The sequence below is a fragment of the Coregonus lavaretus genome (assembly GCF_964263955.1).
Source record: "Coregonus lavaretus genome assembly, contig: HAP1_SCAFFOLD_575, whole genome shotgun sequence".
NCBI classification, from domain to species: domain Eukaryota; kingdom Metazoa; phylum Chordata; class Actinopteri; order Salmoniformes; family Salmonidae; genus Coregonus; species Coregonus lavaretus.
Genome location: NW_028156223.1, coordinates 1 through 144179, shown reverse-complemented (window position 1 = coordinate 144179; position 144179 = coordinate 1). Strand labels below are relative to the sequence as shown.

The 144179-nt window shown below is 44.5% G+C and overlaps 5 protein-coding genes across 10 annotated transcripts in view; 2 read left to right on the top strand and 3 right to left on the bottom strand.

Annotated features, from left to right (window-relative positions):
- The window catches only part of LOC311126604 (inositol-3-phosphate synthase 1-A-like), an 8311-nt gene extending 206 nt beyond the window's left edge, over positions 1–8105 (bottom strand). Inside the window, exons 1-11 of one of the 3 annotated variants that reach the window (XM_084200602.1) lie at positions 7824–8105; positions 4558–4680; positions 4303–4464; positions 3375–3507; positions 2812–3005; positions 2541–2690; positions 2220–2435; positions 1782–1946; positions 1461–1574; positions 1166–1383; positions 1–995 (exon numbers count right to left, since the gene is read on the bottom strand). The exon at positions 1–995 is cut by the window's left edge and continues 206 nt beyond it. In XM_084200602.1, the coding sequence (XP_084056728.1) occupies positions 800–995; positions 1166–1383; positions 1461–1574; positions 1782–1946; positions 2220–2435; positions 2541–2690; positions 2812–3005; positions 3375–3507; positions 4303–4464; positions 4558–4671 (1662 nt within the window). In that variant the 5' untranslated portion in view covers positions 4672–4680; positions 7824–8105 and the 3' untranslated portion in view covers positions 1–799. Of the gene's footprint in view, positions 996–1165; positions 1384–1460; positions 1575–1781; positions 1947–2219; positions 2436–2540; positions 2691–2811; positions 3006–3374; positions 3508–4302; positions 4465–4557; positions 4681–6290; positions 6319–7617; positions 7699–7823 lie in introns of those variants that run through there. The other 2 variants (XM_084200603.1, XM_084200604.1) reach the window with 2 other exon arrangements.
- Positions 8106–29354: 21249 nt separating this feature from the next.
- LOC311126590 (programmed cell death protein 10-B) lies at positions 29355–41878 on the top strand. 2 transcript variants are annotated; one of them, XM_084200580.1, is made up of 9 exons: positions 29355–29441; positions 30358–30545; positions 33355–33408; positions 33568–33685; positions 33840–33966; positions 34066–34144; positions 34788–34870; positions 39049–39130; positions 39693–41878. In XM_084200580.1, the coding sequence occupies exons 2-8, from the start codon at positions 30456–30458 to the stop codon at positions 39128–39130; spliced, it is 633 nt and encodes a 210-aa protein (XP_084056706.1). In that variant the 5' UTR covers positions 29355–29441; positions 30358–30455; the 3' UTR covers positions 39693–41878. The 2 variants fall into 2 exon arrangements, 1 of the variants encoding a protein (XP_084056706.1); XR_014613014.1 differs by lacking the exon at positions 34788–34870 and having other exon boundaries at positions 29357–29441; positions 39693–40386; positions 41321–41878.
- Positions 41879–51232: 9354 nt separating this feature from the next.
- Positions 51233–72808, bottom strand: LOC311126601 (uncharacterized protein). 2 transcript variants are annotated; one of them, XM_084200596.1, is made up of 8 exons: positions 72677–72808; positions 56879–57009; positions 56516–56763; positions 56115–56355; positions 55925–56021; positions 55616–55849; positions 54703–54878; positions 51233–51455 (listed from the first exon to the last, which is right to left on the bottom strand). In XM_084200596.1, exons 1-8 carry the CDS (start codon positions 72680–72682, stop codon positions 51323–51325), a joined length of 1266 nt encoding a protein of 421 aa, XP_084056722.1. In that variant the 5' UTR covers positions 72683–72808; the 3' UTR covers positions 51233–51322. The 2 variants fall into 2 exon arrangements, with proteins under 2 accessions (XP_084056722.1, XP_084056723.1); XM_084200597.1 differs by lacking the exon at positions 72677–72808 and adding an exon at positions 72226–72576.
- An 8673-nt stretch (positions 72809–81481) lies between these two features.
- On the bottom strand, positions 81482–97839 carry LOC311126588 (SLIT and NTRK-like protein 3; the record flags this gene model as incomplete). The annotated part of the gene is made up of 9 exons (XM_084200577.1): positions 81482–82563; positions 93810–93936; positions 94176–94395; positions 94486–94589; positions 95400–95590; positions 95958–96601; positions 96872–96987; positions 97234–97485; positions 97621–97839. The coding sequence occupies 9 exons, from the start codon at positions 97837–97839 to the stop codon at positions 81482–81484; spliced, it is 2955 nt and encodes a 984-aa protein (XP_084056703.1).
- Positions 97840–111759: 13920 nt separating this feature from the next.
- Positions 111760–130008, top strand: LOC311126587 (nardilysin-like). 2 transcript variants are annotated; one of them, XM_084200575.1, is made up of 32 exons: positions 111760–111888; positions 112926–113150; positions 113470–113713; positions 113875–113956; positions 114096–114249; positions 114377–114450; positions 114551–114646; positions 116056–116178; positions 116373–116430; positions 116524–116597; positions 116711–116780; positions 119632–119709; positions 119827–119947; positions 120325–120383; positions 120674–120728; positions 120836–120940; positions 121167–121290; positions 124788–124874; positions 124957–125076; positions 126610–126661; positions 126937–127087; positions 127192–127319; positions 127600–127765; positions 127857–127888; positions 128031–128169; positions 128263–128310; positions 128405–128457; positions 128702–128785; positions 129037–129127; positions 129211–129327; positions 129485–129574; positions 129686–130008. In XM_084200575.1, exons 2-32 carry the CDS (start codon positions 112951–112953, stop codon positions 129911–129913), a joined length of 3303 nt encoding a protein of 1100 aa, XP_084056701.1. In that variant the 5' UTR covers positions 111760–111888; positions 112926–112950; the 3' UTR covers positions 129914–130008. The 2 variants fall into 2 exon arrangements, with proteins under 2 accessions (XP_084056701.1, XP_084056702.1); XM_084200576.1 differs by lacking the exon at positions 111760–111888 and adding an exon at positions 112610–112767.
- Positions 130009–144179: the final 14171 nt, after the last annotated feature.

The following is a 144179-nucleotide window of genomic DNA, read 5'->3' as shown; positions in this document are numbered from 1 at the left end:
CGGATTGGCCACTGTGGGTGAAAATCCAGCACTTACAGAAAGAGGAAATTAGGAATATATGTATAATTGTTTAAATACAGGTACCGTAGATGTGAGCGAAAATAGCTGTAAGTAGCAGTATAAGTAGTGTTGTCCGTTAGTTTACTCCAATCAGGGTAGGGTATGGTAGGGTAACATTGCATGTTACATGTCATTGGAACAAATACAAGAACAGAGTTTGGTTCAGTTTGTATGTATATGAGCAATAAGAGTCTAAAACCACAGAATATTAAACTGGTCATCCAAAAGTTACAATGGTTAGAGCCAACTATAGTTTTTTTTCTCTTCCCTACTGTATGTATCTTACACAAATAGGCTAAATAAAACATGATCATCATACAGTATGCTGTATAAAGAGTTTGGTTAACTTTCTATGGATCTAATTTAACTGCACTGTATATAAGTATCTGAATATGTATATATGAATAGTATGGAAATAGTAAAACATTGTTATCTCTTGGTGCCTCTACAATATGTTACTTTACATTTTAATGTAATAATATCTTAGGTTGTTCTTGTCCATAACTGTTCTGTGCTCTATCATGTATTTTATGATTTATGTGGACCCCAGGAAGAGTAGCTGCTGCATGTGCAACAGCTAATGGGGATCCTAATACATTTACATTTTAGTCATTTAGCAGATGCTCTTATCCAGAGCGACTTACAGTTAGTAAACTAAACTATGGATGTAATTGTTTCTCTATGGCTGTGGACACTTCTAGAATCTTCCCCATGATGACAGAGACCTAATCTGCAGCCATTATCCAATCGTTGCCTCTTTCACCACGTGTGTGCAGACACCATTCTGTTGGGAGGCGTGGTAACCGTTGCTTAGGACCATCTTGGTCTTGGTAGCCACATCTTCGTAAATACGGTTGTCGTGGCGAGGCAGGAAGCCCCTCTGCAGCTTGTGCTCCAGGTGCATGTGGTTCTGAGGGGGGAGACCAAGGCACGCTCTGAAAGGGAAAAGGGATACCTAGTCAGTTGCAAAACTGAATGCATATCACCACAGAGACAGGCACAACGTTATTATTGGACAAGAGAGACAGGAAGCTCAGTAACAACCATTATGATAGGTGACCACTAAGACAAATCCCTAACAAGACAGGGTGGTATGTGTTCTGACCTCATGATGTTCTCGATGCAGGCTCTCTGTCTGAAGAAGGCGTTGACCAGCGGGGCCCCAGGGGGGACGAGGGGAGCTTTACACAGGAAGGAGAGGATAGCCAGGACACTGTGGAAGGACTGGAAGGTCTCTGATCCCTGGGGCCGGACACACACACGCTGACACAACTCTGTGAGGAGGACCAGGTCCAGGATGATAGGGCTGGCTAGCAGAGAGTCCTGGAGAGAGACACCTCTGTTAGAAAAAGCAGGTTGAGGTGTAAGTGTGCGTGTGTGTGTGTGTGTGTGTGACTCACCTCACAGGTGTTGTGCATTGCGATAGTGTTGGTTCCTCCCATCATGATCTCAGAGGTGTATTCATCCATCGCCCTCTTACTGTCCCCCACATACGGCACATACTTAATCACCACCTACACACACACAGCAAGAGAACTGAGTCAAGTATTTCTCAAGAAAAACTATGGATACTTTCTGCCACTTAGTAAAATAAATGCAATGCAATTGATAGCTACCAGGTATGAAAAAACACACATACACATTTTCAACTCTTAACCCAGATCAGGTTTCTCTGTGTTACCACACACACACACACACGCGGAACCCACGCACATACTTACACAGTGGTCAGGTTTCTCCCCTTTGCGGTACAGTATAGGGTTGGAGTTGACCATGTCATCAACCACATTGCTCTTGGAGATCTCCTTGGAGCGGAACTGCTGTGGTGCTGAGAGGTTAATACCATCATTGTTGCCAAGGTGATTGTAGCTGACAATGGAGGTGGGCTGTCATGGCAACAGACAGCAACACGTTATTGTACAGTCTTGTATTAACCTAGTATTTACACACGAAATTGCCCTTATACCTGGGTAGTAACGTTGTAATTACTCTAGTAATAACAGTGTTTTAACATGTTGTATAGTAATTTCATAATAACTTAGTAATTGTATAATTATGTACATTGACATTATACAAGTGGAGCTGGGACTGTTCATATAACAGAAGTCCTATTAAAGTGAATGAAACATCAAATGGACTGGACTGGGTCGACCTCTCACCTTGATCCCAGCACTGATCAGGAAGTCGACCAGGACTGACTTGATCTTTGTCTGACCAGACTTGAAGTCGTCTCCTGCTATGAACACGTTTCTCTCCACAGCCAGCTCTATGGCCCCAGGGACAAACGTGTTCTGGGGAGAACCGTTGATGTAGGCACAGCCCTCCAGGATACTGGCTACGGCAAACAAAGTAGAGGGAGACACCTCCCCACCTGACTGAGAGAGAGAGAGAGTGTAAGAGAGAGAAGCCGAGTTAGAGAAAAAGAGAGAGACAGAATAGTATAGATGTATATAGATATAATAGATCTGTCAGATCTCTACCTGTATGGCAGCCAGGAGATTCTTGGCCGTGTCGTTGACCCCGGCTGTGAGGTCACAGAAACGTTCGGTGTTGGCCGTCCACAAAACGATGACCTTGTCCACGCCACTTGAATGCTTGAAGTCCTGAATGTCTGCTCTGATCTGCTCCACCTGGAGGGAGATAGAAGAATCACTACTCAGACACATAGGGTCTAGGGTGTATGGGGTAAGAGATAGGGGGTTAGGGGGACAAGGAGCATGGGGCACACACACTACTTTGGATTGGGCGTACCTGTTCGGCCATGGTCCCTGTCAGAACGTTGTCCGCTCGGCCCGCCTGGTTGGCAGCTATGAATTCCGGGAAATAGATGGAGGCCCGGGGTCGGAGGTGGCTCATGTGTGGGCGGAGCTTCTCCTGGAGGGACCAATCAAGGACCTCGGCTCTCTCCATCGCACTGCCCAGATCCATGGACGAGATGTCCCAGCCTGACACACACACACACACACACACTCTCTGTTTGAATTTGTTAGCTAAAGTTTACACACCTAATGTCTCTTAAAACAAAACCCTCCAGACAAGCCCAAGTGCACACAGAGGACCAGTTAGACTAGAGGACCAGAGGTGTGTACTGCACCTCTGTCTCCAGGGCAGTGCTGAGTAATGGTGCTAGATAGACTGACAGAGTTAAACAGGAGGTTAAATACCCAGCCTGGCAGACAAGACATTCCACATGGAGCCTTTTATCTTTTCCTTTTCCACAGAGTGGCCCCTGAAGAACTGACCTAGGGTCAGCATTCCCTCTCTGATTACACACAGACACACACAAACCCACAGACACACATACACTCCTTTACCATCAAAGACGATATCATCAGGGTGCACCATGGGTAGGAGGTCACGGAACGGAACGTTAACTTCCTTTCCATCTGGCCCCGCCCCCAAACACACCGTTGAGGACTGGAAGAGGGAACCGTAGTAGTTGGCTTTCTGGGAGGGGGGAGAGGGGTTTGAAAAAGGGGAGAGGGTAAAAAAACAGAGACAGAACAAAAATAAATAACAAGTCTTGAAAAATAACAACACATTAAATCAGTGGTATTCAAACGTTTTCAGCGGGGACCCCTTTTTCCCACCAGATTTTCTGCCAACCCCACCCCATCCAAAATGTAACGACAACCTTAAAATCGGTACATTTAGATTTTTTACATCAACAAATAACCTTCAATTCACTACATTTTCATCTCTCTTATCAAAATTAAGAGAACCAATAAATACATTTACTCAATAAAATGTTATTTTTCAAATGATCTTTCTCAAAAACGTTTGTATATTATCCTATACAATAATCTGTACTATTAAATGTTTTGTTTTGGCGAGCCCACTGCAATTCCCCCGGGACCCCACTCGGGTCATGGCTCCAACTTTGAATATCACTGCATTAAATGGAGAATGATTTGAGGGATTTTTTTTTTACTTATAAAAAGTGATACACTCGGGGAAGTAATGATGCACATATAAGGTAAAGGACTGCCTTTACCTCAGTCAATGTTAAGCCCTTAACACTCCACTAAACCCATCATATCAGTGTGTGTGTGTGTGTGTGTGTGTGTGTGTGTGTGTGTGTGTGTGTGTGTGTGTGTGTGTGAACCCATCACTGTATCAGGGGTATAATGAGGCTCTGCTAGCTAGCTCTGTATCAGGGGAGAGACATATCTTTGGAAAATAGGCCATAAAACTGTCACAAAGCAGGATCAATGAGACACACACACACACACATCACATTACCTGTTCTCCAGTTTTGGTTCTCCAGGTGAGTCCCAGTCTGTTGGCCAGGACAGCAGCGGTGACGGTGGTCCCATTGTTTCCTCCCCAGCCAACTAGCATCACCCCCAGCCTGGGGACACGTCGCTCAGTACGGAACGCCAGCTCACTAACGGACGGGGTCACCTGGAAGGGTGGAGTGGAGAGATTTACACAGTTAGAAAAGAGATATGTGATGTTGGTGGAGTGTGTGTTTGTGTAAGTGTGTGTGAGACTTACTATGAGTGTGTCTTCATCCCTGCGTACAGCTGTAGTGTGGTAACTGTACTGAGCCTCGATGTGTGTGTCTGTGTACTTCACATTGGGATTGTTGATACGAATGTTCTCAGTCATGACTGCAGTCTAGAGAGAGAGAGAGTGACAGAGAGAGAGAAAAATATAGAGACAGAGAGAGAGAGTGTGCAACAGCACAGTTAGGGGAGAAATGAACACTAGGGTTAGCCTAGGGGTTCTTTGGCTTCATTGATTTATTTGAATAATGTAATTTCCCTAAATATAACAAATATATTAAAATATGAAAAATAACTATAGACTGAATTGATTATAGGTCTATCGGAAAAGCAACACATTTTAGGGAATTTTCCTTCACCCATGAAATTGTATTGGTCATTCATGTGCTCCTGGGATGTGGGAAACTGGGAATTTGTAAATCCAACAGGACTGTTTTGAAGTGCTTTAGGATTCAGACCAATTCTTCAACCAACAAGATTTTAGCTAGCTTGATAAGCGAGCCAATGTTGCAAATAAAAAAGTTAGCTAGCTTGCTTAACATTGACAATATGGTCAAACTATCTACATTATCCACATTGATACGTTTAGAGGCTAATTGTCAAAAGCGGATTTGTTGTCTTCTTTTGGTTGAAAATATGAAAGGTCAGTGGTGAAACGTCACAACTTGAATAACAACATTTTCTCAGAGTTTCCCACTTATAATTACGACTTGGAGGGTCGTGCAAGTGAAACATCTGTCGGAACTCTGCACTTCCCATAACTCCGACAGGATATGAACGCACCATTTATCATGGCGGACTAGAGATAAAGTGACGCGTCACAAGCCACCACCGTAAAGTGAGCAACAGTAGCGTTTAGCAACAATTGTGGAATTAGCGGTTCGCCTTCAAAATAAAAGTCCTGCATTGAAACTGATGCAAACTGATATAAATAGTGGAATCATGCCACAATTGGACTGGATAATGGTGAACATGGTTGGAATGTCAATAATTAATTAATTTTTAGAATAAACAGCAAAATCTGTTGAAATCGCACTGTGGATGTAGGCCTAATAGTCTTCCGAATTGAATTGGGTCTTATGGCCCTACTTACTGTATATTAGCAACCGCTGTCTAAATTGTTGAAAGGTTAAAAATACAATTCTGACATATGTAACAGTTAAGACAATGGAGTAAGATATCATAAAACATTGTAGCCTACTGGCACGAACAAATAATGAGTGGAGATCAGACATTTTGGTTGGAATTCAGATATTCAAGTTATTTTCGGAACACTGTCAAAATTGTCAAATTAACTTTTTTTCTCTTTATAATCCCTTTTTCCCCCCTGGCTCTAGATTACACCTATCTAGAGCATACATAGGCATACTTTACATACGCCTATTGTTTGCCAGATCAGATCATCACTAAATTCCGAGTGTTCCTTCTCGGAAGGTGCTTTCATTTCAGCGCATGTAGCCTAATTTGTAAACATTTTAAATGTATTAAAGTATTACTTTTTTCAATTGCACAAAAAAATCGATACACAGCAATACAAAATAAAGTTATAATTCTTCTGTTTTTTGTGTGTGTGATTTAGCCTAAGTGTCGAGATGGCGCGTTAAATCCCCGACCAAGAGCTGGTTGAATAGATGTGTAATGACCTTAACCCAACACGACCTCATCAATAGGTTCAGATCTCTTATCCTAACGGTTAAAGCGTTTGTTAGACAGTCACTGTACCCGGGGTAAAGTTGGTGTCAGATGTGGGATGGCGCCCTCGCAGAGGCATGTACACGTGACCCACTGGGCACATACAGCAGTTCAATGTCTATTTTTGATTAACATCTAGTTGAGTTGTCAACTAACGTGAAATCAACAAAACATTTCACCATGACTTTGGATTTAGGTGAAAAAGTACGTGAAAAAATATGAAATTCCCTTACATTGATGACTTTTTACAAATGCAATCCAATCCGTTTTCCACCTTGATTCAACTTTTACATTTACATTTATTTATTTTTGTTGAAATGACGTGGAAACAATGTTGATTCAACCAGTTTTTGCCCAATGGGGAGGGACTTGGTATAGAGGTGTTGTTCCCAACGAGGGGTACTAGTGTAACCGGTGTGAAATGGCTAGCTAGTTAGCGGTGCGCACTAGTAGTGTTTCAATCGGTGACGTCACTCGCTCTGAGACCTTGAAGTAGTTGTTTCCCTTGCTCTGCAAGAGCCGCGGCTTTTGTGGAGCGACGGGTAACGGTGCTTCGAGGGTGACTGTTGTCGATGTGTGCAGAGGGTCCCTGGTTCAAGACCAGGTAGGGGCGAGGAGAGGGACGGAAACAAAACTGTTACACTAGGACCCCTGGGGGTACTTGGCCTTTCTAGAGGGGGTACTTGAGAAGACTCATGAGACCATAGGCCTACTGGTAAAATGCACGAGGGGGTACTTCAGGGGTACTCCGGGCGGAGCAAAATTAAATTGGTGGTACGGTAACCGAAAAAGGTTGGGTACCACTGGTATGGAGACAGCTCTCCAGAAAAAAAGTAATGTAGCGACCTTAACCAATGCCTAGCCACCTTGTCAAGAGGTTCGAATCTTTTGGCGCAGCGGTTTACAGGTGTTGGCTTCACAGTCGCTGGGCCCGCGTTCGAATGCCGGTATGGACTACCCCCAAAATCGTCTGAGATGCAAAACAAACATTGTATTCCATTGAGCCTATGTCAGCCATTACTGGAGTGTTTGACGGGTCATTACTAAACTTTAACGGGGAAAAACTAATGGCACAAGCAAGACTGGGATAAAGTCGCCCGCGTAAAATAATAATATGCCATTTAGCAGACGCTTTTATCCAAAGCGACTTACAGTCATGCGTGCATACATTTTTGTGTATGGGTGGTCCCGGGGATCGAACCCACTACCTTGGCGTTACAAGCGCCGTGCTCTACCAGCTGAGCTACAGAGGACCACGAAAGCAATCGATCCAGTGACAAGTAGGCAAAAGGAAACAAACAGAAAATTGATGGCTGAAAATGAGAAATCCTCAGCTGGGCAGACTAGACAGCATTACCTTTAGATTGTGAATTCATGACATGGAGTTTCAGCCTAATCGGTGACATCTATACCTACAAAACACAATTCTGGAGAGTAGCCTATGTATGCACAGATATTAGCATCGTAGATCCTATTGCGGAACTTTGACCGTGCGAATTCACTTCAGTAGTACAAAAAATAGCATAGTACGCACTTAAAGCCTACGCACTTTAGTCTACCTACCGTGGAATGCGTTAGTCTGGAGATGAAGATGGAACTTTCCCTTCCTAAACAACTAACGGGTTACGGACGGTTCTTCGTTGATTTGATGGCTTGCTTGTTTCGATTTTTGGTTATATTTAATCTAATAGCCTAGTAAATCGCTTGTTCTCATGCGCAGCCCGACCTCTTCAATTCGTCAAGTAAGCCGAAGTGAAATAAAGATGTGACGTTCCAGTAGTGCCGTTGCGAGTGCAGGAGGATCTCATGTAGAGCCCCGTTCATATATAGATAGCTTAGTTGTAGAACCGGACTGGCTACTTGTAGGCAGAGGAGTGTCTATGCAAAATAACCTTTGGGAGGCGAATATTTTCTATACCCACATTTACATATCTGTACACCCAGTACACGCCAGTAAAATTTGACTAGTCTTGCATTATTATGTCATATAATTCAAGTAGTCCTAACGTGTTTCAGCAGTTGACTTGTGCTTTATGGAAAATAATACTTGATAAAGGATATCTTATTATTATCTAATATCTATTACTGCTAATACACTCTCGGACATTGTTATTCAGAAGAACAATTACTAGGCTTTATTGATCAGTGTATCTGACAATGTTGTGCTTTTTTGTATTTCACAATCAGATCATGGTGTCGTAATAATGTTAAACTGATGTGAATCAAAAAGTGTGTTACCATCACTCTTGAAGCAGGTGATAATCGCGACTGGTGACTTGCAGGTGCCGGAGGCGCCGGAGGCCCAGCCTGATGACTAAATTACGATTTATGACATTGTTTGGATGGCTGACCTTTTGTGCAGTGTCACAGTGGTCAAACACACCTTATCTGTGTCTTTCTCCGGGGAGGGACGTTCTCACAGAACCCTGGGAGGCTTAAAGACAGATGTTTGGATTGTTTTAAAAGTTAATAAAGAGCTACGAATTTGTATATGTTTTATTGTACTGTAGGTGCTATGGATATATTGTTACAGAGAAACTGTGTTATTTTCTTCATTGGATGGCAGATAGTCCAGAGGGAGCGACACAGCGGTGCGCTCCTATCATTTAAATTGAGTTGATCAGATTAGAATCTGGGCGTGTTTTCCTGTCTTTTGTTTTTACTAGCAAAGTGCAAAGAAATGTTAATTCAGGTTGGGGGTGAGATTCTGCTTGAATTTAAAGGGCAGTGAATTTGTTAATACTTTGAGAACTTGATACCATGCTCCTGTGTGTATCAGAAGCAAGATTTGATTTGATGCACATAGTTTTTTCTCTAAGAGATTATTCTGAATTGAAGACACGTGTAACCATGTTAAATCAGCCTATTGGTGATAGTCATTTACTCTGAGTAGTCTGTAATATATCATGTATTTCATGTACACTGTAATTGTTTGAGTGTTAATTCTTTCGTGACTAAAAATGCTATTAGTTGAGTTGAGTAAATGCATTCCTCGTTTTACGTAGTAATTATTTGATTGACTATAGCTTATAATTGAGTAGGTCTATTGGTAATTGCTATATACACTATACACATAGCACATGACTGGGTAACACCTTGACATCGCTGATCTGCTTGCCTCAATAAATTAATGCTAGAACTTCGGTCGCCAGGGTTAGCTATTTGTATCTAGTCTCGTGCCCACCACAGCACAGAGACAGCCTTAGCTAAAGTGGTAAATTATCTTAGAGCCAACACAGATGCCAAACAGCTCGCTGTCCTTGTACTCTTAGATTTAAGTGCTGCATTCAATACTGTTGACCATGATGTCCTTCTGGACAGATTGGAGAGGTGGGTTGGCCTCTCCGGTCCAGTTCCAAATTGGTTTAGGACCTATTTAACCGGTCGAGAGTTTTTTGTCACCCTTGGTGAACGTAACTCAGAGAAAATACCTATTACATGTGGCATTCCATGAGGTTCGATTTTGGGTCCGGTAAAGTTCAGTTTATATATGTCACCTCTTGGCAGCTTTATCAGAAAGCACAGCATTGCTTTTCACTGCTACGCAGACGATACACAACTTTACATTTCTGTGTCACCAGAGGATTTCAGCTTCACAGATAAATTATGAGACTGTATTAGTGATTTAAATACTTGGATGGCTCACAACTTCCTCCAGCTGTGATACGCGCGACTGGTGGCTTGCAGGCGCCGGAGGCCCAGCCTGATGACTAAATCACGGTTTATGACATTGTTTGGATGGCTGACCATTTGTGGGGTATCACAGGGGGTCAAACACAGCTTATCTGTGTCTTTCTCCGGGGAAGGACGTTCTCACAGAACCCTGCGAGGCGTGAAGACAGATGAAATTAATGTTACTGTGTGAATTAAATTGTCATTTTTGGATTGTTTCAAAAGTTCATAAAGAGCTAGTAATTTGTATATGTTTTATTGTACTGTAGGTGCTCTGGATATATTGTTACAGAGAAACTATGTTATTTTGTTAATTGGATGGCAGATAGTCCAGACGGAGCGACACAGCGGTGCCCTCCTATCATTTAAATTGAGTATATTAGAATCTGGGCGTGTTTTCCTGTCTTTTGTTTTTACTAGCAAAGTGCAAAGAAATGTTAATTCAGGTTGGGGGTGAGTTTCTGCTTGAATTTAAAGGGCAGTGCATTTGTTAATACTTTGAGAACTTGATACCATGCTCCTGTGTGTATTACATTTTACATTTTCACACTTTAGTAATTTAGCAGACGCTCTTATCCAGAGCGACCTACAGTTAGTGAGTCGCAAGATATGATTTGATTTGATGCACATTGTTTTTTATTTTAAGAGATTATTCTGAATTGAAGACATGTGCAACCATGTTAAATCAGCCTATTGGTGATAGTAATTTACTCTTGAGTAGTCTGTAATGTAGAATGTATTTCATGTACACTGTAATTGTTTGAGTGTTAATTCTTTCATGACTAAAAATGCTATTTGTTGAGTTGAGTAATTGCATTCCTCGTTTTACTGAGTAATTATTTGAATGACTATAGCTTATAATTTAGGAGGTCTATTGGTAATTGCTATATACACTATACAGTCGTGGTCAAAAGTTTTGAGAATGACACAAGTATTGGTCTTCACAAAGTTTGCTGCTTCAGTGTTTTTAGATATTTTTGTAAGATGTTACTATTGTATACTAAAGTATAATTACAAGCATTCCATAAGTGTCAAAGGCTTTTATTGACAATTACATTAAGTTTATGCAAAAAGTCAATATTTGCAGTGTTGACCCTTCTTTTTCAAGACCTCTGCAATCCGCCCTGGCATGCTGTCAATTAACTTCAGGGCCACATCCTGACTGATGGCAGCCCATTCTTGCATAATCAATGCTTGGAGTTTGTCAAAATTTGTGGGTTTTTGTTTGTTCACCCGCCTCTTGAGGATCGATCACAAGTTCTCAATGGGATTAAGGTCTGGGGAGTTTCCTGGCCATGGACCCAAAATGTTGATGTTTTGTTCCCCGAGCCACTTAGTTATCACTTTTGCCTTATGGCAAGGTGCTCCATCATGCTGGAAAAGACATTATTCGTCACCAAACTGTTCTTGGATGGTTGGGAGAAGTTGCTCTTGGAGGATGTGTTGGTACCATTCTTTATTCATTGCTGTGTTCTTAGGCAAAAGTGTGAGTGAGCCCACTCCCTTGGCTGAGAAGCAACCCCACACATGAATGGTCTCAGGATGCTTTACTGTTGGCATGACACAGGACTGATGGTAGCGCTCACCTTGTCTTCTCCGGACAAGCTTTTTTTCCGGATGCCCCAAACAATCGGAAAGGGGATTCATCAGAGAAAATGACTTTACCCCAGTCCTCAGCAGTCCAATCCCTGTACCTTTCGCAGAATATTAGTCTGTCCCTGATGTTTTTCCTGGAGAGAAGTGGCTTCCTCGCTGCCCTTCTTGACACCAGGCCATCCTCCAAAAGTCTTCACCACGCTGTGCATGCAGATGCACTCACACCTGCCTGCTGCCATTCCTGAGCAAGCTCTGCACTGGTGGTGCCCCGATCCCGCAGCTGAATCAACTTTAGGAGACGGTCCTGGCGCTTGCTGGACTTTCTTGGGCGCCCTGAAGCCTTCTTCACAACAATTGAACCTCTCTCCTTGAAATTCTTGATGATCTGATCAATTGGTGATTTAGGTGCAATCTTACTAGCAGCAATATCCTTGCCTGTGACACCCTTTTTGTGCAAAGCAATAATGACGGCACGTGTTTCCTTGCAGGTAACCATGGTTAACAGAGGAAGAACATTGATTTCAAGCACCACCCTCCTTTTAAAGCTTCCAGTCTGTTATTCTAACTCAATCAGCATGACAGAGTGATCTACAGCCTTGTCCTCGTCAACACTCTCACCTGTGTTAACAAGAGAATCACTGACATGATGGCAGCTGGTCCTTTTGTGGCAGGGCTGAAATGCAGTGGAAATGTTTTTTTGGGATTAAGTTCATTTTCATGGCAAAGAGGGACTTTGCAATTAATTGCAATTCATCTGATCACTCTTCATAACATTCTGGAGTATATGCAAATTGCCATCATAAAAACTGAGGCAGCAGACTTTGTGAAAATTAATATTTGTGTCATTCTCAAAACTTTTGACCACGACTGTACACATAGCACATGCTTGGGTAACACCTTGACATCGCTGATCTGCTTGCCTCAATAAATGAATGCTAGAACTTTGGTGGCCAGGGTTAGCTATTTGTATCTAGTCTAGTGCCCACCACAGCACAGAGACAGCCTTAGCTAAAGTGGTAAATTATCTTAGAGCCAACACAGATGCCAAACAGCTCTCTGTCCTTGTAGTCTTAGATTTAAGTGCTGCATTCAATATTGTTGACAATGTTGTCCTTCTGGACAGATTGGAGAGGTGGGTTGGCCTCTTGATGATCTTCCAGGTGCTTTTTGGCAAACATGAATCAACTCTTGGGACGACATGGGTCCCATTATGCCTGGCGAAAACCAAACACTGCATCCACAGTAAGAACCTCACGCCAACGGTCAACACAGATGTCAAACAGCTCTCTGTCCTTGTAGTCTTAGATTTAAGTGCTGCATTCAATATTGTTGACAATGATGTCTTTCTGGACAGATTTGAGAGGTGGTTTGGCCTCCCCAGTTCAGTTCTAAATTGGTTTAGGACCTATTTAACCGGTCAAGAGTTTTTTGTCACCCTTGGTGAACGTAACTCAGAGAAAATACATATCACAAGGTTCGATTTTGGGTCCGGTACTGTTCAGTTTATATATGTTAGCCCTTGGCAGCATTATCAGAAAGCACAGCGTTTTCACTGCTACGCAGACGATACACAACTTTACATTTCTCTATCACCAGAGGATTTCAGCTTCACAGATACATTATTAGACTGTATTAGTGATTTAAATACTTGGATGGCTCACAACTTCCTCCAGCTAAATCAAGACAAGACTGAGGTAATTATTGTTGGAGCCAAAGCACAGAGAGAATCTAGCTGCACATTTTAATTCACAGACAATAAAGATAAAACACCAGGTAAAAAACCTAGGTGTTATTTTAGATTCTGAACTAAATTTCGAATCACACATTAGGAATGTGACCAAACTAACTTTCTACCACCTGAGGAACATTGCCAAGGTGGGGCCATTTCTCTCTCAGGCTGATACAGAGAGACTCATCCATGCTTTTAATACAAGCAGGTTTGACTACGGTAATGCTCTCCTGTCTGGTCTACCCAAGAAAACCATTGGTGAACCGCAAAACATACAGAATGCTGCAGCATGGGTGCTTCCCAAGACCAGACGGAGAGCACACATTACACCTGTTTTAAGGTATCTGCACTGGCTGCCTGTGAGTGTTAGAATTAATTTTAAGATTAATTCTTCTTCTATTGGTTTTTAAATCCACGATTGTGCACCCCAATACATGTCAGACATGCTTTTAAGTTATGTGCCCATAGGTCCCTCAGGTCCTCTGGCACTGGCCTTTTAACTATCCCAAAGCCAAGGACGAAGAGGCGTGGAGAGGCAGTCTTTAGTTATTATACCCCCAGATTCTGGAATAGCCTGCCAGAGAACCTGAGGGGGGACGAAACTGTCGACATATTTAAAAGACATCTTAAAAGACATCTTTGTAGCTTTGCTTTTCCTTAGGTCATTTTTAGTTGTTCAGTTTGTGTCATTCTTTTGTTTTTTTAACTTATGTTTGTTGTGTAGTAAATATTTCAGCTTTTATTTTCATTGTTTTTTCATTGTTTGTTTTTCCTGTAAAGCACATTGCATTGCATTCTATGTCTGAAATGTGCTGTATAAATAAAGCTTGATTTGATTATCTTAATAATTGCATTGTCACGGTTTCGGCCGAGGCTGCCTCTCTTCCTTGTTCGGGCAGGCTTCGGCGTTCGTTGTCTCCGGAATACTAGCTGCCACCGTTGTATGTTTCATGTTCGTTTGCTTTTGTCTGTTTGTTGTGACACCTGTTTCTCGTTTAGCGTAATTAGTGTCCTATAAGTTTCTCGTTGTGTTTGTCTAGTGTTGTGTGTTATTGTTTTTGGTCTGTCGTGTGTTGGGCTTATTTAGCTATTTCGCTCGGTTGAGCTTCCCTCCACTGCGTTGGAGTGTTTACGCACCTGTTTAGTGCGCTTTTGTTTGTTCGCCTTCGTGCGTAATTTCGCCTTCGGGCAAGTCGTGTCGTATTTTCCTTGTTGGAGATTGACTAAAGTCTGTTGGACTATACTTCGGTGTCCTGCGTTTGATTCCACCACTACACCCACCTACAGCACTCGTGACAGAATAACACACCTTAAAGAATGGAATCAGCAGGAGCCGCAGCAGCCCAGGCGACGCTGGAGGACAAGGTCCGGGAACAAAGGGACCAGATCCTGCAGATGGGGACCGCACTGCAGGAGGTGATCACCACCATCCGAGGCTGGGGGACGCCTCCACTGCCACCCTCCCTGCCAGCACCATCGGCCAGTCAGCCCATTCCCGCACCGGAACCCCGAGGAGTCCGACTCTCGCTCCCGAGGGCCTACGATGGGACCGCGGCCGGGTGTCAGGGATTCCTTCTCCAGGTGGAGCTGTACCTGGCCACCGTGCACCCGGCGCCCTCGGGACATGAGAGCGTGTCCGCCCTGATCTCCTGCCTTTCCGGGAAGGCGTTGGAATGGGCCAACGCGGAGTGGAGGAGGATCGACGCGGACACCATCACATACGACGAGTTCTCCCGCCGCTTCAGGGCGGTGTTTGACCATCCCCCGGAGGGGAAAGCGGCGGGGGAGCGTCTGGTCTTCCTCCGGCAGGGGAGGAGGAGTGGCCAGGAGTTCGCCCTCGAATTCCGTACTCTAGCGGCAGATGCAGGGTGGAATGATCGGGCTCTCGTCGATCACTACAGATGTAGTCTACGAGAGGACGTCCGTCGGGAGCTGGCCTGTAGGGACACCAGCCTCTCGTTCGACCAGTTGGTCGACATGTCCATCAGGCTGGATAACCTGCTAGCTACCCGCGGACGTCCCGAGGGGGGTCCGTCCATTTCACCCTCCAGCGCCTCCGAGCCGTGCCCCATGGAGCTCGGGGGCGCTGGCGCTAGAGAGAGGAGGGGTCGGCTTACTAGGGGGTCCATCTCCTGCACCAACTGTGGTCGGGGAGGACACACCGCGGCTAGGTGCTGGGGATGGCCTCCTAGGGGAGAGGACGACAGGTCCCGCACTGGGGATTCCTTCCAGGTGAGTAGGCGCCCCACTCACCCAGAGCTCTCTGTTGCACATTTCTGTATACCTGTGAGTTTTCCACAGGTAGCACCTCATTCCCAGCATAAGGCGCTGGTAGATTCAGGCGCGGCTGGGAATTTTGTTGATAAGAAGTTTTGTTTAGCCTTAGGGATTCCCTTTCTTCCTGTTGATGTCCCTTTCCCCGTTCATGCCCTAGATAGCCGTCCGTTGGGTGCGGGCTTGATCAGGGAAGTCACTGCGCCACTTAGGATGTGTGCGCAGGGGGGTCATCAGGAGATGATTCAGCTATTTCTGATTGACTCGCCTGCGTATCCGGTGGTGCTGGGCATGCCCTGGTTGAGTACCCATAACCCATCTATTTCGTGGCAGGAGAGGGCTCTGATGGAGTGGTCTGCCCAGTGTGTGGGTCGATGTTTGGGCGTTTCCGTAGGGGCTACCTCGGTGGAGAGTCCAAACCAGGTGCCCGCATTGCACGTTCCCCGAGGGCGACGCGGTTGCCACCCCATAGGCAGGGAGATTGTGCGATAGACCTCCAGGCAGGAGCTGCGCTCCCACGGAGCCATGTGTATCCTCTGTCTCAGGAGGAGAAGAAAGCTATGGAGACTTACATAGACGAATCTCTGAGACAAGGATACATACGGCCTTCCACTTCCCCTGCGTCCTCGAGTTTCTTTTTTGTGAAGAAGAAGGATGGTGGTTTACGCCCGTGCATCGATTACCGTGGTCTCAATCAGATCACGGTGAAGTACAGTTATCCACTCCCGCTGATTGCGACCATGACTGAGTCCTTGCATGGGGCGCGTTTCTTCACTAAATTAGATCTCAGGAGCGCGTACAACTTGGTGCGCATCAGGGAGGGCGATGAATGGAAGACAGCCTTTAGTACCACCTCGGGCCATTACGAGTATCTTGTCATGCCATACGGGTTGATGAACGCTCCGTCAGTTTTCCAATCATTCGTGGATGAGATCTTCAGGGACATGCAGGGGCAGGGGGTCGTTGTGTACATAGATGACATTCTCGTGTACTCGCCTACCCGTGTCGAGCATGTGGCCCTGGTGCGCAGAGTGTTGCGGAGGCTGGTGGAGCACGACCTGTATGTTAAGGCAGAGAAGTGTCTGTTTTTCCAGGAGTCTGTCTCCTTTTTGGGGTATCAGTTGTCTGCGTCAGGGGTGAAGATGGAGGTAGACCGGGTGTCAGCCGTGCGTAATTGGCAAACACCAACCACTGTGAAGGAGGTGCAGCAGTTTTTGGGGTTTGCGAATTACTACCGGAGGTTTATCCGGGGTTTTGGACAGGTGGCAGCTCCCATCACGTCTCTTTTGAAGGGGGGTCCGGTGCGTCTGCAGTGGTCTGCCGAGGCGGACAGGGCGTTTGGGAGGCTGAAGGACCTGTTTACCTCGGCTCCAGTGCTGGCGCATCCGGATCCCTCTTTACCATTTCAGGTAGAGGTGGACGCGTCTGAGGCCGGTATAGGAGCCGTGCTTTCACAACGGTCAGGCGCGCCACCTAAACTCCGCCCCTGTGCCTTTTATTCCAAGAAGCTCAGTCCGGCGGAGCGAAACTATGACGTAGGGGACAGGGAGCTGTTAGCCGTGGTACAGGCCCTAAAGGTGTGGAGGCACTGGCTCGAGGGGGCTCAACACCCTTTCCTCATTTTGACGGACCACCGTAACCTGGAGTACATCCGGGCAGCGAGGAGGCTAAACCCTCGGCAGGCAAGATGGAATATGTTTTTGACCCGGTTTACATTTAAGATCACGTACATCCCTGGGTCACAGAACGGTAAGGCAGATGCGCTGTCTCGGCGGTATGACACGGAGGAGAGGTCCGTGGAGCCCACTCCCATACTGCCGGAGTCGTGTCTGGTGGCACCGGTAGTGTGGGAGGTCGATGCTGAGCTCGAGCGGGCGTTACGCACCGACCCTAGTCCACCGCAATGCCCGGAGGGTCGGAAGTACGTTCCGCTCGAGGTTCGGGATCGATTGATCTATTGGGCTCACACGTCACCCTCCTCTGGACACCCGGGTATCGGCCGGACAGTGCACTGTCTTAGTGCCAAGTACTGGTGGCCCACGTTGGCAAGGGATGTGAGGGTTTATGTTTCCTCCTGCTCGGTGTGCGCCCAGTGTAAGGCGCCTAGACATCTGCCTAGGGGTAAGTTACTACCCCTGCCCGTTCCACAACGACCATGGTCCCACCTCTCGGTGGATTTCCTTACTGACCTTCCTCCTTCACAGGGGAATACCACTATACTGGTCGTTGTGGACCGGTTTTCTAAGGCCTGTCGTTTGCTCCCCATGCCGGGCCTTCCTACCGCCCTGCAAACTGCCGAAGCCCTATTCACCCATGTGTTCCGGCACTACGGGGTACCCGAGGATATTGTGTCTGATCGAGGTCCCCAATTTACCTCCAGAGTCTGGAGAGCTTTTATGGAGCGGTTGGGGGTCTCGGTGAGCCTCACCTCGGGTTACCACCCGGAGAGTAATGGGCAGGTGAACGTGTGAACCAGGATGTGGGTAGGTTTCTTAGAACATACTGCCAGGACCGGCCGGAGGAGTGGGCAAGGTACGTTCCCTGGGCCGAAATGGCCCAGAATTCCCTACGCCATTCCTCCACTAACCTAACCCCTTTCCAATGTGTGTTAGGTTACCAGCCGGTTCTGGCACCTTGGCAGCAGAGCCAGATCGAGGCTCCTGCGGTGGATGAGTGGGCACGGCGCTCAGAGGAGACATGGAACGCTGCACACGCGCTCAGAGGAGACATGGAACGCTGCAGCGGGCCCTCCGACGTCATAAGGCGAGCGCCGATCTCCACCGCAGTGAGGGACCGGTGTACGCACCTGGTGATCGAGTCTGGCTCTCTACCAGAAACCTGCCCCTCCGCCTGCCCTGTCGGAAACTGGGTCGGCGGTTTGTAGGGCCATTTAAAGTCCTGAGAAGGTTGAACGAGGTGTGTTACAAATTACAACTACCTGTTGAATATAAAAGTATTAACCCCTCGTTCCATGTGTCTCTTCTCAGGCCGGTGGTAGCTGGCTTACTCCAAGAAAGTGAGATCAGGGAGACTCCTCCGCCCCCATTGGACATCGAGGGGGCACCGGCGTACTCCGTGAAGTCCATCTTGGATTCGAGACGTCGGATGGGGGGTCTCCAATATCTAGTGGAGTGGGAGGGGTACGGTCCGGAGGAACGGTGCTGGGTGCCGAGGAGAGACATTTTGGACCCGTCTCTCCTGACGGAATTCCACCGTGGGCACCCGACGCACCCTGCTCCGCGTCCTCCTGGTCGTCCCCGAGGCCGGAGTCGGCGCACGTCTGGAGCCGCGCGTCAAGGGGGGGGTACTGTCACGGTTTCGGCTGAGGCTGCCTCTCTTCCTTGTTCGGGCAGGCTTCGGCGTTCGCTGTCTCCGGAATACTAGCTGCCACCGTTGTATGTTTCATGTTCGTTTGCTTTTGTCTGTTTGTTGTGACACCTGTTTCTCGTTTAGCGTAATTAGTGTCCTATAAGTTTCTCGTTGTGTTTGTCTAGTGTTGTGTGTTATTGTTTTTGGTCTGTCGTGTGTTGGGCTTATTTAGCTATTTCGCTCGGTTGAGCTTCCCTCCACTGCGTTGGAGTGTTTACGCACCTGTTTAGTGCGCTTTTGTTTGTTCGCCTTCGTGCGTAATTTCGCCTTCGGGCAAGTCGTGTCGTATTTTCCTTGTTGGAGATTGACTAAAGTCTGTTGGACTATACTTCGGTGTCCTGCGTTTGATTCCACCACTACACCCACCTACAGCACTCGTGACATGCATAACGGTGCAAGTTAGACACGTTCATTATAGTCATGCTGAGAGGTGATGTAAGGCTAGCTACCATGACTAGATGTACAGGGCCTGTTGCATTTATTCACATAATATTGGAGTCAGATTGATGAATGTAGTTTATTACTATATATTCAACATACATTTTACATAATGGTTGGATAATTTCCATCCCCTACAATGGGCTGAAGGATATTACCCTTTTAAAGTGTGAACAACTTTAGAGATTGACATCTCACCTGTTCTAGTTTATTCCACTGAGGTCCACCACAATACACACGTAGTGAAAAATGAGAGAAGGTGATACTCGCGACTAGCGACTTGCAAGCGCTGAGGCCTAGAGTTAAGACTCAATCATGATTTATGACATTGTTTGGATGGCTGACCATCTGTGGGCTATCACAGGGGTATAACACACCTTATCTGTGGTAATCTCTAGGAAGGGACGTTCCCACAGAACCCTGGGAGCACAGACACTGTTGGAGGTGTGAAGACAGATGAAAACGTGAAATCAACGAAATGAATGTTACTGTGTGAATTAAATTGTCATGTTTGAATTGTTTCAAAAGTTCATAAAGAGCTACGCAGTGTTAGATTTTCGGTAGGCATAATGGGACCCTTGTCATCCAAAAGTTATACTTTTGAATTATCTGTCCATAGAACATTCTTCCAAGAGTCTTGAGGATCATCCAGGTGCTTCCAGGTGCTTTTTGGCAAACTTGAGTCAACTTTTTGGACGACATGGGTCCCATTATGAATGGTGAAAACCAAACACTGCATCCACAGTAAGAACCTCACACCAACGGTCAAGCATGGTGGTGGTAGTGGGATGGTTTGGGGATGCTTTGCTGCCTCAGGACCTGGACGACTTGCCTTAATAGAAGGAACCGAACCATGAATTCTGCTCTGTATCAGAAAATTATACAGGATAATGTTAGGCCATCCATCTGTGAGCGGAAGCTGAAGCGCAGCTGGGTCATGCAGCAAGGCAATTATCCAAAACACACAATCAAGTCTACATAAAAATGGCTAAAAAGCAACACATTTGAAGTTTTGGAATGGCCTAATCAAAGTTCAGACCTAATCCCAATTGAGATGTTGCGGCAGGACTTGAAATGAGCAGTTCATGCTTGAAAATCCACAAATGTCGCTGAGTTAAAGCAGTTCTGCATGCAAGAGTGGGCCAAAATTCCTCCACAGCGATGTCAGAGACTGATCAACAACTACAGGAAGCATTTGGTTGCGGTCATTGCAGCTAAAGGTGGCACAACCAGTTATTGTGTGTATGGGTCATTGGGTGTCACATAACTTTGTTAATTAAATAAATAAAATAAGTATACCTTTTTTTTTTTTTTGTAAACTCAGGTTCCCTTTATCTAATATTAGGTTTTGGTTGAAGATCTGATAACATTCAGTATCAAAAATATGCAAGAACAGAGAAAATCAGAAAGGGGGCAAATACCTTTTCACAGCACTGTATGTCCTGATGCCTAGTCACCTTACCCCTATACATATCAATCAAATTCAATCAATCACATTTATTTATAAAGCCCTTTTTACATCAGCAGATGTCACAAAGTGCTATACAGAAACCCAGCCTAAAACCCCAAACAGCAAGCAATGAAGATGTAGAAGCACAGTGGCTAGGAAAAACTCCCTAGAAAGGCAGAAACCTAGGAAGAAACCTAGAGACGAATCAGGCTCTGAGGGGTGGCCAGTCCCCTTCTGGCTGTGCCGGGTGGAGATTATAACAGTACATGGCCATTAAGGCAATCTTTTTCTCCAAGATGTTCAAACGTTCATAGATGACCAGCAGGGTCAAATAATAATCACAGTGGTTGTAGAGGTTGCAACAGGTCAGTACATCAGGAGTAAATTACACTTGGCTTTTCATAGCTGGGCATTTAGAGGTTGAAATAGCAGGTGCGGTAAAGAGAGAGAGTTGAAAACAGAAGGTCTGGGACAAGGTAGCACGTCCGGTGAACCGGTCAGGGTTCCATAGCTGCAGGCAGAAGAGTGGAAACTGGAGCAGCCCATATCTACCCATTTCACTCCAGTATCCCTGCACATTGTAAATATGGTACTGGAACTGACTGACCCTGTATATAGTATGCTGACTTACTTTCTCCTGTTCTTCTTATTTCTATTTCTCGTGTGTTTTTGTACTACCTTATGTTATTTTTAGTATTACTTTGATATTGATTACTGCATTGTTGGGTTTAGAGCTTGCAAGAAAGGCATTTTACTGTATTGGTGCATGTGACATTAAAACTTGAAACTGAAACATTGTAAACCAACTCCTGGTGTAGCATTCTGTTACACTATAGTCTGTTTTTTAAACTTAGCCTATAGACTTTTAGATATTTTTGTATATTTTAAAGACATTAAAGACTTTTGGTATGGTATGTACCATTTAATAATTGTATTCTTATTGCATAACTGTAATAAATCTGATTACTTTTAAATGAATATGAACCGTAGTCCTCGTATTTCGGAGAAGCTAATATTCTTTGTATTATTATTTGGTGAATGGTCTAATGGTAAATGTTATTCACACAACACATCTCCTGAGTGGGCTCCCGAGTGGTGCAGCGGTCTAAGGCACTGCATTTCAGTGCTTGAGGCGTCACTACAGACCCCCTGGTTAGATTCCAGGCTGTATCACAACCGGCCGTGATTGGGAGTCCAATAGGGCGGTGCACAATTGGCCCAGCGTCGTCCGGGTTTGGCTGGTGTAGGCCGTCATTGTAAATAAGAATTTGTTCTTAACTGACTTGCCTAGTTAAATAAAGGTAAATTAAAACATCCAAAATGATTGGCCTCTAACTGTGCAGCTAAGGTTAACTCATTTAATGCTAGGACATTGACTGCAAGATATTAGCTCTTTTGTCTCTTAGCCTCTTAGTAGCATTCAGTGGTGACGCAAGGCTCGCTACCTTGACTAGATAGCATTCACATAATAATTAAGTCAGATTAATGAATGTACTCTGAAACAAAAATATAAACACAACATGTAAAGTGTTGGTCCCATGTTTCATGAGCTGAAATAAAAGATCCCAGAAATTTGCCACACACACAAAAAGCTTATTTCTCTCGAATTTTGTGCACAAATTTGTTTACGTCACTGTTAGTGAGCATTTCTCCTTTGCCAAGATAATCCATCCACCTGACAGGTGTGGCATATCAAGAAGCTGGTTAAACAGCATGATCATTACACAGGTGCACCTTGTGCTGGGGACAATAAAAAGCCACTCTAAAATGTGCAGTTTTGTCACACAACACAATGCCACAGATGTCTCAAGTTTTGAGGGAGCGTGCAATTGGCATGCTGACTGCAGGAATGTCCACCAGATAATTAAATGTTCATTTCTCTACCATAAACCGCCCCCAATGCCGTTTTAGAGAATTTGGCAGTACGTCAGCCCAGTACTGCCACAGGACTGCCACACCTGCAGGATCGTCTGAGACCAGCCACCCGGACAGCTGATGAAACTGTGGGTTTGCACAACCGAAGAATTTCTACACAAACTGCCAGAAACCATCTCAGGGAAGTTCAACTGCGTGCTCGTCGTCCTCACCAGGGTCTTGACCTGACTGCAGTTCGATGTTGTAACTGACTTCAGTGGGAAAATGCTCACCTTCAAAGGCTACTGGCATGCTGGAGAACTCTTCACAAATGAATCACGGTTTTAACTGTACCGGGCAGATTCACATCGTCGTGTGAGCGAGCGGTTTACTGATGTCAAAGTTTTGAACAGAGTGCTCCATGGTGGGGGTGGGCTTATGGTATGGCAAAGCATAAGTTATGGACAATGAACACGATTGCATTTTATCGATGGCAATTTGTATGCACAGAGATACCGTGACGAGATCCTGAGGCCATTGTTGTGCCATTCATCCGCCGTGATCACCTCATGTTTCAGCATGATAATGCACAGCAAGGATCTGTACACAATTTCTGGAAGCTGAAAATGTCCCAGTCCTTCCATGGCCTGCATACTCACCAGACATGTCACCCATTGAGCTTTTTTGGGATTCTCTGGATCTATGTCTACGACAGCGTGTGTCACGTCTACTCCCGCTCTCCCTCTCCGGTGCTCGAGGTCGCCAGTTGACTGTTCATTACGCACACCTGCCAGCATCGTTACACGCACCTGCGCAGTATTATGAGACTCACCTGGACTCCATCACCTTCCTGATTACCTCCCCTATATATGTCACTCCCTTTGGTTTCTTCCCCAGGCGTTATTGATTCTGTTCCTTTGTTTCATGTCTGTACGCTACTCGTATTTCTTGTTTTGTTCCATGTTTCATTTATTATTAAATTCACTCCCTGTACTTGCATCCCGACTCCGAGTGTACATGTTACAGAATAACGCCTCACTAATGGGAAGCATCAGGGAGTTTTGTTTTTTGTTGGTGACATCGGGTCCGAAGGCCACAGCCGAACAAACCTCCCATGCCTTAGCCGGCTCGTCAGGCTCCCGTGCCTCAGCCGGTTCGTCAGGCTCCCATGCCTCAGCCGGCACGTCAGGCTCCCTTGCCACAGTCGGCTCGTCAGGCTCCCATGCCTTAGCCGGCTCGTCAGGCTCCCGTGCCTCAGCCGGTTCGTCAGGCTCCCATGCCTCAGCTGGCTCTACAGGTTCCCGGTTCTAAGCAGAGGCGACCGGCCCCCAGGTCTCAGGAGAAGCGACTTATCCTCCCCTGGCCCTCGGGACCATCCCTTTGGTCGGCGTCATCCTGCGGCTCCTCAGCTGGCTCGACAGGCTTCCGCGCCTCAGCTGGCTCGACAGGTTCCCTCGCCTCGGCTGGCTTGACCGGTTCCCACGCCTCAGCATAAGCGACTGGCTCCCGGGTCTCAGGAGAAGCGACTTATCCAACCCTGGTCCTCGAGACCGTCCCTCTGGTCGGCGTTGGATTGAGCCGCGCGTCGGGGGGGGGGGGGTACTGTCATGGCTACTCCCGCTCCCCCTCTCCGGCGCTCAAGGTCGCCAGTTGACTGTTCATTACGCACACCTGCCACCATCGTTACGAGCACCTGCGCGGTATTATGAGACTCACCTGGACTCCATCACCTTCCTGATTACCTCCTCTATATCTGTCACTCCCTTTGGTTCCTTCCCCAGGCGTTATTGACTCTGTTCCTGTGTGTCATGTCTGTACGCTACTCGTGTTTCTTGTTTTGTTCCATGTTTTATTTATTATTAAATTCACTCCCTGTACTTGCTTCCCGACTCCCAGCGTACATGTTACAGCGTGTTCCAGTTCCTGCCAATATTCAGCAACTAGTTCCTGCCAATATTCATCAACTTGCACAGCCATTGAAGAGGAGCGGGACAACAATCAACAGCCTGATCAACTCTATGCAAAGGAGATGTCGCGCTGCATGAGGCAAATGGTGGTCACACCAGATACTGACTAGTTTTCTGATCCATGCCCCTACCTTTTTTCTTAAGGTATCTGTGACCAACATCCTGTGAAATCCATAGATTAGGGCCTAATGAATTAATTTCAATTGACTGATTTCCTTTTTTGAACTGTAACTCAGTAAAATCTTTTAAATTGTTGCATGTTGCATTTATATTTTTGTTCACTGTAGTTTCTTATTATATTAAACATAATTTCCACCAACCTCCACACACACACACACACACACAACTGAGGTCCACGTCCACCACAGCCCATCCTGTGTGCAAACTAGACAAACCAGTCACCTCCCTACTGCCTCTCAACCACACCCTGACAACATGTGGTCTGACCACACACGCTGTCCTTCACTCACCTTCGCTAACCATGCTCATATGATAATGAGTAACCTCCCTAAAAATGTCTAGGCTGTAGCTCAGTGGGCTAACATAGAGCTTCTTCACACTTACTGCAATTGTCATAAAAATACAGTCGGCTACACATATTACTAAAATGTAAATGTGCGTACTTGCTACATCTCGACCACTACCTCCGGAAGTAGCGCAGGACATTCAACAGTTGCCCCACTTGAAGCAGGGCAGTGTGAACAGAATTGCCTCATTGAGCCAACACTCCTACAGTATAAATTGTAATCTTTTTTGAAACAGCTGAAATGCATAGACATTTTCCTAATATTTGAGACTTGTTTTATTGAACTTTTACCTGAAAAAGCTGTATAAATTGTCGCAGTAGACTAGCTTCCGGTGTGGCTACCCAATGAGCACCGGCTACCCTATTATGCACAGGATCCATAGTGACGAATGAAGTTGTTTTGATAGCTACATTGCTCTACGTGGCTACGGTAGCAGTAACTATGGGTAGCTACCGCAAGAGTTTGGACTTCTGTTAATGTTATGACGAGGGAAGTAGCTAGCTAGCTAGGACACTGGTACAGTGTCCTTTGCCCTGCCCCAGAAGCAGCTAGTTATTTTCCGGTTGTTGACAAACAGTTTTCCATAACAGCTAGCTTCCTTAGCCTTAAGGAAGTCATTCATCACTATTGACCCTGTGCGAATTGGGTAGCATGATAACGGGCTACCCAATTTGCATGTGGTCCATTGTTAGCAAGGATGTAACGTTAACAGAAGTCCAAACTCTTGCGGTAGCTACCCATAGTTGAAGCTAATATAGCCACGTAGAGCAACGTAGCTATCAAAACAACGTCATTCGTCACTACAGGGTTGACGGAACCTTGCTAACAATGGACCCCGTGCATCAGTGGAGGCTGCTGAGGGGAGGACGGCTCATAATAATGGCTGAAACAGAGAGAATGGAATGGCATCAAACCATGTGTTTGATGTATTTGATACCATTCCACCTATTCTGTTCCAGCCATTACCACGAGCCCGTCCTCCCCAATTAAGGTTCCACCAACCTCCTGTGTTGTGTATATTGGGGAGCCTGTGCCAGATAGGAAGTGGAAAATCTGTCTCCCTCCAGCAGGTGGCATTTTTTTGTTGTTTCGCCCACCAAGCAAAGAGGTTTATTTGATCTAATAAAAGTTTCGTAATGCTTAAATTGTTACAAGTGTACTGATATAAGTAGGACACGTGACAACCCGGCAACTTTGAGAAAAAACACTTTATATCGGAGTTGTCTCGAGATGGCTATGCATATCCATGACATGAGGCTAGCAGCATAGCATCTCTCTCCATTGAATACAGGCGGTTGACGTCAACAAGCCTCATTTAAAAATGGATTACAATAATGAGATGTATCCACCAATCCAAAGAAGGTATAGGCGGGAGCCAGACAGCCCCCCATGCCGCTTTGTGGACAACGACTCACATTGTTAGGGCAGAGAGACATGTATCTTGTCAGTATATCCATAATCTTTACCCATGCTCATTGGGTAGCTACACCGGCTGCACTGAATCACTTAAAACTATTCAAGCCCATCCCAACCACCCAAAACATGTAAAATGTAAATCATACAAGTAGTATATGTTTTCTCATTTGTAAGATTGTGTGGTGATTTCACTACCACACAGGTCCTAGAGTGGTGGTGGGGGGGAATTGTTTTCCAGAGTTTTTCCTGATCTGGTAGTAGGCTAACCTAATCAACTCCGGACTAGTTGACCAACTCTGGCGGCAGGTAGAGTAGCGGTTAGAGCGTTGGGACAGTAACCGAAAGGTTGCTTGTTTGAATCCCCGAGCTGGCAAGGTGGAAAAACCTGCTGTTCTGCCCTGGAGCAAGGCAGTTAACCCCCACAACTGTGCTGTGGATGTTGATGAAGGCAGCCCCCTGCACCAGAGGGGTTGGGTTAAATGTGGAAGACACATTTGGGTTGAATGCATTCAGTTGTACAACTGACTAGTTATCTCCCTTCCCTAGTTGTAGTGTATGACATAGTAATAAATCAGCTGCAAAAAAAACGGTTTTATATGGGCTAAAATGGAACCAGATGATTTTTCTAATCAGGTCATATGGTTTAATGGTCTCGCAGTTCTTGTCCTGACAACAACTGTGATTGGACAAAAATGAACAGGGCTGATCTAGCTGTATGCAGGGTTGCATGGTGTAGGCCAGGGATCATCAACTAGATTCAGCTGTGGGACGATTTTTTCTTGAGGGATGGTCAGGGGGCCGGAACGTAATTACAAATAATTTGTAGACTGCAAATTAACCGCAAGAAGCCCAAACAGATATAATATTGGAATAAAACATAACAATTTCAAACCTTGCTTACATTTGTTTATGATCACGTGTCTCTCTATTATTCTTGGAAATACTTGGGAACAGATTTCCCAAATTAAAATCTGATCCAAAAGCTGATTTCCTGGTGTTTTTACAGTTTTTTATATCCAACAATGAAAATATAACCCCAAATAAATATATATATTTTTTTGTTCAGAAAACATGGGGGGCCAAATAAAACCACCCGCCGGGCACCTTCGGCCCACGGGCCGCCAGTTGGGGAATGCTGGTGTAGACCTTTGCATCTGTAATTAAAAAGATACTCATACAGCATGTCATCTCCATTGTGTTGATTGATTAATTCCAGTCAATCATTTTTGGATTAAAAAGGCCTAGGTAGCCTAGCCACTGAAGTGTGAATATACACCAAATCTGATCACATTCACATTGGCTTGAGATAACACAATAATAATATGCCATTTAGCAGACGCTTTTATCCAAAGCGACTTACAGTCATGCGTGCATACATTTTTGTGTATGGGTGGTCCCGGGGATCGAACCCACTACCTTGGCGTTACAAGCGCCGTGCTCTACCAGCTGAGCTACAGAGGACCACGAATCTAGTTAAGTTAGGACATGGGTAGACCTAGTGCATGTGAGTCTCAGATCCATAGATTGCTATGGTATTTCAAGTGGCCTACTTGTGTGACCTGATAGGGCAGTAAACTGGAATGCTGACATGCTGACTGATGTTGTGAAGGGTTAATAGGTTGTATGGAGACTAACCAGGTACCTTCTAGAGACACTGAGACATGTTCAGTCATGTTAAGCCATTCCTTTCCTTTAGTCTAAGGTCAGTTTAGCGCTTTTTCACAGTATGGCTAGATTTGAGTTCAGGACTTGGGAAAGGTTATCTGATCCTAGATCTGTGCTGGAGGGCAGACTGGAAATATAGCACAGTGTAGTCAAAGTCGACCTATGACCGTTGGTAATTAGTTGAAGGGCAGAAGTTGGGAGAAAATACAAAAATAGCCAAACATTTTTGAGTAGGCTAGCAGAGTATGCTATTGAAACCACTGACCAATGGTCTTTTTCAAGTGGCTCAGCAGAGGGAGCAGTGGGGATAGTATCTTCTGTCCAGGACAAAGAGGACTGGATGAGAGAGAAAAGGGAAAGTAAATCAGCAGAAACAGACTGGCTTCCAGAACAGTTCCATTAATCATTTAAAACACATACCCATGTAACACCAGAGGAGCAACCAAGCAACAGACAAACACAAACACACACACACACTCACACACACACACACACACACACACACACACACACACACACACACACACACACACACACACACACAGTAACACAGTGACACACACACATACACACACACACACACACACACACACTGAACAGCCTCTCTATAGCCTCTCATTGGACACAAGTCTTTATGTCGTGCGATCTGATTGGTTTGTTGATCGCTTTGCCTGCCCATTGCTATATTTCTACTGGATAGTGTCCAGTGGCTCCATTTTTAAGCTATTTGACCACATTAAAAGTCCAGCAACACTTGCTATGACTTTGTTTTTGTTCATACTCACTCTAGTGAGTAGATTGGACCATGGTTTTATGGACACACAGTCGATTGTTTTGCCTGTACAGTGCAATATTTGTACCATATAGTGTCCAGTGTTTCCATTTTAAGCAGTTTGACCACAGTAAATGGCCAGCAATGCTCCATATTATTCAGATCCTCATGAAATTACCAAAATTAATTGGACACCTGCTCGTCGAACATCTCATTCCAAAATCATGGGCATAAATATGAACAAATATGAATCATTGTTAATGTTTAGACGATTATTTTTAATATATCATGAATAAATACAGGTTATTGACACTTTTCTACTATTACGTGGGGGACTTTTATTTAGAACGTTTCCAAAATTCCGTGACCCGGAAGTACTTTTTTAGTGTCGCTGACAAGACGCTAATGAAAACAGCGCAGCTAACCAGACAGTTATAAAGGTGAAAAGAAAGGTAACTAGCTGTGGTTAGTTAAGATAACCACAATTTAACCGTTAGACACATCTCTACTGAATGACACAGTGCATTAGCCACATATTTGCGAGTTTCTCAAGCCTCACTAACATGTTAGCTACAGTAGCCTGATACTGATAGGTAATGTAAGTTAGCCATATGCCTAGGTGATTTTCACAGTTAAAGATCCGGCTAAATTCACATATAATCGGCAAACTAGCTAGCTAGTTAGCTACCAAACGTTGGTAACCAAAGTTAGCAAGCATGTATGACAGCTAAGCTAGCTAGCTTGTTAGGAACCGAAAATGTTTACATGGTAACGTTCTTGTGTACAGTAGCTAATCATGTCATAGTAGAAGAGGAAGTTAATAACGCCTTAGGTCTGTCTACGTGACAACATAGACAAAGCGCTCTCAATTCAAAGGGCTTTATTGGCATGGGAAACATATGTTTACATTGCCAAAGCAAGTGAAATGGATAAGAAACAAACGTGAAATAAACAATCAAATGAACAGTAAACATTACTCACAAAAGTTTAAAAGCAATAGAGACATTTCAAATGTCATATTATGGCTATGTACAGTGTTATAACGATGTGCAAATAGTTAAAGTACAAAAGGGAAAATAAATAAACATAAATATGGGTTGTATTTACAATGGTGTTTGTTCTTCACTGGTTGCCCTTGTGGCAACAGGTCACAAATCTCTCTCTCTCTCTCTCTCAATTCAATTTCAATTTCAATTTAAGGGCTTTATTGGCATGGGAAATGTGTGTTAACATTGCCAAAGCAAGTGAAGTAGATAGTAAACAAAAGTGAAATAAACAATAAATATTAACAGTAAACATTACACTCAGAAGTTTCAAAAGAATAAAGACATTTCAAATCTCTCTCTCTCTCTCTCTCTCTCTCTCTAGGCTCTTGTCACTCTGGGAGCTTCTCTGTGTGTGTGAGTGCGTGAAAGAGAGGAAAAAGTGAGTGTGTGTTGCTGCCTATCTCTGCTCCTCCTTGGAGGATGACCATGGAAGAGATGAGGATTGAAACCGAGACAAACTCCATGGTCTCCATGACGCTATACGCTGTCATGTACCCAGTTTTTAACGAGGTAATGTGTGTGAGTGTATTTGTCTAATAGATTCAGGTAAATTTGCCAGTGGCACACCGGGCCAGTGCGACCTGTAAGCTACTAGCCCAAATGAAAAACATATTGATCTCAAAGAATAGTGGATAATGCGTGCATAATTTAAGTATCAGGTGATTTTATCTTTAATTTGCGGGCTGAGCAAGCTAGCCTATAACCTATAATAACCTACCCTCCATACACAAATCATGGGCGGCAGGTAGCTTAGTGGTTAAGAGCGTTGTGCCAGTAACCGAAAGGTCGCTGGTTCTAATCCCCGAGCCGACTAGGTGAAAAATCTGTCGATGTGCCCTTGAGCAAGGCACTTAACCCTAATTGCTCCTGTAAGTCGCTCTGGATAAGAGCGTCTGCTAAATGACTAATTATAATTATATAATTATAATTATAATTATTTATAATTTATAGATGTGCAGCTTGTGCTTAACTTAACGTAGCAGGCTTGGACCAAACACTTCGCAAACTATTCAGATTGGAATGGCAACGCGTGGAAACCATACAATAAAAATAAACTACAAATCAAATGTTATTTGTCAGATGCTTCGTAAACAACAGGTGTAGACTAAAAGTGAAATGCTTACTTACGGGTCCTTTTCCAACAACGCAGAGTTAAAGATGCACTATGCAGAAATCGCATTTCCTGATTGCAAAAATTCTAATAGTTTGCCTAATTTCAGTTTGTGACAAAACAAGCAAGTATAGTGTAGAGAATCATTTTACCATCTAAACCGCTGTGAAATATATTTTCCATAACCAAAAATATTGTCTTTTCAGCTGTTCAAATCAAATTTTATTTGCCACATGCGCCGAATACAACAGGTGTAGACATTACCGTGAAATGCTTACTTACAGCCCTTAACCAACAATGCATTTATCTTTTAATAAAAAAGTAAAATAAAACAACAACAACAACAAAAAAGTGTGGAGAAAAAAAGAGCAGAAGTAAAATAAAATAACAGTAGGGAGGCTATATACAAGGGGGGTACCGGTGCAGTGTTTGAAGGTGGTGTACAAAACCGAAAGTAAGAAGAAGCAAAAACGAAACTTAAGAACGGGAAGCATAGAAATAGCGCCTATAGAATCGATCTACCGCTTCTTAGACTTGCTTTCATGAGAATGACAGATCTATAACACACATTTCTATGTGAATTTGGTCAGGTCACCCAAAAAGTTACATATTGCAGCTTTAAAGATAAAAAAAATATATAGAAATAGTGACACAAGGAATAAATACACTGTGAATAACTAATAACAAAAACGAGTAGAATTACACTAGATGACCAAAAGTATGTGGACACCTGCTCGTCAAACATCTCATTCCAAAATCATGGGTATTAATATGGCATTTAGCAGACGCTTTTATCCAAAGCGACTTACAGTCATGTGCGCATACATTTTTACATATGGGTGGTCCTGGGGATCGAACCCACTACCCTGGCGTTACAAGCACCGTGCTCTACCAATTGAGCTACAGAGGACCACATTAATATGGAGTTGGTCCCCCCTTTGCTGCTATAACATCCTCCACTCTTCTGGAAAGGCTTTCCACTAGATGTTGGAATATTGCTGTGGGGACTTGCTTCCATTCAGCCACAAGAGCATTAGTGAGGTCGGGCACTGATGTTGGGACATTAGGCCTGGCTCGCAGTCGGAGTTCCAATTCATCCCAAAGGTGTTTGATGGGGTTGAGGTCAGGGCTCTGGGCAGCCCAGTCAAGTTCTTCCACACTGATCTCGACAAACCATTTCTGTATGGACCTCGCTTTGTGCACGGAAAGGGCCTTCCCCAAACTGTTGCCACAAAGTTGGAAGTACAGAATCGTCTAGAATGTCATTGTATTCTGTAGCGTTAAGATTTCTCTTCACTGGAACTAAGGGGCCTAGCCCGAACCACGAAAAACAGCCCCAGACCATTATTCCTCCTCCACTAAACTTTAAAGTTGGCACTATGCATTGGGGGAGGTAGTGTTCTCCTTGCATCCGCCAAACCCAGATTTGTCCGTCGGACTGCCAGATGGTGAAGCGTGATTCATCACTCCAGAGAACGCGTTTCCACTGCTACAGAGTCCAATGGCGGCGAGCTTTACACCACTCCAGCCGACACTTGGCATTGCGAATGGTGATCTTAGGCATGTGTGTGGCTGCTCGGCCATGGAAACCCATTTCATGAAGCTCCCGACGAACAGTTATTGTGCTGAAGTTGCTTCCAGAGGCAGTTTGGAACTCGGTAGTGAGTGTTGCAGGCGAGGACAGACAATTTTTCCGCGCTACGTGCTTCAGCACTCGGTGGTCCTGTTCTGTGAGCTTGTGGGGTCTACCACTTCGCGGCTGAGCCGTTGTTGCTCCTAGAGGTTTCCACTTCACAATAACAGCACTTACAGTTGACTGGGGAAGCTCTAGCAGGGCAGAAATTTGACAAACTGACTTGTTGGAAAGGTGGCATCCTATGACGGTGCCACGTTGAAAGTCACTGAGCTCTTCAGTAAGGCCATTCTACTGCCAATGTTTGTCTATGGAGATTTCATGGCGGTGTGCTCAATTTTATACACCTGTCAGCAACGGGTGTGGCTGAAATAGCGGAATCCACTAATTTGAAGGGGTGTCCACATACTTCTGTACATATAGTGTATATAGCCACTGACGTGGATGATTGACTGGCCCGGAGGGTTTCCAAAACCTCCTCGGACCAGCGGGCATTCCTGTAAGTTGACCCCTCGACGAGTGTGTTTGTTCTTGTCAGCAGCCAATAACAATGTGTGTGTGTGTTGGTTTGGCAGCTGGAGAGGATCAACTTGTCAGCTGCCCAGACTCTGAGAGCAGCCTTCATCAAGGTAAGACACACAGGACCCATGACCTCTAACCCCTTACCTCATGAATATATGACCTTTGCTCTTACGTAACCCCTGGGCTCTTTTTGCATCTCAGTAGTCTAAATCAAGGATGGACAGCTTGAATAATCAGCAGATCTAATTGTGTGTTTGTGTTGCTAGGCGGAGAGGGAGAACCCAGGCCTAACTCAGGACATCATAATGAAAATTCTGGAGAAGAAAAACGTTCAGATAAACTACACAGAGTCTCTGCTGCGCATGGCTGCAGATGAGGTGGAAGGTGTGTGTGTATAAAAGTACCAGCACTAAGCATCTGCTTACAAGGGCTTCAGCATGTTTGTAGTTGTTTATTAAATGTACTCCTATGTCCTATCCCCTGTGTGTGTGTGTGTGTGTGTGTGTGTGTGTGTGTGTGTGTTTATTTGTGTGTGTAGAGTTCTTAGTGGACAGGCCAGAGCAGGAGTTTCAGGACCTAAATGAGAAAGCCAGAGCTCTGAAACACATCCTCAGTAAGATACCTGACGAGATCAACGACAGGGTACGCTTCCTACAGACAATTAAGTGAGTACACGCACACAGTATACACTAACACACACACACCTTCATTAGCATTTCCTTGAAATCCTGCTTTTGATTGGTGTTGGTTGTTGGTTTCCATAGAGACATCGCCAGCGCTATAAAGGAGCTCCTGGATACAGTCAATAACGTCTTTAAGAAATACCAATACCAGAACCGTAGGGTAAGACACACACAGGGACGTGCAAGTGGAATATACACTGAGTGGACAAAACATTAGGAACCCCTGCTCTTTCCGTGACATAAACTGACCAGGTGAAAAGCAATGATCCCTTATTGATGTCACTTGTTAAATCCACTTCAATCAGTGTAGATGAATGGGAGGAGACAGGTTAAAGAAGGACATGGATTGTGAATGTGTGCCATTCAGAGGGTGAATTGGCAAGACAAAATATTTACGTGCCTTTAACCTGGGTATGGTAGTAGGTGCCAGGCGCACCGGTTTGAGTGTGTCAAGAACTGCAACGCTGCTGGGTTTTTCACGCTCAACAGTTTTTGTATCAAGAATGGTCCAGCACCCGAAGGACATCCAGTCAACTTGACACAACTGTGGGAAGCATTGGAGTCAACATGGGCCAGCATCCCTGTGGAACACTTTCGACACCTTGTAGAGTCCATGCCCTGACGTATTGAGGCTGTTCTGAGGGCAAAAGGGGTTGCAACTCAATATTAGGAAGGTGTTCCTAATGTTTTATACACTCAGAGTATTTCTTCCTTATCTGTAATGTGATCAATGGCTGCAAGGAGAGCTGATATCATTGTGAAGGCTATGTTCACATCTGTCTGTCTCTTTTCTGTGTGTTCAGGCTCTTGAGCACCAGAAGAAGGAGTTTGTCAAATACTCCAAAAGCTTCAGCGACACCCTCAAAACATACTTCAAAGATGGAAAGTGAGTCGTGTAGAGTAGATTCATAAGGACGCTGAATATATAGATGCAAATCGAAAGCAGTGAATTGTGATTGGGGGATTTTTTCCTTCTTCACAAAACAGAAGTTACTCATCCCATTGCAAAAATACACTGAACAAAAATATAAACGCAACATAAAGTGTTGGTCCCATGTTTCATGAGCTAAAGTAAAAGATCCCAGAAATGTTCCATACGCACAAAAAGCTTATTTCTCTCAAATTTGTTTACATCCCTGTTAGTGAGCATTTCTCCTTTGCCAAGATAATCCATCCATCTGACAGGTGTGGCATATTAATAACCTGATTAAATAGCATGATCATTACACAGGTGCACCTTGTGCTGGGACAAAAAAGGCCACTCTAAAATGTGCAGTTTTGTCACACAACACAATGCCACAGATGTCATGTTTTGAGGGAGCGTGCAATTGGCATGCTGACTGCAGGAATTTCCACCAGAGCTGTTGCCAGAGAATTTAATGATAATTTCTCTACCATAAGCCGCCTCCAATGTCGTTTTAAAGAATTTGGCAGTACGTCCAACCGCAGACCATGTGTAACCACGCCAGCCCATGACCTCCACATCCGGCTTCTTCACCTGCGGGATCGTCTGAGACCAGCCACCCGGACAACTGATGAAACGGTGGGCTTGCACAACCGAATAATTTCTGCACAAACAGAAACTGTCTCAGGGAAGCTCATCTGCGTGCTCGTTGTCCTCCATCAGGGCCTTGATCTGACTGCAGTTTGGCGTCGTAATCGACTTCAGTGGGCAAATGCTTAACTTCGATGGCCACTGGCACGCTGGAGAAGTGTGCTCTTCACGGATGAATCCCAGGTTTCAACTGTACCGGGCAGATGGCAGATGTTGTGTGGGCGAGCGGTTTGCTGATGTCAACGTTGTGAACAGAGTGCCCCATGGTGGCGGTTGGGTTATGGTATGGGCAGGCATAAGCTACGGACAACGAACACAATTGCATTTTATCGATGGCAATTTGAATGCACAGACATACGGTGGCAAGACCTTGGCCCATTGTCATGCCATTCATCTGCCGCTATCACCTCATGTTTCGGCATGATAATGCACGGACCGATGTCACAAGGATCTGTACACAATTCCTGGAAATTGAAAATGGCCTGCATACTCACGAGACATGTCACCCATTGAGCCTGTTTGGGATGCTCAGGAACAACTTGTATGACAGCATGTTCCAGTTCTCGCCAATATCCAGCAACTTTCCACACCCATTGAAGAGGAGTCGGACAACATTCCACAGGCCACAATCAACAGCCTGATCAACTCTATTCGAAGGAGATGTGTTGCGCTGCATGAGGCAAATGGTGGTCACACAGGATACTGACTGGTTTTCTGATCCACACCCCTACCTGTTTTTTTAAGGTATCTGTGACCAACAGATGCATATATCTATTCCCAGTCATGTGAAATCCATAGATTAGGGCCTAATGAATTTATTTCAATTGACTGATTTCCTTATATCAGTGGTCACCAACCTTTTCTGAGTCAAGATCATTTTTGCAGTCAAAAGCAAGCTCAGATTTGTTTTAAACATTACTTAAAATGTAACAACCTAATAAAAACAGTTCTGTAGGAATGAGGTTTGTGCAGTAGGCCTAATACATTATCACAGCATATTGGCGATATGCTTGGCCTGACAATATTGTTCTTCTCAGACCATATTATATTTCAAAACTCAAACTTTGATAACAGAATGGATCAGTTGGTGTAGCACTTGCGAGGCACAGCTGAGCATAAATTGAAATAATTAGCGTTTTTATTTTACTGGACTGATGGTACCTGCGTCTGATGGTCAATGGCGCTTTCAAGACAACTGGGAACTCTGAAAAAAACGAGGTACAATTATGACGTCCATGATATTCAGGTCGGAAATTCTGAGCTCTAGAAAGATACCCGAGTTTCCGATTTGTAATTCCCAGTTCAAAACGATTCTTCCCAGTCGGATCTAGTTTTTTTCAGAGTTCCCTGTTGTTTTGAACACAGCATTAGTCTCAGCGGAGGGAGGGAGAGAGCAGCAGCGGGTCCGCCTCTCACGGTCCATGCTCTCTCCTTCCTTGCCTCAGGTGAGACTGACCAGAGAGAGGGAACACCGTCTTCCACCTGATGGCAAAACCAGTCGCAGCTCATCTGCCTCATGCACAAATTCATGTTGTTCCTATGACCAGAGAAAGTGAAATATTCCTCTATATTAAAATAGACATGACGAGCTGCTAATAACAATAAAAACGCAGGGCTATCGATACACTTGGCTACTAATTCATTGCAGCTGCAGCGCGAGTGGTAGTACAGAGTACGTTTTATGTTTTGTAATAGTGCTGAATAAAAACTTTAACATGAATTCACTCATAAAAACAGCAGCTCTTTGCTGTATTCTTTGACAGTCGCTCTCTGATCATGGTTTTTAAAAGTTATGAAATCTCATGTAGGCTAGTATCAAACTTTGCTGGAAGCTGTAAAGTCCTAACCGACTTGCCAAAACTATAGTTTGTTAACAAGAAATGTGTGGAGTGGTTGAAAAACGAGTTTTAATGACTCCAACCTAAGTGTATGTAAACTTCCGACTTCAACTGTATGTGAGAAAGCTGTTCATTGACTACAACTCAGCGTCCAACACTATAGTGCCCACAAAGCCCATCACTAAGCTAATGATCCTGGGACTAAAAACCTCCCTCTGCAACTGGATCCTGGACTTCCTGACGTGCCACCCCCAGGTGGTAAGGGTAGGCAACAACACATCTGCAACACTGATCCTCAACACTGGGCCCCCTCAGGGGTGCGTGCTTAGTCCCCTCCTGTACTCCCTGTTCACCCACGACTGCGCGGCCAAGCACAACTCCAACACCATCATTAAGTTTGCTGGCGACACAACAGTAGTAGGTCTGATCACCGACAACGATGAGACAGCCTATAGGGAGGAGGTCAGAGACCTGGCAGTGTGGTGCCAGGACAACAACCTCTCCCTCAATGTGAGCAAGACAAAGGAGCTGATCGTGGACTACAGGAAAAGGAGGGCCGAACAGGCCCCCATTAAAATCGACGGGGCTGTAGTGGAGCGGGTCGAGAGTTTCAAGTTCCTTGGTGTCCACATCACCAACAATCTATCATGGTCCAAACATACCAAGACAGTCGTGAAGAGGACACGACAACACCTTTTCCCCCTCAGGAGACTGAAAAGATTTGGCATGTGTCCCCAGATCCTCAAAAAGTTATACAGCTGCACCATCGAGAGCATCCTGACCGGTTGCATCACCACCTGGTATGGCAACTGCTCGGCATCTGACCGTAAGGTGCTACAGAGGGTAGTGCGTACGGCCCAGTACATCACAGGGGCCAAGCTTCCTACCGTCCAGGACCTATATACTAGGCATGTCAGTAGAAGGCCCAAAAAATTGTCAAAGACTCCAGTCACCCAAGTCATAGACTGTTCTCTCTGCTACCGCACAGCAAGTGGTACCGGAGCGCCAAGTCTAGGTCCAAAAGTCTCCTTAACAGCTTCTACCCCCAAGCCATAAGACTGCTGAACAATTAATCAAATGGCCACAAGGACTATTTACATTGACACCTCCCCCCTTTGTTTTTACACTGCTGCTACTCGCTGTTTATTATCTATGCATGGTCACTTTACCCCTACCTACATGTAAAAATTACCTCGACTAACCTGTACCCCTGCACATTGACTCGGTACCGGTACGCCCTGTATATAGCCTCGTTATTATTTTATTGTGTTACTTTTTATTTTATTTTATTTTTTACTTTAGTTTATTTAGTAAATATTTTCTTAACTCTATTTTTTGAACTGCATTGTTGGTTAAGGGTTTGTAAGTAAGCATTTCACCGTAAGGTCTACACCTGTTGTATTCGGCGCATGTGAGAAATAACATTTGATTTGATTTGATTTCTGATTCGATGTTGAGTTTATATTTTGTTCAGTGTGCATTAAATCTATGAATATTAGTAGTGGGAATGTTCTTACTAACTGTTTATTTTACTATGTCCACGAGAAACCAATTATTTAAGCAGGTTTAAAATATCAGGGCTATTTTGAAAAAACTTTTTTGCTGACAGTGTATTTTTGTTTTATTTGCAGTTGTTAAATAATAATATAAATGAACCATCCTTGTTTCCAGGGCGATCAACGTGTTCATCAGTGCGAACAGACTGATCCACCAAACCAACCTCATTCTGCAGACCTTCAAGACCGTCATATAGGTACACTAGTGGTGTGTGTGTGTGTGTGTCAGTGTGAGACATAGAGATAGTTAGAGAGTTGTAGTTGGATATAACCTGTTTTTGCATGGACATTGCCATTGAGAGCTTCCACCATTTTCAAGTCGACAACAGGGTGGCGATCCCTATGGGTTTGGAGGGATCAGCCAATGATCAGAGCAATGACTTCTTCATCAAATTGGGTCACCTGGTTTGTAAATGGCTTTAAACTGTATCACTGCCATCTAGTGTCCACAATAAATGAATGACACACAAGATTTGGTTCAAGACTCCAGCACTGCAGGTGGCGGTAAATCACCATTATAAGGTTTATGCTTTTTTTTAACACAAAATAAGAAGAAGAAAATTGACTACTTCAAAATGTAGATAGCCTCAATGGCACTGCCCGTGCTGTCACAGAAGCCAAAATGGGACAGATACAAAGATTAGATCTCTAACTAACCCTATGGTGTGAGATTGTTTATGATGCTGGTGCTGGTGTCTATGTCCACTGACAGCCTCCTCTCTCCTGTGTTTGTGTCTTTGTCTGCACGTGTGTGTGTAGGGATGCCTTGGAGAGGCCATCCGATCTTCCAACGAAGCAACATTCAAAAAGGCATATGATCGTAGAGCACCTTTTACCAGATTGAAATGTAAAATATAGGCTTGATTTTATCGGACAGTTTTAATTTATACGCCTGAGGTGCGTTCAACAAGGCTGATGTTAGCAGTGAAATACGTAAGCTTTTAAAATGTTAGCTAACGTTAGTGAATGTTTAATGGCGAAAAGCTGAAAAACATTTGAATATGTGATAGCTTTTTTAGTTATCCCTATGTACTGTTTAATTGTTTGAATCAACATTTAACGTTTTGGGACCATCTTGTTGATCGGGCTGTGACAATACCAGTATGACAATATATTTTCCATGGCAAAAATGAAAACATGAAGCAGACAGAACTCTTTGGTCCTTAAAAACCTGCTGTATGTAAAATATTCTGTGCAATATCTTGGAAAATAAATAAAGGTGACAACATAATGATATTTGTTTCCAACATTAGGGCTGTTTTCCTAAAGAGGTTAAATCCGCTTCGTGTTTTGTTTCCTTACCACGATACTAACGAGTATCGTGATACTGGTATCTTCCCGGCCCTACTTGTTGAACGCACACCTGGTCTTGTTAGAAGTAGAGGAGACGAGGTGTTTATCAGACTAATTGCCATTTTTGATAATATATATTAATGTGATTACTTTACATTAGGCTCAAGGTAGAAGTTGCCCCTAACCACATATCTAGGATCAGATTACCTTTCCCCAATATTAATGTTAACTATTACTGGGATGAAGAATATAGTTAGCTCCAAAAGTATTGCATTTTTGTTGTTGTTTTGGCTCTCTACTCCAGCACTTTGGATTTGAAATGATACAATTACTATGAGGTTGAAGTGCAGACTGTCAGCTTTAGTTTGAGGGTATTTTCATCCATACCGGGTGAACCGTTTAGAAATTACAGCACTTTTTGTACATAGTCCCCCCCCATTTTAGGGGACCAAAAGTATTTGATACAAATTCACGTATGTGTAGTAAAAAGTTAAGTATTTGGTCCCATATTCATAGCACACAATGACTACATCAAGCTTGTGACTACATATTTGTTGGATGCATTTGCTGTTTGTTTTGGTTGTGTTTCAGATTATTTTGTGCCCAATAGAAATGAATGGTAAATAATGTATTTTCATTTTGGAGTGACTTCTATTGTAAATAAGAATAGAATGTTTTAATGTACATTAATGTGGATGCTACCATGATTATGGATAATCCTGAATAAATTGTGAATAATGATGTGAGAAAGTTAGACGCACAAATATTATACCCCCCAAATGCTAACCTCCCCTGTTATTGTAATGGTGAGAGGTTAGCATGTTTTAGGGGTTTGATATTTGTGCATTGTAACTTTCTCACTCATCCTTATTCACAATGCATTCAGGATTATCCGTAATCATGGTAGCATCCACATTTATGTAGAAGTGTTTAGAACCATATTCTATTATATGACAGTCTGCACTTTAACCTCATAGTCATTGTATAATTTCAAATCCAAAGTGCTGGAGTACAGAGCCAAAACAAACAACACACAAATTCACTGTCCCAATACTTTTGGAGCTCACTGTATCTGACCCTGTGCCAGTGCTTAGGGGCAACTTCCTCCTACATCTACTATAGCTTCTTAATCATGCTTTCAAAACGGAGACTGCTTTCACTACCTACTGTGTATCTCAAATGTCTCCCTCTCTTAAGAGAAAGCAATATGATGTTCTAACCCTACTGGGTATGTCCTTTCACCTGTCCAATTCTTTACAGATGAGTGCAGAGGGAGGGAAGGGAGCTGTGCGAGGAGAGGAAACCTTGTTAGATTATTGAGATGCACCCCTATTCTACTCTCTATTAGAAGACAGGAAACAACAAAAAACTTCAAGCACAGAGTTGCTGAATCCCAAATAGACTCCTGGACGTGGGGGTAGGAACGGATGGACTAGGGAGGGATCGGTTTGGGATTCAAAAAGTAACATTCCCACACTGTGTGTGTGTAGCTACAGAGAGCATGACTGAGGAGAGAGGAGGGTTTGTAAAAGGAGTCTGTCCCTGATGTTTAAAGATGAAGGGATAGAAACAGCTCCAGGTTGAAGCTGTCTCTGTGTTTAACTGATACTGTTTGTCTGGTGGCAAATGTTCAATAAATCGTTTCCTAATGATGCAGTTTGTTTTTGAAATTGAGTAGTTTTTAGGGAAGATGGGAGAGTGTGGGTGAGTGGAGATGAATTGGTGAGGGTTGGATAGAATGCATAAAAAGGAGTACTTGAGGAAGAGTGGTGAGATGGGTGATTTGGGCAAACGATGACGGGAAGACACACACAGGCTTTAGCCACTTGATGGCAGTGTGGTGCAGCCCTTCCACTGTTTACTCTAAAAACCTCTCATCTCTGATTGAACGCAGACAAGTAGAGATTTCTTTTAAGACTACTGGGATTTACCCCAATGGGATTTTCCATGAATGGAGTACTTAAGATAATATAGTGTTTTATTGTCTGTTTACACAGACATTTGCCTCAGCATAAAAACTAAACTTGTTATGTTTTATGTTCCAGAGGTCTAGTGCTTAGCCCCTAGGCCCTAGCCCCTAACCCCTAGCCCCTAAGCACTTTTGTATATCTGAAAGCATTGTATAGGTGGAACCAGACCTGGGATCAAATACTATTTAAAATATCTCAATTACTTTCACATACATTTCGAAGTAAGTATTCAGATATATTTTTTTTATTTGAAAAGACAAGTAGTTGAATATTGGAAAGCATTTCCTCATTGAAGAACCAACAAATGCCATTCTTCTCCAGATTTCTAGGGTGGTCTTGCTTTTAGTAAACACACTCATTACATGAAAATCTAGTACACTGAAGTACAATTTGAAGTACATGATATTCTAGTATATTTATTGTAAGTATACTAAATAAAAGTTTTGAAGACATGAAAAGAAAGTATACTTTTTGTATGTATACTGAAGTACACTTATTGAGATATGAAAATCAAGTATATGCTCATGAAGTATATTGCAGTACACTTTTCACAACATGAAAATAGAGGATATACTGTATATACTGTAATTTAATGAAAATGATGATGAATATAATAAACTGCATTCATCAATCTGACTTCATTATTATGTGAATAAATGCAACAGGCCCTGTACTTCTCTGGAGGATCTTAGTCAAGGCAGCGACCCTTGCATCACAACTCAGTATGACTATAATGAACGTGTCTATCCTGCACCTTTATGCAATTATTAAGAGGCTTGTTACAAATAGCTAATCCTGGCGACCAATGTTCTAGCATTCATTTATTGAGGCAAGTAGACCAGGGATGTCAAGGTGGAACCGAAGCATAAGCTATGTGTATAGTGTAAATGGGTCTGCCGCTGAAAAACATCCCCACAGCATGATGCTGCCACCACCATGCTTCAACGTAGGGATGGTGTCAGGTTTCATCCAGACGTGACACTTGGCATTCAGGCCAAAGAGTTCAATCTTGTTTCTCATGGTCTGAGAGTCTTTAGGTGCCTTTTGGCAAACTCCAAGCGGTCTGTCATGTGCCTTTTACTGAGGAGTGGTTTTTGCTCTGACATGCACTTTCAACTGCGGGACCTTATATAGACAGGTGTGTGCCTTTCCAAATCATGTCCAACCAATTGAATTTACCACAGGTGGACTCCAATGAAGTTGTAGAAACATCTCAAGGATAATTAATGGAAACAGGATGCACCTGAGCTCACTTTCAAGTCTCATAGCAAAGGGTCTGAATACTTATGTAAATATGGTATTTCTGTTTTGGATTTAGAATACATTTGCAAAAATGTCTAAAAACCTGTTTTCGCTTTGTCATTATGGGATATTGTGTGTAGATTGCTGAGGATTTTTATTTATTTAATCAATTTTAGAATAAGACTGTAACGTAACAAAATGTGGAAAAAGTCAAGGGGTCTGAATACTTTCCGAAGGCACTGTAGGTGGAGTTATGGGCCAATTTGCATGTATTCCCTTTTATTTCTCTAAGTACACATCTGGATCTGCATGAAAATCATTTTTATTTTTGTTTCAACCCATTTTGAAGTGTTGATCCCAAAGTCACACATTGGCCCCATTATTTATAGAAAGACCCTAATAACTACCAATAGACCTACTAAATAGTCAATCAAATAATGACTGTAAAACGTGGAATGCATTTACTCAATTCAACTAATAAGATTTATTAGTGACTAAAGGATTAACACTCAATTACAGTGTACATGAAATACATGTGACATTACAGAATTACACAGAGTAAATGACTATCACCTAAATACAAAATGGCAGTCAAATTCTATGTGACCATTTAGTCACGGTAATTAGGCTTCTCCAAACTCTGATGCTGCTGATGGTCATTAGAAGCCTACCAAACTTGCTAATTGCCTGGTACTCAGAATTCTATTGTCCCTTGTGACGACCCTCCCACTCTGTCTGCCGTATTCTCTCTTTGCTCTTGTTTCCTTATTAGGATGCCGGTGGGCGGAGTTGGGAGGGTCGTCAGCTACATGGGAAACACCTGGGCCGGGTGTGTCCCAGGATAAATGGACCTCTTCCACATTCATTGGGGAGACTCTCTCCAGGCAGATACTTTGATCTTGGTTGTGATATTTTTGAGGCTTTTTTGGGTTGTTTGCTTTGGCACTTTTCAACACTTTTCCATATTACATTTATGCATGCAAACACTCACGTACACTACTGATTACTGATTACACACACCATTGTTATTAGATTTAGTTTACTTTAATTAATAAATATATACTTTGAGTACTCCTTGTCTCCACGTGTCTCCCTTTTGTTACGAACTTGAGCCGGTTCGTGACAAGTGGGGGCTCGTCTGGGATTTTGAACTGGTTGTGTTTGGGAGAACGTGGAGTTAATGTCCAATTCTGTAGGGTTTTTCTTTGTAAATTTTGTTAGTTTGTTTGAGTTTGATAGGCCAGTATTGGTTGCCTTTGGGTTTTGTACTGCGTTGGAGAGAGTACATTGGTTAGTTTCCAGTCCCTGCCCAGCCTGGAAACTCTTGCTCTACTCGCTGTTGGGACATCGGTCTGAGGTGAGTACAATCGGCTGTGTACCTCAGTGGGAGATTGGGTAGGGTAGTGACATTTGCTACCCGGAGCTATAGCTTTTTCCCCTGATAGGCTTAGTGACGTGTTTTGTTTTGGGATACGTTGGGCATGGTTAAATGTTTGTTATTTTTGTGTGGTGTCAGTGGCCTGAGCAGTTGTCTCGGGGGCACATCCGTGGCTTGGGGAAATCTACCAGCGTGCTGGGGGGTTTAATTCCTTGCCAGCGGGCTACAGTGCGTAATTACCCACCGCAAATCTGCACGAAGACTAGGGTTGAGTTATTGTAGGTTTTGGGGAAGCTCCATATCCCAGCTCTTTTCTGTGGTGCTCGGTGTGATTGTCATTTCTCTTGTGTCTGGTGTGCTCAGCAGAGGGGTTGAGCAAGATTATTATGATCTATATATATTTAAAAAAATTTTCCCTGATTATGGCGTCTAATGTAGACGAGTTCATTCGCTTTCCATCAGAAGAACTGTTAGAATTATGTACTAAAGAACAGCTGTTGAAGGTTGCTGAACACTACAAGGTTGAAATTAGTGATAAACGTCTAAAAAATTCTATTAGGTTAATATTGAAGGCCAATTTGATGGAGAGTGGTATTCTGGATGTTACCACTGGGGCAGCCTCTGCTGAGGACACGTTGTCTCCCCGATATGTTACAATGACCGTTCCATCGGTTAGTCATAGTAGTCTTCTTTTTGAACAGCAGAAAGAACTGCTTCTGTTACAGCTAGGGCATGATCGTGTAAAATATGAAAGGGAATTGGAATTTAAACAGGATATGGAGCGTGCTAAAATCAAGCTGCAACAAGAGCGACTAGAGTTGGTTAGGGAAGGAAAGCTCTCAGGGGAGAGTTTGCTCTGGGAAGGTGACCCAGAGTTACCTAGGGGTCGTTCCTCTTTTGGTCGTAATCCAGAGACATTTGATGTTGTAGGGAATTTACGGTTGTTGCCCCAGTTTAATGAAAAGGACCCGGAGACATTCTTTTCGTTGTTTGAGCGTGTTGCTGACGCTAGGAGTTGGCCTGATTCTGATCGCACTTTGATGTTGCAGTGTGTGCTGACTGGTAAAGCGCAAGAAGCATATTCAGCTCTTAGCGTAGCAGACAGTGTTAGTTATGAGAAGGTTAAAACGGCTGTGTTACAGAGTTACGAATTGGTCCCTGAGGCTTACCGCCAACGATTTAGAACTTTAAAAAGGGATGATCAGCAGACTCATGTTGAGTTTGCGCGAATATTATCTTCACAGTTCAATCGCTGGTGTTCTGCCTCTGCAGTTATGACTTTCCAAGGGCTGTGTGATCTGATTATGTTAGAACAATTTAAGGACACAATCCCTGATCGTATAGCGACGTACATTAACGAACGAAAAATAAAGACTGTTGCTGAAGCTGCGGTTTTGGCAGATGAATATGTGTTGACTCACAAAAATGTTTTTGCAGAACCCCGTATTCGGAGTGAGTGGGGGCGTTCGCAGAGATTTGGGCCTCGCTCACCGAGATACTTCGGTTCCCGGGCAGAGTTTCATTCAAATAGGGTTGAGCCTGATACCCGTGGTAAAACTGACGTTGGTCAAGAGTGTCACTACTGTCAAGAATTAGGTCATTGGAAAAATGAATGTCCGATTCTTAGATCTAGGGGTAAATTCAGTACAGGTGCTTATGGTAAATCGAGGCCTGCAGCGTTAGCCGCGCCTGTTCCACATCAGTTCACTCATGACGCATTGTCTCCTGCCCGGAGCCAGGTGAAGGGTTATATTGATCCCGACTATTTACCTTTCGTTACGGAGGGTTTTGTGTCTATGGTAGGAAGTAAGAACCTAGTGCCAGTAAAGATCCTAAGAGACACAGGTGCCTCTGAATCATTTGTGTTGGAGTCTGTGTTACCCTTCTCTGCGGAGACTGATTCGGGGAATAGTGTTCTAATCAGGGGAATAGGTTTGAACACTCTGTCAGTTCCATTGCATAAACTGATGTTGGATTGTGGACTGGTGAAAGGTGAGGTTGTTGTGGGGGTGCGTCCTTCATTGCCTATTGAGGGTATTGACGTGATCCTTGGAAATAACTTGGCTGGGGAGCGTGTGTGGCCTATCGTGTCTCCATCTTTAGTGGTTTCCACTAAGCCGTCAATTGTAGGGATTCCTGATGAGAGTGCGCAGAATTTCCCAGAGGTGTTTTCTGCGTGTGCAGTGACGCGTTCTATGATCCATGACGACCTGGTCACGGAGCTGGCTAACGAGAATACCATAAAGAAGTCTGTTACTGTTTTCCCTGTTATCCCGTTATCTGTATCCCGCTCCGATTTAATCGAGGCGCAACGGACTGACCCTACATTAGAAGAGTTGCGGGACCAAATTGTGTCTGTGGAACAGTTGGGAGATGTCGCACAGGGCTATTTTCTCCAAGAGGAGGTCCTGATGAGAAAGTGGATGTCTCATGGTAGTTGTTTTCTGGGGGAGGCGATTAGTCAGGTTGTGGTACCAGTTAAGCTTCGTGAGTTGGTGCTGACAACTTCTCACAACGACGTTGCTGGGCATATGGGTGTGAGAAAAACCTACAATCGCATATTACGACATTTTTTTTTGGCCAAGATTAAAGAGGGATGTTTCTGATTTCATCAAAACTTGTCACACCTGTCAATTAACTGGTAAACCTAATCAAGCTATTAAGCCGGTACCACTGTTCCCTATTCCTGTACTCAGTAAACCTTTTGAGTATCTGATTATTGACTGTGTTGGTCCTCTGCCTCGTTCCAGAAAGGGTAGTAATTATTTGTTGACTGTGATGTGTCAGACCACTAGGTTTCCTGCTGCCTATCCTCGCAGGTCTATCACGACTAAGTCTGTGTTAAAAGCTTTGACTCAGTTTTTCTCACTGTTTGGAATCCCTAAGGTCATTCAAAGTGATCAAGGATCTAATTTCACCTCTAATCTCTTTGGACAGGTTCTCCAACAACTCCATATTAAACACAACTTGGCTAGCGCTTATCATGCCCAAAGTCAAGGAGCACTGGAACGTTTCCATCAAACGCTTAAGTCTTTGTTGAGATCTTATTGTACTGAGATGGATAAGGATTGGGAGGAGGGGTTGCCTTGGTTACTGTTAGCTGCTAGGGAGGTTTCACAGGAGAGCACAGGTTTTAGCCCAAATGACCTAGTGTTTGGACATAAGGTGCGTGGGCTTTTATCTGTTCTCCAGGATGACTGGAAGTCTCCCGAGCCTCCTCAGTCCCTGTTATCATATATGTGTGTGATTTTCGGCGACGCTTGTATGCCGCTGGTGAAATGGCTAAAGAGAAGCTATCATCTTCACAGGACAGGATGAAGAGCATATATGATCGGCGAGCTGAGCCTCGTCACGTTAGTCCAGGTGATCAGGTTCTGGCTCTGCTGCCAATTGTTGGTTCTCCTTTTCAAGCCAAGTTTCAAGGTCCATATACAGTGGTGCGCCAGGACACTGAGCAAAATTATCTAGTTGCCACTCCAGAACGGAGGAAAGCACACCAACTGTGCCATATAAATTTGTTAAAACCCTATTATGCACGTTCCTCTGAGACTGAACAGGGGGAGTCTACAGAGGACGGTAAGGCTGTTCTTTTGGCTGATACTGTTTATTCCCTGGATTCTGGTCATGCTAGGTCTGTGCAGGAGCAGGAAGATGTTTCTGGTCCCGACGATTGCATACTGCAGGGTAGATTGAAGAATTCAGAGACACTGGAGATTTTAGTCTTCTTACTCATCTACCTGTTGATGGGCGGAAAGAGATGGTGGGTCTGATTCGGAGATTTCCAGGGTTGTTTTCTGATACACCAACACGTACAAACTTAATAGAACATGATATTGACATTGGAGATGCTGACCCCATTCGTCAACGGTTCTATAGAGTTTCTTCAGAGAAACTGCGTTGTCTGGATGCTGAGGTCAGGTACATGCTGGAGAGTAAAATAGCAGAGCCTTCTTTCTCCAGTTGGGCTTCTCCCTGTATCTTGGTCAGTAAATCGGATGGAACAAACAGATTTTGTACGGACTACCGTAAGGTAAACGATGTCACTAAGCCGGATTCATTTCCTCTTCCTCGGATGGAGGACTGCGTTGATCAAGTCGGCGCAGCTAAGTTTGTGAGCAAATTTGACCTGTTAAAGGGCTATTGGCAGGTGCCACTGACGAGTAGGGCACGTGAAATCTCTGCCTTTATTACACCTTTTGGTCTGTACTCGTATTCGGTTATGAGTTTCGGGCTGCGTAATGCGCCTGCAACTTTTCAGCGACTTATGAACAGGGTTGTCTCTGGTCTGGCCGGGTGCGCTGTTTATCTGGACGATGTAGTGATATATGCAGATACTTGGGAGGAACATCTGTCCCGTATTCAAGCCTTGTTCGAACGTCTGGCTGCGGGTCGTCTCACGATAAATTTGGCTAAATGTGAGTTTGCTCAGGCGACTGTGACATACCTTGGAAAGGTGGTTGGGCAGGGTGAAGTGCGTCCTGTTTGGGCTAAAGTGGTAGCTATTGATGCTTTTCCACTACCAACTACTAAAAAGGAACTGATGCGTTTCTTGGGAATGATTGGGTATTATCGTGGTTTTTGTAGGAACTTCTCTACTGTGGTCGCTCCCTTGACAGATTTGCTGAAAGCTAAGGCTGTGTACGTATGGTCTTCTCATTGTCAACAGGCTTTCGAAGATGCAAAGAGGTTGCTTACTTCAACTCCGGTACTGGCTGCTCCTCGTGTGGATTTGTCATTTACCTTGCAGGTGGATGCTAGTCATGTGGGGGCGGGTGCAGTGTTGCTGCAAGCAGATGTGGCTGGGGTTGAGAGGCCTGTTAGTTTCTTTTCCAAAAAGTTTAACCATTATCAGTTGAACTATTCTGTCATTGAAAAAGAAGCATTAGCACTTATATGGGCGCTACAACACTTTGAAGGTATGTTGGGTCGGGTGTAGTACCTATTGTGGTCTACACCGACCATAACCCTCTCACATTTTTGAGGTCCATGAGGTGTCCTAATCAGAGGATAATGAGATGGTGTTTATTTTTACAATCTTTCCATCTAGATGTGCGGCACATCCGGGGGACTGATAACGTGATTGCTGATGCGCTCTCTCGTGCGCCCTGTTCATGAATATTGATGTGACCGACCAGTGTTTGATTTTGTCATGTTCTATCTTTCCTGTTTGTCCCCTCCTAGTCTTGTGTTTTTCTTTCCTCTTAAAGGTTGCTTCCTGGGTAAAGGTTGCTGAGGTCTGGAGAGGAGGATGATGGGTGGGGCAAGTGGAGGGGTGAACATGTACAACTTGTCGGTTTGGGACGCAGGGGCTGGTACGTTGGTCCGGGGTCCTTGTTGGTCCCCGGTCTTATGGGGGGGGGTGTGACGACCCTCCCACTCTGTCTGCCGTATTCTCTCTTTGCTCTTGTTTCCTTATTAGGATGCCGGTGGGCGGAGTTGGGAGGGTCGTCAGCTACATGGGAAACACCTGGGCCGGGTGTGTCCCAGGATAAATGGACCTCTTCCACATTCATTGGGGAGACTCTCTCCAGGCAGATACTTTGATCTTGGTTGTGATATTTTTGAGGCTTTTTTGGGTTGTTTGCTTTGGCACTTTTCAACACTTTTCCATATTACATTTATGCATGCAAACACTCACGTACACTACTGATTACTGATTACACACACCATTGTTATTTGATTTAGTTTACTTTAATTAATAAATATATACTCTGAGTACTCCTTGTCTCCACGTGTCTCCCTTTTGTTACGAACTTGAGCCGGTTCGTGACACCCTCTAATCACTCTGACATCAATGCAAATGTGATCGCAAATCTAATCAAACACTTAATGAGAGCCCATGATCTCATGTTGCGCAACATTTCTTTAGGCTATGCGATTGCGTGAGAAAACAGAGTGATGGCCTCTATTAAAAAGAGGAGGATCCCATCAGCATTCTATAGGCTAGGCCTACTATATCTATTTCTCAACCTTCCTTATATTAAGCACATTGCTTCTCTTTAAAACAGGAGTATAGCCTACCTGGCTGGCACAAAAATGAACCACGGGAAAAGCGTCCTCCATTCGCTATTTAAGTGCATAGATGACATGTATTTTTAAACTTCAGAGTTGATTTTTTTATTTCTAAGGGCTAATCGGGGACATTTTCAGGACAGCTCAAGCCCAGGACACCAGACTCTGGTACTGTCCCCAGAAATCGGGGACATCTGGTCACCCTATCCGGCTGTTTACCATTGAAAAATAATGTCACAGTTCTGGTCTACTCAAGAATAGGCACCAATAGGCACCAATGTGATAGCAGCTGGGTCTTGTCTGATTAGTTCATTGAATGTATATGAACCAGAAAAAATTACTGAGTGGGATGTATCACTTTGTCTTCCATTTCTGACTACTCCTTCCTTCCTTCCTTCCTTCCTTCCTACCCTCAGATTAGTAGTCCTGCTTGATCTAGTGCTTTATCAACATTAGGCACCAGTTGTCTCTCATAGTCCCAGACCCTCTTGTCTTCATGCAGCTCTTTCTTGGTCAGTCGTCCTCGTAGGGGAACTCTGACATGGATGATATGACACATCAGGAGGAACCTTCACTGTCTGCCCGAAGTTACGCAGCACAGAGTGGACCGACGTCTGCTCCACTGCCCTGAGGTCAAAGACACAGAAGGGTTGTTAGACAGAGTGGACCGACGTCTGCTCCACTGCCCTGAGGTCAGAGACACAAAGGGGTTGTTAGACAGAGTGGACTGACGTCTGCTCCACTGCCCTGGGGTCAGAGACACAGAAGGGTTGTTAGACAGAGTGGAACGACGTCTGCTCCACTGCCCTGGGGTCAGAGACACAAAGGGGTTGTTAGACAGAGTGGACTGACGTCTGCTCCACTGCCCTGGGGTCAGAGACACAGAAGGGTTGTTAGACAGAGTGGAACGACGTCTGCTCCACTGCCCTGGGGTCAGACACAGAAGGGTTGTTAGACAGAGTGGACCGACGTCTGCTCCACTGCCCTGGGGTCAGAGACACAAAGGGGTTGTTAGACAGAGTGGACTGACGTCTGCTCCACTGCCCTGGGATCAGAGACACAGAAGGGTTGTTAGACAGAGTGGACCGACGTCTGCTCCACTGCCCTGGGGTCAGAGACACAGAAGGGTTGTTAGACAGAGGGGACCGACGTCTGCTCCACTGCCCTGGGATCAGAGACACAGAAGGGTTGTTAGACAGAGTGGACCGACGTCTGCTCCACTGCCCTGGGGTCAGAGACACAGAAGGGTTGTTAGACAGAGTGGACTGACGTCTGCTCCACTGCCCTGGGGTCAGAGACACAGAAGGGTTGTTAGACAGAGTGGAACGACGTCTGCTCCACTGCCCTGGGGTCAGAGACACAGAAGGGTTGTTAGACAAAGTGGACCGACGTCTGCTCCACTGCCCTGGGGTCAGAGACACAGAAGGGTTGTTAGACAGAGTGGACCGATGTCTGCTCCACTGCCCTGAGGTCAGAGACACAAAGGGGTTGTTAGACAGAGTGGACTGACGTCTGCTCCACTGCCCTGGGGTCAGAGACACAGAAGGGTTGTTAGACAGAGTGGAACGACGTCTGCTCCACTGCCCTGGGGTCAGAGACACAGAAGGGTTGTTAGACAAAGTGGACCGACGTCTGCTCCACTGCCCTGGGGTCAGAGACACAGAAGGGTTGTTAGACAGAGTGGACCGATGTCTGCTCCACTGCCCTGAGGTCAGAGACACAAAGGGGTTGTTAGACAGAGTGGACTGACGTCTGCTCCACTGCCCTGGGGTCAGAGACACAGAAGGGTTGTTAGACAGAGTGGACTGACGTCTGCTCCACTGCCCTGGGGTCAGAGACACAGAAGGGTTGTTAGACAGAGTGGAACGACGTCTGCTCCACTGCCCTGGGGTCAGAGACACAGAAGGGTTGTTAGACAGAGTGGACCGACGTCTGCTCCACTGCCCTGGGGTCAGAGACACAAAGGGGTTGTTAGACAGAGTGGACTGACGTCTGCTCCACTGCCCTGGGATCAGAGACACAGAAGGGTTGTTAGACAGAGTGGACCGACGTCTGCTCCACTGCCCTGGGGTCAGAGACACAGAAGGGTTGTTAGACAGAGTGGACTGACGTCTGCTCCACTGCCCTGGGATCAGAGACACAGAAGGGTTGTTAGACAGAGTGGACCGACGTCTGCTCCACTGCCCTGGGGTCAGAGACACAGAAGGGTTGTTAGACAGAGTGGACTGACGTCTGCTCCACTGCCCTGGGGTCAGAGACACAGAAGGGTTGTTAGACAGAGTGGAACGACGTCTGCTCCACTGCCCTGGGGTCAGAGACACAGAAGGGTTGTTAGACAAAGTGGACCGACGTCTGCTCCACTGCCCTGGGGTCAGAGACACAGAAGGGTTGTTAGACAGAGTGGACCGATGTCTGCTCCACTGCCCTGGGGTCAGAGACACAACGGGGTTGTTAGACAGAGGTTCTATTCTATTCTAACCTGGGTCGTACTTTCATCTTGTAGGGGTGGTAGATTCTAACCAGAGCCCTATACTACGAACTCTGAGTTCAACTTGAGATAACCACTAACACAAATGTGGCTCACCTTTTAGCCAGGTACATTTCTATGGCAACGAATCCTTCAGAACTAACCTGCTCTGGGGCAGGCAAACTCAGGGCTAACTCTACTTATCCTGAATGAAATGTCTGAGTCGTGAGTTGAGGACCAATGAAATCAGGTTCCCATCATCCCTTTCATTTGAAGAAGACCACTGATTAAATATTGTATTAATCAAATGTATTTTTTGTGTGTAAAATAATCGTAATATTAAATACTTATCACATTACACATTAAGTAATGACTGGCTGCATTTGAAACTTCACACACAGTATAACTTTTGTATGACTTTATACAATTATTTTATCGATAAGAGTGAGAAAAAAGGTGCGTGTGCATTGATAAGCACACCAAAGACGGCATTAACGATACGTAATAAAACAAAGAGAGAACTTCTAATGACCTTTTTCACAACATCACCTGCTGAATTTGCAAGATAGCTTTTCTTTCATGTTGATTTAGGAAATAATGAAAATGTGACACTGACTCGCCCATGGATTTATGTTTCAGCATTGTCTTAATATACACCTTTATACGACACACTGACGTCACGCACAGATGCGCACGACTTTTGGCTGCAGTAAGAAAGCCATCGCCATCTGCGCCCATTCATCATAGTACGTTTTTATTACTTCTAAACAAAATAACTTTTTGGGGTTACAATGATGTTTGATTATTGCTTGAACAGCCGCTAAGATTATATTTGGTTGTGATCTTTGCAAAATAACTATTTTGGATGCAGCAGTTGTTAGCTAGAATGCTAACGCTCATTTACATAGGCTGTAGCAAAAGCTAGAAAAATAGCCATTTAACTGGTTGAAGTTGAAGTGTTTTTTAAGTGTAATGCAGTTGATTTGCGATGATGACACAAACATTATGTTAAGCAGGACATTGCTTGCAAACACAGAAAGGGGTTTATGAAGAGTTTGGCGTTCGACTAGCCACGTGTGACATGCATGCGCAGTTACAAGTCTGTAATACTGATGAAGCCTGAGCTGGAAGGTGAAGCTAACTGAAGCTGGCTAGCTTTAGAAAACCCTGAGTATATCTAGCTAGCTTCTTAGTATACTACTCTGGGCCATACTATCATCTTGGAGGGGTGGTAGATTCTAACCTGGGCCGTACTATCATCTTGGAGGAGTGGTAGATTCTAACCTGGGCCGTACTATCATCTTGGAGGGGTGGTAGATTCTAACCTGGGCCGTACTATCATCTTGGAGGAGTGGTAGATTCTAACCTGGGCCGTACTATCATCTTGGAGGAGTGGTAGATTCTAACCTGGGCCGTACTATCATCTTGGAAGGGTGGTAGATGCGATAGTCTGGCTCCTCTCTGTAGATGTGCTCCATGATGTTGATCCCTGGAACATCCCTCCAGCGGGGCCGTTCAAACTTTCCACTGGGCTCAAACTGGGACTTAGGGAAGATGTGGTTCTCTATGAGGAACACTTCGGCCTGGGGAGATGCGGGTGGAGTGAGAGAAGGCGAAAGAGAGAGAATGAATTCAGATTTTTTTCCTTCATATCCAATCTATTTTTCTCACTGTCCACACTTTTATTGTGTTTTGACCCATATCAGATTTGCACATTCACACTGATGTAGCATACGAAATAGCACGCAAACACAATCCTCATTCAATGTATGAAAAATGTATGCACTCACTAATTGTATGTCGCTCTGGATAACAGCGTATGCTAAATGACTAAAATGTCAAATTTCTTGTCACTGTTTCTTTAAATGTTGGGGTGGTTATCTTGGTAACGGCAGGTCATGTGCAAAAACAAACACTTCAGAGCACAACAATTCTGATCTGAACATCCAGACTGAGGATGAGAACCACAGACGAATGTGGTATCAGAACTCAAAAGATAAGATTCCATGGCTGCGTTTACAGTCAGCCCAATTCGGATCTTTTTTCACTAATTGGTCTTTTGACCAATCAGTTCAGTGCAAAAAAATATCTGCTGTGAGAAGATCTGATGTGATTGGCCCAAAAAACTATTAAAAACCAAAAACACCAAAGATCAGAAATTCCTGTTTACACATTATCGGATTTGTATCAGATATGCCAAATAATTGGCAAAAAATTCTGAATTGGGATGCCTGTGTAAACACAGCCTAACATGCACACTACACACATAATGATCTTCCTTAACACACATACACACTACTTCCCTGAGTCCTCCCCCTACCTTTGGGTGTTGCCTCTGAAGTACATCCATCATCTGGGGCAGGGTTTGATGCTGGTATGGAGTTATAATCTCATCTATGTCGTTCAGCAGTACATAGCGTGACTGATACATATGTCTGTAGACACAGTCATTCAGAGTGGTCAACTGGCCGTAGTAGTGGATGTCCCCTCCATGTTCAATGGGTTGCCACCCACGGGACGGGCTCATGTGTTGGTCGATAGGCCAGGGCACCACCTGCAGTCAATCAATTAGTCAATTAATTAATCCTATCTATCTATCAATCCATCCATCAAATCAATCAATTCCTACCTCCACAAAGCCCTCCTGTGTATAACTCTGTAGCAGTCTCTCCAGGTCTGGTCCACAGCTGGTGTTATACACCACAACATGCTGCACTCCCAACAACCTGCAATATAGCAATTAATTAATCAATCAATCAACCAGTTGATTAATCGATCAATCAATCAACCAACCAAACAATCACTCAATCAATACCCACTTGTACATCTCCAGAGTCTGGGTGACCTGAAGCACGTTGTTATAATCACCAAATAAATTGGACCAACAGACAGTGAAGTTGAATTGAAACTCCTCTTCCTCCATTTTCACAAGGTTCTGGATGCGGAGAAAGGATTGGTTCTGAGCGAGCTTGGCGTCAGCTTGTGTGGCGAGGGTCACGTGTGACGGGTTGCAGTCGGGAAGATTCGGACAAAGGACGTCGGTCGTCACGAAGGGGAAACCTTTATCCCAATACAGAACAGGGACACATATATTTACAGTATAGGGAAAACTAAATCAACAAACTAATCAGCGAATCACCAAGCCCCTTATTTCATTAATTCAGGTGTTGATTCAGGTGTGTCAGTGCAGGGCTAAAACCAAATAGCAAATTGCAGGTACCAAAGTGGTCAGAGTGCATCTGGACTTCAGCCTTCGTTCCATTAGCCCAGTGAGTCCCACAGTAGAACACACAGTACAGAGGCTGGACAGAGTCTCGTCTGAAGATACTGATGATGCGTGTGGAGCATCCCGTCACACGATGTTCCTTGTAGGCCCCCACCATGAAGTGTTTGGTGTCGTTGACAGGCGTGATGGACTGGTCAGAGATGTGGCGCGGATAGAGGTGCTGGTGGTTGCCTGGCTGTGACCTGAGGAATCATGGACAGATGTTGTATTTCTACAGCAGAAATGTGTGTCCAAGACAATTTTTTCCTTTTACCACTTTTATTTAGTTTCTTGATCGTACGGCAGTCTTCACGGTACCTGGACAATGTGAAGATGATGTAGACCATGACTGCCAGAGCAGAAGCTATCAGTAGAGGAAACATACGCCTCTTCACCATCATGAGCCAGACCTGGTACGGTAGTTTATGGAAGGTGAAGAGTGAGGTGACCTTTGAAGAGAAGGGAAAGTTAATAATGTAGTCGCACTTGCTCTCTGGCTGCGTTTACACAGGCAGCCCAATTCTGATCCTTTTTTCCCACAAATTGGTCTTTTGACCAATCAGGTCAGCTCTGTTGCCCATAATTGGGCAAAAATTCAGAATTGGGCTGCCTGTTTAACCTCTTAAGGATCGGACCCTTTTTTTCCATTTTCGCCTAAAATGACATACCAAAATCTAACTGCCTGTAGCTCAGGACCTGAAGGAAGGATATGCATATTCTTGATACCATTTGAAAGGAAACACTTTGAAGTAAATTAATGTACATTTACATTTAAGTCATTTAGCAGACGCTCTTATCCAGAGTGACTTACAAATTGGTGCATTCAACTTAGGATAGCCAGTGGGACAACCACCACTGGGGGAGGGGTGGTGGCACAGGAATCATCATCTCTCCCAAGTGGACATTCTCAATTTTTCCCCTGACCCATCTGTCTATTTCCTCATTTGAATTCCATGCTGTCACAGTCACTAGCCCATTTAAGCTTAATATCCTTGTCATCTATCGCCCTCCAGGTTCCCTTGGAGAGTGCATCAATGAGCTTGACGCCTTGATAAGTTCCTTTCCTGAGGATGGCTCACCCCTCACAGTTCTGGGGGATTTCAACCTCCCTACGTCTACATTTGACTCATTTCTCTCTGCCTCCTTCTTTCCACTCCTCTCCTCTTTTGACCTCACCCTCTCACCGTCCCCCCCTACTCACAAGGCAGGCAATACGCTTGACCTCATCTTTACTAGATGCTGTTCTTCTACTAATCTCACTGCAACTCCCCTCCAAGTCTCCGACCACTACTTTGTATCCTTTTCTCTCTCCCTCTCCTCCAACACTACACACTCTGCCCCTACACAGATGGTAATGCGCCGTCGCAACCTTCGCTCTCTCTCTCCCGCTATTCTCTCCTCTTCCATCCTATCATCTCTTCCCTCTGCTCAATCCTTCTCCCTCCAATCTCCTGATTCTGCCTCCTCAACCCTCCTCTCCTCCCTTTCTGCATCCTTTGACTCTCTATGTCCCCTATCCTCCCGGCCGGCTCGGTCCTCCCCTCCAGCTCCGTGGCTTGATGACTCATTGCGAGCTCACAGAACAGAGCTCCGGGCAGCTGAGCGGAAATGGAAGAAAACTAGACTCCCTGCGGACCTGGCATCTTTTCACTCCCTCCTCTCTACATTTTCTTCATCTGTTTCTGCTGCTAAGGCCACTTTCTACCACTCTAAATTCCAAGCATCTGCCTCTAACCCTAGGAAGCTCTTTGCCACATTCTCCTACCTGCTGAATCCTCCCCCCCCCCCCTCCCTCCCTCCCCTCTGTGGATGACTTCGTCAACCATTTTGAAAAGAAGGTTGACGACATCCGATCCTCGTTTGTTAAGTCAAATGACACTGCTGGTCCTGCTCACACTGCCCTACCCTATAGTTTGACTTCTTTCTCCCCTCTCTCTCCAGATAAAATCTTGCGACTTGTGACGACAGGCCGCCCAACAACCTGCCCGCTTGACCCTATCCCCTCCCCTCCTCTCTTCTCCAGACCATCTCCGGTGACCTTCTCCCTTACCTCACCTCGCTGATCAACTCATCCTTGACCGCTGGCTATGTCCCTTCCGTCTTCAAGAGAGCGAGAGTTGCACCCCTTCTCAAAAAACCAACACTCGATCCCTCTGATGTCAACAACTACAGACCAGTATCCCTTCTTTCTTTTCTCTCCAAAACTATTGCGCGTACCGTCTTTAGCCAACTCTCTTGCTATCTCTCTCAGAATGACCTTCTTGATCCAAACCAGTCAGGTTTCAAGACTGGTCATTCAACTGAGACTGCTCTTCTCTGTGTCACGGAGGATCTCCGCACTGCTAAAGCTAACTCTCTCTCCTCTGCTCTTGTCCTTCTAGACCTGTCTGCTGCCTTTGATACTGTGAACCATCAGATCCTTCTCTCCACCCTCTCAGAGCTGGGCATCTCCGGCACGGCTCACTCTTGGATTGCGTCCTACCTGACCGGTCGCTCCTACCAAGTGGCGTGGCGAGAAGCTGTCTCCGCACCACGTGCTCTCACCACTGGTGTCCCCCAGGGCTCAGTTCTAGGCCCTCTCCTATTCTCGCTATACACCAAGTCACTTGGCTCTGTCATATCCTCACATGGCCTCTCCTATCATTGCTACGCTGACGACACACAACTAATCTTCTCCTTTTCCCCTTCTGATAGCCAGGTGGCGAATCGCATCTCTGCATGTCTGGCAGACATATCAGTATGGATGACGGATCACCACCTCAAGCTGAACCTTGGCAAGACGGAGCTGCTCTTCCTCCCGGGGAAGGACTGCCTGTTCCATGATCTCGCCATCACGGTTGACAACTCCGTTGTGTCCTCCTCCCAGAGTGCGAAGAGCCTTGGCGTGACCCTGGACAACACCCTGTCGTTCTCCGCTAACATCAAGGCGGTGACCCGATCCTGTAGGTTCATGCTCTACAACATTCGGAGAGTACGACCCTGCCTTACACAGGAAGTGGCACAGGTCCTAATCCAGGCACTTGTCATCTCCCGTCTCGATTACTGCAACTCGCTGTTGGCTGGGCTCCCTGCCTGTGCCATTAAACCCCTACAACTCATCCAGAATGCCGCAGCCCGTCTGGTATTCAACCTTCCCAAGTTCTCTCACGTCACCCCGCTCCTCCGCACACTCCACTGGCTTCCAGTTGAAGCTCGCATCTGCTACAAGACCATGGTGTTTGCCTACGGAACTGTGAGGGGAACGGCACCTCCGTACCTTCAGGCTCTGATCAGTCCCTACACCCAAACGAGGGCACTGCGTTCATCCACCTCTGGCCTGCTGGCTCCCCTACCTCTGCGGAAGCATAGTTCCCGCTCAGCCCAGTCAAAACTGTTCGCTGCTCTGGCACCCCAATGGTGGAACAAGCTCCCTCACGACGCCAGGACAGCGGAGTCACTCACCACCTTCCGGAGACATTTGAAACCCCACCTCTTTAAGGAATACCTGGGATAGGATAAAGTAATCCTTCTACCCCAACCCCCCCCCCCCCCCCCCCCCCCAAAAAAAAATTTATAATAATAATAATAATAATTGTAAAGTGGTTATCCCACTGGCTATAAGGTGAATGCACCTATTTGTAAGTCGTTCTGGATAAGAGCGTCTGCTAAATGACGTAAATGTAAAATGTAAATGTGTAGAAGGATTACTGTTAGACTATTCCAGGTATTCCTTAAAGAGGTAGGGTTTCAAGTGTCTCCGGAAGGTGGTCAGTGACTCCGCTGTCCTGGCGTCGTGGAGGAGCTTGTTCCACCATTGGGGTGCCAGAGGAGCGAATAGCTTTGTAGGAGGTATAACACATTAGATCTGGTAAAAGATCATACAAACAAAAAAAACGTTTTCTTTTCTTTTTTTTGTTCCATCATCTTTGAAATGCAATAGAAAGGCCACAATATAATACAGTGATCCCTCGCCACTTCGCGGTTCACTTATCGCGGATTCGCTATTTCGCGGATTTTCATAATGCATTTTTTTTTTTTTGGTACATTGTGCTCTGCATTCTGATTCGCTAAAAACTCACTCCCGCTTCTTGTATCAAAACATGCTACGAATTGTGCTATCATTTTGTCGTCTCGTGCAGTTATGTGTACGTACATAAAACAGCTTGGCAAATTTACATTAAGTTGGCCAAATTATCTTGTAATTTCGAACATCTCCTAAACCCATAATGTCGACGAAACGGCCTGGACCGACAAAAGCACCTGCGGATGGGCCCAAACGGCGGAAGATGCTACCTATCTCAGATAAAGTTAAACTTCTGGACATGCTAAGGGAAGGTAAAAGCTATGCAGCCGTTGCTCGCCATTACGGAATCAATGAATCTTCCGTTCGTTACATAAAGAAGGAGGAAAAAAACATAAGGACGACAGCAGCAGTCAATGAGGAGGAAGGACTAACGCTTGGTCGCTTAGCAACCATGGTGCGAATGGCCACTGAACTTAAGCGAGTAGCTGAGGAATGGGACCCTTTGATGAGCCGTTCATTACAGTTCTCCAACGTAATCGATGGTGGCATGTCGGTGTACAAGGATCTTTTTGCAAAGAAGAAAAAAGAGCGACAACAGCTGCCTATCACTATGTTCTTCTCCCGAACAAACACACCTGCACCGCGGGCTTCAGAAGAAGAGAACACTGCAGAGCGCAGTCAGGATGCAGCGGCCCAGTCTGAAGAGCAGTGAAACGGCCTACACGTGAGTCACTGTATTTGTATACATGTAATAGTTGCTAATTGTAAAAAAAAAAAGTTTTCTATTTCGCGGATTTCACTTATCGCGGGTCATTTTCGGAACGTAACCCCCGCGATAAACGAGGGATTACTGTATTGCAGTTTAGGCACAATATAGATGTTGGCCAGTAGATGGCAACAGTGTGTGTGCAAAGTTTCAGACTGATTTTACATTTCAGTCATTTAGCAGACACTCTTATCCAGAGCGACTTACAGTTAGTGAGTGCATACATTTTCATACTGGCCCCCCGTGGGAAACGAACCTACAACCCTGGTGTTGCAAACGCCATGCTCTACCAACTGAGCTACACGGGACTGATCCAGTGAGACATTGCAATACTGGACTATTTTGTATCAAGTCTGCCCAAATGTGCTGAATTGGTCAATTGATACATTTTCAAGTACATAACTATAGAGAACATACAAAAATGATACGGTAATGCAAAATGTAAGTTTACACACTCCCAGGAATGTCATACATGATGGATCATTAGCTTATACACTAACTTTCACACATCTAGATGGCCGGGTGGGGTGGGTGTGGAGCCAGAGACAGCAAGGGTTCTAACTGTAGAACCCAGTTCCTACATTTGAATATAACAATGGATTTTATCAAACAAAACTAGCTGACATGTATAGTGTTGAGTCATCCGCATACATAGACACACTGGCTTTACTCAAAGCCAGTGGCATGTCATTAGTAAAGATTGAAAAAGTAAGGGGCCTAGACAGCTGCCCTGGGGAATTCCTGATTCTACCTGTATTTTGTTGGAGAGGCTTACATTAAAGAACACCCTCTGTGTTCTGTTAGACAGGTAACTCTTCATCCACAATATAGCAGGGGTGTGAAGCCATAACACATATGTTTTCCAGCAACAGACTATGATCGATAATGTCAAAAGCCGCACTGAAGTCTCACAAAACAGCCCCCACAATCTTTTTATCATCAATTTCTCTCAGCCAATCATCAGTCATTTGTGTCAGTGCAGTGCTTGTTGAATGTCCTTCCCTATAAGCGTGCTGAAAGTCTGTTGTCAATTTGTTTACTGTAAAATAGCATTTTATCTGGTCAAACACACTTTTTTCCAAAAGTTTACTAAGGGTTGGTAACAGGCTGATTGGTCGGCTATTTGAGCCACTTAAGGGGGCTTTACTATTCTTAGGTAGGGGAATAACTTTTGCTTCCCTCCAGGCCCGAGGGCACACACATTCTAGTAGGCTTAAATCGAAGATATGGCAAATAGGAGTGCCAATATCGTCCGCTATTATCCTCAGTCAGACCCCGGTGGCTTGTCATTGTTGATCGACAATAATTATTTTTTCACCTCTTCCACACTTACTTTACGGAATCCAAATTACAATGTTTGTCTTTCATAATTTGGTCAGATATACATGGATGTGTAGTGTCAGCATTTGTTGCTGGCATGTCATGCCTAAGTTTGCTAATCTTGCCAATGACAAAACAAATACTCAAGTAGTTCGCAATATCTGTGGGTTTTGTGCTGAATGACCCATCTGATTCAATGAATGATGGAGCGGAGTTTGCCTTTCTGCCCAAAATTTCATTTAAGGTGCTCCAAAGCTTTTTTCTATAATTCTATATGTCATTTATCTTTGTTTCATAGTGTCATTTCTTCTTATTTTTATTCAGTTTAGTCACATGATTTCTCCATTTGCATTACGTTTGCTAATCGGTTGTACAGTCAGACCTATTTGCCATCTCTTTTGCCTCATCCCTCTCAACCATAAACATTTTCAATTCCTCATCAATCCACAGGGATTTAACAGTTTTTACAGTTATTTTCTTAATGGGTGCATGCTTATTAGTAACTGGGATAAGCAATTGCATAAATGTGTCAAGTGCAGCGTCTGGTTGCACGTCATTACACACCACAGACCAACAAATATTCTTTACATCAACAACATAGGAATCCCTACAAAACGTATTGTATGACCTCTTATACACAATATTAGGCCCAGCCTTTGGAACTTTGGTTTTCGTAGATATGGCTACTATATTGTGATCAATACATCCGATGGATTTGGATACTGCTTTCAAACAAATTTCTGCAGCATTAGTAAAGATATGATCAATACATGTTGATGATTTCATTCCTGTACTGTTTGTAACTACCCTGGTAGGTTGATTGATAACCTGAACCAGGTTGCATGCACTAGTTACAGTTTGAAGCTTTCTTTTGAGTGGGCAGCCTGATGAAAGCCAGTCAATATTTAAATCACCCAGAAAGTATACCTCTCTATTGATATCACATATATTATCAAGCATTTCACACATGTTATCCAGACTCTGACTGTTAGTACTTGGTTGTCTATAGCAGCTTCCCACCAGAATGGGCTTTAGGTGAGGCAAGTGAACCTGTAGCCATATTACTTCGACAGTATTTAACATGAGATCCTCTCTAAGCTTTACAGGAATGTGGTTCTGAATATAGACCGCAACACCGCCCCCGTTGGCATTTCTGTCTTTTCTGTAAATGTTATAACCTTGTATTGCTACCACTGTATCATCAAAGGTATTATCTAAGTGAGTTTCAGAGATTGTCAGAATATGAATGTAATCTGTTACTAGCAAATTATTGATTTCATGAACCTTGTTTCTTAAGCTTCATATGTTATCGTGGGCTATTTTTAACACTTTTCTGGGATGCTTGATTATTTTTCTTGCTTTACTGGGAAGCTTAGCAGACGTAGACATACTTGGGTTATTTTTATTAGTGCAGGGTGAGCTGCACACAGTGGACTTCCTACAAGGGCACACCACCTCAGTGCTAACAGTATTACTCTTGTTCATGGCATATGAGTACTGCATACAATAGCTGTAGGATCAGCAGAGGCATTCCGAGCAGTAAGAGGGACATAAATTAGGTTATTTACATTGTGTCTTTCAACGCCCCTAGGATAGTGTACATTTGCTGAATCATTATGACAACTCAGCGACACAATGGTAGGGATTAAATGAGCTAGACTTGGACATTGGTAAGTCATTGTCTCAACGCAGCCTTATCATGCTGTGAAAGGATCCAGGAACCCAAATAATTTGTGTGGATCCCATCCTCCTTATTATACAAGCTTTGTTTCCAGAAGGTGTCAAAATGGTCAATAAATGTTACACCCACAGAGCTGCAATAGTCTTGTAGCCAGTTATGGAGGGCTAAAAGTCTGCTGAACCGTTCAATGCCATGATTTAGGGAGGGCAGAGGGCTAAAAGTCTGCTGAACCGTTCAATGCCATGATTTAGGGAGGGCAGAGGTCTAAAAGTCTGCTGAACCGTTCAATGCCATGATTTAGGGAGGGCAGAGGGCTAAAAGTCTGCTGAACCGTTCAATGCCATGATTTAGGGAGGGCAGAGGGCCAGATATTATGGGGTGTTTGTTGGTGTCAGGTGGATACATGCATGACATGCAAAATACTGTATCTAATGACACTCAATGGGCCTCAAGTTCAAGTTTAAACTTTCTGCATTGTTTGTCCCAGAGAGGGCAATAGTTGCTTTGCAGCAGGGGAGCACCTATGTCATAAAAAACATATCAAATCCACATGGACCAGAATGGAAATGACAGCAAGGGACCACAAGGGAAATAAGTAATTGACTTTATTGTATTATCTCTGTCTAGTTTTGTGCTGTGTGTATGTATTTCTTAAACTTTTTGCCCTCCTATGAAAAAAGTGCCCTTTTGATTGGTAGTGGGGTTTTTTAACAAAGTATTTTGTATATAATTAATTGTTGGTCTCGTTTCTCTCTTGTACATTTAAATGCAACGAATTGTCCTTCAAACTACATAATCTCTCAGAATGAAGGAATATTTTTAAAAAGTCCCCTCCCCCGCCCTTCTGCCACCGCCAGCACTAGTGCACTGCTCCACTCATCCTGCATGGTTACTTCATCCAATTCCTATGCTGTTATACGACCGGGTAAAATGTATGATACTATACACCCTCTAATTAATATGACATTGTATGACTGCTATTCCATTCATAATATAACCTAACGTAACATAATATATCATACTAATAGAATGGAACAGGTTTATGGACCAAATCCTACGAATTGCCCTGAGACCAGGTTGCAACAGTGATAGCAAAGAAGAAAATATACTTTTAATTGACTCCCTTTCATCTGTGGTTCTAGCTTGCTTAGCCTACAATCCCACTGGACAAAAACTGGTTCAATCAATGTTGTTTCCAATTCATTTCAACCCCCCCAAAATCTAAAAGTCAATAACGTAAAGGCATTTGATATTACTTTCATCCAACTTTTAAACTAAATCCTATGACATTGTGACAAGTGTTGTTGATTTCACGTTGAATTCACGATAGTTGTCAACTCAACCAAATGTCAATCAAAACTAGACGTTGAACTGACGTCTGTGCCCAGTGGGATGTGTGATGAGTGAGTGTGTTGATGGAAACTTTGGCTACAAGACAAACCAGCCTACAAATAAACACCTTGGTTGAACAGAAACAACGGCAAAAATGATTAATGCACAGATTATGGATGTGCTCACGTCAAGCAGACCTACGACAAAAATACATAGTAAAACGTTAGCCTAAAATCCAGAGCCTGTTATGCTAACATGCAACGTGTTTGCTGACATCCTACTCACTGTACTCTGTGTCATGCTAACCATGATAAGGAGTGGCAACACAGAGTGTCAAGGAGTGGAAAGATAACTCAAAGAGACTGGTAGGCTGCCTCCACCACCATGCTTCACTGTGGGGATGGTGTTCTCGGAGTGATGAGAGGTGTTGGGTTTGTGCCAGACATAGCGTTTTCCTTGATGGCCAAAAACCTCAATTTTAGTCTCATCTGACCAGAGTACCTTCTTCCATATGTTTGGGGAGTCTCCCACATGCCTTTTAGCGAACACCAAACGTGTTTGCTTATTTTTTTCTTTAAGCAATGGCTTTTTTCTGGCCACTCTTCTTTAAAGCCCAGCTCTGTGGAGTGTATGGCTTAAAGTGGTCCTATGGACAGATACTCCAATCTCCACTGTGGAGCTTTGCAGCTCCTTCAGGGTTATCTTTGGTCTCTTTGTTGCCTCTCTGATTAATGCCCTCGTTGCCTGGTCCGTGAGTTTTGGTGGGCGGCCCTCTCTTGGCAGGTTTGTTGTGATGCCATATTCTTTCCATTTTTTTTATAATGGATTTAATGGTGCTCCGTGGGATGTACAAAGTTTCTGATATTTTTTTTATAACCCAACCCTGATCTGTACTTCTCCACAACTTTGTCCCTGACCTGTTTGGAGAGCTCCTTGGTCTTCATGGTGCCACTTGCTTGGTGGTGCCCCTTGCTTAGTGGTGTTGCAGACCAGTAGCGGCTCCTGAAAAAATTCTCAGGGGGGGCAATTTTTCTGATGATTTAGGTGACCTACACACATTTTAAAAAAGATATGTCCAGCAACAACATGAAGACAGGGGCAGCATATAAGTCAATACTGATATACACATTACTTGCTTCAAAAAGGCCTCATGGTTGAATTGGAAATATGTGCACCTGAGCATAATTCACAACAAGCAAGCAGGAGCTTTTGATAGAGGCTACTGAAAACATTGATGCAAGTTATTGGTAATAAGACATTTTTATAGACTTCCATATTCTGCCCTCTTGTATAGATTTGTGAAAATGAACAGTGATAGACATTTTGCCTGAAAACAGAATTTGAAAATAATTTCTAGAAAAGGTAAACACAGCTATCTGTATGGCTTTGTAAAAATGAACAACCATATTCTGGCCAATTGTATAGATTTGTAAATATGAACAACCATATTCTGGCCAATTGTATAGATTTGTAAAAATGAACATGAACAGATTTTTTATTTATTTTTTTACTTTAAAAAAAATGAAAAATAACTATTTTAAACAACATCAACTGTGAACTGATTTGGGCGTGTGTGTGTTAAAGAGACAGACAGGGAGGGACAAAGAGAGAGAGAGGCTACATTACTTGTACTGAAACTGTTCTCTTCTCTCTTTCAATGCAGCAAAGCGGTCAATGGCTTTCTCATTGAAATCAGGCATGCTGAGGACTAGTTCCCTCTCCATGGAAAGCATGGCCAGTGCATTCAGACGTTCCTGGCCCATTGAATTTCGCAGGAATGTCTTAACTCGTATCAAAGTTGAGAAACATCTCTCAGCTTCAGCTGTTGTCATGGGAGTAGTTATGAGGATGTTCAACAGAGTCACAGTCTCAGAGAACGTCTCCTGGAGGTTGTAGCTCATGAGAACCTGGTACAGTGCCAGTGCACCACAGCAGCCCTTGAATTCAGGATTCTCATAGATCAGAGATAGTTCTGTCTTGAGCTTTGCCTTGCTCAGCATGGGGTATGCATTCACAGTGGCATTCAGAGCCTCATCAGGAAATGAATGGCAGTACCTTTCAAACATGTCTGCTTGCAGTAAGGTAGCACTCACAAGGTGGCCAGAGAAAGATAACCTTTCTTTGGTGTGATCCAGGATGGTGTTGCAGACCTCTTCAGACAGCCTCTGCTTCTCCTCTTCTCTCAAAGCTGTTCTGGGTCTTTTGGCTCCTGTTGCTTCTTGCAGCTGCTGTTGAGAGGAGTCCCTGAAGGCAATCAGACCAATGTGTTTGTTGGCTTTGTACAGTATTGTTGTCTATGTGATGCACAGGTATATGCAATGTATCCATGTATAGTACAAATACTTCAGTTCCACTTAAAATGGGCAGGGATGCATAAAGTCTTTAGTGTTTAAGTTAGCCTTTGTGTCTCACATAGCCTGGATGTTCAGCACAGTATACAGTGGTGCTCATAAGCTTATGAGCCCATGCTAAAGTTGACTAAAAAGAGGAATAAAAAAGAAAAGAAAATTGGTGTCCTTAAAGGTTGGATTTTCCAACTTTTTTAATTAAGTCATTAAGATCAATTTCCAAAAGATGATTTTTTTTATTTTTTTATTCCTCTTTTTAGTCAACTTTAGAATGTGTTCATACACTTATGAGCACCACTGTACAGTACACATAGTATATAAAATAAGCTAGATTACACCACTGGCCATATATAATGATAATAATGTAATTTCAAACACAAATGCAGTCTCCTTTCATGCATACATTTTCAAATAAAGCTCTGCTTTGAGAAAGATCGAATGATATTGTTTAATCTTACCTTATGGCCTGCACACTGCTTGTGAAGCTGTCGAGGGCACGTTTGATGAAGACAGCATCGATGTCCTTCTTCTGTAGCTTCTGGTACAGAATGTCGACGTGGGGCATGATTTTGTGAAAAAGCCCCAGGAAAAAAATAAAATCTTCATCATGTAGCATCCTCACGTAGCCAGATGCCTCTCTCACGGTGGGCTGGTCAAAATAATCCAATGAACCCGTCCGGATGGCTTCAAAACATTCTATGAGGTCGTCTCGATTCTCGTAGACAGTGTTCACGACTCTGCTGTTGAAGTTCCACCGTGTGGATGAAGGTCTGGGCAGTCTTCGTGCAACAGTCTGGTCAAGAATGCTGGTGCGTTTGGGTGACCGGGAAAAAAAAGTTCACTTTTTTGATGCGAGAAGTAGCTTGCTGCATGATCAAATTCAGCTGATGCGCATAGCAATGCACGTAATGGGCATTCTTGAAATGCTCACGCACCTTTTTCTGCACACCAGCCTTCTCTCCCCTCATCACACTGGCTCCATCGTAATCTTTCGCAATGAGTTTGACTTTCTCGTCGTCGGCAAAAAGACCGTTCAGTCTCTCCAAAAGCACACTGGCGATTGAGACTGAGGTTGATTCCGAGATGGGAAGGAACTCAAAAAAGCGCTCCTGCACTTTGTGGTTGCTATCTATGTACCTCAGCACAAGCACCAGCTGTGTCTGTGTAGAAACGTCCGTGGTCTCGTCAGCTTGGATAGCTACGAAGTTCGCCGACTTCACCTCCTCCACAATATGTTCCCTCATGACCGCTAGCATACACTCCAGTAGCTCGTTTTGAATGGTCTTTGATGTGCCCTTGAAAACTTTAGCATTTTTAAGATGGTCATCAAACACCTCATCTAATTGTGCCACAAAGTTGACAAGTCCAAGAAAAATACCAGGGTTGGTGGAGCCCTCAGTTTCATCTTTGCCTCGCAAAGCTAACTCAAACACTCCGCAAAACTTCACACACTGGATTAGCCGGCAGAGGATGTGGCGGTTCTTGCTAACCTCATCGTTGTGGCGGCGGACAGCTAGCCTGTATCCCTCATCCAGTTGAGTGGCAATGTTCACTCTCCCCAAAGCAGACAATCTCAAACATCTATCCATGTGGGTCTTTGACAGCTCATGTTTCTTAATCTTTTCTGAAAGATGGTGCATGTCCGTTACACCAGTCGCTGTCCAAGCGGTGCTGTCTGCCGTGCCGCCTTCAGGGTGAAAGAGTAAGCAGGGGTAGCAGAAGACTGCATTAGCTACATCGCAGCCTGCTAGCCAGGTTTTTCGTTCGTACCAATTTTTGGAAAATCCTCGGGTGTAGGACTTTCCCCCTTTAGTAGAAACCTGTTGAATTATTAAATTTGGTCTGGGAGGTCCTAATTGTTTCGTTGCCAATTTATCTTGATTTGTTCGCCGACAAAAAGGAACTTCTTTCAAAGAGACAATCGAGTTGCACTGAACGCTAGCCATCTTGACAGTAGTACGTGAATTGATTGACGCTGCTACCCGCTCTTTTCTTAGTTATGTTCATGGTTATGTTACGTATGACGAAAGCGCGTAAGTGCAAGCCCTCCCGGAACCCATAGAGATTGTATTGAAAGCTCTGATATTTGAAAAAAAAAAGATTTTACATGAGAGTCTATGAGAGACTTCTGGGGCAATTTTCAACCTGACTGAAATCGCCCCAAAAGGTGCGGGGCCATTTGAAGCACGACTTTAGCCTGATTGGACATTTAGTGGCAGATCAGACGTCTAGATTAGAACACTGATAACTACTGTTGCCGTGATATAATTGATTAGAAAAAAAATCCCTTCCTTTTCCCGTTTGGCAGTGCGTCGCCCATATCGCCCTAATGAACACACCGCCCCTGTTGCAGACTCTGGGGCCTTTCAGAACAGGTGTACATATACTGAGAATTTTTTGAAATAAGTTATTTTTTTCATTTCACTTCACCAATTTGGACTATGTCCATTACTGAAATCCAAATAAAAATCTATTTAAATTACAGGTTGTAATGCAACAAAATAGGAAAAACGCCAAGGGGGATGAATATTTTTGCAAGGCACTGTATGTCAATCTGTGCTTGAATTAGTGTAAATTAGAGTTTGCACTTTTTTGGTAGGCCTATTCCATTCCAATCTCCCATTGAAGCAGCCTGCTAAACTACAAACAGCACAGCTCAAATAAGTATTTCACCCATGTCAACAATGTAATCGCAATAGGCTACAGACACTGACTGACACTGCAGGAGACTGGGATTTCATCTGCTGTGAAAGTTCAGCCAGCCAAGGTCAAAACCAGGACCAATCTCATCTCCAGCTGGCTGTACATGGAGCGCTGCAACCAACACCCTCTGTAACTCAGAACTAGCACTCTCGTTCTCAGCAGCAGACCCTTATAGAAAATCCATGTGAAATCATGTGAAAACCTATTTTTTGAACACTTCACGTTTTCACATGTGTAGTTTCATGTTATCACATTAACGTCACATAAGATCACATGAAAATGTGTCTTCGGAAAACTTCACGTGATCACACATGAAATTCATGTTTTTCCCGTAAAGTGAGTTAGGTGCACCCGTAAAGCCAATGTCGTCACACACACACACACACACACAGTCGACACAGCTTAACGCCATCATGCGGATCATCACTGTCACACTACGATCCACCCCCGCTTCCGTGGGTCCCTTGTCGTCGTCTCCGTCCCCTCGCAATAACCCACAAAATGATTGAAAAAGTCTCCACCGCCCCACACCTGCCACTACAGGAGGAAGTCTTCAACCCACCAAATATACGCCCCCCATCAAGAAAGCCGATTTGGAAAGACCCACCCAAAACAAACTGTAATAATATGCCATTTGGCAGACGCTTTTATCCAAAGCGACTTACAGTCATAGAACAAGCGTTAAAATGAATGCACCTAAAGGGTTTTAAGGCGCAAACGGCTATGGAGAAGAATCAGCAATCACTTACAATTTCACTAGCTAGCAGAGGGGAAGTTGAAAAAAAGGATCAGTAATATCACACCACAACAGACAAATTCAACCACAAACGGCAAGTATGACCACAAACAGTTCATTACCAGACAGTCTATTCAGTTTAAAGTGGGATTTTTATTTTTTTATTTATTTTTATTTTTGGAGAATAGCCTAAACTCATTGAACACCAAGTGACAAAATTGCCAAATCCAAGGATTTTGGCTGTGGCTGAATTGCATCATAACAAACATAACCATTGCCTTGGGACTATAGGGTGATAGTGTGGGACAGTACAATATGGGAGGCGGCTCCTATAATCATCACCACTCACGCTAAGGGATTACGGTGGTATGCTGTTATCAGTATTACACAACAGGGAACCAGTATCACGTCAGCTTGTGACGTGGTTAAACTCAATGTGTAGCCACTGATAACATTCCACTGGGAACAGATGTCAATAATAATATGCCATTTAGCAGACGCTTTTATCCAAAGCGACTTACAGTCATGCGTGCATACATTATTATTATTTTATTTTTTTTGTGTATGGGTGGTCCCGGGGATCGAACCCACTACCTTGGCGTTACAAGGGCTGTGCTCTACCAGCGGAGCTACAGAGGACCACGTACTGTAATCAGTTCTATTACAAGCAAAAATATTGTATTCAGATTACTGATACTTTTGAAAACCTAGATGATTACTTATTGGATTACTTTTAAATTCAGAAAGGATGTTTGCGAACAAATAAATTATGGCACCTTTCAGTTTCTCATCAGGATCCTGGCAGCGCAGTTCTGCGTGTAGTGTTGTTCCAACTGACAACTTTACCAGGACGAGGACTTGCGGATGTCAAGCTCTTTCCAAAAGCCTATGTTGAAGCAAGCTAAATGACACGTTGTTTACTTAGCTAGCTAGGTAGCTCATGCCAAATGAATAGGTTACTATAACGTATCTGAAAATACATGATCAATTGATGTTTACTGATCATGAAATGCATGCAGTTACTTGCTGTATAACTCTGATGATAGAGCTAAATGTGGAATAATCGGAAATGTCTGTGTAGTTCTGACTATGCTATTCAAGAGGTGATGATATTAAAAACAAATAGTTATAAAATGTATTTACCAATCTCTTGTTAATGGTTTTAGCGAAAATCGTATATATTTCTGGCACTAACATCAATCAATTTCAAGAAGGATCGGAATATACCTGCATGTAGGTCCAGGAAAAGGTGCAAATTATATCCACAAAAAACTAGTGATGTGTAGAGAGATTCACATCCAAGCACTAATATTTTTTTAAAGTTCAAATTGTTTAGTGGAATCCACCGGACGCAGCCAAACCATGGCGACAGTAGCCTTGGAAATGGTGGCGACAGTAGCCCCCCCCCCCTCTCTCTCTCTCTCTCTCTCTCTCTCTCTCTCTCTCTCTCTCTCTCTCTCAATTCAATTTCAATTTCAATTTAAGGGCTTTATTGGCATGGGAAACGTGTGTTAACATTGCCAAAGCAAGGGAAGTAGATAGTAAACAAAAGTGAAATAAACAATAAATATTAACAGTAAACATTACACTCAGAAGTTTCTCTCTCTCTCTCTCTCTCTCTGTGGGTCACACAATGCCGATGTCGGAAGCTGTACTGTAATTGGAGAGATACTTTTCATAATGGTGTGGGGAGCAGGCATGACATCTCATATGGCTGTTTCCCCTGCAACATCACCGCAAACTGGTGCATGGTGCCAAGAGGAAAAGCCTGTGTCACCGCGCATCCTTGCTGGTAGAACCGGTTTATAGAGTTTGGGACTATAAGGTTCTATCTGCATTTTGGTCAAGTTATTGACATAGCCTTGTTCTGTTCATTGTTCTCTACCTATATAGTACCCTTAATACCACAATTCATGTTAAGTTCAAAATATCAAAATTGCTGACAGCATTCAAACCAATGAGGGTTCAGAATGTTAAAGCCAATTATCTCAGAATAATATTTTTGCAGATAAAACCTTATAGTCCTAAACTCTCGTAATTGTCTGTATTGTAGTAGCATAGGCTAATGCTGTCTGTCTGCCCGTCCATTTGTCTGTCTGTCAGGTGAACTTTAGGGAGTAATGCCAGGTTCAATGCTCCCCACTGAGAATCAGCACACGCACGCGCACGCACGCACAAACAAACTGTCTTTACAGTTTGTTTTAATCGGTTTTGTATGTGGTACATTTTCACAACTCTTAGTACAAAACTCCAAACTGTTCACACTTGTAACGCTGCCAGTCGTTCATTCAAAATCTGTTAATGTGCATTCATTTGGATTGTAAACATCTCTCACCACACACCCATTGATTCAAAATCTAAGTTTATTGTGAAATGTATAGAGGACATTGGTTTAATCACCAAAACACAACATAATGATATCTTTTCAATTTAGTCGTTTTAACTACCAGTTAATCCAATAGCAAAAATGCAAGGTATGTGTTTCAAATCGCCCTTAGAAGTGATGAAAGTAATATGCTACAGTACTGTAAATTACAGTAGATTATACAGTTTTCACATTAGGCAATACACTTACTGTAGTAGACAAACCAGTTTAAAATCTATTGGTTCACCAAATGCTTAAGTGATTAACCATTAAGCGCAGTTGGATTAAGTGATGGTCAAATGTATTTAAACAAATGAGAAGAGAAGCCTATGAAAAGTATTGTGAGCATTGCATTGTGAAAGGCAATTACTTTATATGAAATGTATTTCTAGATGAAACACTGATTAGGTTTGGTGAAAAAGTTACTGTGTGATTTTGTGTATTGTACTTAGTCAATTGAAAATGTGTTAACAGTTTTAAAAAACAGCCTTTTTGATGTTCTGTTTTGGGTTTTGTACTTTACCACATACACTGCATGAACAAAAGTATGTGGACACCTGGTCGTCGAACATCTCATTCCAAAATCATGGGCATTAAAATGGAGTTGGTCTCCCCTTTGCTGCTGTAACAGCCTCCACTCTTCTGGGAAGGCTTTCCACTAGATGTTGGAACATTGCTGCAGGGACTTGCTTTCATTCAGCCACAAGAGCATTAGTGAGTTCAGGCACTGATGTTGGGTGATTAGGCCTGGCTTGCAGTCGGCATTCCGATTCATCCGAAAGGTGTTTGATGGGGTTGGGTCAGGCCTCGGTGCAGGCCAGTCAAGTTCTTCCACACCGATCTCGACAAACCATTTCTGTATGGACCTCGCTTTGTGCACAGGGGCATTGTCATGCTGAAAAAGGAAAGGGCCTTCCCAAAACTGGTGACACAAAGTTGGAAGCACAGAATCATCTAGAATGTCATTGTATGCTGTAGCGTTAAGATTTCCCTTCACTGGAACTAAGAGGCCTAGCCTGAACCATGAAAAACAGCACCAGACAATTATTCCTTCTCCACCAAACTTTACAGTTGGCATTATGCATTGGGGCAGGTAGCGTTCTCCTGGCATCCGCCAAACCTAGATTCATCCGTCGGACTGCCAGATGTTGAACGGTGATTCATCACTCCAGAGAACGCGTTTCCACTGCTCCAGAGTCCAATGGCGGCGAGCTTTACACCACTCCATCTGACGCTTGGCATTGCGCATGATGACCTTAGGCTTGTGTGCACGGTTGCTCGGCCATGGAAACCCATTTCATGAAGCTCCCGACGAACAATTATTGTGCTGACTTTGCTTCCAGAGGCAGTCTGGAACTCTGTATTGAGTGTTGCAACCTTCAGCACAAATATAAATATTTGATTATATCTTTTCATGTGACAACACTGAAGAAATTACACTTTGCTACAAGGTAAAGTAGTGAGTGTACAGCTTGTATAACAGTGTAAATTTGCTGTCCCCTCAAAATAACACAACACACAGCCATTAATGTAGCTGGCAACAAAAGTGAGTACACCCATAAGTGAAAATGTCCAAATTGGACCCAAAGTGTCAATATTTTGTGTGGCCACCATCATTTTCCAGCACTGCCTTAACCCTCTTGGGCATGGAGTTCACCAGAGCTTCACAGGTTGCCACTGGAGTCCTCTTCCACTCCTCCATGATGACATCACGGAGCTGGTGGATGTTAGAGACCTTGCACTCCTCCACCTTCCGTTTGAGGATGCCCCACAGATGCTCAATAGGGTTTAGGTCTGGATACATGCTTGGCCAGTCCATCACCTTTACCCTCAGCTTCTTTAGCAAGGCAGTGGTCGTCTTGGAGGTGTGTTTGGGGTCGTTATCATGTTGGAATACTGCCCTGCGGCTCAGTCTCCGAAGGGAGGGGATCATGCTCTGCTTCAGTATGTCACAGTACCACTCGGGAAGTCTCCCGAGTGGCGCAGTGGTCTAAGGCACTGCATCGCAGTACTAGCTGTGCCACTAGAGATCCTGGTAAAATCCAGGCTCTGTCGTAGCCGGCCGCGACCGGGAGACCCATGGGGTGGCGCACAATTGGTCCAGGGTAGGGGAGGGAATGGCCGGCAGGGATGTAGAGCATGGTGTTTGCAACGCCAGGGTTGATAGTTCGATTCCTACAGGGGCCAGTATGAAAAAATAAATAATGTATGCACTCACTAACTGTAAGTCGCTCTGGATAAGAGCGTCTGCTAAATGACTAAAACGTAAAAAATGTAATGTTGGCATTCATGGTTCCCTCAATGAACTGTAGCTCCCCAGTGCCGGCAGCACTCATGCAGCCCCAGACCATGACACTCCCACCACCATGCTTGACTGTAGGCAAGACACACTTATCTTTGTACTCCTCACCTGGTTGCCGCCACACACGCTTGACACCATCTGAACCAAATAAGTTTATCTTGGTCTCATCAGACCACAGGACATGGTTCCAGTAATCCATGTCCTTAGTCTGCTTGTCTTCAGCAAACTGTTTGCAGGCTTTCTTGTGCATCATCTTTAGAAGAGGCTTCCTTCTGGGACGACAGCCATGCAGTCCAATTTGATGCAGTGTGTGGCGTATGGTCTGAGCACTGACAGGCTGACCCCCCACCCCTTCAACCTCTGCAGAAATGCTGGCAGCACTCATACGTCTATTTCCCAAAGACAACCTCTGGATATGACACTGAGCATGTGCACTCAACTTCTTTGGTCGACCATGGCGAGGCCTGTTCTGAGTGGAACCTGTCCTGTTAAACCGCTGTATGGTATTGGCCACCGTGCAGCAGCTCAGTTTCAGGGTCTTGGTAATCTTCTTATAGCCCAGGCGATCTTTATGTAGAGCAACAATTCTTTTTTTCAGATCCTCAGAGAGTTCTTTGCCATGAGGTGCCATGTTGAACTTCCAGTGACCAGTATGAGGGAGTGTGAGAGCGATGACACCAAATGTAACACACCTGCTCCCCATTCACACCTGAGACCTTGTAACCAGGATCTTGTGGGGGATCTATTTTCTCATAATTGGATCTGTATGTGATGAATAGCTTAGAAGGAATGCATTGGTGATTAAACATAAAAGGTTTGTACTGTACTGATATAAATTGTTTCACATAACAAGCTGTGATTCATGTGAGGAACGTTAGGGGGTAGGATGAGATAAGAACTTGTGTCTCAAAATACTAGACTACACTGCCTCTTTGTGATCTGTGAACCGTCCAAGGACGTGTACTGCAAAAGTGCTGACTTTCTGGATAAGTTGCAAAACAACTAGATGCCTGGCAACAGTGTGTAACAGTGGAGCGCCAAGGGGCTGGGACCAGCCTGTGCGCCAACGGATTGGCTGAGTAAGTCTAAACCACGCTCAGTCTCTACTCTGATTGGCCAGCAGGGAGCGGGAACTATCTCTGTCAGAGTATTTTAAGAAGAACTCATAACAATGGCTTAGTTCTCTGTCTGCCCTGCGTGGTATTTCAGTGAGCCCGTATATGAACCATCATACTTATCATACATACATTTTGCATATAATAAATTTAGCTTGGATTGAATATCTCTTGATTATGTTTTCTCTTATTCCAATACCAGATTTGAATTACGCAATTTCTAACAATCTCTAGTGGCACAGCTTGCACTGTGATGCAGTGCCTTAGACCACTGCGCCACTCGGGAATCATCCTATTCAGAGAGGGGACACAATCCATCCTCTCCTTGCACACACACAAACACACACACGTTGAACGGTCTGGACGTGAACGCTGCTTCAGATAGCTCTGGTTGGGAGAGATGAGACATTTACTTTATATAACAATATATATCACTCTGTCCATCTCTCTATACCACTGTCTGTCTATCACTGTCTGTCTATATCACTCTGTCTGTCTATATCTCTGTGCATCTCTCTATATCACTCTGTCATTCTGTTTTTGTCTCAGATCATATGTTTACTCAGGACAAAGTGTCCCTAACCCAAACAAACTGCAGAAACCAGTTCGTTCTCATATTTATATCTGGCTTGATTAAATGTGTGGGGAGTGGTATTCAGTCCATGTGTGCCACCGATACACAACAAAGAGGTATTGTTAAAATGATTATTGATGCCATGTCCTTTCAGAACATTGTTTTAATGAGTCAGGTTTTATATGATATGAAGCACTGGTTTATGGTTAGTGTCCTTCTGTGCATAAGGGATTATTAAACACAAATGAGAAGTTAGGCTGGTTACAAGATTCTAGATGGCCTGGTCCCAGAGGTGCAGTGGATTGACAGCAGATCCGATAAGATCTCTAGCAGGCACAAAGAGGGATATAAATCTTGAATGTGCTGAGATGTTGAAATAGTGTAAATATGCCTGATGCTTTTGTCATGCTCTGCAATTTATTCATGGGTGTATGTCTGTTGTCTATTAGAAAAGTACATACTAAGTTGAGTCAATCTGACTTACCTTCAGTGCTTAGACCCATGAATATATTTATTTTAAATAATGACATGATGTATGGTTTCCCACTGGGAAAAAAACTGGTACAATCAACGTTGTTTTCACGTCATTTCAACGAAAACCATCTATGTGGTGACGTTGAATCAACGTGGAAAACTGATTGGATTTGCAAAAAGTCATCAACGCAAGGGCATCTTTGTTTCAACCAACTTTTCACCTAAATCCACTGACATGGTGACATTTTTTGTTGATTTCACGTTGAATTCACGTTATGTAAATCAAAAGTCGACGTTGAACTGACGTCTGTGCCCAGTGGGTTGTTTGTATGTATGTGCAGAGAGAATGAAAGCGAGGAGGACAGGTTCATAGGCTGAAATGGAATAAATGGAAAGGTATGAACCCACCCTTTGATATCTCCTCCCACCATCCACCTTAGGCGTGTGTGATTGTGCATTTGTGTTGTGATACCTCTAACTGTGCCTCTAATAGCAGATTGTCAGTCTCCCTCCTGTGGCAGTCAGAGGAACAGCAGGCGGCAGAGACCTCCGAAGACCAAATGAATTCACCACACTGCACCCCCCTACGCACACCGCCCCTAGGCTCCACAGTTTAAGATGTTCTCCTCACAAATAGATTGCATAGATTTCCTACCATTAATACAGCAGATTTCACGCTATTAGTGACTATCTATATTCTTCAATGTTTCATGTCCTAAGGCCTCTCTCTTTCTACTCTCTGTTACGCTCTTTTATTCTCTCTCTCTCTCTTTTGGTTTGTAAGTGTTTAACACTGCTTATAGACTTCATACCTCAAAATACTGCCTTCATGCATCATTAGAGGACAGCGGAGCATGTGTGTGTGACTGTGTGTATGTGTGTGTGACTGTGTGAGTGTGACTGTGACATACTACATCAAACAGCAATGAAAGAGCCTGCTCTAAATGTACTACTTGGGGCCAGTGTGTGTGTGTGTGTGTGTGTGTTTGTGTGTGTGTGTGTGTGGCACAGTGTAAGTCAAGCCATGATTTTAGAGTAGCACCCTTTATTGTATATATTATGTGGTCAGTGTAGAGAAGGCTAAACCAGATGCAGAATTGTCCTTTACACCAGGGCTGACCAACCTTCCTCCTGCAGAGATACCCTCTGAACAAGCTGCTTTTCATCGCTAAAATGAGGTGTGTTTATGTTGGGCAAAAGCCTGCACCTACAGTAGGGTCATGACTAGCTTCCACAGCCACAAAGTCATAATTATGGCTATACCCCGCCTATTTTTACAATTTCTCTTCTTAAAAATGTATTTTAAACCTAACAATAACCTTCATCCTAACATTAAGCACACTGCTAACCTTATGCCTTACCCTAACCTTAAATTAAGACCAAAAAGCACGCAAAAAAGCCCATACATTTTTTAATATGCGGCCAATCTTGACTTTGTGTTTGTGGTAACTAGTGGAAACCACCCTGTAGCTCTCCAGGAGGAGGACTGCCCATCTCTGCTATACACTGATATAATATGATCCCGTACAGTAGCAAAGCTCCAAAACACAAGAAACTAAGAATAAATATATTCACAATTTCCTCTAATATTTGTAGGAGATAAAAGCATAAAAAGGTACTTCCTTTAAAAGATAATAATCGATAGAAGTGTCTTTCCTGTGTCGAAATGCTTTGTCCTGGTTTCCTGTCCTTTATCCCACTCACAATTCCTCTGAGAAATACTTGAAATCCAATGAAGTGACTTGATTGCCGTTGTCCGATGAAAGTCAAGTCAACATCCCCTTTAGGAGTTTATAGCTGTGTCTCATGGTTCTCTCGCATCCCGAAAGTCCTTATATTCCACCTGAGAACAACCACTCCCAGAGCCCTATACAAACTTTTCCTGTACAAGACAGGAAATGCAAATATACAAACATAAATAAACTCTTACAAATGCAAATATACTCCTCTGTCTCTTCTCAGGAGGAAGGCTACTTTCGACTATAATCTGGGAAATAATAGCTTTTGATTGAATAGGGCCCTCAGTTTCTCAGAGCAGCTCTGAGTCCCAGCCGTTAGTATTCAAACCTCTGTTTAGATAAATAGATCTGTGTTCATAGAAAAATAAGCCTTGACCACTTGCTGGCTGCTTGCAGGCCCCGGTCAAATACTTTCAAATACTGTACTTGAGCTACGCTTGAGTTAGTTTGCCCAGTATAACTGTGGAACCAATGGAATAGCCCAATAAGTGTGTAAGCTAAATCCAAACTCACCTCAAGCACGTTTTTGAAAGTATCGGACATGTGTATTAGACCCAGGTCTGGCTGCTAGTTGCTAAGGCACTTGACTGTCATTTCTCTCTCTCCCTCTTTCCACACCACCAGGAGGCTGGTGAGGGGAGGACGGCTCCTAATAATGTCTGGGATGGAGGTAATGGAATGGTACCCAACACATGTTTGATACCATTCCATTTATTCTGTTCCAGCCATTACAATGAGCCCGTCCTCCTCAATGAAGGTACCACCTGCCGCCTGTGGTCCACAGTAACACTTAGACACAGTGACACTAATACCAGGGATGTAGTGTCCAGGGTAAACACACTTCAACACCTCTTCCACATTGTTTTCATATGGTGAAAAGTCTTTATGCTACATTAGATGCCCATCAGACTGGGCCTCTGTGTTTACACCCCCCTCTCTTTACCACTTAATTCCTGACTCATATCCTCCCTGTGTCTCTCTCTCTCTCTCTCTCTCTCTCTCTCTCTCTCTCTCTCTCTCTCTCTCTCTCTCTCTCTCTCTCTCTCTCTCTCTCTCTCACACCGTGTTTCATTATGTTATTGGAGTGGCAGAGCTACTGAGTGTCTCATCAGCAGGTCTTTAGAGAGCTAACATGAACACACCCCCCACCACATTGTCTAACTTGAACACACACACACCCACCCCATTGTCTAACTTGAACACACACACACCCACCACATTGTCTTGCTTTGTGATGCTGGGAATAAAAAGTCATCAATGGTACAAAAAATAATTGCTAGTCTCAGGCACTGATCTAGGATCAGCTTACCCTCTCCAAAGCCTCATCTAAGGGTCACTTCATCTTAGTCCTAACAGCTCTCCCAACACACAGGTTTACCTCTGCATATCAACATTTTCAAGACATGACATAGTACAGGAGTCATTTCTTGTCATCGCCAGCGGTTCCATAGTAACATTATATATTAGAACTGATAAGATCTGTTCAGGACCTCCATGTAATCTGGCTTGGTACTGAGTCTCGCTCTCAGCTCTCGCGGAAACTCTGAGTTCTGGCTCTGATTACTACTGCTTGGCCCCGCACACACTGTCATTGTAGTAACCACAAGGGATTGGTTGGGTTCCTCTTTGGGTTCGGGGGGCTGAGGGGTTTGAGGAGGGTGGGGATAGCGTGGTGGTGGGGGACGTGTATACCTGTCCGGCAGGTCTCGGAACTCTGGGACGGCGGCGGACATTCCAGAGATCCCAAAGAGGCAGTCAACCAATCCCACCTTGGGGGTGGGGCCCTGGCTGTCTATGACCGTTGGGCAGAGGGTCCCGTTTCCGCTGAGATCTGAAAGAGGGGGTCCCACTGCCCCGGCAACGGTACTGATGGGGGGGGAGGACACCATGTTCCACTCTCTCTCTCTCTCTGCCACCAAACAATAGTGTCCTTCGCTCTCTCTCTCCCCCGCCGAGCGGTATCTTCCCACATTCCCTTTCTCTTTAGAACCAGAGAACTGCTGCTGTTGTTGCCATTGCTGCTTCACCGCTGAATCATCCTCATCCTTATAGACTGGGTTACTGCATATGTGTGTTGAGGGACTGAGGTTAGGGTTAGGGCCAGGGTCGGCGGGGAGGATGCTATCGTAGACGTGGCTATGCTCCAAGGCAGACAGAGGAGGAGGAGGGGTCTCCGGTACCGGTAACCTGTGGTGCTGCTGCTCGGTGAATATCCCACATTCCATCTGGATCCCGGCCAGATCCACCTCTCCCTGCCGCCGGAACGGCAGCTTGTCCCGCCTCCTCAGGGCGTAGGCAATCAGCGCCGCTGCCGCAAAGAACGCCGACACGAACAGCACCAGCAGGCTGAGCACCAGAACCGACAGAGGGATGGAGGCCTTGGTGAGGGGACCCAGGGGGCCATGGCCTGGCACAGGGTAGCCCAGAGAGAAATCACCGTCTGGGGCTGTGGAGCTGTTCCACTCCCCCTGGTTCTCCTCCGTGGCCTGGTGGGTGTCCAGGTCTGGACAGAGGAGGTCCAGGGAAAGAGAGCGAAGGTCTGTACCTACAACAAAGATACACAATATAAAGAAAGGCACTTTCTTTAAGTCATTGAAGCGCAACAAACCAAACAAATATAGGAACAACAGTGGAAATGCCGCCCCATGCATTCACCTAAACTGCACACCTGTGTAGAGGAGCGTCAACTTCATACATCCATGCCAGACATCAACCACAATGAGAATACGAAAGGGCCTCCCTTCACTGGCCAGAGAACACAAGAAGAGGGGGGCCACATTCACAGCAGGAGCCCTCCCCCCTTTGGTTAATTTCACACCTCAAGCATAGGACAATGCACAGGACAATCAGCCTTCTTCCTGCAAAAGGGCGGCAGGCACCTCCAAATGGTACTCAGACGGCCTGATGAAGACTGAGGATGACTACGACTCAGCCAAACTACTTCTTCATGGAGAAAAATGGAGAGCACCCAAACTGCCTCAAAACGCTCTTATTTCATTTACATTTACATTTTAGTCATTTAGCAGACGCTCTTATCCAGAGCGACTTACAGTTAGTGAGTGCATACATTTTTCATACATTCATTCATATTTCCTCAAGCTAAAAGGTGTAATATGGTTTCAAATTCTGTCCTCTTTCATAAATGTAGCCTTTTTCCGATCCTCCCTTTCCTACACTTCACTACTTCCTGTCTTTCCTTTCCTACACTTCACTACTTCCTGTCTTTCCTTTCCTACCCTTGTTATTTTCTTCTGATTCCTTCCACCGTCATCCTATGCTGTTTATTTGCTATATAGCATCGATTCAGAGATGTTATGAACCCCGTCATTCTATGCGGTTTATTTGCTATATAGCATCGATTCAGAGATGTGATGAACAACTAAAACAACATATTTCAATGTTTTTTAGAATATCTAATGAAGGAAAATACATTTAAATGTATTAAAGGTTGATTTTGTGTATTTGTATAGCTGAAAAGTTACAGTGAGGGAAAAAAGTATTTGATCCCCTGCTGATTTTGTAAGTTTGCCCACTGACAAAGACATGATCAGTTTATAATTTTAATGGTATGTTTATTTGAACAGTGAAAGACAGAAAAACAACAACAAAATCCAGAAAAACGCATGTCAAAAATGTTATAAATTGATTTGCATTTTAATGAGGGAAATAAGTATTTGACCCCTCTGCAAAACATGACTTAGTACTTGGTGGCAAAACCCTTATTGGTAATCACAGAGGTCAGACGTTTCTTGTAGTTGGCCACCAGGTTTGCACACATCTCAGGAGAAATTTTGTTTCACTCCTCTTTGCAGATCTTCTCCAAGTCATTAAGGTTTCCAGGCTGACGTTTGGCAACTCAAACCTTCAGCTCCCTCCACAGATCTTCTATGGGATTAAGGTCTGGAGACTGGCTAGGCCACTCCAGGACCTTAATGTGCTTCTTCTTGAGCCACTCCTTTGTTGCCTTGGCCGTGTGTTTTTGGATCATTGTCATGCTGGAATACCCATCCACAACCCATTTTCAATGCCCTGGCTGAGGGAAGGAGGTTCTCACCCAAGATTTGATGGTACACGGCCCCGTCCATCGTCCCTTTGATGCAGTGAAGTTGTCCTGTCCCCTTAGCAGAAAAACACCCCCAAAGCATAATGTTTCCACCTCCATGTTTGACGGCTGGGATGGTGTTCTTGGGGTCATAGGCAGCATTCCTCCTCCTCCAAACATGGCGAGTTGAGTTGATGCCAAAGAGCTCAATTTTGGTCTCATCTGACCACAACACTTTCATCCAGTTCTCCTTTGAATCATTCAGATGTTCACTGGCAAACTTCAGACGGGCCTGTATATGTGCTTTCTTGAGCAGGGGGACCTTGGGGGCGTTGCAGGATTTCAGTCCTTCACGGCGTAGTGTGTTACCAATTGTTTTCTTGGTGACTATGGTCCCAGCTGCCTTGAGATCATTGACAAGATCCTCCCGTGTAGTTCTGGGCTGATTCCTCACCATTCTCGTGATCATTGCAACTCCACAAGGTGAGATCTTGCATGGAGCCCCAGGCCGAGGGAGATTGACAGTTCTTTGTGTTTCTTCCATTTGTGAATAATCGCACCAACTGTTGTCACCTTCTCACCAAGCTACTTGGCGATGGTCTTGTAGCCCATTCCAGCCTTGTGTAGGTCTACAATCTTGTCCCTGACATCCTTGGAGAGCTCTTTGGTCTTGGACATGGTGGAGAGTTTGGAATCTGATTGATTGATTGCTTCTGTGGACAGGTGTCTTTTATATAGGTAACAAGCTGAGATTGGGAGCACTCCATTTAAGAGTGTGCTCCTAATCTCAGCTCGTTACCTGTATAAAAGACACCTGGGAGCCAGAAATCTTTCTGATTGAGAGGGGGTCAAATACTTATTTCCCTCATTAAAATGCAAATCAATTTATAACATTTTTGACATGTGTTTTTCTGGATTTTTTTGTTGTTATTCTGTCTCTCACTGTTCAAATAAACCTACCATTAAAATTATAGACTGATCATGTCTTTGTCAGTGGGCAAACGTACAAAATCAGCAGGGGATCAAATACTTTTTTCCCTCACTGTACCTGTCCCACTATTCAAACACCATTCAAGGGAAGTGGGACAGTACTATAAATCAGATTTCATAAAATATAATAATTGTTTACATGAGTAGTTATTATATGTTATAACACTACCAATAACTATTAATTTTAACACCAATATGTTGAAATATAATTGACAGAATGGTTTCAAATGAGTTTCAACGGATCACCCCATCTAGGAAAACTGACCACACCCACTACAATATCACACTAACCAAAACCATTTTTTCATGCACAGAACACATTCAGCAACAACCCAAAAACATGAGTTATGATTGGGTTGCAAAATTACCATAGGACAGTACCCTCCAACACAAATGTACCACTCCACCTGATGTCCCACTAATGCTGACATCCTCCTAAGCCTGTCGAGAACACAGCTGTTTAAATCTTTGATATAGAGTATTAATGTTAATCTAATTGTGAATCTAACTGTCGAGAACAGGGCTAGAGAAATACAGTTGTTTGATTTGAGAAGGACGGGCAGTTAGTTGATAGACACGAGACCATAGTGGGAAGTTCGTATGATACGCACTACAGCAGTCTCATTGATTTGATATCAACTCGTTATAGGCCGTAACGAGTTGCCACGGACTGAGGAGCAACTTGTGTGAATGAAATGCGTGAATGGCCGTGTAGAAATCTCTGGGTCATAATTGCCTAATTTTGAGCTTGCCTACAGACATAGCATACTGGTTATTGTTTTGAGTCGTAATCAAATGCTAGACTACACAGTAGTTCTGGCGAGATTGTGATAACCAAGCTTTACCCTGTACAGTCGTGGTCAAAAGTTTTGAGAATGACACAAGTATTGGTCTTTACAAAGTTTGCTGCTTCAGTGTTATGAGATATTTTTGTCAGATGTTGCTATGGTATACTGAAGTATAATTACAAGTATTCCATAAGTGTCAAAGGCTTTTATTGACAATTACACTAAGTTTATGCAAAGAGTCAATATTTGCAGTGTTGACCCTTCTTTTTCAAGACCTTTGCAATCCGCCCTGGCATGCTGTCAATTAACTTCTGGGCCACATCCTGACTGATGGCAGCCCATTCTTGCATAATCAATGCTTGGAGTTTGTCAGAATTTGTGGGTTTTTGTTTGTCCACCCGCCTCTTGAGGATCGACCACAAGTTCTCAATGGGATTAAGGTCTGGGGAGTTTCCTGGGCATGGACCCAAAATGTTGATGTTTTGTTCCCCAAGCCACTTAGTTATCACATTTGACCTTATGGCAAGGTGCTCCATCATGCTGGAAAAGGCATTGGTCGTCACCAAACTGTTCTTGGATGGTTGGGAGAAGTTGCTCTCGGAGGATGTGTTGGTACCATTCTTTATTCATGGCTGTGTCCTTAGGCAAAATTGTGAGTGAGCCCACTCCCTTGGCTGAGAAGCAACCCCACACATGAATGGTCTCAGGATGCTTTACTGTTGGTATGACACAGGACTGATGGTAGCGCTCACCTTGTCTTCTCCGGACAAGGTGTTTTCCGGATGCCCCAAACAATCGGAAAGGGGATTAATCAGAGAAAATGACTTTACCCCAGTCCTCAGCAGTCCAATCCCTGTACCTTTTGCAGAATATCAGTCTGTACCTGATGTTTTTCCTGGAGAGAAGTGGCTTCTTTGCTTCCCTTCTTGACACCAGGCCATCCTCCAAAAGTATTCTTCTCTCTGTGCATGCAGATGCACTCACATCTGCCTGCTGCCATTCCTGAGCAAGCTCTGCACTGGTGGTGCCCTGATCCCGCAGCTGAATCAACTTTAGGAGATGGTCCTGGCGCTTGCTGGACTTTCTTGGGCGCCCTGATGCCTTCTTCACAACAATTGAACCTCTCTCCTTTAAGTTCTTGATGATCCGATAAATGGTTGATTTAGGTGCAATCTTACTAGCAGCAATATCCTTGCCTGTGAAGCCCTTTTTGTGCAAAGCAATGATGACGGCACGTGTTTCCTTGCAGGTAACCATGGTTAACAGAGGAAGAACAATGATTTCAAGCACCACACCCTCCTTTTAAAGCTTCCAGTCTGTTATTCTAACTTAATCAGCATGACAGAGTGATCTCCAGCCTTGTCCTCGTCAACACTCTCACCTGTTAACGAGAGAATCACTGACATGATGGCAGCTGGTCCTTTTGTGGCAGGGCTGAAATGCAGTGGAAATGTTTTTTTGGGATTAAATTCATTTTCATGGCAAAGAGGGACTTTGCAATTAATTGCAATTCATCTGATCACTCTTTATGACATTCTGTAGTATATGCAAATTGCCATCATCAAAACTGAGGCAGCAGACTTTGTGAAAATTAGTATTTGTGTCATTCTCAAAACTTTTGACCATGACTGTAGTTTGTCAGCAAATGGTACTATTGTTTGGAATAAATGCGTAAACTTGTAAAAACCTACAAGTACATTCCGCTTGGCACATTTGTTCTAACCACTATAGGCATTGGTCTGATTAAATAATATCAACTCATCCTTCTTGGTTTATGTCGCATAAAACCCTCATGGAATTGTTCACTCTCTCTCTTCCGAACCGAACAGCTGCACCAAGGTGCTAAAAGTGAGTTTGACTCGCTCAAACCGCAGAAGTTATTAAAACTGATGGTGTTCATGGCCTTAACTGACATGCTATTCCGTGCAGAATATAACACTGCTAATTAAATACAAATGTTAACTTTTTAGTTCTCTTCAGTTAGTGAAAGACAGCGAGATTGAAAGAGAAAAAGCTCCCTCTCTCCCCGTCTAAATGACTAACCGCCTACCAGAGTGTATAGGCATATTCAACTTTTCTTGTGACGTGTGGTAAGGTCGTAACCTAGACATTTGTAATCCCTACATCTTTCTAAACAATGTATGTTTTGTTGGGTTAATGTTAACATAGTAACCTGTACTGGTGTATCCCACTTGGCACACACTGGTTGAATCAACATTGTTTTCACGCCATTTCAATAACATTACATTGAACCAACATGGAATAGATGTTGAATTGACGTCTGTTCCCAGTGGAATGTTATCAGTGGCTACACATTGAGTTTAACCACGTCACAAGCTGACGTGATACTGGTTCCCTGTTGTGTAATACTGATAACAGCATACCACGTAATTCCCTTAGCGTGAGTGGTGATGATTATACGAGCCGCCTCCCATATTGTACTGTCCCACACTATCATCCTATAGTCCCAAGGCAATGGTTATGTTTGTTATAGCCTTTGTTATGATGCAATTCAGCCACAGCCAAAATCCTTGGATTTGGCAATTTTGTCACTTGGTGTTCAATGAGCTTATGCTATTCTCCAAAAAAAATAAAAAAAAATAAAAAAATATCCCACTTTAAACTGAATAGACTGTCTGGTAATGAACTGTTTGTGGTCATACTTGCCGTTTGTGGTTTAATTTGTCTGTTGTGGTGTGATATTACTGATCCTTTTATTCAACTTCCCCTCTGCTAGCGAGTGAAATTGTAAGTGATTGCTGATTCTTCTCCATAGCCGTTTGCGCCTTAAAACCCTTTAGGTGCATTCATTTTAACGCTTGTTCTAAGGTTGTACCCTAAAAGCAAGTTTGTGTTTGTACCTGTACCTCTCTATTCGGAATAGATGTACTGTTTTGCAGAAGAATAGCCTACTAGGTGTAAACTGCTGTTGGCTCCTCCTGGTGATATTTTGGACATTGCTACTAAGTTTGTAACTGGTACCTGGAGTCTCTGTATTATTGCCTCTCTCTCTGAGTCGAGGTACTGTTTTTGGTAACAAATGTAGCTAAATAGGCTGTCCAGTGTTTGACTGGTAGCCTACGGTTATTGAGCTGCTGCTAGCAATAGAGTATGGTCTGAATATCCACCCTATTGTTAAGAATGTTCTGCAAGTGAGTGTAAGGGGGGTTGCCATGCTCCCTCATCGAGACTAGATTTGACTTAGTCGTACATTTTGATTTAGACACTTATCTTAAGGTGATAATCTATAACTGTGGTGTCTCCAAGTACCCTTCTCATTGAGGTAGGTGTACACTTTTATTTTACCGAAGGAATGTTCAGTGTCAACTAATATCGCCATTGATTGTCCTGCCAGTAAGTGAAGTGAGGCTGAGCATCCCCACTTGCCTATACAACTGTGACTAAGATGTTTGTTTTGGCACTCCTGTAAAGGTGAACCTAACTATTGTGCCCACTAGTATCCATCTCTTTGTATTGGGCGTACTGTTTTTGCGTGTCCAAATTAGCATCGCTAATAGTCAAAGCCTATGCATGACAACCCCCTGGGCACACCCTGGTTGAATCAAATATGTTTCCACGTAATTTCAATGAAATTACGTTGAACCAACGTGGAATAGATGTTGAATTGACGTCTGTGCCCAGCGGGAAGGTACACAACCTTATTTATATAATAATTATAGGAGCCACATCCCATATCGTATTGTCCCACACTAACATCCTGTAGTCCCATAGTTTGGTTATGTTTGTTATAGCTAAATGACTTGTAAATACTGTAGCTATTGAAATAGCTGTTCTATGATACAGCCTACAGTAGCAGCCAATGTGTGATGTTCCATGTAGACATACATTCCATGAGCCTTTTGAAAACATTAAACTTTTTAGCCACTTGTCCTTCAGACAAGTACACTATATATACAAATGTATGTGGACACCCCTTCAAATGAGTGGATTTTGCTATTTCAGCCACACCTGTTGCTGACAGGTGTATAACATCTAGCACACAGTCATGCAATCTCCATAGACAAACATTGGCAGTAGAAAGAGCTCAGTGACTTTCAACGTGGCACAGTCATAGGATGCCACCTTTCCAACAAGTCCGTTCGTCAAATTTCTGCCCCAGTCAACTGTAAGTGCTGTTATTGTGAAGTGGAAACATCTAGGAGCAACAATGGCTCAGCCGCAAAGTGGTAGGCCACACAAGCTCACAAAACGTCACATTTCTGCCCTGCTAGAGCTGCCCCAGTCAACTGTAAGTGCTGTTATTCTGAAGTGTGTCACGTTCGTTGATGAACGGGTCAGACCAAGGCGCAGCGTGATATGTAAACATGTTTATTACACGAATAAACACACGACAAAACAATAAACACACGACACGTGACGTCCTAAGGTACACACAACAAACCTCACACGGAACAAGATCCCACAACCCACTAGTGCCAATAGGCTGCCTAAGTATGGTCCCCAATCAGAGACAACGAGCTACAGCTGCCTCTGATTGGGAACCACACCGGCCAACATAGATCTAGACATACTAGACTCATAACATAGACCTACACCACATAGAAAATACACACCCTGACTCAACAAATAAGAGTCCCCAGAGTCAGGGCGTGACAAAGTGGAAACATCTAGGAGCAACAACGGCTCAGCCGCAAAGTGGTAGGCCACACAAGCTCACAAAATGGGACCGCTGAGTGCACGTAAAATAAAAATCGTCTGTCCTCGGTTGCAACACTCACTACCGAGTTCCAAACTGCCTCTGGAAGCAACGTCAGCTTAAGAACTGTTCGTCGGGAGCTTCATGAAATGGGTTTCCATGGCCGAGCAGCCGCACACAAGCCAAAGATCACCATGCGCAATGCCAAGCGTCGGCTGGAGTGGTGTAAAACTCACCGCCATTGGACTCTGGAGCAGTGGAAATGTGTTCTCTGGAGTGATGAATCACGCTTCAATGCCCATGATTTTGGAATGAGATGTTAGACGAGCAGGTGTCCACATACTTTTGTTCTCAAAGTATGAACGAATTCACTGTCCTTTTAACCAAATTCAAGCAGAAACTCATGTCCAACTTGAAGGAAAACACACCCAGATTGTAATCTAATCAACTAAACTTTAATGATAGGATTTAAACTGTCGCTCCTTCTTTGAACTATCTGCTGTCCAATGAACTGAATAACACAGTTTTCCTGTAACACAACCTGGTCTCAGATTATTTTGTATTATTCTGTACGTAAATTCGAGAGACCCCATTTAGTATGATATGTTACGTTTCGTATGGTATGTATTAATTTGTGGATATCCATCATCCATTTTGTATGATATGTTACGAATTATAATTCGTATATGTTATGAATTGCAATTAGTACAATATGTTACGAAGTGCAATTCGTACAATATATTACGAATTTGCAAATTGTACAATATGTTACGAATTTGTAAAACGTATGATATGTTACGAATGACATTTTGTTGTTGCTAACGTTAGCTAGGTGGCTAAAGCTAATGTTGAATAGCTGGCTAACGTTAGCTAGGTTAGAGGTTAGGGTTAAGGTTAGTAGTTAGGTTAAAGAGTTAAGGTTAAGGTTAGGGTTAGGGGAAGGGTTAGCTAACATGCTAAGTAGTTGCAAAGTAGCTAAAAAGTAGTAAGTAGTTGAAAAGTTGCTAATTAGCTAAAATTCTCCATGATGAGATTCGAACACACAACCTTTGGGCTGCTAGACTTTCTCGAATATGCCTACCTATCCACTCCGACCAACCACCCTTCTTTAGTTTTTTGCCTTAAGTAATCTTCTGTTTTATGTAGGGCTGTTATGGTGAGCTTCATGAAATGGGTTTCCATGGCCGAGCAGTCGCACACAAGTCTAAGATCACCATGCGCAATGCCAAGCGTCAGCTGGAGTGGTGTATAGCTCGCCGCCATTGGACTCTGGAGCAGTGGAAATGCGTTCTCTGGAGTGATGAATCACGCTTCATCATCTGGCAGTCCGACGGACAAATCTGTGTTTGGCGGATGCCAGGAGAATGCTACCTGCCCGAATGCATAGTGCCAACTGTAGAGTTTGGTGGAGGTGGAATAATGGTCTGGGGCTGTTTTTCATTGTTCGGGCTAGGCCCCTTAGTTCCAGTGAAAGGAAATGTTAACGCTACAGCATACAATTACATTCTAGATGATTCTGTGCTTCCAACTATGTGGCAACAGTTTGGGAAGGCCCTTTCCTGTTTCAGCATGACAATGCCCCCGTGCACAAAGCGAGGTCCATACAGAACTGGTTTGTCGAGATCGGTGTGGAAGAACTTGACTGACCTGCACAGAGCCCTGACCTCAACCCAATCGAACACTTTTGGGATGAATTGGAACGCCGACTGCAAGCCAGGCCTAATCGCCCAACATCAGTGCCCGACCTTACTAATGCTCTTGTTGCTGAATGGAAGCAAGTCGCAGCAGCAATGTCCCACCATCTAGTGGAAAGCCTTTCCAGATGAGTGGAGGCAGTTATAGCAGCAAAGGGGGGACCAACTCCATATTAATGCCCATGATTTTGGAATGAAATGTTTGAAGAGCAGGTGTCCACATACTTTTGGTCATGTAGTGTATGTGACTGAAACTGTTGTTGTATTGTGTTGTATGATGCAAGAAACCACAAGACGAAATGAAATGCATTATTATTCCCATACCATTAACATTAAAGAGAGTCAGACAAAAACATATGCTAGCCTTTGCCTATTGGCTTAGCTTATTCAAGCCTGTCTCAAAATACAACACTGCCCCTTTAAGATATAAAAAAATGCTGTTTACTTTGACTTGCTTATCAATGATGCCTAGAAATGTACATGTTTTGTGCTCTTGTAGGAATTAATCACTCCCCCATTGCTGACCAGAAATAACAACTCACTAACTAGCAAAGAATATGCACAAATGTGCACACTCGGCTACATACATTGATCTCAAAACAAGCGCAATAGAATCCTCCTCCGGTCTGCTCTGCTTAAAACAAAATCACATACTAAGTCTTGTGTTTTTGGTATGTTTCATTGAAAGCGGCTAATATTATGTTGATTCGATCACAATTCCCACAGTACAGGGAAACATTGATATTATAAACCACAGGTGTCAAACTCATTCTGCCGAGTGTCTGCGGGTTTTCGCTCCTCCCTTGATTGATTAATTAAGGTCACTGATTAGTAAAGAAATATCCTGACTAGCAGACACTAGGCCCTACATGTATTGAGTTTGACACCCCTGGTGTAAACTAACGGGGCAAACTCTAGTATAGCTCAATCTCATGTGACTCTGCACGGGCTTGTATAAATCAGCTTAGAGGAAACATTGCTTCTGAAATCCGTTGTTTTGGACTCTGCGTGCTTGGAGAGTTCTCTGAAGACCGTTGGTTCCAGACAAATATGTAAGAGAGTTGTCCAGCTCGATCTCATCTTCCCAGATTTTAATGTGAGCGTGTAATCTGTGTTTGTTACTTTTGTATCTGTTATTATTGGCTATCTTTCCCTTGAAAATTGCTGTCTCTATTCGTATTCAGGACATTCAAACTGCTTCTCTTTTTTCCATTTCATGAAATGCTATGGAAATACCCCACACATTTTCCCTTCCTTTCTTAGTTTGATTCCATTTAGCATTTTGCCAAAATCTTTATTATTCATTCATCCTGTACATTCAGCACATTATCCTGGTTATTTCTTAATAAATCTGTTGTTTATAAAGTATCTACTGTTCTCCATGAATGCGTTGCCTTGTCATTTAAATGTACTCAATTGCCTTCAGATAGAATTATATGATAAGTTGTATTTATCCCTTGTTGCTAAATGATAGTTTCTTAATGACTCAGAACAAACAAGTGGTGCTCGATTAATTAATTCACATAGACACTCCTTTACACCTGGGAAGCGTCAAGGGGAGGGGAATGGTAAATGGTATGGTAATGTGAACTGTGCTGCCATGAGACTTAGCACCAGTACCTGTGGTCTCTTCTGGTGAGTGACAGACCACCTCCCCCACCACCACCACCGCACTCAGGCCCTCCAGCCAGCGCTTCAGAGGGGCCGCATCACACCTGCACTCCCATGGGTTCTGCTGCAGGTCCACCTGGGAGGAGATAATGACAAAAGGAATGTGATTGGTGCTGTACAAAATTATACATATCTGGACTTGTCCAGTTAGATGCTCTTGGATTCCCTTTACAGACAGACTGACACACACATCTGTCCCCATACACTTTACACACAAACACCTATACCCATACACACCGCCCCACAACACACACCCTGTCTGCACACACACGTAACCCCCTACAAACACCCCTCCCCATCCCTTCCTCCCCCTACCTGCACCAGTCCAGTGAGGTGCTCTAACACCCCCTCTACAGGCAGGCTGAGGAAGTGGTTGTCGCGGAGGTTAAGGCGGGAGAGGGAGATGCCCTGGAACACTCCGACAGGAAGTGACCTCAGCAGGTTAGCGTTGAGGAAGAGCAGCTGGAGAGACGGCATGGGGCTGAACACTCCCGCCTCCACCACACTGATCTCATTGTACTCAAAGTACAGGTACCTACAGGGAGACATGATCATATAGAAGCCAGGAGCGTGTGTTTGTGTGTGTGTGTGTGTGTGTGTGCATGTGTGTGCCTGTCAGTCCTACCTGAGGTTAAGAAGACCCAGGAACATGTGTGGGCTAAGCCTCTGCAGGTTGTTGCCGTTCAGGTAGAGACTCCTCAGGGTCGGCAGGCTGGAGAGCGCTCCCTCCTGGAAAACCAGACAGAGAGAAAGAGAGAGAGAAAGGAGAGAGAGTGACAAAGAGAGAGAGAGAGAGAGGGGGGGGGAGAAAGAGACAGAGAAAGAGAGAGAGCGTGACAGACAGAGAGGGAGAGAGAGAGCGAGCGAAAGAGAGACAGAGACAGAGAGGGAGCAAAAGAGAAGGTAAATACAGGGGCGTCTTGCCCATTGCGCTACAGGGCCCCTCAATTTTATCCATGTGTACGCTGTAATCTAGGTAATAGGCCTATTGTTTATTTTTTACGCATAATTAAATCATAGATATCAAACATGGCCATCAGTGCTCCCCGTGTATGAAGCCTCTGGCAAAACATAATCTGAACCCTAGGAGATCCTCTGGCTAAAGATAACCTGAATAAAGGAGATCCTCTGGCTAAAGACAACCTGAATAAAGGAGCTCCTCTCGCTGAAGACAACATTAATAAATGAGATCCTCTGGCTAACGACAACCTGAATAAAGGAGATCCTCTGGCTAACGACAACCTGAATACAGGAGATCCTCTGGCTAATGACAACCTGAATACAGGAGATCCTCTGGCTAATGACAACCTGAATACAGGAGATCCTCTGGCTAATGACAACCTGAATACAGGAGATCCTCTGGCTAATGACAACCTGAATACAGGAGATCCTCTGGCTAATGACAACCTGAATAAAGGCGATCCTCTGGCTAACAACAACCTGAATAAAGGAGATCCTCTGGCTAACAACAACCTGAATAAAGGAGATCCTCTGGCTAACAACAACCTGAATAAAGGAGATCCTCTGGCTAACAACAACCTGAATAAAGGAGATCCGGTTGTTTCCCAGGTGAAGTAGATCCAGACTGGAAAAATTCCAGAAATCTGACTTATAGATCCACTGGATGAGGTTGCCGCTGAGGTACAGCTTCCGTCCGTTGAGGGGGCGTGGCGTGAGCTGGGACACGTTATGGAAGCCCCTCTCCTTACAGTTGACTGTCAACCCTAGGTCTGGAACAATTATAGTGAATCAACTTTATTTGTACAGCTCTTTTCATACAACATTTCAGCCCAAAGTGTTTTGCATTGAGCACATATGCAAAGGTAGTCTCAGCAGTATGACATCATCAGACACAGCGGGGCGACTTCCTGTTTACAGACAACAACATCATTCAGATTTGTCACTGCTGGTGCGTAGTGCCATGATTGTCCCTGTAGTTTGTGTCCCTTGTGGCATGGCCACATTGTGAAGAGCCCAATAGTAGCAGTCTTGGCCTATTCAAATTTTGTTGTTGTTTATATCTGTGAGCAGGAAGTCACCCCGCTGTGTGTGATGATGTCACACTGCTGAGCCAAAGAGGTACCATCCAAACTGTACCTGAGATGTGGAGGTTACAGGTGCACCCCAGAGGACAGATGATGGGGATGGGGGGGCGAGTCTGGTACCCCGCGATGGGAGGGGGCTGGTTGAGGAGGCTACGCTGGGTGGGGGGCGTCCTGGAGGGCCGGGGACGCTTGGTGGGCCGAGGGGACCTGTCTCTCTCCCTCCGCTCCGCTGATGATGAAGACGTTGACGAAGATGAGGTATGTGTGTTCTGATGGTGAACCATGGAGGATGGCTTGGTGGGTCTGGGCATCCCAGGGTTGGGGTTCGCTTTGGGGTTAGAGGGCGGATGCTGAGGAGGCTGTACCCCTCCTTGCTTCTCCCTCTCTCCCTCCTTCTCCTTCTCCTTTTCCCCCTCTCCCTCCACCTCTCCAGCACACAGCTCTTTGCGTGGTATCTCCCTCAGGTCTTTCCCGTGCAGGTGGAAGGGGTATTCGCAGGTGATGTCCCCCACCACCGCAGTGTAGGGGATGTGTCCCAGCCAGGTCTGCAGCTGGACAGCCTCACAGCCACAGATCCAGGGGTTCTCCTCCAGCTGGATCTCCATCAGGCTGCGGCCCACGTACTCCAGGGTCCCGGCGTAGGCCAGGCTCTTCAGACGGTTCCCCCGCAGGTCCAGGTGGGTCAGAGAGACAGATCTGGGGGTGGAAGGGATCATTAGGGCTGGGGTCAATTCCATTTCAATTCAGGAATGAAACTGAAATTCCAATTTCCACATTGCGAAAAATTGGAATTGGAATTGGTGATCATGTTATTGAAGAATAAGGAACATGATTGATACATGTTATAAATGTGATTGAAAACAACTTTTTCAGACAGTTACCTTGGTCAGAGTGAGAAACAGACCCATCATGTGGACATGGTAAGGCACGTGTAACACAGTGAAGGGTTAATAAGCAGGTAGATACCTGAAGAGGTGAGGAGGTAGAGCAGGGATCAGGTTGTCGTTGAGGATGAGCACGCGTAGTTTATGCAGGTAGCGTAGCGCCCCGCTGTCAATGCGTTTGATGACATTGTAGTCAGCCTGTAGGTAGAGGGGATAGAGGTAAAGTCAAATGACATTATATATATATAATAAATAATATAATAATATTAATAATATAATATTATTATGACACAAACAGGAACTCACCCGGCTCAGGAGATCACACATAACTTATTATCGTTGTCACAGTAAGTATGGATGATGACTGATCACAGTGATTATTGATGAGGATTGATCACAGTGTTTATTGAGGGTTCTGATGGGTAGTAAACATGGCAGGCCTACCTGCAGGTACTCCAGTGCCTCCAGGCCAGAGAAGGTGTCGTTGCGGAACACCTCCAGTTTGTTCTCGTGGAGGTAGAGGCGTCTCAGTGTCCCCAGACCATGAAACGCTCCGGCGCGGATGTCCTGCAGCGCGTTGTTGCCTAGGTTTATCGCCACGGCATTGCTATGGTGCAGGAAGCCGTTGCTATAGAGACGCCTCAAGGAGTTCCTCTGCAGGTTGAGCTTGAAGGGGCGGAGCCAGGACTGGGACACCTGATTGATTGATTGGTTGGTGGACTTTATTTTTATCATATACAAATGCAGTACAGTGCAGAACAGGGCTGTTTATTAATATACTACTGCAGTATGTATATTATAATATGAAGTACATTAGATTAAGGTAATCACCTGGCTGGCGTTAGTGAAGCCCCGCCCATCACAGTGCACGTGCAACACGCCCTCTTTGACCTCGCACGTGCACGGCTCGAAGCACGGTTCGTCCACCTCCTCCTCCGAGCTGTCCACCATAGGGGTGTGTGTGGAGGTGGGCGTCGGGGTGTGAGTGTGTGTGTGTGTCGGGGTCACACACCCCAGGACCACCACAGACAGCAGGGAGAGCCACAGCATCCTGCCTCCTCTGCCTTCAGCCCAGCCCAGGGCAGCTGCACACACCCACCCCTCACCGCACTGCATACAGAAACACACACACACACATGGCTACTGTTAAATGGAATTCTACCAAACCCACCAGAGTGATGTTAATGCATGTCCCTTTGTTTAAGAACTACTGGCACCATCGCGTTAACGTTACTGTACCTAGTACTCTGGTTTCACATCCTGGAACCACCACTTGGACAGGTACCAGAATTAACTTGGTCTTCACATGAGTGAAAATATAGTTTTATATAGTTTTATTATATAGATATATGAGTTATAGTGCTATATATATTATTATAAACTGGGTCGTTCGAGCCCTGAATGCTGATTGGCCGTGGTATATCAGACCGTATACCACGGGTATGACAAAACATTTATTTTTACTGCTCTAATTATATTTGTACCCAGTTTATAATAGCAATAAGGGCACCGTCGCGTTGCATCATGCTTAAGAACAGCCCTTAGCCGTGGTATATTGGCCATATACCACACCCTTAATTATGATATAGTTATAGTTTATAGTATATATAGTTATATATAGGCGTTATAGCACGGTTCAGGGTACCTAACGCTCCAGGTTCCATACCAGACAATGACTTCAGAAAACACCCATTACATTCATCAACAAGGAACCTTCAACAGCAATCCAAATCCATTATAATAAATTAGGTTGATTACCATGATAATACAGCAAATAGCATGAGAGGGGATCTGAAGACCTCTTCGGGACATAAGAGGCTGCTTTAAAATCATAATGACAGTCAGAGCGATGCTGATGAAGATAATCAAATAATATATTAGAAACACGAGCCGGATGGATGAGAGGAGAAGACTGCACTAGAAAACAAGAGCTGCAATTTAATTCTACGCTGTCTTTCACCAGGAAAATAACATCTAAATCAGGAGTCTCTCTTTGCCTGCCTCATGTAACTTGGAGGCCACCATGCAGAAGGTAATGGGCTACTAATAAAAAATCAATAACAATCAGAAGCTACTAGCTAGTTCAGTAGTAACCTCGTCCCCAGGCTCAATTGCTCCTGCATATAGACAGACAGAGAGCCGGCCCCAGGCTCAATTGCTCCTGCATATAGACAGGCAAAGAGAGCCGGCTGGCTGGTGGACGAGATTAGTTTAGAAGCAGCTAGCACACACTGAAGAAGGCCATGATAATGAAGGTTTAAAAAAAAGAATGACAAGGTAATAATATTGATAATGCAATGATGGATAAGAGTGCCTGCTAAATGACTAAAATGTAAATGTAATAACAATAACAGCAATTACAACAATGATAGAGTAAGAATAAGGATAATGTAATAAAGGGAAGTGATAATGTAACAATAATGATCATGCCAGAAAGGGTAATGATAATGTAACAATAAGGATCATGTAATAAAAGGTGATGATAAGGTAATGACGTGAATCAGTGGCTGGGAACACACAGCAGTACGATAAACAGACAACCTGAGATGAGATGTCAGAGAGGTGATTATGACAGAGGGATGAGAGGAAGAGGACGAGGGGAGAGAAGAGGAGAAGGGGAGTGGAAAAGAGAGGGGGCGAGGAGAGGATGATAGATATGAGAAGAAGAGTGGAGAGCAGGGAAGAGAAGAGGAGAGAAGATTGGAGGGAGGGGAAATGAGCAGAGGGAGAGAGGGAACAGAAGAGAGAGAAAAGAAGAGGAGAAAATAAGAGAGAGGACTGAGGGTCTTCTGAGAAGAGGAGGAGAGGAGAGGAGGAGCAGAATGTTATGCTGAAGTGAGAGGATTGATTGCGTAACCATGAGAAACCGTGAGTCAGTCAGTCAAGGCTATCGTGTCTCTCTTTCTCTCTCGCTATATCTCACTCTCTCTCTCACACACACGCACACAAACACACACACACACACACACACACACACACACACACACACACACACACACACAGGATAGCTCCAAGTGAAACGGCTCAAATCTATTGATATTGATTGTATCAAAAGCCTTCCTTCTCCCTGCACACAGTGTTCCCTGGCTGGAGAGAAATAGAAAGAGAGAGAGAGAGAGAGAGAGAGAGAGAGAGAGAGAGAGAGAGAGAGAGAGAGGGGAGAGAGAGAGAGAGAGAGAGAGAGAGAGAGAGAGAGAGAGAGAGAGAGAGAGAGAGAGAGAGGGTTTTGTAGATTCAGTGGATAAATACATGCAAGTTTGTATTGGGTGGATAAATACCTGCAGGTTTGTGGACTCTAGTATAATTTTCACACTATAATTCTGACATTAAACATATTGTGCTTGATCGATAATTAAATAGCCACTATTGAAGTATTGCAATTTGGTCCTCGTTGGGGAATGACTGTCTGACCTACAAGACAACACTGTTTACCTGCTCTAGCCACTTGATTGGCTAATAACTCAGCCCCCTCTCTCTCTCCTGTCTCCTGCTCTCATTTTTCATCTCTCTCTCTCACAGAAATCTATTCATCCATCCATCCACTCATCTATCCATTCATCTATGCATCCAGAACAGGTGTGGTTAGACCTACTTTGTTTTTCGTTCGTGACTCTTCTTCCTTCCTTGTTTCCTTCCTTCCCCTGTTCTCCATCCCAAGGCCCTGGACCCTGGCGCAAACCAACCAGCAATGATCGCGGCAGCTGCTTATTACAACACATATTCATGTCACATAATCCCAGCGTCTACCTTCGCTCACGAGCCCACTGTCCAACCAGGGCCGATACAGAGCTTTCCCTGCCTGGCGCAACCCGGCCCCTCTTCCCTAGAAACACAACGCACCATCCAAAACCAAGACTATGGAAATAGCTACATCCATCCAAGAATGTCAATTAGTAACAATACTGGGCACAATTGTAATTATAGAATTAGTGCGTGTCCAAATAGTCATTAATATAACCTATTAAGGCACTAAATCCTTGGCACTAAAGCAAACCATTTATATTCGCCTTTGTCTTCCTCCCCCTTCCCCTCCCACTAGCGCTAAGAACCATACAGCGGCAGTGGAACTGCAGAGACGCGGTCTTTACTCACTCAGGTCCCGCGAAGAAATCAACGAACAGCCGATGGGAGACTTTATGCGTTGGCTGTCGACATGCCTGTTTGCTTTTCAGCTGCACTCTTCCTTCCCTCTCCCTTTCCTCTCCAGGAGCGGTTGAGGCGGATGGGGGGAGCAGAGGGAACGTGACAGGACTGCAATGTGGATGAGAGAGAGAGAGAGAGAGAGAGAGAGAGAGAGAGAGAGAGAGAGAGAGAGAGCGAGAGAGAGAGAGAACGCACGGCTTTAGAATGCAGGTCTGTCCCCTCTCCAGCGTTCAACAGTGCTGCCCGCGGGAACTCAGCTGCGGCGCGGGACTGCCACCTAACACGCACATGATGCTGCGCGGATTATATTAAGGAGGATGACTTGTCTCTCCATCTTTGAAAACCGGGTAGCCTAATTAAAGTAAAGAAAAGGAAGTAGCCTAAAGGACAAGAAAATAAAGGAGGAATGAATGGAGTGGGTAACTGGGGAAGTATTCGAAGAAGAAGCTGGGCAATAGGTTAGGTTACTCCGCTAAGAAATAGTTCAGTACTAGAGCGGTGGATCCTGCATGCAATGTAAATGTAATCGGTATCCATTGGGCTATTTGTAAATAAGGGTTTAAACGTCAAAACGGGTAGGTATGTAAAAGTGACAAAATATTATTCGTTTTGAATTATTCCTCAATCGAGGGCTGTTGACAGATGACGCTACGCATACATTAGGCTACCTAACCTGTAGGCCATGTGTATCTTCACATGCACAGATGAAAAGCACCCTACCCAGGCATTCAGCTTTACCGACAATAATTCATCATCTCATTACTTTATTCATCTCTGCTCATGCCCTTAAGCACCAACAACAGATTTCTAGAGAACCGGTGTTTAGTTACCATGGCGACCCGCGCCAGCCGGTATCCTTGCAGCATCCTTGCACACCTCGGTAGACTGACTTATCTTCTGCTGTTCTACTGTACTGTATACACATAATCTACTGTATAGACCGGTTGTACACACAAACACACACACACTAGTTAATAATAAAAAGTGGAATCGGGCTAGAACAGTAATGTGCAGGAATTCATGGAGAAAGACTGGCCATAGTAGCCAACATAGATCAATGCTACCCCATGGTAGGGCAAGGCCTGAGTGCACTCTTCCCTCCCAGATGCTGATGAGCTATCCCCAGGAGGAGAGCCACCACCCTGCACTGTAAAGGGGTTGCCATTAATTTAACAGTAACTTCAAAGCAGCTCATTGGCAAGTAAGTTACCTTATTTCATATAGCAGTACACCTACTGTAATCTAAATACAGAATCAAAGCAAGAACTGTGTAATGACACAGTACAATACTGTAGAATTTACTGTATTATACAGTAATAAAGTAAATGCTACTGTAATCGTAATGAATGAGTGAATTAATGAAATTCATTGAGGGGAGATGGGGTTTCTAATTCACAGTATTCTATTGTAATTACATATAATTGGTGCAAGCAGGTTATAGCACGTCAATGAATATATGCTGTTTTTTATTACTTACGCTTCTGGAGGCCTTATTAAGAAAGGCTTCCAAAGTGGCAGTGACTAAAAGGCCAAACAGACCAACAGGACATGGCAGAATGCTCAACCATTAATGGTTTAATAAGAGTTGCTGCCACTCCAATTTGCTCCCTATACATTTTAAATTGATGAAGCACTACTACCGCATACCAGTTAAATTGGTACAGCATTCTCATTGACGGGTGCAACAAACATAGCCTCTGACAAGGCACGCCTCAAAATATGTTAATGAGCCAGAACAAAAATACCATGCACCCACTAGTGGTCCCCCAAAAATTTGCGCTCCGAAAATATGGTATGGTGCTGTATTCTGTGGGATGGAATTACACAACCATTTGAAATACAGCAATTCTTTCCCTGGCCACAACATTTCCCCACTATGAACCATAATTTACAGTATGCTGCAGTAAAATGTATTTTACTGTTGATAATGTCCAAAATTACTGTATAAATTACAGTTTTCTTTTACAGTGTGGGTCTAACAGCACATCACAACATGTACATGCAGGCCTGGCCTACATACCATTACAACCATTTCCAGTTCAATTTCACATTGATCTCAGCTTACATTAATGTGAATTACCTACGGGTAATGGAGTAGTACTTACATCTCTCTTTCTCTCTCTCTTTCTCTCTCTCTCGCTCTTTCTCTATGTCTCTCTCTCAATCTCCTGACAGAGATTTTAAAAAAGGGGACTCTTTCCTCGTAGATGTTTATCAGAGAGAGAGAGGGAGAGACTGAGGCACTTCCAGTAATGTCAATGTGTGTGTGTGTGTGTGTGTGTGTTTGTGTGTGTGTGTGTGTTAGATTATGGTTATAGATTTCAGAGCTCTCAGGTGCATTAGAGTATGATAACAGTTTTCCCACAAAGCTATAATGCACAAACAATGGAAACACACACACGTATACGCACGCGCACACGCACGTGTACGCACACACGGTATAGGGCCAGATACAGTGCCTTCGGAAAGTATTCAGACCACTCAAATTGTTCCACATTTTGTTACATTACAGCCTTATTCTAAAATGGATTAAATTAATTTTTTCCTCATCAATCTACACACAATACCCCACAATGACAAAGCGATTGCGAATTTATAAAAAATAAAAAACAGATATCTTATTTACATAAGTATTCAGACCCTTTGCTATGAGACTCGAAATTGAGCTAAGGTGGATCCTGTTTCCATTGATCATCCTTGAGATGTTTCTACAACTTGATTGGAGTCCACCTGTGGTAAATTCAATTGATTGGACATGATTTGGAAAGGCACACATCTGTCTGTATAAGGTCCCACAGTTGACAGTGCATGTCAGAGCAAAAACCAAGCCACGAGGTCGAAGGAATTGTCCGTAGAGCTCCAAGACAGGATTGTGTCGAGGCACAGATCTGGGGAAGGGTACCAAAACATTTCTGCAGCATTGAAGGTCCCCAAAAACACAGTGGCCTCCATCATTCTTAAATGGAAGAAGTTTGGAACCACCAAGACTCTTCCTAGAGTTGGCCGCCTGGCCAAACTGAGCAATCGGGGGAAAAGTCCTTTGTCAGGGAGGTGACCAAGAACCCGATGGTCCCTCTGAATGAGCTCCAGAGTTCCTCTGTGGAGATGGCTCCCGAGTGACGCAGTGGTCTAAGGCACTGCATCTCAGTACTAGAGGCGTCACTACAGACCCTGGTTCGTTTCCAGGCTCTATCACAACCGGCCGTGATTGGGAGTCCCGTAGGGCGGCGCATAATTGGCCCAGCGTTGTCCGGGTTAGGGTTTGGCCGGAGTAGGCCGTCATTGTAAATAAGAATGTGTTCTTAACTGACTTGCCTAGTTAAATAAAGGTTAAATAAAAAAAAGATGGGAGAACCTTCCAGGAGGACAACTATCCCTGCAGCACTCCACCAATCAGGCCTTTATGGTAGAGTGGCTGGACGGAAGCCACTCCTCAGTAAAAGGCACATGACAGCCCGCCTGGAGTTTGCCAAAAGGCACCTAAAGGACACTCAGACCATGAGAAACAAGATTATCTGGTCTGATGAAACCAAGATTGAACTATTTGGCCTGCATGCCAAGCGTCACGTCTGGAGGAAACCTGGCACCCATTCCTTTGGTGGTCCTCTGTAGCTCAGCTGGTAGAGCACGGTGCTTGTAACGCCAAGGTAGTGGGTTCGATCCCCGGGACCACCCATACACAAAATAAATGTATGCACGCATGACTGTAAGTCGCTTTGGATAAAAGCGTCTGCTAAATGGCATATTATTATTATTATTATTATTACATGACGGTGGCAGCATCATGCTGTGGGATGTTTTTCAGCGGCAGGGACTGGGAGACTAGTCAGGATTGAGGGAAAGATTAACGGAGAAATGTACAGAGAGATCCTTGATGAAAACCTGCACCAGGACCTCAGACTGGGGGTGAAGGTTCACCTTCCAACAGGACAACGACCCTAAGCACACAGACAAGACAACACAGGAGTGGCTTCGGGACAAGTCTCTGAATGTCCTTGAGTGGCCCAGTCAGAGCCCGGACTTGAACCCGATTGAACATCTCTGAAGAGACCTGACAATAGCTGTGCAGCAACGCTCCCCATCCAACCTGACAAAGCTTGAGAGGATCTGCAGAGAAGAATGGGAGAAACTCCCCAAATACAGGTGTGCCAAGCTTGTAGTGTCATACCCAAGAAGACTCGAGGCTGTAATCGCTGCCAAAGGTGCTTCAACAAAGTACTGAGTAAAGGGTCTGAATACTTATGTAAATGTTATATTTCAGTTGTTTTATTTTATTTACAGAACATTTGCAAACAATTCAAAAACAGTTTTTGAATTGTCATTATGGGGTATTGTGTGTAGATTGATGAGGGGGGAAAAAACAATGTAATACATTTTAGAATAAGGCTGTAACATAACAAAATGTGGAAAAAGTCAAGGGGTCTGAATACTTTCCAAATGAACTGTATGCATTGATCCCCCAGGTGGTTCAGGTTACGATTGGAGTACACAGTAATCTGATCCTAGATCTGTGGTTAGGGGCAAATTGTAAGACAGAATCCTTTTTTTTTTTAAACACTCAGTGTCCCCAAATTAAGGACAAAGTGCCCTTTACTGGTTCTAAAAGCCGACCAATCAGCTTTTTTATTTTTATTTATTTATTTCACCTTTATTTAACCAGGTAAACCAGTTGAGAACAAGTTTTCATTTACAACTGCAACCTGGCCAAGATAAAGCAAAGCAGTGCGATAAAAACAACAACACAGAGTTACATATAGGGTAAAACAAAACAAAGTCAAAAATACAACAGAAATAAATATATATACAGTGTGTGCAAATGTAGCAAGTTATGGAGGTAAGGCAATAAATAGGCTATAGTGCAAAATAATTACAATTAGTATTAACACTGGAATGATAGATGTGCAAGAGATGATGTGCAAATAGAGATACTGGGGTACAAATGAGCAAAATAAATAACAATATAGGGATGAGGTAGTTGGGCGGGCTAATTTCAGATGGGCTGTGTACAGGTGCAGTGATCGGTAAGGTGCTCTGACAACTGATGCTTAAAGTTAGTGAGGGAGATAAGTGTCTCCAGCTTCAGAGATTTTTGCAATTTGTTCCAGTCATTGGCAGCAGAGAACTGGAAGGAATGGTGGCCAAAGGAGGTGTTGGCTTTGGGGATGACCAGTGAGATATACCTGCTGGAGCGCATACTACGGGTGGGTGTTGCTATGGTGACCAATGAGCTAAGATAAGGCGGGGATTTGCCTAGCAGTGATTTATAGATGGCCTGGAGCCAGTGGGTTTGGCGACGAATATGTAGTGAGGACCAGCCAACAAGAGCGTACAGGTCACAGTGGTGGGTAGTATATGGGGCTTTGGAGACAAAACGGATGGCACTGTGATAGACTACATCCAATTTGCTGAGTAGAGTGTTGGAGGATATTTTGTAAATGACATCGCCGAAGTCAAGGATCGGTAGGATAGTCAGTTTTACGAGGGCATGTTTGGCAGCATGAGTGAAGGAGGCTTTGTTGCGAAATAGGAAACCGATTCTAGATTTAACTTTGGATTGGAGATTCTTAATGTGAGTCTGGAAGGAGAGTTTACAGTCTAACCAGACACCTAGATATTTGTAGTTGTCCACATACTCTAGGTCAGACCCGTCGAGAGTAGTGATTCTAGTCGGGTGGGCGGGTGCAAGCAGCGTTCGGTTGAAGAGCATGCATTTAGTTTTACTAGTGTTTAAGAGCAGTTGGAGGCTACTGAAGGAGTGTTGTATGGCATTGAAGCTCGTTTGGAGGTTTGTTAACACAGTGTCCAATGAAGGGCCAGATGTATACAAAATGGTGTCGTCTGCGTAGAGGTGGATCTGAGAGTCACCAGCAGCAAGAGCGACGTCATTGATATACACAGAGAAAAGAGTCGGCCCAAGAATTGAACCCTGTGGCACCCCCATAGAGACTGCCATAGGTCCAGACAACAGGCCCTCCGATTTGACACATTGAACTCTATCTGAGAAGTAGTTGGTGAACCAGGCGAGGCAGTCATTTGAGAAACCAAGGCTATTTAGTCTGCCAATAAGAATGCGGTGGTTGACAGAGTCGAAAGCCTTGGCCAGGTCAATGAAAACGGCTGCACAGTACTGTCTATTATCGATCGCGGTTATAATATCGTTTAGGACCTTGAGCGTGGCTGAAGTGCACCCATGACCAGCTCGGAAACCGGATTGCATAGCGGAGAAGGTACGGTGGGATTCGAAATGGTCGGTGATCTGTTTGTTAACTTGGCTTTCAAAAACTTTTGAAAGGCAGGGCAGGATGGATATTGGTCTGTAACAGTTTGGATCTAGAGTGTCACCCCCTTTGAAGAGGGGGATGACCGCGGCAGCTTTCCAATCTCTGGGGATCTCAGACGTTACAAAAGAGAGGTTGAACAGGCTAGTAATAGGGGTTGCGACAATTTCAGCGGCTAGTTTTAGAAAGAAAGGGTCCAGATTGTCTAGCCCAGATGATTTGTAGGGGTCCAGATTTTGCAGCTCTTTCAGAACATCAGCTGTCTGGATTTGTGTGAAGGAGAAGCGGGGGGGGGCATGGGCAAGTTGCTTGCTGCTGGCTCTTAACAAACCTTTGGAAAAAATTGTGTTTGACCAGATACAATGCTACTTCTCTGTGACCAATTGAACAACAGACTTTCAGCATGCTTATATGTATTTGTATTTATTATGGATCCCCATTAGCTGCTGCCAAGGCAGCAACTACTCTTCCTGGGATCCAGCAAAAATGAAGGCAGTAGTATACAGTTGAAATCAGAAGTTTACATTCACTTTAGCCAAATACATTTAAACTCAGTTTTTCACAATTCCTGACATTTAATCCTAATAAAAATTCCTTGTCTTAGGTCAGTTAGGATCACCACTTTATTTTAAGAATGTGAAATGTCAGAATAATAGTAGAGATAATGATTTATTTCAGCTTGTATTTCTTTCATCACATTCCCAGTGGGTCAGAAGTTTACATACACTCAATTAGTATTTGGTAGCATTGCCTTTAAATTGTTTAACTTGGGTCAAACATTTTGGGTAGCCTTCCACAAGCTTCCCACAATAAGTTGGGTGAATTTTGTCCCATTCCTCCTGACAGAGCTGGTGTAACTGAGTCAGATTTGTAGGCCTCCTTCCTCGCACACACTTTTTCATTTCTGCCCAAATAGGATTCTATAGGATTGAGGTCAGGGCTTTGTGATGGCCACTCCAATTCCTTGCTTTTGTTGTCCTTAAGCCATTTTGCCACAACTTTGGAAGTATGCTTGGGGTCATTGTCCATTTGGAAGACCCATTTGCGACCAAGCTTTAACTTCCTGACTGATGTCTTGAGATGTTGCTTCAATATATCCACATAATTTTCCTTCCTCAGGATGCCATCTATTTTGTGAAGTGCACTAGTCCCTCCTGCAGCAAAGCACCCCCAAAGCATGATGCTGCCACCCCCGTGCTTCACGGTTGGGATGGTGTTCTTCGGCTTGCAAGCAACCACCTTTTTCCTCCAAACATAATGATGGTCATTATGGCCAAACAGTTCTATTTTTGTTTCATCAGACCAGAGGACATTTCTCCAAAAAGTTTGATCTTTGTCCCCATGTGCAGTTGCAAACCGTAGTCTGGCTTTTTCATGGTGGTTTTGGAGCAGTGGCTTCTTCCTTGCTGAGCGGTCTTTCAGGTTATGTCGATATAGGACTTGTTTTACTGTGAATATAGATACTTGTGTACCTGTTTCCTCCAGCATCTTCACAAGGTCCTTTGCGGTTGTTCTGGGATTGATTTGCACTTTTTGCACCAAAGTATGTTCATCTCTAGGAGACAGAACGCTTCTCCTTTCTGAGCGGTATGACGGCTGCGTGGTCCCATGGTGTTTATACTTGCGTACTATTGTTTGTACAGATGAACGTGGTACCTTCAGGCGTTTGGAAATTGCTCCCAAGGATGAACTAGACTTGTGGAGGTCTACCATTTTTTCTCTGAGGTCTTGGCTGATTTCTTTTGATTTTCCCATGATGTCAAGCAAAGAGGCACTGAGTTTGAAGGTAGGCCTTGAAATACATCCACAGGTACACCTCCAATTGACTCAAAGTATGTTTATTAGCCTATCAGAAGCTTCTAATGCCATGACATCATTTTGTGGAATTTTCCAAGCTGTTTAAAGGCACAGTCAACTTAGTGTATGTAAACTTCTGACCCACTGGAATTGTGATACAGTGAATTATAAGTGAAATAATCTGTCTGTAAACAATTGTTGGAAAAATGACTTGTGTCATGCACAAAGTAGATGTCCTAACCGACTTGCCAAAACTATAGTTTGTTAACAAGACATTTGTGGAGTGGTTGAAAAACGAGTTTTAATGACTCCAACCTAAGTGTATGTAAACCTCCGACTTCAACTGTACATTATAATAAAAAATGTAAACATTAAAATACATTTTACAACGGATTTCACAATACATTAACTGTGTGCCCTCCGGCCACTACTCTATTACAATACAGGGCACTCAACATGAGAAGGGTACTCAACGTGTACTGCACTGACACAAATGACTGATGATCGGCTGAAAGAAATTGTCATGGCTTTACATCTACCATATCATGGGTTGAGAGCTATCTATCCAATAGAACAGAGGGGCTTCTTTAATGGAAGCTTCTCTAATGTAAAACATGTAGTGTGGTATTCTGCAAGGCAGCTGTCTTGTTCCTTTACTGTTCTCTATTTTTACTAATGGCATTAAACAAAACCTGTGGGTCTATGTATGCTGATGATTCAACATTATATTGTCAGCAACCACAGCTAGTGAAATCACTGCAACCCTAAACAAAGAGTTAGACTGTAAATTGTCAATGTCAAGGCATATTGATTCAATTGTTGTAAAGATGTGGAGAGGTATGTCTGTGATAAAGAGATGATCAGCATTTTCAACACCACAGTCAACCAAACAAGTTCTGCAGGCTCTAGTTTGATTTAATCTTGACTATTGCCCAGTGAGATGGTCAAATGCTGCAAAGAAGGACCTAGAAAAGCTGCAGCTGGCCCAGAACAGAGCAACACGTCATGCCCTTCAATGTACCCAGATGTCAATGTCAACAGTATGCATGTCGGTCTCTCTTGGCTCAAAGCAGAGGAGAGATTCTTTTTTCTCATATAGCGCAACTGAACAGCAAACCTGATTTCAAAAAACAAATAAAGCAACTCCTCACATCACAACACCTCTCCCCCATGTGACCAAATGTTTATGTGTATGTACTGACATGTATGTATAACTGATATACAAACGCACACTTTAGTTGTCGTTTTTTAAATATGTATTTATTTATAAGTCTGTAATGTCTATGTTCATGTTTTAAATATATGTAAATTGTAAAGTATTTTTGTCTGTAATGTCTTTTTTTGTTATGTGTCAGACCCCAGGAAGACTAGCTGTCGCCATTGGCGTCGCCTAATGGGGATCCTAATAAAAATCATAAATCATAATGGGAAGCCAACAGAGATGCTAATCAGATACCTCCGTCTATTCTCTGGGGGTAGAGCTGTGCACTGTGTGTGTGAGTGTACTTTTTAGACTGTTGGAGGAGCATCTAAAATAGGTAGTCTATTTATACTCAGCTGCTATCTATGTTAAGAGCTGTCCAGCACTGAAATGGAGTGCATTACGTCCCTCTCTTCTCTTCCTCTTTTTTTGTCCTTTCCTCTGCACTGTTAACCCTGACAAATACCTCTTCTTTCTTTCTTACCATACTCTCCTCTTCTGTGGACTGTACCCAGCCAGAGACAACACACCCTGCTCTGGCTTGTACTCACCTCTAGTCTCTTGCATTTGGTTCTGGAACACACACACACACACACACACACACACACACACACACACAAACACACACACACACCAGCTAATTAATTAAACCTCCTGCTTTAATTAGGGTTTTAATCAGTTGCCATGGGAACCTTGGCCCTTTAGAATCTAAAGTCAGACTAAGTACACACACATGTACACACGTACGCACGCACACACAAGCACACGCAGGCAGAGAGACAAATATAATATAAATAAATAGCATAGAATTACATAGAGTAGAATAGAGTAGGCTGTATTTTTTAAAGTATTGTTGAATCCTCCCTGGCCTGGTCCTGCATTAAACAGACTGAAGTCTGTGGTTTCATTAGTCATTATCAGGATATTCAGCACATTATCATTAGTCTTCAGTCTGTTCAGGAGAATGAGAGTGTAATCTGTGTCTCTGAAAACGGCCCAAAAGCAAGGTCATGTCTTAAGCAGTCACTCATTCAACTGTAAGCCTACAGACCATCAACAGACAAGCTCTATCAATATCTGCCCTGTAGTCGCCTACCCCCTAGCGGCTAAACACTACCTCTGGAAGGTTTGGAATTTAGGAAGCAATTCAATAGAACGTATCACTTGTATTCTACTGTATCTGCATCACAATGTACAGTAGCCTATCTCAAGCCTATCCATGGACAAGCCAACAAGCGACTGTAACTACCTCGATGTTGTTTTTATTACGGTGCAATGAATGAGTGCTGAAAAATATAAACTCATTATGGATTGCTGTAGCGCAGGACTGTGGTAAGTGTCGGTCCTTCCAGACAACTTGGCGACATTTTCCATTTGGTTGTTGCTGGTAGTGCTACAGTACTTGTTAGTTACAATGTAACAAACAGTCGCGTGTTGCTGCTACAATGTAACCACAATGTGAAGAAGTAGAGAAGTTCCCACGTGTCGCGTATTTCTACCCAATCACGATGGTTCAAAGTTCCCGTAATCACGCCCGTGGGTGTGTCTGCCTTTTTTCGGAGCAATCAAATATTGTAATGTTGAAACGCTCTTAGTTTTCGACGAATCAAGGCGCTCCTTATTGCAAAAGGATCACCCTAACGGGAAACATTAGGTGCCCTCCTGATTACAAGAAGCAAGGTATGGAAACATCGCCGGGGCCAACGCTATTTCTTTAGCTGTCAAATTTGACCAAGCATACGTGTCATTTCTAGGACATAGAGCCAATTTGAAGTATACGTTCGTGCAGTAGAAAAGTTGGGCGGGGTTTGACACGTATTTTGTGAGTCGCTAGCCTAGAAAAGTCTAAGGCTTTTTGATAGACTGTTGTCGGTCGATCATGGTGAAGTAGCCTGTAGCCTGCCAGCTGTGTGTTACTATATCTTACATTTTATTGCCATTTTGTAACCGATGTCTCGCTTGCTACAGTTTGCTACTAGCGGTATAAGTTGTCTGACTTACAGTGCTGACTGAGCCTATAAAAGCCCGCAGTGAGTCGAGCCGGGGAAGGTGTAGTGTAAGGCACTGGGGGACAGTTATTTTTTTTTTTTTGCTGACACACAGCTGAATACGGGCGAACAACCCAGGCAGGCGTTGGGTGAATAGATGTATTGTCGCCTCATCCCTCCCTCTCTCATCCCTCCCTCTCTATCTCCCTCTGCTTGGGCGTGAACTGTCATTGCATCTGTTGACTGGCATGATCATAAGATTTTGACAGCTGATCAAACTAATAAATAGATGTTTGCTTCACAGAGTCTTACTTTCAATCACTGTCATTTATTGCACTTCTTGACAGACATGTCATTAAAATAAAATATTCGCAGGGTAGCCTGGCTTAAGCAATCCTTTTAAATTAATTTAAATCCAGCCCATCACCATTGCTGTCCTTAGAGTGACGCGCTGTGTCACAGTGTTGGCCAGTAGAGCAGGGCTATTCAGCTCCAGACCTGCAGGGCCCAAAGCCCTTTGGTTGTCATCCTTCCCTGCTAATCAGGGACTGAGTCAGACCTGGCACACAAGGTGAGTGGACGCTGCCCAATCAGTCACATGAATCAGTCAATTAACTTCCAAGCAGAGAAGAGTCCCTCCAGACCTGGAGTTGAATAACCTGTCTATAGAGTAGGCCTATTGGTTTCCCAGTGTCCCATTCACCGTGGCTCGCTGTTGTCGCCCCACAGTACCAGAGTGTCATCGCTGTTCAGAATGCCACAGACCAACAAGTCCAGAAGTGCCTCGGCCAGTGGCTCTAATACCGGACCGGGCCGAGGGGAGGAAAGAGGAGGAGAAAGAGAGGCTGAGCAAGAGCCAAGGGTCCAAGTACAGGAAGCAGGGGATGGAGGAGGAGAGGAGAACACTGGAGACCCAGAGATCATCAAGTCCCCTAGTGACCCCAAACAGTACAGGTAACATCAAAGTTTACCTTACACACCAACGTGTGTGTGTGAGAGAGACTGTGTGTGTGTGTGAGACTGTGTTTGTCTTTCTGGCTCTCTTTCCATCTGAATTTCTGTCTGTCTGTGAGACTCTGCGGGGTGTCTCGTGGCGTAACAGGTCACATGTAGGCCAAGGAGCGGTGTAAACAGGACATCCTGCTGTCATTTAAAACCAACTGAAGCACACAGTAAACAGTAAACAGCTGGAGGGCCAAACTGTGTGTGTGTGGTTGTGTCAGCATCTTAGAATAAGAGAATAGTGTTTACCTCTGTCTAACCCCTCCCACAGGTACATCGAGCTGACCAATGGGCTTCGAGTTCTGCTCATTTCAGATTTCACTGGTCCCGCCTCCTCTGGAGATGACGAATCAGAGGAAGAGGAGGAGGAGGAACTGGGGGAGGAGGAAGAGGAGGAAGAAGACTCAGGAGAGGGAACAGAGGAAGAGTCTGACGAAGAGGAGGATGACAAGGACAGTGACTTTGAGGATGACGAGGATGGAGGGAAGAGGAAGAAGGGACACTCAGAGAAACAGGTGAGAGGGAGAGCTGGAGATTAGGGCCCAGAGTGACCTGAACAGGAAATAATAGCGCATTAGCAGCAATAGTAATAAGGATATTGATTATTGTTTGATTGTTTGTTTATGTGTGTGTTTGTTTATGTGTGTGTGTGTGTGTGTGTGTGTGTGTGTGTCAGTCTGCAGCAGCGCTGTGTGTGGGTGTTGGCAGCTTCAGTGACCCCAATGACCTCCCAGGCCTTGCCCACTTCCTGGAACACAGTGAGTATGATGACCCCTGACCCTTAAGGATGAGATTGTTTGTTTTGTTGTGATAAATCTGATGCAATGCTGTGTTTGTGACACGAGGGGATATCAAAATACTTTCCTCTCCTCCCTCTCTCCTCTCCTCCTCCTGTAGTGGTGTTCATGGGCAGTGAGAAGTACCCATCAGAGAATGGTTTCGATGCCTTCCTGAAGAAACATGGGGGCAGCGACAACGCCTCCACGGACTGTGAGAGAACCGTCTTCCAGTTCGACGTCCAGAGAAAGAAATTCAGAGAGGCTCTGGACAGGTCAGCAACACACCATCATTATAGTCTCTGTGTCTTGTCTCTTGATTCGGATTGGTCTATCTGATTCTATCCATGTCTCTGATTGGTCCCTCTGTCTCTGTACCTGTCTGTGATTGGCTCTCTCCAGATGGGCCCAGTTCTTCATCTGTCCTCTGATGATCCGAGATGCCATCGACAGGGAGGTGGAAGCTGTCGACTCCGGTGAGAAGCATTCTGGGAAATTGTTGCTGTTGTTGTTGACCTTATTCAGACCTTATGCACTGGTTATGTAGTATCCTGTTCCCCCTTCTCACTTTCTCAGAGTACCAACTGGCCAAGCCGTCTGACTCTCACAGGAAAGAGATGTTGTTTGGGAGTCTAGCGAAACCAGGTCACCCCATGGGGAAGTTCTGCTGGGGTGAGGACAGACACATACACACAATTTCATATGTTTGTCTTTGTTTACGTTCTGTTAATTAGAGGCTCCTGGTTAGTCTGGAGAGCCGTCTCTGTGTTGTAGTTTAGAGATGTGATCAATCTATACAACGCTCTGTAGGACTACAAGTCGTTTACTGTGGTTGAGATATCGGCAGTAAGAGACAGGGTGTGTAGAACTGGAGAAGAGAGAATGAGACAATGGAATATTGAGGGGAAAGGATTGAGGAGAGGAGGAGAGAGAATGAGACAATGGAATATTGAGGGGAAAGGATTGAGGAGAGGAGGAGAGAGAATGAGACAATGGAATATTGAGGGGAAAGGATTGAGGAGAGGAGGAGAGAGAATGAGACAATGGAATATTGAGGGGAAAGGGAGAGGATTGAGGAGAGGAGGAGAGAGAATGAGACAATGGAATATTGAGGGGAAAGGGAGAGGATTGAGGAGAGGAGGAGAGAGAATGAGACAATGGAATATTGAGGGGAAAGGGAGAGGATTGAGGAGAGGAGGAGAGAGAATGAGACAATGGAATATTGAGGGGAAAGGGAGAGAATTGAGGAGAGGAGGAGAGAGAATGAGACAATGGAATATTGAGGGGAAAGGGAGAGAATTGAGGAGAGGAGGAGAGAGAATGAGACAATGGAATATTGAGGGGAAAGGGAGAGAATTGAGGAGAGGAGGAGAGAGAATGAGACAATGGAATATTGAGGGGAAAGGGAGAGAATTGAGGAGAGGAGGAGAGAGAATGAGACAATGGAATATTGAGGGGAAGGGGAGAGGATTGAGGAGAGGAGGAGAGAGAATGAGACAATGGAATATTGAGGGGAAAGGGAGAGAATTGAGGAGAGGAGGAGAGAGAATGAGACAATGGAATATTGAGGGGAAAGGGAGAGAATTGAGGAGAGGAGGAGAGAGAATGATTAGAAAGAGGCAGAAGGGCTAGAGAGGGACAGAGAAGGGGGGCTGTAGAGTCGTAACATTCAGGTTGCATCCTCTGTGTTGTTGTGTTACTGCACCTGTTGGACTAGTTCACTACCTGTTGGACTAGTTCACTACCTGTTGGACTAGTTCACTACCTGTTGGACTAGTTCACTACCTGTTGGACTAGTTCACTACCCAGAGAGAGAGAGAGAGAGCTTTTGGGTTGCATCTTCTGTGTTGTGTTGAAATATATTGTAAGTATTGCTGTACTGGCAGGACCAGTTTAGACTCCTGACAAACCCCTTTCAGCCCTGGCCTTCTGGAGACAATAGCACTGTGAGGAGAGGCACACACACACCACACAAATACACACACACACTAACTACTCTGTCTACTGTGTTGCCATGTGTAAACGAGACAGATGTTGTGTTATGGTGGTATGTGACTGAGCTGTTGTCATGGTTTCCCCAGGTAACGCCCAGACTCTGAAGACAGAGCCCAGGAAAAAGAAGATCAATGTTTACAAGAGGCTCCGCTCCTTCTGGAAGAGACATTACTCTGCCCACTACATGACCCTGGCTGTGCAGTCTAAAGGTGACGCACACACACACACACACACACACACACACACACACACACACACACACACACACACACACGACCCGGCCGTGCAGTCACACATGTAACTCTGTTGTCCTCTGTCGGTTTGTGTGTGTGTGTGTGTGTGTATGTGTGTGTGTGTGTGTGTGTGTGTGTGTGTGTGTGTGTGTGTGTGTGTGTGTGTGTAGAGAAGCTGGACACTCTGGAGGAGTGGGTGAGGGAGATCTTCAGTGGAGTGCCCAACAAGTGAGTCTCAGCTGTACATAAATCCCTCACCATTCAACCATTCATATTATAATATGGCCATTTAGCAAACACTTACTGAACCCTGTTCCTCAGTGCTCAGCCCAAGCCGGACTTCTCTGAATTGCTGGATCCCTTTGATACTCCAGCCTTCAACAAGCTCTACAGAGGTAGGAACACCTGCTCCATTGAGCTGACTTGTACAGAATTATCTCCTGATCGCCATTAGCACCGTACAGCTTCAGTTCAATTCATCTCAATGCTGTGTGTGTGTGTGTTTCAGTGGTTCCTGTGAGGAAGGTCCATGCTCTGACCATCACCTGGTCCCTGCCTCCTCAGGAGAAACACTACAGGTAAGAAACACAGCTACAGATAACAGCTACTACAGATAGTACAGCTACTACATATAACACAGCTACTAAATATAATACAGCTACTACAGATAATACAGCTACTACAGATAATACAGCTACTACAGATAATACAGCTAATACATATAATACATCTACTACAGATAATACAGATAATACAGATAATATAGCTACTACAGATAATACATCTACTACAGATAATACAGCTATATAATACAGCTACTACAGATAATACAGCTATGTAATATAGCTACTACAGATAATACAGCTATGTAATATAGCTACTACAGATAATACAGCTATGTAATATAGCTACTACAGATAATACAGCTATTACAGATAATATAGCTACTACATATAATACAGCTACTACCATGGGCGGTGTGTTCAATAGGGCGATATGGGCGACGCACTGCCAAACGGGAAAAGGAAGGGATTTTTTTTCTAATCAATTATATCATGGCAACAGTAGTTCAGTGTTCACGTCTGATCTGCCAGCCACTAAATGTCCAATCAGGCTAAAGTCGTGCTTCAAATGTCCCCGCCCGTTTTGGGGCGATTTCAGTCAGGTTGAAAATCGCCCAGAAGTCTCTCATAGCCTCTAATGTAAAATATTTTTTTTTCAAATTTCTGAGCTTTCAATACATTCTCTATGGGTGTCTGAGGGCTTGCACTTACGCGCTTTCGTCATACGTAACGTAACGTAACCATGAACGGCAGACAGCAACGCTTGGACAGCGACTGGTGTAACCGACATGCACCATCTTTCGGAAAAGATTAAGAAAAATGAGCTGTCAAAGACCCACATTGATAGCTGTTTGAGATTGTCTGCTTTGGTGAGAGTGAATATTGCCACTCAACTGGATGAGGGATACAGGCTAGCTGTCCGCCGCCACAACGATGAGGTTAGCAACAGCAGAGTCGTGAACACTGTCTACGAGAATCGAGACGACCTCATAGAATGTTTTGAAGCCATCCGGACGGGTTCATTGGGTTCATTTGACCAGCCCACCGTACCAGAAGCTACAGAATAAGGACATCGATGCTGTCTTTATCAAACGTGCCCTCGACAGCTTCGCAAGCAGTGTGCAGGCCATAAGGTAAGATAAAGATTAAACAATATCATTCGATCTTTCTCAAAGCAGAGCTTTATTTGAAAATGTATGCATGAAAGGAGACTGCATTTGTGTTTGAAATTACATTATTGTCATTATATATGGCCAGTGGTGTAATCTATCTTATTTTATATACTATGTGTACTGTACAGTGGTGCTCATAAGTGTATGAACACATTCTAAAGCTGACTAAAAAGAGGAATAAAAAAATAAAAAAATCATCTTTTGGAAATTGATCTTAATGACTTAATTAAAAAAGTTGGAAAATCCAACCTTTAAGGACACCAATTTTCTTTTCTTTTTTATTCCTCTTTTTAGTCAACTTTAGCATGGGATCATAAGCTTATGAGCACCACTGTATACTGTGCTGAACATCCAGGCTATGTGAGACACAAAGGCTAACTTAAACACTAAAGACTTTATGCATCCCTGCCCATTTTAAGTGGAACTGAAGTATTTGTACTATACATGGATACATTGCATATACCTGTGCATCACATAGACAACAATACTGTACAAAGCCAACAAACACATTGGTCTGTTTGCCTTCAGGGACTCCTCTCAACAGCAGCTGCAAGAAGCAACAGGAGCCAAAAGACCCAGAACAGCTTTGAGAGAAGAGGAGAAGCAGAGGCTGCAACACCATCCTGGATCACACCAAAGAAAGGTTCTCTTTCTCTGGCCACCTTGTGAGTGCTACCTTACTGCAAGCAGACATGTTTGAAAGGTACTGCCATTCAAAAAAATAAAAAATCTGTTCATGTTCATTTTTACAAATCTATACAATTGGCCAGAATATGGTTGTTCATATTTACAAATCTATACAATTGGCCAGAATATGGTTGTTCATTTTTACAAAGCCATACATATTGTTTATGCAGTGTTGAGGAATGTGAAAGAACACCCTTGATTATTTTTACTGTGATAACTTATTTTGCTTTTGTAAGCCAACACTTTTGAGATCAGTCAATAAATGCTTCTGGTATTGACTTATATGCTGCCCCTGTCTTCATGTTGTTGCTGGACATATCTTTTTAAAAATGTGTGTAGGTCACCTAAATCATCAGAAAAATTGCCCCTCCTGAGAATTTTTTCAGGAGCCGCCACTGGCTACTACAGATAATACAGCTACTACATATAATACAGCTATGTAATACAGCTACTACAGATAATACAGCTACTGATAATACAGCTACTGCAGATAATACAGCTACTGATAATACAGCTACTACAGATAATACAGCTACTACAGATAATACAGCTACTACATATAATACAGCTACTACAGATAATACAGCTATGTAATACAGCTACTACAGATAATACAGCTACTGATAATACAGCTACTGCAGATAATACAGCTATTACAGATAATACAGCTACTACAGATAATACAGCTACTACAGATAATACAGCTACTACAGATAATACAGCTATTACAGATAATATAGCTACTACACATAATACAGCTACTACAGATAATACAGCTACAGATAATACATCTACTACAGATAACTAGGTTCTAAATACTCTAGGTACCACATATACACTGCTACAGGTTGTTAACCCTCAGCTGCTACATCCACAGGAACTACAGTTGAGAGATACTACAGTTGATGATGCACCTCTCTCTCAGCCTCTCTGTCTCTGCCTCTCTCCGTCTCTCTCTCTCTCTGCCCCACCACATCCCGCTCTCTCTCTGTCTCTGTCTCTCTCAGGGTGAAGCCTCTCCACTACATCTCTTGGCTGATTGGTCATGAGGGCACAGGCAGCATCCTATCAATTCTCAGGAGGAAGTGAGTCAGAACTACAGCAGACAGGACTACATAACCCATAATGCACCGCTTTACAGCTATGTTTATGTGGTAACTGTACTTAGGTGCTGAGCTGTGTGTGCGTGTGCGTGTGTGTAGGTGCTGGGCCATGGCTCTGTTTGGAGGGAACAGTGAAACAGGCTTTGACCAGAACTCTACCTACTCCATCTTCTCCATCTCCATCACACTCACTGACGAAGGATTCCAAAACTTCTACCAGGTTGGTACACGCAAACACACACACACACACACACACACACACACACACACACACACACACACACACACACACACACACACACAGCTATGTCTTACTATACTTGTGAGTATATCTTTTTGGGGAGCAACAATTGATTCCCATTCAAAATCTTATTTTTCCTAAACCTAACCCTTACCCTAATTATAACCCTAACCCTAATTATAAACCTAACCCCTAAGCCTAAAATAGTATTTTTACAAGTGAGTACTGGCAAAATGTCCTCACTTCTCTGAATTTTAGTTGGCTTACTATTCTTGTGAGCACTTCTGGTACTCACAATATATAGTAAAACGTACACACACACAATTGGTACACACATTATCTGTGTTTCTCTACAGGTGGCTCACCTGGTCTTCCAGTACCTCAAGATGCTGCAGAGCCTGGGCCCCCAACAAAGGTACATTTTACATTTTAGTCATTTAGCAGACGCTCTCATCCAGAGCGACTTACATCTTTTTTATTTATTTTTCATACTGGCCCCCCGTGGGAATCAAACCCACAACCCTGGCGTTGCAAGCGCCATGCTCTACCAACTGAGCTACACGGGTCTGTGTGTTTAGGGCTTCACTATAGGCATGTGAAATGCAGAATATGTTGTCTATTTATACAGTATATGAGTATCTCTCTCGCTCTCCCTCCCTCTCTCTGCCTCTATGCCTATCACTCTCTCTCTCTCTATGTTTGTAGGATCTACGAGGAGATTCAAAAGATTGAAGCCAATGAGTTTCACTACCAGGAACAGGTAAATACTAGGTTCTATAGGTCCTCTGTTTTTAATGCATTCTCCTCCTATCTACAAGTACAGGAATGAATGCACCCAACCAACCGATGCACTCCTGTGTGTTTCAGACTGACCCTATAGAGTACGTGGAGGATATCTGTGAGAACATGCAGCTGTTTCCTAAAGAAGACTTCCTCACCGGAGACCAGCTCATGTTCCAGTATTCACCTGAGGTACGGTGTGTGTGTGTTTAGGTGATCGTTGCGGCCCTTAACCCTGCTTACTAAGCTAACCTGGTGTGTGTGTGTGTGCTGTTTAGAGAAGGTGCTTTCTGTGTCCTTAAGTGTCCATGCATACAAAGACCTTTGAAATGTTTGAATCCTTCTTGAATGTAATGTGATTTGTTGATTCAAATAAAGTATTTATAGTGTGTGTGTGTGTGTGTGTGTGTGTGTGTAGGTGATCAGTGCGGCCCTGTCCTTGCTAACTCCAGACAGATCCAACCTGTTGCTGCTCTCTCCAGACCATGAAGGCCACTGTCCCCTCAGGGAGAAATGGTTTGGGACACACTACAGCGTAGAGGGTGAGACACACACACACACACACACACACACACACACACACACACACACACACACACACACACACACACACACACACACACACGGGCCTACTACAGTGGCTTCAGAAAGTATTCATACCCCTTGACTTATTCCACATTTTGTTGTGTTACAGCCTGAATTCAAAATGGATTAAATATATAAAACATCTCTCACCCATCTACACACAATACCCCATAATGACAAACTGAAAACGTTTTTAGAAATTTTAGAAATGTATTGAAAATGAAGTACAGAAATATCTAATTTACAGAAGTATTCACACCCCTGAGTCAATACATGTTAGAATCAACTCTGGCAGCGATTACAGCTGTGAGTCTTTCTGGGTAAGTCTCTAAGAGCTTTGTACACGTGGATTGTACAATATTTGCACATTATTCTTTTTTAAATTCTTCAAGCTCTGTCAAGTTGGTTGTTGATCATTGCTAGACAGCCATTTTCAAGTCTTGCCACAGATTTTCAAGCCGATTTAAGTCAAAACTGTAACTAGGCCACTCAGGAACATTCAATGTCGTCTTGGTAAGCAACTCCAGTGTATATTTGGCCTTGTGTTTTAGGTTATTGTCCTGCTGAAAGGTGAATTTGCCTGTGCTTAGCTCTATTCCGTTACTTTTTATCCTAGTCATGCCGATGACAAGCATACCAATAACATGTTGCAGCCACCACCATGCTTGAAAATATGAAGAGTGGTACTCAGTGATGTGTTGGATTCGGCCCAAACATAACACTTTGTATTCAGGACATAAAGTTTATTTCTTTGCCACATTGCAGTTTTACTTTAATGCCTTACTGGAAACAGGATGCATGTTTTAGAATATTCTGTATTCTGTATTCTGTACAGGCTTCCTTCTTTTCACTCTGTCATTTAGGTTAGTATTGTGGAGTAACTACAATGTTGTTGATCCATCCTCAGTTTTCTCCTATCACAGCCATTAAACTCTGTTTATTTTTATTTTTAACCAATGGTGCCCTTCTTTGCGAGGCATTGGAAAACCTTCCTGGGCTTTGTGGTTGAATCTGTGCTTGAAATGTACTGCTCGACTGAGGGACCTTACAGATACAGTTGAAGTTTGAAGTTTACATACACTTAGGTTGGAGTCATTAAAACTTGTGTTTCAACCACTCCAAAAATGTCTTGTTAAAAAACTATAGTTTTGGCAAGTCGGTTAGAACATCTACTTTGTGCATGACACAAGTAATTTTTCCAACAATTGTTTACAGACAGATTATTTCACTTATAATTCACTATATCACAATTCCAGTGGGTCAGAAGTTTACATACACTAAGTTGACTGTGCCTTTAAACAGCTTGGAAAATTCCAGAAAATGATGTCATGGCTTTAGAAGCTTCTGATAGGCTAATTGACATCATTTGAGTCAATTGGAGGTGTACCTGTGGATGTATTTCAAGGCCTACCTTCAAACTCAGTGCCTCTTTGCTTGACATCATGGGAAAATCAAAAGAAATCAGCCAAGACCTCAGAAAACTGGTTCATCCTTGGGAGCAAGGATGTACCACGTTTATCTGTACAAACAATAGTACACAAGTATAAACACCATGGGACCACGCAGCCGTCATACCGCTCAGGAAGGAGACGCGTTCTGTCTCCTAGAGATGAACGTACTTTGGTGCGAAAAGTGCAAATCAATCCCAGAACAACAGCAAAGGACCTTGTGAAGATGCTGGAGGAAACAGGTACAAAAGTATCTATATCCACAGTAAAACTAGTCCTATATCGACATAACCTGAAAGGCCGCTCAGCAAGGAAGAAGCCACCGCTCCAAAACCACCATAAAAAAGCCAGACTACGGTTTGCAACTGCAACCGTACTTTTTGGAGAAATGTCCTCTGGTCTGATGAAACAAAAATAGAACGGTTTGGCCATAATGACCATTGTTATGTTTGGAGGAAAAAGGGGGTTGCTTGCAAGCCGAAGAAGCACGGGGGTGGCAACATTATGCTGTGGGGTTGCTTTGCTGCAGGAGGGACTGGTGCACTTCACAAAATAGATGGCATCATGAGGAAGGAAAATTATGTGGATACATTGAAGCAACATCTCAAGACATCAGTCAGGAAGTTAAAGCTTGGTTGCAAATGGGTCTTCCAAATGGACAATGACCCCAAGCATACTTCCAAAGTTGTGGCAAAATGGCTTAAGGATGACAAAGTCAAGGTATTGGAGTGGCCATCACAAAGCCCTGACCTCAATCCTACAGAAAATATGTGGGCAGAACTGAAAAACCGTGTGCGAGCAAGGAGGCCTACAAACCTGACTCAGTTACACCAGCTCTGTCAGGAGGAATGGGCCTAAATTCACCCAACTTATTGTGGGAAGCTTGTGGAAGGCTACCCGAAACGTTTGATCCAAGTTAAACAATTTAAAGGCAATGCTACCAAATACTAATTGAGTGTATGTAAACTTCTGACCCACTGGGAATGTGATGAAAGAAATAAAAGCTGAAAGAAATAATTCTCTCTACTATTATTCTGACATTTCACATTCTTAAAATAAAGTGGTGATCCTAACTGACCTAAAACAGGGAATTTTTACTAGGATTAAATGTCAGGAATTGTGAAAAACTGAGTTTAAATGTATTTGGCTAAGGTGTATGTAAACTTCCGACTTCAACTGTATATGAGATGGGTAATGCAAGATATATAAACATTATTACGATAGTATAGAATACAGTATATACCTATGAGACGAGTAATGCAAGATATGTAAACATTATTAAAGTGACTAGTGTTCCATTTATGAAAGTGGCCAGTGATTTTGAAGTCTGTATGTAGCCAGCATCCTCTCTGTGCTAGTGATGGCTGTTTAACAGTCTGATGGCCTTGAGATATAAGCTGTTTTTCAGTCTCTCGGTCCCAGCTTTGATGCACCTGTACTGACCTCGCCTTCTGGATGATAGTGGGGTGAACAGGTCGTGGCTCGGGTGGTAGTTGTCCTTGATTATCTTTTTGGCCTTCCTGTGACATCGGGTGCTGTAGGTGTCCTGGAGGGCAGGGAGTTTGCCCCCGGTGATGCGTTGTGCAGACCGCACCACCCTCTGGAGAGCCCTGCGGTTGTGGGTGGTGCAGTTGCCGTACCAGGTGGTGATACAGCCCGACAGGATGCTCTCAATTGTGAATCTGTAAAAGTTTGTGAGGGTTTTAGGTGACAGGCCAAATTTCTTCAGCCTCCTGAGGTTGAAGAGACGCTGTTGCGCCTTCTTCACCACACTGTCTGAGTGGGTGGACCATTTAAGTTTGTCAGTGATATGTACGCCGAGGAACTTAAAACGTTCCACCTTCTCCACTGCTGTCCCGTCGATGTGGATAGGGGGGTACTCTGCTGTTTCTATACTTTCTGAAGGCACTGTTTGTGTTTGCATTATTCGAGGACCAGATCATATCAACATGGTCCCAACATGTAGAGAAAGAGAGTGTCCTGATAGGTGTCTACTCTCTGTCCAGAAATCCAGCAGGAGTGGAGAGAGCGCTGGAACGGAGACTTTGAGCACAACTCTGACCTGCACCTCCCTGTTGAGAACAAGTTCATCGGTGAGTGTGTGTGTATGTGTGTGTGTGTGTGTGTGTGTTGTGAACCTTCCTAATGTGTTTATTTTGTGTGTCTTCCTTCCAGCGACTGATTTCAGCCTGAAGCAGTCTGACTGTCCTGACACTGAGTTGCCAGTCAGAGTAGCGTCCAGTGACCGAGGATGTCTCTGGTACAAGAAGGACAACAAGTTCAACATACCCAAAGGTGTGTGTGTGTTAGGGCTGTGACAGTCATGGAATTTTGGATGACGGTAATTGGCCAGCCAAATGACGCAGTCTCTGTAATAATCGTTGGAATAGTAATTTTTTTTAAATAGAATGGGCGTCCCCATTCAAGTCACTGATGGCATAATGGGTGGACTGGCAGCCATTGCGAGAGTACCCACAGGAGCAAAGTAGGAATTAAAAGCAGGAACAACTTTATATCAGAGTTGTGCCTGTTGTTCACACACGTATCTGCCCTCTCATTGGCTAGAATGGTCCCACCTGAACGACTTCCATCTTTGAGGACATGTATTTCTATTGTTAGAGCGGTCACTCCACTATCTTGTCAATATAATCAAAAATCTTTGATTCAACTCAACTGACATTACAAAAAATAAATGTCATTACAAGAGCCACATCAGTTATCATTTGAATCAACATTCTACATTACCATGGACATTATTACATCACAATACCATACAGCCATTGCGAATGTACCCATGAGTTTACCAGTCAAATTGCCAGTTAGAGGTTCCAAGTATAGAAATCCTATAAAATTATTATTCTAATTCATAATTCTATGGTTCCAAGCCCGTTCTATTCATGTGTCCTGCTGCTGCCTAGGCAACCGAAGACTCATTTGCTACAACCAACACCTTGCTTGTTTCAACTAGGAGCAACACAGTTTCATCATGTTGTTTAGAGTACATGTTACCGCAGAAATGGACTCAACCGCACAAATTCCAGGCCGTCCCTTCTTCAGTCAGCTGTTCGTTCCCCAAAAACAAAATGTATCACGGTTATTTTATTTTCGTGATGGTTTTCATCCATATGGTAATTGTGCCAGCCCTAGTGGTCTGACTGTGGTTCTCAGTAGCTCAGCTGGTAGAGCACGGCGCTTGTAACGCCAAGGTAGTGGGTTCGATCCCCGGGACCACCCATACACAAAAAAAAATGTATGCACGCATGACTGTAAGTCGCTTTGGATAAAAGCGTCTGCTAAATGGCATATTATATTATTATTATTATAGTGTGTGTGTGTGTGTGTGTGTGTTATAAAGTAGTTAGTTTTTTAAACAATCTTGCCTCAATATCCACATGTTCTCTTAAAGGAAAATTCCACCCCAAAACGTTTTTTTGGTATTTGTTTCATTAGTCCATTGTTGATATAGTTCAAAATGTTTTCCATGTCAGCAGTTTATAGCTTTCAAAATAGAGAAATACAGCAGGCAAAATGCATCATACCGGCTGTATTTCTGTATTTTGATTATATATCTTGAAAACATGATTGCTGACATGCAAAACATTTTGGGACTATATCAACAAAGGACTAATGAAACAAATACCAGAAGATAGTTTTTGGGTTCAGTTTTGCTTTAACAGTGAACAATTAAAATGGTCAATAGCTATACTATTACATTGATCTTTCATTTATTCTCTCTCTCCTCCATTGATCTGTCGTTTCTACTCTCTCTCCGTTGATCTGACGTCTCCTCTCTCTCCGTTGATCTGACGTCTCCTCTCTCTCCTTCAGCGTACATCCGCTTCCATCTCATCTCTCCGGTCATCCAGCAGTCAGCCAAGAAGTAAGTCCAGGGTTTAGTTAGCCATTAGCCAACAATTGTTTCACAGGTAGAGATTGTGCTAAAATCGTTAGCCTCTCGAGAATGCAGCCATAGCTAGGAACAGTTTTTCACAGTATTTTAATCCTGTTTCTCTCTGCTTATCTCTCTCTCTCCACTCTCTCTCATCCCCAACCCCCCTTCCCCCCTCTCTCACTCCCTCCCACCCCTCTCTCCACCCACACCTTCCTCTCTCTCTTTCACCCCTCCCTCTCTCTCTCTCTCTCTCCCCTCCCTAGCCTGGTGTTATTTGACCTGCTAGTGAACATACTAGGTCATAACCTAGCAGAGCCAGCCTACGAGGCTGACGTGGCCCAGCTGGAGTACAAGCTGTCAGTAGGAGAACACGGGCTGGTTATCAAGGTCAAAGGCTTCAACCACAAACTGCCTGTGAGTTAGACACAGACACACTGCACCGCACGCCACACCACACACACTGCACCACACTCACACGATGATGATGATGGTGGTGTTGGTATCTTCCTCCTCTGTAGCTCCTGTTCCATCTGATCCTGGACCATCTAGCTGACTTCTCTGCCTGTCAAGATGTCTTCAGTATGTTCTCTGAGCAGCTCAAAAAGACCTACTTCAACATCCTCATACGACCTGAGAAACTGGGCAAGTACGTCACGTGTGTGTGCAGCGGGGGTGGGGGGGTCTGTTTGTATGTGTGTGTCCCAACTCATCATTTTCTTCTCTCTCCACCCCCCCCCACACCCCCCTCCCTCCTCTCTCTCTCTCTCTCTCCCTCCCCCTCCCTCCCTCCTCTCTCTCTCTCCCCCCCTCTCCCTCTCTCCTATCTCCGTCTCTCTCCCTCCCTCCCTCCCTCCCTCCCTCCCTCTCTCTCTCTCCCTTTCTCTCTCTCCCTCTCTCTCTCTCTCACACCAAACACACACTCTCAGGGACGTGCGGTTGTTGGTCCTGGAGCATGGTCGCTGGTCCATGGTAGAGAAGTACCAGGCGCTGACAGACGGTGGTCTGACTGTAGAAGAACTGATGGAGTTCAGCAGAACCTTCAAGACCCAGCTCTATGCAGAGGGACTGGTGCAGGGGAACTTCACTAGCCAGGTGACTGGACCATGAACACACACACATTACACACCCTTTCCACCAAACCCTCTTGTATAATTTCTGATGTTGTGATCTGTTTTCTCTACAGGAGTCAATCCAGTTCCTGCAGTACGTCACTGAGTAAGTTTATACACACATGCATGCACGTGCAGGCACACACATACACACACACACACACACACACACACACACACACACACACACACACACACACACAACTATCTTTATTGTAATCTCTCCCTGTCCTCTGTCTGTCTGTCAGTAAGCTGCAGTTCTCCAAGCTGCCAGCAAAGGTCCCTGTGTTGTTCAGAGTGGTAGAACTGCCTCTGAAACAGCACCTCTGTAAGGTCAAAGCACTGAACAAGGGAGACGCCAACTCCGAGGTCACAGTCTACTACCAGGTACACACAGTCACACACTGGTACAATTCATCTGTTCATGACTCGCCTGTCATTCATTCACTCTATTCTCTCTCTCTCTCTCTCTTTCTCCAGTCTGGTCCTAAGAACCTCAGAGAACACACACTGATGGAGCTGTTGGTGGTGAGTACACCAACAACCATTCATCCTTTCATCCCCTAACCCCTCATCCCTTCTTCCTCTGACCTCTGTGTTGTTGATATTGTTGTCGTTCCAGATGCACATGGAGGAGCCCTGCTTTGACTTCCTCAGGACCAAAGAGACTCTAGGGTCAGTGTCTGTCTTTCACTCTTCTCTCTCTCTCTGGTTACTAAATAGCCCATGGAACCTATGGAAAGAGTAGGAGTGTTAACCCCCTTCCTCAGTGTCCCAACCTTCCTCAGTGTCCCAACCTTCCTCAGTGTCCCAACCTTCCCAGTGGCCCAACCTTCCTCGGTGTCCCAGTGTCTCAACCCTCTCCAGCTTCCAATTGGCTCTGTCAACTTAACCCTCTCTCTCCTTCTCTCTCCTCCAGGTATCATGTTTATCCAACCTGCAGAAACACGTCTGGAGTCCTGGGCTTCTCCGTCACCGTGGAAACACAGGCCACCAAGTTCAAGTGAGATCCTCATACTTACTGTATGCACCAATGACTGCAGTGATTTTGATGTGGCCTTCCTGAGGCTAGAAGTACTATCTCTTAGGACCTGTAAATGCCTTGTCTCTTATAGCAATGACAGTGGGCTCTCTCTGTCTCTCTCTCTGCCTCTCTCTGTCTCTCTCTCTCTCTCTCTCTCTCTCTCTCTCTCTCTCTCTCTCTCTGTCTTTCTCTGTCTCTCTCTCCATCTCTTTTCTCCATCTCTCTTTCAGTACTGAGCTGGTAGAGTTGAAGATAGAGGAGTTTCTGTCTTCCTTTGGAGAGAAGTTGAGTGCTCTGACTGAGGATGCCTTCAACACACAGGTGTGTGTGTGTGTGTGTGTCTGAGTATATATGTCTTACACAGATGAGTTTACTTGTTAAGCTGAAGGTGTGTGTGTGTACAGGTGACTGCGCTGGTCAAGCTAAAGGAGTGTGAGGACACACACCTGGGAGAGGAGGTGGACAGGAACTGGGCCGAGGTGGCTACACAGCAGTATGTTTTCAACAGGCTTCACAGAGAGGTGAGATACACACACACACACACACCGGACAATTCAGTTTTTCAGTTTTTCTGGTGTGTGCAGAATTTGACATTTTCTGTAGTTGCTGCAGACGTTTCATGTATTTCATGTGTGACTGTGTGTGTGTTTGTGTGCTTATGTGTGTGTGTGTGAGTAGATTGAGGCCCTGAAGCAGATGACCAGAGCAGAGCTGGTATCCTGGTATCTGGAGCACCGCGGACACAACTGCAGAAAACTCAGTGTACATGTAAGTGTGTGTGTGTGTGTGTGTGTGTGTGTGTGTGTGTGTGTGTGTGTGGGTGAGCAATGTAATCCATGTTTAAGAGCTGTGTGTGTGTGTACTCTAACATCAACCTAGGTGGTGGGTTTTGGGCCGGAGGAGGGCGACCCCCCTGGAGATGACAAGCAGAGTCGTCATGGCAATGGAGAGAGGGATGAGGAAGAGTGTGGCAGTTCGTCCTACGGAGAAGTGTCCAAACTGACCTTCCTCCCCGCCTCGCCCAAGATGGCCGCTACATCCATCATGGACATTCCTTCATTTACCCAGAGCCTTACCCTCTTCCCATACCACAAGATCATCCAATAGACTACCAATATCTATTTTCTCAATATTTCTTTCAAACTCTCTCTCCTTCATTGCCTGACCATAACATCATCTAATAAACTCAATGAGATACACTATCACTGTCTTTGGGGCTGACTCTCTTTATCACACACAGGGGCGCAACTTTCACATGTCCCCCACACATTCTGAAATTGCAATATATCACAGCTTCTTGTTCATTACTATAATATCTCATAAGGCTTTAAAACTGCACCTCTATAAGGTGCTATGCATGTTTATCAGGCAATATAACACTTCACAAGTGCATTTAGTAGTGTTACAACACTTTCTATGAATACAGTATGTAGTATACCTCTAATGGAGAATGCTTTAATGGGATGTCCTATCTCTGCATAATGTATAGCTTATGTAGACTTGTTATAAGCATTCATAACAGCTTATTGGCAGTCAGCAACCAGCTCCCTGCAACATTCAGGTAAGGGTCAAACATGGACGTGTCCTGGCCTGTCATATTCAACATGTCTCTCACTGCAGTCACCCTCCTCTCACACAACACACTAGGAATCAAAGATGGTCTACACACAGTTACATTAGATTTGTATTCAGCCAAACAAACTATTTTGTGTTTGGAATGCCACTGGTAAATCAGTTGGTGCTATTGACTCATAGAGTCAGGTGTGAGTACGCTGGTGTTCCTTTAAGTGCCCTGACCGACTGAAACTTCCCACACTGGGAACAGTGATATGGCCTCTCTCCTGTGTGAGTACGCTGGTGTATCTTTAAATGTCCTGACTGACTGAAACTCTTCCCACACTGGGAACAGTGATATGGCCTCTCTCCTGTGTGAGTACGCTTGTGTGTCTTCAAATTACATATCTGTGTGAAACTCTTCCCACACTGGGTGCAGTGATATGGCCTCTCTCCTGTGTGAGTATGTTGGTGTACCTTTAAGTCTCCTGATCGACGGAAACTCTTCCCACACTGAGAGCAGTGGTGAAGTCTTGGCTTCCCTGTGTCTCTGTTTCTGGGTGGGAAGTGTGATGGGGTTGCGATCTGAAGTTGTTGAGCACCGCTGAGAGCCACTGGGTGGTGCTAGTGTCTGTGATCTAATCCCTCCACTCCTCAGCAGCCTGACGTACTCTTCCCTGTGGCATCTCTTTATGTGCTTGTAGAGGGAGATCTGAGCCGTGAAGGAGAACAGACAACCAGAGCAGGAAAAGATCTGAGACTGGAACGACTCATTCACACCTGAAAGGAAGAGGGAGGGAGGGAAGGAGAGAAACGGAAGGGGTGTTCAGAGAGGTCAAAGAGAATAGCAAGCTTGACAGAGAACTGAAGGGGTGTTGAGAGAGGTCAAAGAGAATAGCAAGCTTGATAGAGAACTGAAGCAAATACTGAAAGAAAAAGAAAGACTGATGATATCATTATATTCCACTTCACTTGAATAGAGAGATGGCAAGAGAGGGAAAATTGAACAGGTAGTTCTAGAGCAGTGGTAGTCACTAATATTTCTGGGGGAGACACTTTTCTGAAACAAACTCACTGGGTAAGCCGCCATAGCCAACCCATCGGAGAATGGGAGTTAGGGGGTCGCAAAGTCAAATTGATTCATATAAATTACATGCTATTTAGAATACTATTAACATGGACCATGAAGCTATTTGATTCACCATTTCTGTACACTTGGGGGTATCATTATCTCAATAATAGCACACAAATATGTCAAATCAGATAATGCCAAATTTCAGTCTGAAGGAAGTATGTTTTGGGGTGATTGAAATGCATCACAAAGGTATTGGAAAGTTCAGGAAAACATTAGGGATGCTCATCAAGCAATCTGTGTGTATGGTCTTCTGTGGATAATCCATTTACTTCCACTAGTCATTCAGTGCAGATACATTCACATCACTCTGCCTTCTAACAAGGCCTGCACAGCCTGTGCGTCGTAGATGGAAACAGACATACGTGTTCCTGAGTGTCTTAGCTTTCAGGCATGGGGTCATAGTTGCTAATGGCGCCAACCGTTCAAAAGCTAGAGCCACATTTGTCGGGAGAAAACTATTTCAAGACGCGCTAGAAACCGCTGTTACCTCTCCGTTTGCCCCAGCCGCTATAGCGGATATCGGAGATTACTCACGTAACCACGGTTCTATGACGTAAGCGGTGCATTCAGCTGACTGAGGAAAACACATTCCTTCAGATTATTGCACAATGAATGTTCTAGAGGGTTGAGGAAAGGGAATAAGCAGAGAGGTAGAGAGAGAAAGCTCAAAAGTACCTCTAGCTGAGCTCTTTTTGTCCCAGAGGAAGTGGAAGATGATGCCCAGCTCTCTGGCGTACTCCTCTCCGTACCACACCAACAGCTCCTCTTCCAACAGCTATAGGCTTACAGCAGCGGTACAGAATCCCTCCTCTGTACTGGAAGGCCACCAGACTCTGCTCTTCTTCACTACAGGTACAGCTCACATACCTGACAGAGAGAGGAGGAGTGGTAAGAGAGAGGGAAGGTATTTTATTAGGATCCCCATAGCTGTTGCAAAAGCAGCAGCTACTCTTCCTAGGGTCCACACAAAACATGAAACATTACATAATACAGAACAGTAATAGACAAGAACAGCTCAAGGACAGAACTACATAAAAAAAAAAAAATTGTGGGAGAGACAATAAGAATTAAATCAATTTAGGCCAACTCAACATCATCGAACAAGATGAAAACACAGAAGGATAGAAAGATGTAGAGATTGGGAGAAAATAAGATGGGAGAGATGGAGAGAGGGATGGATGGAGAGATGGAGAGAGGGATGGATGGAGAGATGGAGAGAGGGACAGATGGAGAGATGGAGAGAGGGATGGATGGAGAGATGGAGAGAGGGACAGATGGAGAGATGGAGAGAGGGATGGATGGAGAGATGGAGAGAGGGATAGATGGAGAGATTGAGAGAGGAATGGATGGAAAGATGGAGAGAGGGACAGATGGAGAGATGGAGAGAGGGATGGATGGAGAGATGGAGAGAGGGATGGATGGAGAGATGGAGAGAGGGACAGATGGAGAGATGGAGAGAGGGACAGATGGAGAGATGGAGAGAGGGACAGATGGAGAGAGGGACAGATGGAGATGGAGAGAGGGATGGATGGAGAGATGGAGAGAGGGATGGAAGGAGAGATGGAGAGGGATGGATGGAGAGATGGAGAGAGGGATCGATGGAGAGATGGAGAGAGGGATAGATGGAGAGATGGAGAGATGGAGAGAGGGATGGATGGAGAGATGGAGAGATGGACAGATGGAGAGATGGAGAGAGGGATGATGGAGAGATGGAGAGAGGGAAAGATGGAGAGATGGAGAGAGGGACAGATGGAGAGATGGAGAGAGGGACGGATGGAGAGATGGAGAGAGGGACAGATGGAGAGATGGAGAGAGGGATGGATGGAGAGATGGAGAGAGGGACAGATGGAGAGAGGGACAGATGGAGAGATGGAGAGAGGGATGGATAGAGAGATGGAGAGATGGAGAGAGGGATGGATGGAGAGATGGAGAGAGGGACAGATGGAGAGATGGAGAGAGGGATGGATGGAGAGATTGACGATTTAAGATTACGGTTATCCTACCAACGGGACATTAAAAACTGTAATATCTTATGTTTCACGGAGTCATGGCTGAACGACAACAATGATAACAGTCAGCTAGCAGGCTATACGCTACACCGACAGGACAGAACGGCAGACTCTGGTAAGACAAGGGGTGGCGGTCTCTGTATATTTGTAAACAACAGCTGGTGCACAAAATCAAATACTAAGGAAGTCTCGAGGTTTTGCTCGCCTGAGGTAGAGTATCTTATGATAAGCTGTAGACCACACTATTTACCAAGAGAGTTTTCATCTATATTTTTCATAGCTGTCTATTTACCACCACAAACCAATGCTGGCATTAAGATTGCACTGAATGAGTTGTACAAGGCCATTAATCAACAGGAAAACGCTCATCCAGATGCAGCGCTCCTAGTAGCCGGGGACTTTAATGCAGGGAAACTTAAATCCGTTCTACCTAATTTCTACCAGCATGTTAAATGTGCAACCAGAGGGGAAAAAACTCTAGACCACCTCTACTCCACACACAGAGACGCATACAAAGCTCTCCCTCGCCCTCCATTTGGCAAATCTGACCATAACTCTATCCTCCTGATTCCTGCTTATAAGCAAAAACTGAAGCAGGAAGCACCAGTGATTCGGTTAATAAAAAAGTGGTCAGATGACGCAGATGCTAAGCTACAGGACTGTTTTGCTAGCACAGACTGGAACATGTTCCGGGATTCTTCAGACAGCATTGAGGAGTACACCACATCAGTCACTGGCTTCATCAATAAGTGCATCGATGATGTCGTCCCCACAGTGACCGTACGTACATACCCCAACCAGAAGCCATGGATTACAGGAAACATCCGCACTGAGCTAAAGGGTAGAGCTGCCGCTTTCAAGGAACGGGACTCTAACCCGGACGCTTATAAGAAGTCCCGCTATGACCTCCGACGAACCATCAAACAGGCAAAGAGTCAATACAGGTCTAAGATTGAATCATACTACACTGGCTCTGACGCTCGTCGGATGTGGCAGGGCTTGAAAACTATTACAGACTACAAAGGGAAGCACAGCCGCGAGCTGCCCAGTGACACAAGCCTACCAGACGAGCTAAACCACTTCTATGCTCGCTTCGAGGCAAGCAACACTGAAGCATGCATGAGAGCACCAGCTGTTCCGGACGACTATGTGATCACGCTCTCCGTAGCCGATGTGAGTAAGACTTTTAAGCAGGTCAACATTCACAAGGCCGCAGGGCCAGACGGATTACCAGGACGTGTACTCCGAGCATGTGCTGACCAACTGGCAAGTGTCTTCACTGACATTTTCAACATGTCCCTGACTGAGTCTGTAATACCAACATGTTTCAAGCAGACCACCATAGTCCCCGTGCCCAAGAACTCTAAGATAACCTGCCTAAATGACTACCGACCCGTAGCACTGACGTCTGTAGCCATGAAGTGCTTTGAAAGACTGGTCATGGCTCACATCAACAGCATAATCCCAGAAACCCTAGACCCACTCCAATTTGCATACCGCCCCAACAGATCCACAGATGATGCAATCTCTATCGCACTCCACACTGCCCTCTCCCACCTGGACAAGAGGAACACCTACGTGATAATGCTATTCATTGACTACAGCTCAGCATTCAACACCATAGTGCCCTCTAAGCTCATCACTAAGCTAAGGATCCTGGGACTAAACACCTCCCTCTGCAACTGGATCCTGGACTTCCTGACGGGCCGCCCCCAGGTGGTAAGGGTAGGTAACAACACATCTGCCACACTGATCCTCAACACGGGGGCCCCTCAGGGGTGCGTGCTCAGTCCCCTCCTGTACTCTCTGTTCACCCATGACTGCATGGCCAGGCACGACTCCAACACCATCATTAAGTTTGCCGACGACACAACAGTGGTAGGCCTGATCAACGACAACGATGAGACAGCCTATAGGGAGGAGGTCAGAGATCTGGCCGTGTGGTGCCAGGACAACAACCTCTCCCTCAACGTGACCAAGACAAAGGAGATGATTGTGGACTACAGGAAAAAAAAGAGGACTGAGCACGCCCCCATTCTCATCGACGGGGCTGTAGTGGAACAGGTTGAGAGCTTCAAGTTCCTTGGTGTCCACATCACCAACGAACTATCATGGTCCAAACACACCAAGACAGTCGTGAAGAGGGCACGACAAAGCCTATTCCCCCTCAGGAGACTAAAAAGATTTGGCATGGGTCCTCAGATCCTCAAAAAATTATACAGCTGCACCATCGAGAGCATCCTGACTGGTTGCATCACCGCCTGGTATGGCAACTGCTTGGCCTCTGACCGCAAGGCACTACAGAGGGTAGTGCGTACGGCCCAGTACATCACTGGGGCAAAGCTCCCTGCCATCCAGGACCTCTATACCAGGCGGTGTCAGAGGAAGGCCCTCAAAATTGTCAAAGACTCCAGCCACCCTAGTCATAGACTGTTCTCTCTGCTACCGCACGGCAAGCGGTACCGGAGTGCCAAGTCTAGGTCCAAAAGACTTCTCAACAGCTTCTACCCCCAAGCCATAAGACTCCTGAACAGCTAATCATGGCTACCCGGACTATTTGCACTGCCCCCCCACCCCATCCTTTTTACGCTGCTGCTACTCTGTTAAGTATTTATGCATAGTCACTTTAACTCTACCCACATGTACATATTACCTCAACTACCTCAACTAGCCGGTGCCCCCGCACATTGACTCTGCAACGGTACCCCCCTGTATATATAGCCTCCCTACTGTCACTTTATTTTACTGTATATATAGCCTCCCTACTGTCACTTTATTTTATTTCTGCTCTTTTTTTCTCAACACTTTTTTTGTTGTTGTTTTATTCTTACTTTTTTTGTTTAAAATAAATGCACTGTTGGTTAAGGGCTGTAAGTAAGCATTTCACTGTAATGTCTGCACCTGTTGTATTCGGCGCATGTGACCAATAAAATTTGATTTGATTTGATTTGAGAGATGGAGAGAGGGATGGATGGAGAGATGGAGAGAGGGATGGATGGAGAGAGGGAGAGAGGGACGGATGGAGAGATGGAGAGAGGGACAGATGGAGAGATGGAGAGAGGGACAGATGGAGAGAGGGACAGATGGAGATGGAGAGAGGGATGGATGGAGAGATGGAGAGAGGGATGGATGGAGAGATGGAGAGGGATGGATGGAGAGATGGAGGGAGGGATAGATGGAGAGATGGAGAGAGGGATGGATGGAGAGATGGAGAGAGGGACAGATGGAGAGATGGAGAGAGGGATGGATGGAGAGATGGAGAGAGGGAAAGATGGAGAGATGGAGAGAGGGACAGATGGAGAGATGGAGAGAGGGAAGGATGGAGAGATGGAGAGAGGGACAGATGGAGAGATGGAGAGAGGGATGGATGGAGAGATGGAGAGAGGGACAGATGGAGAGATGGAGAGAGGGATGGATAGAGAGATGGAGAGATGGAGAGAGGGATGGATGAAGAGATGGAGAGAGGGATGGATGGAGAGATGGAGAGAGGGATGATGGAGAGATGGAGAGAGGGATGGATGGAGAGATGGAGAGAGGGACAGATGGAGAGATGGAGAGAGGGACGGATGGAGAGAGGGACAGATGGAGATGGAGAGAGGGATGGATGGAGAGATGGAGAGAGGGATGGATGGAGAGATGGAGAGGGATGATGGAGAGATGGAGAGAGGGACAGATGGAGAGATGGAGAGATGGAGAGAGGGATGGATGGAGAGAGGGACAGATGGAGAGATGGAGAGAGGGATGGATGGAGAGATGGAGAGAGGGACAGATGGAGAGATGGAGAGAGGGACAGATGGAGAGATGGAGAGAGGGACAGATGTAGAGATGGAGAGAGGGGTGGATGGAGAGAGTGATTGATGGAGAGATGGAGAGAGGGACAGATGGAGAGATGGAGAGAGGGATGATGGAGAGATGGAGAGAGGGACAGATGGAGAGATGGAGAGAGGGATGGATGGAGAGAGTGATTGATGGAGAGATGGAGAGAGGGACAGATGGAGAGATGGAGAGAGGGACGGATGGAGAGATGGAGAGAGGGATGGATGGAGAGATGGAGAGAGGGACGGATGGAGAGATGGAGAGAGGGATGGATGGAGAGATGGAGAGAGGGATGGATGGAGAGATGGAGAGAGGGATGGATGGAGAGATGGAGAGAGGGAAGGATGGAGAGATGGAGAGAGGGATGGATGGATGGAGAGATGGAGAGAGGGATGGATGGAGAGATGGAGAGAGGGATGGATGGAGAGATGGAGAGAGGGATGGATGGAGAGATGGAGAGAGGGAAGGATGGAGAGATGGAGAGAGGGATGGATGGATGGAGAGATGGAGAGAGGGATGGATGGAGAGATGGAGAGAGGGACGGATGGCTGGAGAAAAGACACACCTCATCCAGTTGGGAGTGAGTGTCTCTCTTGGCATCAATGCACTCGTCACTCAGCTTGTTTTTGTAGATCTGAGGACCAATTACATCTCAGCAGTTATTTCACCCAGCCAATCAGAACTTGGTGTTGCACTTTAATCAGACAGATAGTCAGACAGACAGACACACAACTCCTCTCACCACCCAGGAGTATCCACTCTCCATGGCCAGCTCCGTCTGTTAGTTCTCCTTCATAAGGTCCGTAGTGCGTCCCTTGGGGCACTGTGTGTCCGTGGTTGAAGACCCCCAGACCAGCTCCAGGGATGGCTGATGTCCTGACCTCCAGGCCGGGCAGCAGGGTGAGTCAGGCCCTGTCTGGGGCCCCCAGGGGGGCAGGGGTGTCTGGGATGAAGAGGGGGGGACCGTGGAGCTCACAATCCTCGATGAAGAAAGACTTGCACTCCTCACAGACTGATAAGAGATGAGAAACACCAGTTTCTCTACACAATATACACACTAACCATTAGTTACAGGATTGTATCATGTGTATGCTAGCCAGTAGATAAAACAAGACATTAGGGGCAATTTAACCAAAGATCACAAAAATACTGCATCTATAAAGACCTTAAAATGGGTTCATGAAGGTTTCACATAGAGATACACTGTATTTAGATTGAGACTCACAGAGGTGATCTTCGTCTCTCAGCTCCTCTTCCTCAGTATAGCTGACTCTGGCTCTGCTGCGGAGGTTCACACCTCGAGTGTATCTCTTCACCTCTGACATCTGCTGCCTTAGCCATGCCCTCTTCATCTGCTCTGACACACACCCTGGGTCCTGTAAAGACGAGGAGAGGAGGAAATCGTTACAGAGTAACAACAGTGGTGTGGCTCACACCTGAGTGGAGTTGTTATTACTCAGATCCATGTGTTACTGCGGATTACTAAATAGGATATGTTCATGGAATTAGCCAACATTAATAAAATATCCTCTCTCCTTCTTCACTCTGTGAGAGCTGCTGGGTGTGCTCTCTCCTCCTCTCCCCCACTGTTCCACTCCATCTCTCCTTCGCTCTCGCTCTCTCCTTTTCTCCTTCTCTCTCTTCGTTCAGTGGCTCCTGTTTCTCCTCTTCTCCCTCCTCCTCTTTCTTTGTCTTCCGCTCCGTCTCGTCCCTACTCTCTCTCTCCTCTCCTTCTCTCTCTCCAGTCAGCTCATCCAGGTGAGGTTGTATTGAAGGTTCTCTTCCCATTTTGTAACTGTCCCAATCAGTCCACATCCAGGTGTCAATACGTGTCACCACTGGCCCTCTGCTCAGCTGTGGTCTGGCCGGGGTCGAGGGGTCAGACCTTATAATATATCATATAATATATAATGCCATTTAGCAGATGCTTTTATCCAAAGCGACTTACAGTCATGCGTGCATACATTTTGGTGTATGGGTGGTCCCGGGGATCGAACCCACTACCTTGGCGTTACAAGCGCCGTGCTCTACCAGCTGAGCTACAGAGGACCACCTTGTGGTCACCTGTGTAGCAGTGGGCGTGGCTAAGGTTGGGGTCACCTGTTTGTTAGATGTTCTGGTCATTTCTGAGCTAGTCGAGGTTTTAGGTGTGGCTGAGGTGTCAGAACGTTTGGTTTTGGTTGGGGATGAGGTTAAGGTCTGTGTCACAGTAGGGGTTAAGGTCTCTGTGTTGAGGGTTTTGGTTGAGGCTGAGATAGCAGGTGAGATATAGGACCCTGTAGTCACAGATGTTTTAGGTGTTCTGGACTGAGGGAGTTTTGATGTGGAGGCTGTAGAAGGTGTTCTGGACTGAGGGGGTTTAGAAGTGGAGGCTGTAGAAGGTGTTCTGGACTGAGGGGGTTTAGAAGTGGAGGCTGTAGAAGGTGTTCTGGACTGAGGGGGTTTAGAAGTGGAGGCTGTAGAAGGTGTTCTGGACTGAGGGGGTTTAGAAGTGGAGGCTGTAGAAGGTGTTCTGGACTGAGGGGGTTTAGAAGTGGAGGCTGTAGAAGGTGTTCTGGACTGAGGGGGTTTAGAAGTGGAGGCTGTAGAAGGTGTTCTGGACTGAGGGAGTTTAGAAGTGGAGGCTGTAGAAGGTGTTCTGGACTGAGGGGGTTTAGAAGTGGTTGCTGTAAAAGGTGTTCTGGACTGAGGGGGTATAGAAGTGGTTGCTGTAAAAGGTGTTCTGGACTGAGGGGGTTTAGAAGTGGTTGCTGTAAAAGGTGTTCTGGACTGAGGGGGTTTAGAAGTGGTTGCTGTAAAAGGTGTTCTGGACTGAGGGGGTTTAGAAGTGGTTGCTGTAAAAGGTGTTCTGGACTTCTCCCTTCTCCTTTGAGTTTTACCCTGCTGTTGTCTCTATAGGTGAGGGGTCCATTCTTCCTCCTCCTCTTCCTCCACTGTGTCACTAGGTCCTGTTGGGGGTGGTCTATGTGCTTTCTCCCTCTCCTCCCAGCAACGCCTCAGAAACACAGGGACCAGCGGCTGCAGACCTGGGGTGTATTCAGAGAGGTGGAACAATCGGAACTTTGCACATAGAAATATAATTAATAGAGCGGTCACAATTCCCTGATCTACCTTATAGACAATTATATCTGTTCAACACAACACATTTCTATCTGAGGCTAATGTCCTGAAACAGGCCCCTGAGGAACAACAGAGAGCATCATTCTTCATCACAATAGTCATGGCCTCATAGAGATATATAGTACCTATAGCCAGCATGGCCAAGTGGTTCCTCTTCATGTTTCTGTAGCGCTTTTTCTCCCATTTAGCCAAACTGGCCCATTCATTTACATTTACATTTTACATTTTAGTCATTTAGCAGACGCTCTTATCCAGAGCGACTTACATTATCTTTTTTTTATTTTTTTTATACTGGCCCCCCGTGGGAATTGAACCCACAACCCTGGCGTTGCCGACGCCATGCTCTACATCCCTGCCGGCCATTCCCTCCCCTACCTGGACGACGCTGGGCCAATTGTGCGCCGCCCCATGGGTCTCCCGGTCGTGGCCGGCTACGACAGAGCCTGGATACGAACCAGGATCTCTAGTGGCACAGCTAGCACTGCGATGCAGTGCCTTAGACCACTGCGCCACTCGGGAGAATCCCCACACATTCACTCTGGGAGAAATACACCTTCATGTCCTTACAGTCATCCTAAGAGTTAGCACAATACAGACGTGCCCACAGACACACATAGCATCGGCCTAGTTAATTTAATTAGCACCAAGACATCCGAGACTTAATAGATGTTAGAAAACAAATTGACGTTGGTGCTACATACTAAGGTTAGGCCTACTGTTGTCCGTTTTGAACCTCACCTCATAACACAACTCATCTCTCTGCTGGTGTAGCACGTGTTCGCTTTTTTTTGTCCTCTGCTGCCTAATAAAGCTAAAACAAATACAATGTGAAGCTGCTAATTTACCCGTTACACTGAATGCCTAAAATCACGTAAAATAAAAAGCACACGTAGGCATACTACTGGTGGTCTACCTGCCCAGCCCAGGCGAGCACTTAGGATTTGTTTTCTACCCGACGTTCTGAGGGATATAGCCCACATTTCTGGTAAATAGGCCTGGGACTAGATAACTAGTGCACGCAGTTAGACATTTCGAATTGAAAGTTATCGTTGACTGTCTTTCTGACACTGTAATAAAATACCTTACTAACCTATCATGTTTGGGTCGTGGGTGCCCAGTGATGGTAGGCCAACAGAAGTTTTCTTAATATTTACTTTTCTTGGCAATACAATTGAGCCCTGCCGGGTTCTGCCTTAAGTACAAGGTCAGTGACGTAAGCCCAGTTTATGATTTAACGCTTTCATAGCGGCCTTTAACCTACCATCCTCGGGTGTAGGATAGATATGGTTGTTCCTGGAAGCTGATCTTAGGCCAGTTTGAAGTTACAATGAGAGGTTTAAAGTTAGAATGAGAGGTTAGGTAATCTGATTCTAGATATATTCTTAATTCATTCCTTACTTAGATCTGTGTGTATTGGGTATATGTTGTGACATTTTTAGATATTACTTGTTAGATATTACTGCACTGTCGGAGCTAGAAGCAGAAGCATTTCGATTCACCCACAATAACATCTGCTAAACACGTGTATGTGACAAATAACATTTGATTTGATTTGATTTAGATCAGCAGAATCCACCCAGAGCGCCGTTAGACATCCATACAGTAGCATATCGCAGTCTGTTGCGTTTTCCCCAAGGGAGTAGCACTACCCGTAACAGTAGCCATTCTCCCCAACCCCACAGTCTCAGCGGTGTGATGGATAAAGCCTCCCCGACCACAGACAATCTCTGCCCGGATCAATGTCTCTGTGTCCCTGCAGACACCATCTGGGAGATGCCATGAGCTATCAGGTGGGTTATTTTTCACGCCTTCGCCGTCTCAGTACAGGTGAGAGTGTGGAAACAAGGGATAACGGAAAAGAAGGATAACATGAGAGTTCGGTTATAGCGCGAATTGACTACAAGCTGCTGGAGCGAACGGTGGAAACGATTTGTGCTATCGTACGGTGTAATACAGTAGGCTAGTTAGTGTACTATTGATCATCTCACCATCACACCGACAGTGTCCTAGGGAATAACCCAACCACAGGTTTGGGAAATACCAGGATACGGGCTTATCTGACAGGTACGTAAAAAATAATAATAATACAATAATTTGTCCTGGGTGTCCCCACGGTGTGTGTGTATGTGTGTGATTATATTAATTATTACTATTATTAGTTGTTATTATTCGTAACACCTTACCTATAATTTCACTGTAGCTGATATTATGTTCATAAATACCCTGGCATCACTGACCCAACTGTCTCAGTTTTGTCCTTAGATGAGTGACAGAAGTGCTATCAGTTTAAAGGTAGTGCAGGTCTATACCCAGGAACCTACTACATGTACATAATGGCATTGTGTGTGGGGTACAATTAACGTTATAGGAAGGGGAAAACGAACAGAAACACTGTTTTGAATGCATCATTAATTCAAAGGCAATGTTTCAAGACTGTTGAAGACAAGTAGTGGTCCAGTATGTTTGTGCTCATGTCTCAACCGTTCTGACAATGTTTACATTGACCTGTGTTGTGCTGAAGATGTCATGTTCCTCTTCCCAGGGGGCTGTGCAGTGTCATCCACTCCTGACCTACAGGATGCCATCCCCCTAGTGCTGATTTACACAGGTGAGATATTTTTGTGTGCGTGTTCATATCACTAAATTGTTGCATATAGCACCTTTAACGCAATAAAAAGTCAACTCCAAACACTGGGACATATAGTTAGAGTCTATTGGCAGCCATACAAGACCTGGTATGACTGAATTCCCTGTAGACTTTTCTCTCTTCTCTCCTCCTCCTCTTCTGCCATTGTTCATTTCTGCAGGTGGTGCGGCTGTCCTAGACACACACACACACACACACACACACAGAGAGAGAGAGAGAGAGAGAGAGAGAGAGAGAGAGAGAGAGAGAGAGAGATTAGGAACGAGTGTGTATCTCTACTTACACGGAGAGAAGAGTGCTTTCAGAAGAGGGGAGAAGAGAGGGAGAGGAGAGAGGAGAGAGGGAGAGTCTCGCCTTGACTACCTGGCTAAATTGTCCCCTGATGGAAAAATATTGTTGCAGGAATGATTTTTGAATAATTGAACGCCCAGGGCTTTAAAATTGCAGGCTCACCGAGATTTATTCCTGTGAAAAGTTAGAAACCGCACACACACACACAATCACACACACACACACACACACACAACACACACACACACACACACACACACCGCAACGAAATATTAATATCATTATATTTCAAAGAAGATATAGCGAGGATCTACAATGATATTGCAAGTCTCTTCTCTTCTCCTCTCCTCTCCTCTCCTCTCCTCTCCTCTCCTCTCCTCTCCTCTCCTCTCCTCTCCTCTTCTCTTCTCTTCTCTTCTCTTCTCTTCTCTTCTCTTCTCTTCTCTTCTCTTCTCTTCTCTTCTCTTCTCTTCTCTTCTCTTCTCTTCTCTTCTCTTCTCTTCTCTTCTCTTCTCTTCTCTTCTCTTCTCTTCTCTTCTCTTCTCCTCTCCTCTCCTCTCCTCTCCTCTCCTCTCCTCTCCTCTCTTCTCTTCTCTTCTCTTCTCTTCTCTTCTCTTCTCTTCTCTTCTCTTCTCTTCTCTTCTCTTCTCTTCTCTTCTCTTCTCTTCTCTTCTCTTCTCTTCTCTTCTCTTCTCTTCTCTTATCTTCTCCTCTCATCTCTTCTCCTCTATTCATCTCTTCTCCTCTCTTCTCCTCTCTTCTCTTCTCCTCTAATCACCTCTCTTCTCTCCTCTCCTCTCT

Bases quoted from the DNA above. Each gene is read 5' to 3' on its own strand.
- LOC311126590 (XM_084200580.1), top strand. From the start codon at position 30,456: ATGACCATGGAAGAGATGAGGATTGAAACCGAGACAAACTCCATGGTC. The intron at 30,546-33,354 runs GTAATGTGTGTG...TTGGTTTGGCAG, and splicing joins TGTACCCAGTTTTTAACGAG to CTGGAGAGGATCAACTTGTC. The intron at 34,871-39,048 runs GTGAGTCGTGTA...CCTTGTTTCCAG, and splicing joins ACATACTTCAAAGATGGAAA to GGCGATCAACGTGTTCATCA.
- LOC311126601 (XM_084200596.1), bottom strand. The intron at 56,356-56,515 runs GTACCTGCAATT...ATTGGGATAAAG, and splicing joins GATGCACTCTGACCACTTTG to GTTTCCCCTTCGTGACGACC. The intron at 56,022-56,114 runs GTGGGTATTGAT...GCTATATTGCAG, and splicing joins CAGACTCTGGAGATGTACAA to GTTGTTGGGAGTGCAGCATG.
- LOC311126587 (XM_084200575.1), top strand. From the start codon at position 112,951: ATGCCACAGACCAACAAGTCCAGAAGTGCCTCGGCCAGTGGCTCTAAT. The intron at 128,458-128,701 runs GTCAGTGTCTGT...TCTCTCCTCCAG, and splicing joins AGGACCAAAGAGACTCTAGG to GTATCATGTTTATCCAACCT. The intron at 129,575-129,685 runs GTAAGTGTGTGT...ACATCAACCTAG, and splicing joins GCAGAAAACTCAGTGTACAT to GTGGTGGGTTTTGGGCCGGA.